This window comes from Lygodium microphyllum, chromosome 12 (genome assembly GCF_053477565.2).
Source record: "Lygodium microphyllum isolate KBCC chromosome 12, Lygodium_microphyllum_v1.1.10, whole genome shotgun sequence".
Lineage (NCBI taxonomy): Eukaryota > Viridiplantae > Streptophyta > Polypodiopsida > Schizaeales > Lygodiaceae > Lygodium > Lygodium microphyllum.
In genome coordinates, this window is record NC_141146.1 from 29,371,009 (window position 1) to 29,515,187 (window position 144,179).

The following is a 144,179-nucleotide window of genomic DNA, read 5'->3' on the forward strand; positions in this document are numbered from 1 at the left end:
TCCCACAATCTTGACAGTTTGACCGCGCCGGGAACGTGGACCGAACCCGCCGCGAGAGGTCTCTCCATTGAGTTCTACTTGGAGCAGGAGGACGCTTGGGTGCCAGGGGGGGGCTCTGGCCGTAAATCCCTCGCCTTCCCGGTCCTGCACAAGAGGCTAACGTGACTCGGGACTGGATCCCGAGGCTCGTATACTAGTTGACGGGCGGAAGCTTGGAATAGTGATCCCTGGAGATTACTTGTTAGCCTTCGGGCAGATTATGGATAAGCCTACGGGTGGAACTTCTTGTAATTCAAAGATAAAATGATGAGATGTTGAAAGAACTTGCTTGATATTGTTTTTATATGTCACGTGATAAGATTACGTGAAGGAACCAGTGCTTAAAGAGGATTAATTAAAGAAGCTGATTGTTATATGTCAAATTAATGTGTTAGATAATTACATAACTAAAACAAACCAAGGAAAGTGCGGAGGATGGGCTATGGGTCTGTCCTACGGTTGGGTGGTCCCGGTTAGCCGGGAACTTTTCTCAAAAATCTTGAGGAACAGCGGAATCATCATCATCATCAAAAAGAATAACAAGAACGATGACCTAGAATTACGTCTTACTCGATTTACGCTGTTTTAGGGGAACGGAATGGGACTATGCCTTATGGCAGAGAGGTTGAGCTTTGCATCCCTCTCGTTTCCCATTCTCCTTGAACCAAGTGCAGCGTGAATCCGCTTCGGACCTGGCGTTTCTGCGTAAAGTAGTTCGCTGGGGTCTGACGCTAGTTGCTGTTAGCTAGTAACCCATTAGGAAAACCCTAATTCCGGTCGATCCTAAGTGGGAACGGCCAGTATACTTCCGCTACGTGGCAGACGTGGAAAGAATTAGATCGCAAAACCCGTAACATTCCATGGGAGTGTCGGGTGGAGCTTTCTAGACATCCTTTTCGATGGACTGCTAAGACGTGTCCTGAATGATACTAGGGAACACGTTACAGTTGGTATCAGAGCCGACCAAAAACGGAATTGTTTTTATAAGATCTCACTAAAATGAAGTAAAGAAATTGTTGCTGTCCAAACATTTCCTCATCTTCAATACTGTCTTGCAGAACTATGAAGCGTGGAACAAGTTTTTGGTGTTCCGGGTCATGTTTATGACTGCAATGCATTCTCCGCATTATAGACAAAGAGTTGGGATGATGAACATCCTGGAGCAGATTTATAATCCATCACCTTTATATATACAACGAAGATAGACAGGGTCTTCAGGAATCTACTACATAGCTGCCCACCGGTTCGCTTATCTATAGACCAACCTAAAGAGGATCAAGTGGTTGGAAGACTTGAAAGTCGTGAAGCTGTTCATTTTTGTGGAAGCTCACGTAAATTAGACTTTACATATTCAAGGTCGGAGGGTTGAAATCAACTCATATGTATATGAGGAAGTAACCCGTGTAATCCCAACCGACAAGATTAAGGTGTTGGGCAGCCATGAGAAGTATGGATTCCAACGAAAAGGATATCCTGAACTTCCAATGAATTATCGATTCCTAAAGATCCATGACCCAAAACCCTACTATTACACAGTTCCTGTAGACAAATGCAATACAACGTTGTTCTCCCCAAACTGAATGTAATGATTGAATTATCATCACACGTGACGTTGTATAAGGATATGCCCATGTAAATATAAATAAGGACTTCTTTTATCAAAATCTGGCTGTGCATCAGAGTGGTTAAAAAGTAGCTTCATGATTTACGAGATAGCTGAACTAAAGATAAGCTAACGTCAATTATTATATAATAATGTTAAGAAAAACTTTTATCCAAGCACAACCCCAGGTTCAGGTTCCAAATTCGCCCCCTACATCAAGTACTGCCGTGATACAGGAGAAGAAGTTCCTCCTCAAGCAAATAAAGCCACCCGAGTTTGACGGGAGAGGCAGATTCGTCCCGTCTGATGCTGAAATTTGGATTGAATCTATGGAGGATTACTTTGAAGCAGCTGGTACTGCACCTACCAATCAGGCCATGCTCGCCAAGTTAAAACTCACCGGCGAAGCTAGACTATGGTGGAAACAATGGTGCAGGGATCAAGGGACTTCAGAGGGGTCCGTTACCTGGGAGAAGTTAAAGAAAGCCGTGCACGGGAGATATTTGCCACCTACATATCGTACACAGAAAATGAATGAGTTCTACGAGCTAAAACAGTTAGGACTCACCCTTGACGCATACTACTCTAAATTTGTCTCACTTTTAAAGTATGCGCCACAAATGGACATGACGCAGCAGGTGTCCAAATTTTGTGGGGGCTTAAATCCACCCGTAAATACCCGTCTTGAATCTATGCGTCCATCAGATCTTTAGGATGCACTCATTCGAGCAGCTCCTATAATTCAGGAGGTGCAAGCTAGACCAAGGGGTAACAAAACTTGGTCCTATAGTGACCCGAATAGAGGAGTATTCAGACCTCAAGTGAAGAGAGTTCAAGGTCACAATTAGGGACAAAGGAAGAAAGCAAGGATAAATAACGTCAACAACTTTGTTCCTACTCAAAGTAATGACCGAAACCTCCGATGTTTCCACTGCAACGAACTCGGTCATTTCAAAAGGCAATGTCCCAAACTCACCGAGGGACATCGTCAAGGTGCAGGCCGCGTCAAGGAGCCGCCACCCGTGGAAGAGGAAGAACTGCCTGCATTACCAATAGGCAAAGATGCGAAGCAGAAGAAGAGGAAGATCCGACTATGGAAGCAGAATTCGAAAGAGCGACAGTCCATGCCGCTTTACACAAGAAAGGGCCAAATCGCCAGTTCTCGGTGATTCAAACACTGTCAGACTATCAAGGTAAAGGTTTCAAAACCTTGATTGATTGTGGCAGTACACATTCCTTTATCTCACCAGCGTGTGCAAAAAGATTAGGAATAGCCAGAGTAGAAGCACCTACCCTGCTTGTGGAATTGGCAAACGGTCGTGAGGTAACTTGTACCAGGCAAACTGCTAAGGAAGAATTCTTTCTAGGAGGAAAGAAAACCTCAGTCAAATTCAGAGTCATGAATTTAGGTATCCATGACTGTCTACTCAGGATGGATTGGCTTAAGCCTAATGACGCCCACATCCACTGTGGAAAGGGTCAATTTTCCTTTCGAAACTCTGAAAGGGAGTTTGTTACAACTCAAGGTGAGGCAAGAGTGCCAAGAATCCAGTTAGCCAAAGTATCGCGGATCATAAAAGGAGTTAGAAAAGGATTACCCGTCTACCTGATCAAACTCAACAAGTTAGATCAAAAGCAAGAGTCTCATGAAGGACCTTCTTGGCTAAAGGAATACGCTGACGTATTCCCTGAGGAATTGACTGAACTTCCGCCTCCAAGAGAAGTTGATCATGAAATAAGGCTAGTGCCTGGAGCTGCGCCAATTGCAAAGAGACCTTATAGAATGTCCATACCGGAAGCTATTGAGTTGAAGGAACAACTCAAGCAACTGTTAGATCAGGGTTACATCCGGCCTAGCAACTCACCATGGGGAGCTCCAGTACTATTCCAGAAAAAGAAAGATGGGACACTTCGACTATGTATAGATTACCGGGGGTTGAATCAATCAACAGTTAAGAACAAGTATCCTATTCCTAGAATAGATGAGCTTCTTGATCGTCTTCAAGGTGCAAAGATCTTCTCCAAGATTGATCTCAGGTCAGGTTACTATCAAATAAGGATCAAGGAAGAGGATATTCCAAAAACGGCCTTCAATACAAGATATGGGCACTTTGAGTTCTTGGTTATGTCATTCGGGCTTACAAATGCACCTGCCACCTTCAATAGATTAATGCAGGATATTTTTAGACCATATCTTGATGATTTCATGCTTGTCTTCTTCGATGACACTTTAGTCTATTCTAAACAGGAAGAAGATCATGAACCTCAACTACGGATTGTCCTTGAGACAATGAGGTCTCATAAGCTGTATGCAAAAATGAAGAAGTGTGCATTCTTCAAGCGTCAGATTGAATATCTAGGATTCATAGTATCATTAGAGGGAATATCAGTAGACCCAGCCAAAGTCAGGGATGTGCTTGAATGGCCAATACCAGTATCCGTCAAAGAAATACGTAGCTTTCTTGGCTTGATAGGATGGTATAGGGTCTTTATCAAGAACTATGCTTTGATTGCAGCACCTCTTACAGACTTACTAAAGAAGCAGACTTCTATTACATGGTCAACTCCCGAACAAAATAGTTTCGACAAATTGAAGCAAAGTTTGGTATCAGCACCTATCCTAAAACTTCCAGACCTCAATAAGGAGTTTGAGGTAGTAACTGATGCCAGCATTCTTGCCTTGGGGTGTGTACTTATGCAGGAAGGTCATCCAGTTGCATACTCTTCAAGGAAATTGAAGAGTCATGAAAAGAATTATGCCACGCATGATCTAGAATTATTAGCTGTCATCCATGCTCTAAAGCTTTGGAGACACTACCTGTTGGGTAACAAGTTTACTCTAGTAACCGATCAGAAGAGTCTCAAATGGATTTTTACCCAGAACGAGCTCAACATGAGGCAACGTCGGTGGATTGAAGTATTGGAGGAGTATGATTTTGAAATCAAGTACCGACCAGGGAAAGAGAATATAGTTGCCAATGCACTCAGTCGCAAGGCATTCCTAAATTCCCTAATCTTGCAGAATCCATCAACGGCCAGATCTCTGGCTACAAAGGTATCTATGCCAAGCAACCCTATACTGGAACTAGCTAGAGAGGAAGCAAGCCATGATTTGGCCTACCAAACAATGATAAAAGAAATATCTACCAAGGAGCAGAATCTGAAGTTACAAGCCAAGTATCAGGAATTTTCCATTGATAATGGACTTGTCTACTACAGAACAAGGCTATGTATACCAACAAGCCAGTCACTTAAGCAGAAGATATTATGGGAAGCTCATAATTCCCCTTTCGCAGGACATCCTGGCTATGCAAAAACTCTTAATACAGTTAGGAAGAGCTACCACTGGGAGAGGCTCAAAGGTGATGTTCTCAAGTATGTCACTGAATGTTTGTCTTGCCAATATATCAAGGCCGAACATGTCATGATGCCAGGGAAACTGCAACCGCTTGACATTCCTCAAATGAAATGGGAATTCATCAGTATGGATTTTGTTGTGGGCTTACCCCAAGTCCAAGGAGGATACAATTCCATTATGGTTGTGGTTGACATGCTTACCAAGGTTGCTCACTTGATTCCAGTAAAGACAAACTATAAAGCCTCCGACATTGCAAGATTGTTTATCAAGGAGATATTCAAGCTACATGGGTTACCTAAAAGAATCATTAGTGATCGAGATTCTCTCTTCACATCCCACTTCTGGAGAGCTATCTTTGAAGCTATTGGGACTCAACTCTGTTTTAGCACCGCCTACCATCCCCAAACGGATGGACAAACAAAGCGAGTGAATCAAATCATTGAGGATATGCTTAGGGCATACTGCTGTCGAGAGCCGAAGAGGTGGATTCAATACTTGCCATTAGTTGAATTTGCCTACAATGCTTCTTACCAGCAGAGCATTCAAATGACCCCTTTCCAGGCATTATATGGTCATGATTGTCGAAGTCCCCTAAACTTTTCTGATCCAACCCTAAGAGTTGAAGCTTCAAGATAAATGTTGGAGGACATGGATGATCAAATAAGGTCAATAAGACAAGACATACAAGCACCCAAGGATATACAAAAGGCATATGCAGATTTGAAACGTCAAGAAAGAGTCTTCAAAGAAGGAGACATGGTCTTCATTCGAGTACGCCCTAAAAAGAGTTTTCTATCCCTAGGAGAATGCAAGAAGCTAAGTCCAAGGTATTGTGAGCCGTATAAAATCCTCAAATTCCTAGGACCCAATGCTTATAAATTGCAACTCCCTGAGAACCTAAAGGTTCATAATGTATTCCATATCAGTCTATTAAAAAAATATATACCCAATCCTAATCATGTACTTAATGACCAACAAATTGTAATGCCTAGCCAAGGAGTCCTTGAACTAAGGCCAGAAAGGATCTTAGATGTTAGGGAAAGACAGTTAAGATCTAGAACCTTGAAAGAACGCCTTGTCCAGTGGAAAGATTATCCCCAAGAGGATGCCACTTGGGTAGATGAAGGCACTCTCAACCATCAATATCCCCAGTTTATCTCGAGATGAGGACATCTCGATTCCTCCAAGGGGGAGAGAATGTAAAAGTCCGCATGGGAATTAATGGATCGGGCTTTTTGAAATTTTTTTAAAATTATTTATTTCCCCCCTTACGCCTCCAGCCGACTGACGAGCTGGAGGGGGAGGGGAATAGAAGGAGTTCTGAAGCTCCTTGGTGGAGCTTGTGGAGGGAGGGAGGGCATGCGTGTCGACACGCAGGAGGAGAAGATTCTCCCTCCTTCCACTATTTAAACGAGGGGAGGGGAGGGGCCTCAGGAGGGAGAATGCTGGGGGGGCGGGGGGGGCGTGAGAAGATCCGAACGCCGCCATAGCTTCGAGCTGAAGGAAGGAAACGATTCGCCACTGCCACGCCGACCGTCCGCCCTCCATCACACCACGATCGACTGCTACCGTCCAGTCCGCCGTTTGGCCGAATTAGCTATTTTTTTTCCCCCACGTGGCCTTCCAGAAGCACCTTGGAAGGTTCCAAGGTGGGCTCCCTAAGCCCCTTATTTCCCCCCCCCCCTCCCGGGATTCTAAATTCCCCCCTAAGCCCCTTATTTCCCCCCCCCCCCTCCCGGTGTTTTAAATCCCCCCCTAAGGCCCTTATTTCCCCCCCCCCCCTCCCGGGGTTTTAAACCCCCGTAAGGCCTTGTTTCCCTCCTCCCGGTATAATCCCCTCCTAAGCCTTGTTCTTTTCCCCTCCGGATTTTAATCCCCTAAAAGTCCTACCCCCGGGTTTAAATTTCCCCCTTAAGCCTTGCTCTTTCCCCTCCTCATAGCTCTTTAGATTTTTCAGGTCACAACCATAGGCCTACTTTGTCCTTAGGCTACCTTGCAGACTTCCATTCTCTTGCGTTAATCCCTTCACTCACTTTCAAATCTTTTTGTGCAAGTGCTCTCGTAGTTAAGCTTTGTATTCTTAGTCTTATCAAACAAGCCAGTGTCCACACACTCCCATGTCCTAAAAATCGAAGTCATCATCACGGCTTCGTATGGTATCCCGTAAGGAAGAATTAGCCGTGAGATAAAAGTGAGGGAGGGAAGTAGAGGGAGTGAAGGAGGAAGAGTGGGGAAAAGGAAAAAGAAAAGGAAGGAGAAGACGGTGGAATTCCAAGAAGAAAAAGGAAAAGGCTATCTCACGTTCGAACTACGATGCCGCTGAAGAAAGTCCAAGGTGTAGCCGCGGGAGGGTCATCTCCCGGTATCCATGTGGATATCTCACCTCAAAGCCAGGTTTTTCTTCTTGTTGTTAATTCGGGTTTTTAGTCAATCATGCCAAGAAAAATTGTTAAGGAAATATATTTATTTGTTCAAGTTATTTTTAACGAAGTAGTTAGCTTATAAATGACAACTGGCTTTCTTCAAATTGCATCAAGCATTATAGAATTAGGCAAAAAACTATCCATTTACTATAGTAATATAACCCTAAAATGAAGAAATTATATCTTGCGCCATTATTCTTATTCCTTTCGCAACGAATCATGGCAAAATGGCTAAATTCATGGAAGATTTCTTTCGATGCTCAAATTACTAGAGAATTATCTTTGCTAGTTGCACATCTTAGCAAGGCAACTGTTGTAATTAGCATGAGTTCATCTTTAAAGAAAACGGAAGTTAAACGTTAGAAATTAATAAGTATAAAAATTAGATATACGAACTCATTTGGGAAAGAAAATGTAATAGGAAGTTGCTGGATGACACTCTATTAACACTTTTCCCCTACAAATTAAGGACGTGGAACTAATAAAGTGTGTATTCACCAATTCATTAGCTAGGCCCTTGTCCCAAGGAGTATCGTCGCTCTTTGTATCATCATGGCATTATGCTATATGCCAAATTAAATTGTATTGATTGAGAAAGTTAATCAAAGATAGTAAAACTGTGACAAGACGAGTAAGATTACCTCCCAAAAGCTGACCAAACCAATCTTTCCAAAAGCTAACCGGACCAATCTAAACATAGAAACATTCATACCCTAAAACACTGGACTACTTACCTTACCGCAAGGACAATAAATTCATAAAGATAAGAAATTAGGGTTCGTCCCTAAGGTTCTTAAATGAAGGAACCCTAGGCTTGACATACGTCAGCTTAAGGAATCTAAACAGAGTATTCCGTCGCCGGACTTGCGCAACATGTATGAAATCATTTTGTGATCAATTCACAAAGAGAAAAGGGAAAAACCCTTTTCAAAGACGGCAGATCCTTACGCAAGTTATCTTGCAAAAAGACGTAGTTTTTGGATATCCTTCAAAATAAGGAAAGTTGTAGAATAGAAACTAGCATATCTAGGGTACCTTGGGGTTAACCAAGCTAGGTATACCCTACATCCGAATATAAGGGAACTTGCCAAGTTACAAGACATCTTGAGAACGACTGCTGATACACTCGAAAAGGAAAGAACACTTCTTTAGCAGTTGCCATACAACTGGGTTGGTTAATGGAAATGTTTTTGCTTGCTAAAGATTTTAGGCTCTGTTTGATTTATGAATTACAAATTAAATAAGTATCTATACTTCAGGTTAAAAGCCTGAAGGGAGAGGCAGCTTCAGTTACCCCCGACTGCCTGCCTGACCCTAACCAAGGGGGTTGTTTGATCGCGCCGGGAACATGGACCGAACCCGCCGCGAGAGGTCTCTCCGTTGAGTTCTACTTGGAGCAGGAGGACGCTTGGGTGCCAGGGGGGCTCTGGCCGTAAATCCCTCGCCTTCTGGGTCCTGCACAAGAGGCTAACGTGACTCGGGACTGGATCCCGAGGCCCGTATACTAGTTGACGGGCGGAAGCTTGGAATAGTGATCCCTGGAGATTACTTGTTAGCCTCCGGGCAGATTATGGATAAGCCTACGGGGGGAACTTCTTGTAATTCAAAGATAAAATGATGAGATGTTGAAAGAACTTGCTTGATATTGTTTTTATATGTCACGTGATAAGATTACGTGAAGGAACCAGTGCTTAAACAAGATTAATTAACGAAGCTGATTGTTATATGTCAAATTAATGTGTTAGATAATTACATAACTAAAACAAACCGAGGAAAGTGCGGAGGATGGGCTATGGGTCTGTCCTACGGTTGGGTGGTCCCGGTTAGCCGGGAACTTTTCTCAAAAATCTTGAGGAACATCGAAATCATCATCATCATAAAAAAGAATAACAAGAACGATGACCTAGAATTACGTCTTACTCGATTTACGCTGTTTTAGGGGAACGGAATGGGACTATGCCTTATGGCAGAGAGGTTGAGCTTTGCATCCCTCTCGTTTCCCATTCTCCTTGAACCAAGTGCAGCGTGAATCCACTTCGGACCTGGCGTTTCTGCGTAAAGTAGTTCGCTGGGGTCTGACGGTAGTTGCTGTTAGCTAGTGACCCATTAGGAAAACCCTAATTCCGGTCGATCCTAAGTGGGAACGGCCAGGATACTTCCGCTACGTGGCAGACGCGGGAAGAATTAGATCGCAAAACCCGTAACATTCCATGGGAGTGTCGGGTGGAGCTTTCTAGACATCCTTTCCGATGGACTGCTAAGACGTGTCCTGAATGATACTAGGGGACACGTTATAGTAAGTGCGTAAACCTGCACAAGAGCATTTAGAGAGATCTTTATCTTAGATGTGCCCAAAGCATTTCAAAGCTTTATCATAATGTCCATGTCCAGATATCGAGTAGCTATGACAATCAAAGAGACTACATGTGGTGCTATAAGCTTTTTTTGAACACTTCTTGCACTTTTACAAGTGTAGCATACTTAGCATGCATGCTCTCTAATGTAATGCGTAGCACAAAATCACCTTTTTTCTATTAGCCCCAACCTATGAACCTTAGCTTGTATCACACTTATCTCATATCCACATCAAACCTTATCAAGTCACACTTAGATAAAAGTATTGTGGCAACACTACATGGGAATATTCATTATCTCAAAAGAAATGCATCAAAAATTGTATTGGAATAATCCAAAAATAGCAATTTAGCTCATAAAATGCTTGCTTTGTCTCTTGTGAAGCTTTGAACTCACCCAGATTCTCTTGCCTATCATCATTTCCATTTGTATAATCAAAATCTACATAAACATTCTCTTGCCAAAGTCAATGAAATCAAATAAAATGCAACTCGCAATGCCCATTTTAGAAGAAATCATATATGCATTGAGTTGGCAGTGCCTGTAGGGATTGTCAAATCTTTAGCAATGTAGAGTAGCAATGTACCACTAAAACAATCCAATCGAATCCAACTCACTGCAACAACGTCTCTCTTCTCTCCATCATTCTCTCATGTACCCTGGTCTACACCCAAAATTAGAGCATCACCCCCTCTTGTATAAAACCCTACTCGAGAAGGAGTTGGACATAGCTAACCACCTTGAGGGTCCCAACCTCTTGATCGACATTGTTACTTATCATTGCGTGTTAGTAGCTTGAACATTTGATTTGGATCCTCTTGCTAAGTTAGGTGGGACCTCTTAAGTGATGCTCCATATCAATTTTACTTTGATTCTCTCAAAGCTAAGCATCAAAGAGATACTATCACATTTATTTAGGATCAAAATAGATGCACCTTTACTGATGATGACTATCACATTTATTTAGGATGAAAATAGATGCACCTTTACTGATGATGACTAGGATATGCCAATGTTTTCCACAAGCATCTCTCAATGCTAGCCCAAGAGTGTTGTTGATTGGTCCTAGTGTGTTGCTAAAATCTTGGATTTCCACTCTAGGACCAATCAACAACACTCTTGGGCTCAACTTCGGCTAGCACTAAGAGATGCTTGTGGAAAACATTAGCATATCCTAGTCATCAATAATGGTGGATCTATTTTCATCCTAAATAAATGTGATGTATCCTAGTCATCAATAAAGGTGCATCTATTTTCGTCCTAAAAAATGTGATAGTCTCAAGAGAGACTAAATGTGCACCTTTATTAAAGAGAGACTATCACATTTATTTAGGAAAAAAATAGATGCACCTTTATTGATGACTAGGATATGCTAATGTTTTCCACAAGCATCTCTTAGTGCTAGTAGCTGAAGTTAAGCCCAAGAGTGTTGTTGATTGGTCCTAGTGTGTTGCTAAAATCTTGGATGTGGAAATGGAGAGAGTCCTTGGCACCTTACTGAAATTATCTTGCTCTTGGAAAAACCATTCATTGAAGGGGAGGTATTATTTGTGCTCAAGTCTATGAAGAGGAGAAGCCCCTTAGCATTTATGGGTTTTAGGTAGAGCTCTGTTTTGCTTTGCAACTTTCAAGATGCATGCTTCAAAGATCTGACTAGCTCAAGTTATTGGACCATGAGTACCTCAAACCTTTTGGTTCTAAGAATTGTGTATATGTATGTACGAATACAAGAGTAGATGTAATGCTGAGTAACGTGTGTGGGCGGAGGGGTGTGTGAGTCATGTGTATGAGTATGTAAAGAAGGAGCAAGGATAAGTAGTATGTGACATGTGTCTATGTATGTACTATGTGTATGAGTACCTATGTAAATGTGGCGAATGTTTCTATATATATCCCATAACTTATAAATACTGTGGCAAATTTAATATATTTCTTTCAATATTTGTTTCACATGAATGGCGAAAGAGCCTTCAAAATCTCGATATAACTTAGAAATGTTGCGAATAGAAAAAATTAGAGTTATAACTCAACCTACTTGAGTTTCAAAAAAAAAATCTGAAAAAATAAAAGTATAGCCATTTGGCGACATATAGCCACTAAAATCATCTATGGTGGAGGGATATGAGGCACAACTAAGGTTGCACTAGAACATCTGGGACTCCATCTTGGAGGTGTGTATCACTTTTTGCAGCACACTACCTTATTAGTGGGATGATCCTATCTACATGTCCTACCCAAGAAGAATTAGAGTCCATTTCAATCCGGAGGTGCATGGTAGATACGACTTTCCATTAGTCTATAATGTAAAGGCCTCAATCCTTGAAGAGAGCCGAATTTTTGTCGAAAGAGATCTCTACCCCTCTGTAACAAATTTTCTTAATGAATTCTCCTCATGCCTTGACCCTCCTTTTATCACCACTTATAATTACCTCCGCCTACTGTGACTATTATTAAAACAAAAGCCTACTGTAGAGGCAGAGCGATTACCATCCTTGCTTTTTGACCTCAATGATGGGATTAATAGCTGTGTAATGGTGCAACTCATGATGAGAGCCACCCTCCTGTTAGCATTTTGCATGAACCTCCTAGAGGACATGTGTGATAGTAGATTCACCAAGTGTAAGCACCCATTTTTGTCATCTACTCCACTCAATGTCAAAACCAACCTAAAGGGCATTCCTCAGTAATATAGCATCATGACTAACGATAACCTTTTGAGTAGAAGGATCATAAAATTTGTAACCTTTGGAATGATCTGAATAACCAAGAAAAATAACCTTCAAACCTAGAGGATCCAACTTATGTTGAGTGTCCTTGGGCACATGAATATAAGCAATGCAGCCAAATGTGCGAAAGTGAGAGACTGAAGGTGTCTTCCCTGTCCATATTGTTATAGGAATTTTACTAGCAGGTACACTTGTTGGAAGATGATTTTGAATAAAAATGGCTATTAGAAGTGCTTTAGTCCAAAACTTTCGAGACAAACCAGAGTGTATAAGCATGCAACGTATAGCATTAAGAATAGTGCGATTTTTGCGCTCAACAACACCATTTTGCTGAGGAGAATAAGGAACTGTAAACTCATGATGAATACCTTGATCCTTATAGAAGTCATCAAATAGATTGGATACATATTCACCCCCATTGTCGCTGTGAAGAGTCTTTATAGAGAATCCAGTTGTAACAATTCCGATCTCTAAAACTGCACTCCTCACGAGAACCTCCTCTTACTAGAAATTCAAATGAAAATTGTTAAAGCTATGGTTAAAAAAATTTATTCCCCCTTTCCCCCAGCCAACTGTCATGCTAGAGGAGGGGGGGAATAGCAAGGGTGAGCAAGCTCCTTGCTGGAGCTTGCTGAAGGGAGAAGGCATGCATGATGCCATGTAGGGGAGGGAGGATCCCCTCCCCTCACCTACATAAACCATTTGAGGGCGGTCAGACTATGGACGCTGCTGCAGAAGAGGAGAGGGCTATGAAAGAGGAAGAGCTGAAGGCCACACTTGCTGCCGTGAAGGAGGACCGTGTGGCTTCTGTGATGATGCCAGGAGGCCTATTCCACGGTGGATTCCGTGAGGTTTTGCGGTGGATTTCCTAAAATTTTATTACCGGGGCTCATACACAAGGTGGATTCTTTGTGCAAAAAATTGATGGGGACGCCTAGTCTTTTCGAGCGCTTTGTTAATTTAATGTATAAGTGGGTGATTCCATAGCAGGTGATTCCGCAAAATACATATTTAAATTAATAAACGTTTATGAGTTTAGAGTGCGCACTCGTAAGAAATTAAGGTTAGGATTGATTTCTAACCAATTTATTTTTGTAGCTGAAGACTACTAGGTATTCACTTTTTTCGGTTTAATTGTATTATTTTTCTAACAATTGTGAATGCTTCAGTTGATGTATAGAGTAAGCAGCGGTGGCATTGGGAAGCATTGGAGGATAGCGTGTATTCAAATTATCATCAATTTTTGATGGGCACGTATCATAGGCATGGCGCCTATATTTTGTCACGCTTATTTATTAAAGCACTTGATATTTATTTATTATTTTTGTATGCACATGGGCGCACGATTTAAATAGTTGTATTGGACATTGTATTTGGGTACCGCTTGACTTCTTGGGCGCCCAATAGCTTTAATTCTTTAGTGGCACAAAAGCAAACACAAAAGCTAAAGCATGCTATTTTGTAAATTGGGCTATTTTTTGAGCTTGAAGATCAATAATATATAAAATAAATGCTTTGTGGAGCGCTCACACAAGGCATGGGGGGAGATTGCACCCAATTGGTCTCTTGTTCATGTCGTACAAGCTTTCTTCATTGGTTCTTGTGTAAAAAGTAGAGTTCTTTTGTTCTTGGGGACCTTCTGACGGTCACTACGCATGCATACGGTGTCCGATCTGTGCACCAGTGGTATTAGAGTGAAGCTAAGATCGAGAGCTTCCAATCGCTTACCATCTCGTGCGAAGGCGGAGCTCCTGGAACAATCGAGCTCTACAATCAGTCTCGTGGCAAACAGTCGATACCAGTGTACTCCTGGCAGTCAAGAACCCCCTACTGTACACTCAGAGCGCAAGGGACCGGCCTCTGCAGCAGCGGAGGACCACGTGGATAGTTCCTTCATCAAGTCATTGATACAGATAAGAAATTTTAGCCATAGCTTTTCAAGCTTGAGTAATAAGCTTAGTAAGCTTCAAAAGAAGCTTAATAAAAGCTTCACAATCCGTTTTTAAACGTCGACGGCGGCAGGACGAACTACCCGTCATCAAATCGGCCAAAAACATCGTGTGGTTCTCAAAAATCAAGCTTAATCACCAAAGATTAAGCTCTAAGTTCTCTAAGTTCCTCAAGTCACCAAGGTCATCAAAGTCATCTTCAACAACTACCATAGAGGCACTTCATACTCAGCAATACATGATTCACTTTACTACTCTCAAGAAGTCCCTGTTCACACTTGCAGTCTTGCTGAACCAGTTTTAGCAAAAACAGAAGTTCACACACAGACTATACACAGTCTATACACAACACTATTTTCTTGGAAGACGATTGCGATGTTGAATTTCGCAATCATAAAGGAGAGATACTACAAAAGCTTTTAAAAAAAATACAAGCCTTGTAAACTCGCCTTTGAGCTATGCTCATCCCGCTAACAAGGTTTCGAGTATGTGAGGTCTTTTGGAATTTTGCAGGATGACTGATCAAAACATGGACGATCTTATGGCTGAAGGTGATCTACCCGAACCAACAATGGAGCAAAAGTTGGATTTGATTATGATGCAGCTACAAGAGGAACGAAGAGCACGACAAGCTTTGCAAGCTCAATTGGCCAATCTACAACGATCTACCACAAACCAAGATGGATTGCAACCTGAAGATCTTATACGGCATACCATCGATGCAACACTTAAAGCCCAATCCATTCGCAAAGAAACAAAGATAAGTAAAAGCAACTGCAAATTTCGTACTTTCAATGGATCACACGATGGAAAGACTGTTCTTGCTTTTATCAGTCAATTTGATGATTATTTCCATGAAGAAATATATGCTAAGAAAAATAAAATTAAATGTGTCACTAACCATCTAGTTGACTGAGCATCCTTATGGTGGACTGTGGTCTGCAAAAGCATTGATTATTCTACTACTTGGGAGACTTTCCAAAATAAATTTTTGCAGAATTTCCTTCCTCCCCAATTCCACGAAAAAGCCATCAAGCAATGGGATCCTCTACAACAAAGGGATTGCAAACCTATTTCACAATACACTGAACGTTTTTGGAATGCCCTATTGCAACTACGTATGCTCGAAGATGTACCTGAAGCAACTCATAAACGCAAGTTTATGTCTGGCCTACTTGGACATTTTTATGCGGAAGTCAATATGTTCAAGCCAACAACCCTTGAAGATGCAAGTTCCTTGGCCCATGACACTGAAGACAAAATTCACGGACGAGACAAGTGACCACAACAATTCTCAACTAATGGTAATTTTGGTTCCAAAAAAATCAATTTAAATTTTTGAAGATTCAATCAAAGTCATTTTCTTCCATCTTCATTTCATAAATCTTGGACACGACCACCTGCCTTGCCATCAAACACAAATCCAAACCCTAAGCCATCTCTACCGTCAAATCCCAACATTCCTAAACTTCCTGCCATTACCAATAATGTATCCAAAGCAAAACCCATAGTTTGTTACAAATGTCGTCAACCTGGACATCTAGCAGCCAATTGTCAATCCAAAAATCCATCCGTCCATATCAATTATCTGGGAGCAATAGAAGATGAAGAACGTGAGGAAATGCCGGACTTTACGGAAGAAGAAGACGACATTGGTACTACTTCAGATACTTTGCCAGGTATGCCAACTGCCCATTCCTTATTAACAATGAAATGTTTTGTGCATGGTAAAGAAAAGACTATTCTACATGATGATGGGAGCATACATGACTTTATTTCTGCAAAATTAGTCAAAGAATTGAATTTACAAACTGTTTCTACACATTATCGCATCAAGGCTACATTCCTAGGTATGAGATATAATGGAAGACAAGAGGTGCATAATTTAGAAATTAAAATTGGTGATTATACTGAACAAAGAAATTTCTTAGTTGTACCTTTGCAGTCTAGTGACATTATCTTAGGAATGCCTTGGCGTCATCAATACAATCCTGATATAGATTATTCTACACATTCAATTAAAATTTATTTTCAAGGAAAACAAATCACATTGCATGGTATGCACGCTTCCAATAATTTTCCATTACTTACTCATACTCACGCTAAACGTGCATTACGTAAAAGTAGCAAATCCTATTTAATATGGGTGAATGAAATTCAAGCTAAAGAAAAACAGATGTATCCTAGGCATACACAATTTCTTGCCCAATTTCAAGATTTTTTTGCTGTTGATTTACCACCTGGATTACCACCTTCACATCCTGAATATCATAAGATAGACTTAATTCTTGGAACACAACCACCATGTAAAGGACCATATAGACATAACCAAATTGAACAGAAAGAAATTCAAAACCAAATAGAAAAATTGCTTAACAGAGGATTAATTAGACCTAGTAGTTCTCCATCTGGTGCACCTGTCTTATTAGTGAAAAAGAAAAATAATACTTATCGCATGTGCATTGATTATCGTGTCCTAAATAAAATTACTGTTAAGAATAGATATCCAATTCCTAGGGTAGATGATCTTATGGATAAGCTACAAGGATCTGCCATATTCAGTAAGATAGATCTTAAATCTGGATATCATCAAGTAAGATTGGACAAATCTGATATATTCAAAACTGCATTTAGAACACAATTTGGACACTATGAATTTATGGTTATGCCTTTCAGTTTAACTAATGCACCAACCACATTTAGTCATATGATGTATCGCACATTCTTGAAACATCAGCATTGTGTCATAGTTTTCTTTGATAACATATTAGTTTTCAGTAAAAATGAGAATGAGCATAATGAACATTTGTCTTTAGTTTTTAAGTTATTAAAAGACAATCAATTATATGATAATCTGGAAAAGAGTGAATTCTTCCAAACAGAAATTGAATATCTAGGATATATTATTTCATCAGAAGGTATTAAAGTCGACCCTAAAAAGATAGAAGCAATTTTAAATTGGTCGATACCCAAAAATGTGCATGAATTACGTTCTTTTCTAGGTCTTGCTAGCTTTGCATAAAATTTGTGAGGAATTTCTCATTACTTGCATTACCTTTGACAAAACTCTTAAAGAAGGGTATTGTGTATAATTGGTCTGACAATCAATAAAAATCCTTTGATTTGCTGAAACATGCTTTAACTCATGCTCCTGTATTACAATTACCTGACTTCAATAGACCATTCTTTTTAGTAGTTACTGCCACAAGTGGATCTCGAATAGGAGCAATCCTTATGCAAGATTCTCATCCCATAGCCTACTCTAGTTGCAAACTCAAACCATTTGAACTTAAATATTCTACCTATGACAAAGATTTGTTAGCCGTAGTACAAGTCTTACGTCAATGGAAACATTATTTAATGGGATCTGAATTCATGATCAAAACTGACCAACAAAGCATTAGACATCTCCTTAGTCAACCACAAATATCTGATCGACACATTAAATGGGCCGCTTTTATTCAAAGTTTTGATCCCATTATACAATATCAACCTGGAAAAGAGAATGTTGTTGCTAATGCTTTGAGTAGAAGACCGACAATTCAAAATATTTCTGTAATATCATTTGATTCCCTTATTCCTATGAGAGATACTTATCATCAAGATCCTACTTTTCAAGCTGATTGGAATAAACTAGTTACAAATAATTGGATTCTTATTGATTCACTGTCTTATACTAATGGATTTATGTTTTATGAAAAAAGATTATGTGTGACAGTTCCATTTCGATCATTTGTTTTGCATGAAATTCATTGTCCTCCATATCAAGGTCATAGAGGAATTATATCTACTTTGCATACATTGATTGAAGATTTTTATTGGCCACATATGGACACTGATGTATCTACTTTTGTATCTGAATGCTTAATTTGTCAACGAGTTAAAAGACACCATGGTAAACAATATGGTTTATTAATGCCATTATCCATTCCATCACAATCATGGAAACACATTTCAATGGATTTTATCACTGGTCTACCTAACACTAAAGCTAATCATGATATGATTTGGACTGTTGTAGACAGGTTTAGCAAACAAGCATATTTTATTCCATGCAAGAAAACTTTAACTGCATCTCAAGCTGCTCAATTGTTTTTGAAAACTGTTTTCACTAATCATGGTTTACCCAAATTTATTATTTCTGATCGTGATTCTAAATTCTGCAATAATTTTTGGATTACTTTGTTTGCTAACTTAGGAACAAAGATTGATTTTTCATCTGCATTTCATTCTGAAACAAATGGTCAAACAGAAGCTACTAACAGTACTATTTTAGATCTTTTACGTGCTTATACAATTTCAAAACCACACACATGGGTGTAACGTGTCCACTGGAACCCTCTAGGACACGTCTTAGCAGTCCATTGGAAAGGTTGTCTAGAAAACTCCACCCGACACTCCCATGGAATGTTACAGGTTTTGCAATCTAGGTCTTTCCGAGTCTGCCACGTAGCGGAAGTATCCTGGCCGTTCCCACTTAGGATCGACCTGAATTTGGGTTTCCCTGTTTGGTCATTAGCTATCAACAACTAGCGTCAAACCTGATCGAACTACTTTACGCAGAACGCCCGGTCTGAAGCGAATTCATGCTGCACTTGGTTCAAGGAGAATGGGAAACGAGAGGGATGCAAGGCTCGACCTCTCTGCCAAAAGGCATAGTCCCATTCCGTTCCCCTAAAATAGCTTGAATCGGGTAATTGGTATTTCCAAGTCATCGTTCTCCTTTCTTGTTTCGGTGAAGACGATCATCCTCTGTCCGTTGAAGACCTTGAGAAAAGTTCCCGGCTAACCGGGACCACCCATCCGTAGGACGGACCCATGGTCCCTCCTTCGCACTTTCCTCAGTTTGTTTTAGTTATGTAATTACCTACCACATTAGTTTGACACATACAAACAGCTTCTTTGATTAACTCTGTTATGCACTGGTTCCTTCACGTAATCTTATCACAGGACATAAAGAAAACAATGTCAAACAACTTCTTTGTTATCATTTTATCCTTTATCTTTGAAATACAAGGAGTTCCCGCCCGTAGGCGTTTTCATAATCCGCCCGAAGGCTATCCAGTAATCCTTCCTGTGATTACTATCCCAAGTTTCCGCACGTAGACTAGTATGCGGGCCTCGAGATCCAATCCCGAGTCACGTTAGTCTCTTGTGCAGGACCCGGAAGGCGAGGGATTTACAGCCAGAGCCCCCCCTGGCACCCAAGCGTCCTCCTGCTCCAAGCAAAACTCAACGGAGAGACCTCTCACGGCGGGTTCGGTCCATGTTCCCGGCACGGTTCACAACCCCCTTGGCTAGGGTTAGGCAGGCAGTCGGGGGTAACTGAAGCTGCCTCTACCTTCAGGCTTCAATTTTAGATATGTTTTCCTCCTTTAGTTCATTGAGCAAACAATGCAAACAGTGCTTTTCTAACTGTTACAAGCACAAACAAATTCCAATGGTCGTTTTGGCTGGCAAACCGTTAAGGAGTAACTCCTTTTTCCTCCGAATGCAACCCGCATTCGATCCGGAATCAATTGCAATTTGGCAAGATTCCTATCATTCTTAGGGTCAGGGTCATACCCTATCCATACTTTAGGTTTAGTTGTGGTAGGTTCCAGCGACCATGTCGCTTTAGTTTATAGTCTGGTCCTTTGCTTCAAGGCAAATACTTAACTTTCCTTTTCCTTGGCAATTTATTCCCAAGAAAAGGAGTAACAGGATGATTAGTCATCCTTATGTAAGTTATTTTTTTCAATCACTTGCCAACCTCATTTTCGAGAGATGACAAAAACTCTCTTGTGGACAAATATCAAGACTATACAATGTTGCGGCTCTGTGCACAGGTATTGCATCTATTCCATGGAATCCTTCTATCCATTGCTTAGCGTTTCCCGATCACGGAGTTTACCTCCATCGAGTAACAGGATTTTTGGGTCTCCCAACCCATTCCTAATTAGGTTGGCCCTGGTTCTAGAATATGCAACTCTATCGGAGTTCCATCATTAAGACGAATGATCCTTAGGATGAACATCCAATTACTTCGACATTTTTGTGAAGATGTGTAGGATCTTTAGGTTCACGGTTTTTTGTCTAAAACTAGGTCGAATTATTATTGCACTAAACCCTAGTCAACACTTAGGATTCCTATCATATCGATTCAGTCATGACTATACGAATCCTTGTGGTTTATATTACTTAGTCAATTCAATTACGCTTGTCCCGTGACAAGGATGATCCTTCTCAAGGGTAATAATCTAAATCTAACGGAGAGCAATAGATACAATTCCACCACTACGCGTAAGCACATGATTAATTTCCTCTACGTGTCACATGGTTCATGATAACCTATCTTTCCTTGGTGCACAATAATCTGGCTACTAACTTTTCCTAGGACCTACTAGGTCTTACATCGAAAGTCGTACCTACAACCTTGTTGTCTACACTTTGGCATCCTATGCTTTTACTCCTAATTGCGGCTCTTAATGAATGACATTTTTCTCATGACGACTACGCAATTCACAACATTCTCCTAGCTACGAAGTAGTCGATGAAGCTCAAGCAAAACTAGTGTTAATTTATTCCATCTTATAACTACTTTGCAAGTCATACGTTCACTTTTAGCACCCTGTTAATTCTTTCCGAATGATACCTTATGGCGCTAACCTTTTCCTATGAAATCATTACGAGAGGTATGTTACCTAATGAGCAGTATACGCCTAATCTACCATATCTAGGATGGCAAATAATGCACATATAAATTCCGTTTCCTTGCTTAGGATTAGATTCCTTACCTTGATAAGGTACCAACTACATGCATCTAACCCTCTAATCGTTCAATCTTTCATAATGTTCAAAAGATGCATTTCTTTCAATTTCCATATGCATATTAAACGTAAAAGTGCAATTTCCTTTCTAAGCGCGCCCAATCATTTCCTTATGCGGAATTAACACGGAAGAACCTGGACTTGTGGAGTCGGGGTGATGTCCACTTGCACATTCGGAGTCGAGCCTCCCGCGGTCGCATCTTGGGATCTTTTTGGAGCCATCGTAGTCGTAAATTCGACTTCCGATCTGCCCTTGTGGTCTAAGGGTGATGGTCCTCGGAATTCGGCCTTCCGACTCTACCTTTATCCTTGTAAGCGGAAGAGTTCCTCTTCGGGATGGTGTTTGCGATGAAAGCTTAGGAGTCCTCAAGAACTCGAATCGGCACGGAATTCGGACGGCTTGCGGCTTAATCTTCTTGCGGGAATTACTCGATGGATCTTGCGGTGGTCTTTAAGGCTCCACCGTCTCCTCTTAGAAGTCCCGGGAAGGGATGTTAATGGACCTTCTTCGAAATTGTGATGGAAAGGTATTTCGGGACGGTGGTGGGAAAGGCCTTTGGAAATGGGTGGAAAAGTGCCTTTTGGGCCAGGTGGTGGGAAAAGGGGTTATGAAGGCCTCCTTTTTACAAATGGTGGAAGAGGGCCGTGTGAAAGGGGGTTAATGAGGCCCCCTTTTGGAAGCTTCTAAAGAAGCTTCCAAAGAAGCTTCTGAGCTTCTTCAGCTCACGTTGCTAAGGGGGGAAATCATGGACGACGTGGCGGACAGGATGGCGGCAACGACGGCGGTCTGGCGGCCTGCACTGGCGGACTGGGGCGGAGCTGGGCGGCAGCAATCGGCTGGCGGTCTTCTCTCCCAGTCTCCTCTCCTCCCACAGCTCTTCCAGCACAGCCCCTCTCTTCACTCCTCCTACGCAGCTCCTTCCTTCATGTCGGCAGCGGCAACCTCCATCCACGGCCGGCCCCTTCACATGGCGGCCCACCCCTTCACGGCACACGACAGCCTTCTCACACTCTTCTTACCCCCTCCTTCTCCCCAAGAGGGGGTTTTTATAGGCCAAGGGGAGTGAGGGTTCCTCCCCACGTGTCAATTGCATGGCCTCTCTCCCATCCTTCCTTCCCATGCTAGCCCATCTCCTTTCCCCAAGCCACACATCGACTGGGGAGGGTAATAAAAAAATTTGCAATAATATCACCTTATCCTCTTGACCTCTTCCCAAGAGGCTATTTTCCCGCGGTTATGGGGTTTGAATTCCCCGGCCCTATTCTCATAAGGTAGAGTGTCACTATTTCCCGCGTGTGGCTATAAATCAACTGCTGGCACTAGTGATAATCCTTGTGCGAGATTCATATGACGTGCGGAGAGTTAATATTGACCGTACGCGGTATGCGGAAATATTACATTCTCTCCCCCTTAGAAGAATCGAGATGTCCTCATCTCGAGGTAAACTGGGGATGTCAAAGTTTGAGGGAGCTTTCATCCATCTAGGTAGCATCCTCCTTAGGATGATCTTTCCACTGGACGAGGCATTCTCTCAAGGTTCTAAATCTCAGTTGTCTCACCCTAGCATCCGGCCTTAGTTCACGGATTCCTTGACTAGGCATTACAATTTGTTGGTCATCAAGTACATGATTAGGGCTAGGTACATACTTCATTCTTCAATAGACTGTTATGGAATACATTATGAAACTTTAGGTTTTCAGGGAGTTGCAGTCTATAAACATTAGGTCTTAAGCACTTAAGGATCTTGTATGGTCCACAATACTTTGGACTTAGCTTCCTGCAATCTCTTAAGGATAGAGAACTCTTCTTTGGGCATACGTGAATGAAGACCATGTCTCCTTCCTCAAATATTCTATCTTGACACTTCAACTTCGTGTATGCCTTCTGTCTATCCTTCGCAGCTTTGATGTCCCGATAGAGTGAAATCATAAGCTTCGCACAATATCTTCTATTTAAATAACTGGCTTGCTTGTATACATACTCTCATCCTATAGTAGACAAGTCTACTACTGACAGAGAATTCACAATACTTGGCCTCTAGCTTTTGTTCCTGATCCTTGATAGAGACTTCCCTTAGCATCCTTTGATAAGCTAGACCATGGCATCCTTCCTCTCTAGCTAGCTCAAGTATTAGGTCGTTTGGCATGGACACCTCTGTAGCTAGAGATCTAGCTATTGATAGATTTTTCAAGATTAGTGAATTAAAGAATGCCTTGCGATTGAGTGCATCAACAACTACATTCTTCTTTCCAGGTCGGTACTTGATCTTAAAATCATATTCCTCCAATACTTCAATCTATCGACGTTGCCTCATGTTGTGCTCGTTCTGGGTGAAGATCCATTTGAGGCTCTTATGATCGGTTACTAGAGTAAACTTGTTATCCAATAGGTAGTGTCTCCAAAGCTTTAGAGCATGGATGATAGCTAATAACTCCAGATCATGAGTAGCATAATTCTTTTCGTGACTCTTCAATTTCTTTGAAGAGTATGTTACTGGATGATTTTCCTACATGAGCACATATCTTAAGGCAAGCATGCTAGTATCAGTTACTACCTCTACTCCTTACTGTGGTCTAGAAGTTTTAGAATAGGTGCTGATACCAAACTTTGCTTCAACCTATCGAAGCTAGTTTGTTCGGTAGTTGACCATGTAATGGACGTTTGCTTCCTCAATAATTTCAACCTTGAAATGAGGCAATAGTAGTCCTAGGCTTGTCACTTTTGAATATACAAAAAGGAAACTTGCTAATAAGGTCCTACAATTTCATAGTCACCTTATGCTCTTTTCATTCATTCCTTTGAATGTACCGATGATCAATTTCCATATCTTAAGCTATTTCTAATAATGTTCAAATAGCCAATTCATGTTCCAATTGCATTTAACTTGACTAGTTGCAATTGACATGCATAAGTGCTTCCTAATCCGTGAAGTTATCGTGATTAATTTAATACTTTGGTTGACCATGCAATGTTTGCTTCTTCAGTAAGTCTTTCAAAGGTGCTGCAATCAAAGCATAGTTTTTGATAAAGATCCTATACCATCCTGTCAAGCCAAGAAAACTACGTATCTCTTTGACAGATACTGGTATTGGCCATTCAAGCACATCTCTGACTTTGGCTGGATCCACTGAAATTCCTCCTAGATATTTAATCTGACGCTTGAAGAATGCACACTTCTTCATTTTTGCATACAACTTATGGAACCTCATTGTCTCCAACACAATTCGTAGTTGGGCCTCATGATCTTCTTCCTGTTTAGAATAGACTAAAATGTCATCGAAGAAGACAAGCACGAAATCATCAAGATATGGTTTAAAATATCCCGCATTAATCTATTGAAGGTGGCAGGTGCATTTGTAAGCCCGAATGACATAACCAAGAATTGAAAGTGCCCATATCTTGTATTGAAGGCCGTTTTTGGAATATTCTCATCCTTGATCCTGATTTGATAGTAGCCTGACCTGAGATCAATTTTGGAGAAGATCTTTGCACCTTGAAGGCGATCGAGAAGCTCATCTATTCTAGGAATAGGGTACTTGTTCTTGTCTGTTGATTAATTCAACCTACGGTAATCAATACATAGTCGAAGTGTCCCATCTTTCTTTTTCTGGAATAATACTAGAGCTCTCCATGGGGAACTGCTAGGTCTGATGTAGCCTTGGTCTAACAGTTTCTTGAGTTGCTCCTTCAACTCAATAGCCTCTGGAATGGACATTCTATAAGGTCTCTTTGCAATTGGCGCAGTCCCGGGTATTAGCCCTATTTCATGATCAACTTCTCTTTGAAGTGGGCGTTTTGTTACTCTTCAGAAACTACGTCCACGTATTCCTTCAGTCCAGTGACCAAATCACTTTACTTCTTTTATCAATATTCATGTCAAGACAATCGTTTAAAAAGTTTTATTCGATTCATATCAGCATAGCCCTTTCGTGGTACAATTATTCCTTGGAGCGATGGAACAAGTTAATACATTAATTCGAGGAGAATAAGATATTATTGCATTCAGCTACAGGAACTGAGTAGTAGTACGGATTAGGGTCATCGATTTTCAGGAATCGATAGTTCATTGGAAGATTAGGGTATCTCTTCCTTCGATATCCATTCTTCTCACGACGCCCCAAAACCTTGATTCGGTCAGCAGGGATTCTTTGAATCACTTCCCTGTACACATACTTATTCTGGTTAACCCTTCGACCTCCGACCTGTAGGGTCGCGTTTGCATGAGCCTCAATAAAGACGAACAGCTTTACGATCTTCAAATCTTCCATCCACTTGATTCTCTTCAAGTTAATTTGAAGGTGCGCACGTTGATAGGCAGTTATGTAATAGATCCCTGTAACACCCATCCATCTCCATTCCACGTACACAGGTGATGGATTGTAAATGCGGTCTAGGATGTTCATCATCTCAACCCTTTGTCGATAATTTGTGGAATGCATCGCGGTCATAAACATGACTCGGAACACTAAGAACCTGTTCCATGCTTCATAATTCTGCAAGACAGTATTCAAAGTAAGGAAATGTTTGGGACACAACATTTGCTTTACTTCTTCTTATTAAAATTTCCTAAAAACAAGTCCTTTGTTGGTTTGCTCTGATACCAACTGTAACGTGTCCACTGGAACCCTCTAGGACACGTCTTAGCAGTCCATCGGAAAGGTTGTCTAGAAAAATCCACCCGTAACATTCCATGGGAGTGTCGGGTGGAGTTTTCTAGACAACCTTTCCGATGGACTGCTAAGACGTGTCCTAGAGGGTTCCAGTGGACACGTTACAATGGGATACATATCTACATTTACTTCAGTTTGCATATAATAACACACCACATACAGCTACAAAGAAAGCACCATTTGAAGTTATTTATGGATATCGATTACCTACACCTGTTACATCATTATCAAACAAAATTCAAACTGCTGATGATATTGCTAACATGCATGCTACTATTTTTTATGAAGTTAAAGATATGATTGCCAAAGCCCAGTAATCATACACAAAACAAGCAAACAAGAAAAGACAGGCTATGACTTTTAAAGTTGATTATTATGTTTGGTTATGAATTGAAAATTGAAGATTAGAAAGTGTAGATAAACACGCTGTTGTCAAATTAGCACCTAGATTTTATGGACCATTCAAGATCATACACAAAATCAATGACAATGCATTTAAACTAGAATTACCACAACATTGGAAAATCCACAACACTTTCCATATCAGTTTATTACGACCCTTTAGAGGACAACTACTTATCCATCCTGTCTATGAAAACCCTCCTTTGCTAGATGATGAAACTGAAATCCTTGAGCCTGAAACTATTATAGATACTGACTTTATGACCACTAGAACTGGCCGTAGATATTCTAGATATTTGGTCAAGTTTAAAAATCATCCTGTTGAAGAGGCCCAATGGATGCACGCTAGAGACCCAAGTGCTTTCCCCACACTATTAGCTCCACATTGAGCTAATAGAAATTGAGGACAATTGCTATCCCACCCCGGGGGTATGATGCCAGGAGGCATATTCCACAGTGGATTCCGTAAAATTTTATTACCGGGGCTCATACACAATGTGGATTCTTTGTGTGAAAAGTTGATGGGGAAACCTATCCTTTTCGGGCATTTTGTTAATTTAATGTGTAAGTGGGTGATTCCATAGTGGGTGATTCCGCAAAATACATATTTAAATTAATAAACATTTATGAGTTTAGAGTGCGCACTCGTAATAAATTAAGGTTAGGATTGATTTCTAAACCAAATTATTTTTGTAGCTGAAGACTGCTAGGTATTCACTTTTGTCGGTTTAATTGTATTATTTTTCTAACAATTGTGAATGCTTCAGTTGATGTGTAGAGCAAGTAGCGGTGGCATTGGGAAGCATTGGAGGATAGCGTGTATTCAAATTATCATCAATTTTTGATGGGTGCCTATCATAGGCATGTAGCCTATATTTTGTCGCGCTTATTTATTAAAGCGCTTGATATTTAGTTATTATTTTTGTATGCACATGGGCGCACGATTTAAATACTTGTATTGGACATTGTATTTGGGTACCGCCTGACTTCTTGGGCACCCAATAGCTTTAATTCTTTAGTGGCACAGAAGCAAACACAAAAGCTAAAGCGTGCTATTTTGTAAATTGGGCTATTTTTTGAGCTTGAAGATGAATAATATATAAAATACATACTTTGTGGAGCGCTCACACAAGGCATGGGGGAGATTGCACCCAATTGGTCTCTTGTTCATGTCGTGCAAGCTTTCTTCATTGGTTTTTGTATAAAAAGTAGAGTTCTTTTGTTCTTGGGAACCTTCTGACGCTCACTATGTACGCATACGGCGTCCGATCTGTGCACCATGTGAGGAGGGAGAGGTCGTGAGGATTTAGCACGGCCACTGCCATTGAAGGGGAGGAGAGAGTCGCAGCTGCCGGAGCAACGCTGCCATCATAGGGGAGCACGCCATCTGCCGCCTTTTCCATCCTCCACGTGGGGCTCCACGGCAACTCCCAAAACCTTCAGAAGCTTCTTAGGAAGCTTCTAAAGCCTCCTAAGAAGCCCCCCTTCATGTGGCATCTTTAAAGCCTTCCTTTAGAAGATCTTTCACACCCCTTGCTTCCCCCCTTTTTTCCGTGGGGGTCTCAGCCGATCTTGTAAAAGGCCATTAAGCCTCCTTCCCGTGGCTTTATTAAACCTTACTCTCAAAAAGTTCCTATAACCACTTTTCCCCTCCCCGGGATTTAAAACCCTCCCCGTGGGTTCTCCCCACCCTCAGAGTTCAAAGGCCCCTTAATCCTTTCTTGTGGACCTCCTTTAAAGCCCCTTTTGCGTGTTGTCCCATCCAAGCTTTTATAAGCCCCATTAAGTTTTCTTTTTTTTCCCCCTTCGCGTTCTTACACAAGGGTTCATCTTAACCTCAGGGTCCCTTAGAACCCCCCCTTGCTATTGGCCTTCACAAACACCCTTTTCCCCCTTACGTTCCCCACAAGTTCCCCTTTAGCCAAATTTAAGGAGGAAAAACCTATAAAGCCTTCTAAAGCCGACTCTGAAAGACGGGGCAATTAGTCACAAAGGGAGTTTCGCGTTCAAAGAAGATCAGCCAAGATCATAAATCTACATCCAAGACGAAAAGGCCGCATTCGCGATGGCTCCTAAGAAGGCACAAGGCGCGACCGCAGGAGGATCGTCTCCCAACATCCATGTGGATATTTCACCACAAGTCTAGGTTTCCCTTCCTAAATTTGATTAACATCGTAATATTTCAATTATGCATGGATCATTTGAGGAATAAGGATGCATGTTTTTTTTAATTGAAAATACTTTGGCTAATACATCACAATTGAGGGATGCGGTCATTAGTATTTTTCAATAAAATGAACAAAATAAAGTGAGCATAAGATTTCTATGCATTGCAAAGTAATAAAATTAGATTAATTAATGTCCATTTTTACAAAACGGAATTATGATAGCACACTTCCATTAAGCATGGAAGGAATAAACCGCATATCACATTATTGAACATCTTTTTTGAAATGATTCTTAAAGAAGGTTACTAGCAACCGTAGGAAATTACTAGGGCTGCATGAAGAAGATTTAACTCTAGGCAAGTAGCCTAAAAACTCAAATCAACGAAAGGTTATGTAAGTTTAGCATACGAAAAATTCATTCGAAAATGAAAGTAGAAAAAGGCTGCTTGTTTAAAACATAAAATCCTAAAGCTTAGTAGCATGAATCTTGTTGCATATTATAGGATGATAAATTGCAATTATGCTATAACTTAATCTATTTGTAAATCAACTTATATGTAGGTAATGAATCATGTGGTTACGGAAATGATAGCGTATTTATCTTCAAGAATAGACAAGTTAAATTGGTTTAAACCTAAAGACCTAAAAGCGAGAGGTACTCATTTAGAAAGGGTTAATTCAATGTAACATATCCCAAAGAGCTAACTAGGGTTAGCATGTTGAGGACATTACCTAGTCGCTCGTATTACCAAAGCTGAAACTCCTATATCCTAAAGACTTGCCCACATTCAAGGAATGTAGGGACATTGGAACATACTTGTGAGAAGTGATCTAGGGTTTTTCCTAAGAATCTCTCGCCAAAAAGATGAAACTCAAAACCCTAGAACCGACAATGTCGACCTAATGCAATCAAGAACGGATTGTTATATCTAATCATGATACCGTGATTAGAATATACCGTTGATGTGTAGAATAGTCCCATAGTTTGATGCGACACTTGTGCAACAAGTTGCAGAGTCGCATGATCTTGCGATTTGATCACAAGGGAATGGCCAATTCCTCGGAATGAGATTGGAAGCTTAATTTTACGCAAGTTTATCTTGCAAGAGGATGAATAATTGTCTTGATATAGTACCTTTCTTGGATAAAGTGACCAAGATACGGGGATTAGATATTTGCTTGGAAGCAAAAGACCAATCAATAAATTGGAATAATATATGAACTTAAGGTATTGACTAAGTGGTGCGCAGATCGGTCGCAGTATGCTCACGTAGTGAATCCCGGAAGGTCCCCAAGAACAATGAACTCTACCTTTTTGCACAAAAAACAATGTAAAAGCATGAATGACAAGAAGCAAGAGACCAATTAGGTTCAATCTCCCCCCATGCCCTTGTGTGAGCGCTTCACAAAGCATGTATTTTATGTATATTTCCATCTTCATGCTCAATAATAGCCCAATTTACATAAATATGACAAGCTTTTAGCTTTTGAGTTTGCTTTCTACAAAAATAGGAAATAAAGCTAATGGACGGTGCCCATAGAGTCTGGCACGCCCAATCTCAATGTCCAAATAGAAATAACATATCCGTGCGCATAGGCGCATACAAAATAATAATCAATAATCAATGCCTCAATAGACATAACAAAATATAGGCATGGCGCCTATCAAAATATATAATCCATAGGTCGAATACTCGCTAGACTCCAATGCTTTCCTCCGCCACTGCTGCTATCTCTACACATCAACTGAAGCATTCACAATCGTTAGTAAAATAATACAATTAAACCGACAAAAATGAATACCTAGCAGTCTTCAGCTACATAAATAAATCAACTGGTTAGAAATAAATCCTAACCTTAATTTATTACGAGTGCGCACTCTAAAATCATAAACGTTTATTAATTTCATATATATTTTGCGGAATCACCCGCTATGGAATCACCCATGTACACACTAAATTAATGAAACGCCCGAAAAGGACAGGCGACCCCATCAACTTCTCGCACAAAGAATCCACTTTGTGTATGAGCCCCGGTCATCTAAGTTTACGGAATCCACCGTAAAACCTCACGGAATCCACCGTGGCACGGAATCCACCGTGGAATATGCCTCCTGGCATCATACCCCCGGGGTGGGATAGCAATTGACCTCAATTGCTATTAGCTCAATGTGGAGCTAACAGAGTGGGGAAAGCATTTAAGTCTCTAGCGTGCATCCATTGTGCTTCCTCTACAGGATGGTTCTTAAATTTAACTAGATATCTAGAATACCTTCGGCCAGTTCTAGTGGTCATATAGTCAGTGTCTATAATAGCTTCTGGTTCAAGTATTTCAGTCTCTTCCTCTAATAAAGGTGGGTTTTCATAAACAAGGTGGATAGGTAATTGGCCTCTAAATGGTCTCAATAAACTAATGTGAAATGTATTGTGAATTTTCCAATGAGATGGTAATTCTAACTTGAATGCATTATCATTAATCTTATGAATGATTCTAAATGGTCCATAGAATCTAGGAGCTAATTTGACAACTGGATGTCTATCTACACTTTGCAGTCTACGTTTTTCTATTCTCAGCCAAACATAATCATCAACTTTGAAATTCATGGCTTGTCTTTTCTTGTTGGCTTGTTTGGTATATGATTGTTGGGCTTTAGCAATCATATCCTTAACCTCATCAAAAATAATGTTATGCATACTAGCAATATCATCAGCACTCTGAATTCTATTAGACAAAGGTGCAACAGGTGTAGATAATCTATATCCATAAATGACTTCAAAAGGTGCTTTCTTTGTAGATGTGTGTGGTGTATTGTTATATGCAAACTGTAATAAATGCAAATGAGTGTCCCATGTCTGAGGTTTAGAGATAGTATATGCACGTAAAAGATCTAGAATGGTGCTGTTTGTGGCTTCTGTTTGTCCATTTGTTTCTGGATGAAATGCAGATGAGAAATCAATCTTTGTGCCTAGATTAGCAAACAGTGTAATCCAAAAATTGTTACAAAATCTAGAATCACGATCTGAAATAATCACTTTTGGCAATCCATGGTTAGTAAAAACAGTTTTCAAAAATAACTCTGCTGCTTGTGATGCTGTTAAAGTTTTCTTACATGGAATGAAATATGCTTGCTTACTAAATCTATCTACAACTGTCCAAATCATGTCATGGTTAGATTTAGTATTTGGTAAACCAGTAATGAAATCCATAGAAATTTGTTCCCAAGGTTTAGATGGAATAGACAAAGGCATTAGTAATCCATATTGTTTACCATGATGTCTCTTTACTCTTTAACAAATCAAACATTCAGAAACGAAATTAGATACATCTGCATCCATATGCGGCCAATAAAAATCTTCAGTTAACATACGTAATGTAGATATGATACCTCTATGACCTTGATATGGGGGACAATGAATTTCATTCAAAACAAAAGATCGGAATGGAATAGTAATACACAGTCTCTTTTCATAAAACATAAATCCATCATTATATGACAATGAATCAACAGGAATGAAATTATTTTGAACTAATTTATGCCAATCAGAATGAAAAGTAATATCCTGGTGATATGTATCTTTGATAGCAATCAAAGAATCAAAAGATATGACATAAATATTAAGAATTGCAGGTCTTCTACTCAATGCATCAGCAACTACATTTTCTTTTCCAGGTTAGTATTGGTTAATGCACGTTTCAGTAAGTCAAAGGATTTCTGTTGATTTTCGGTCCATTAATAAACAATTCCTTTCTTGAGAAGTTTGGTTAATGGTAAAGCAAGTAATGAAAAATTACGTACAAACTTCCTATAGAAACTAGCAAGACCAAGGAATGAGCGTAACTCATGCACGTTTTTAGGAACAGGCCAATGCAATATTGTATCAATTTTCTTAGGATCAACTTTAATTCCTTCAGATGATACAATATGACCTAAATACTCAATTTCTGTCTTAAAGAATTCACTCTTTTCAGGATTTGCAAACAATTGATTTTCTTTCAGTAATTGAAAAACTAATGACAAATGCTCATAATGTTCTTTCTCATTTTGACTAAACACCAAAATATCATCAAAGAAAACAATCACACAGTATTGATATTTCAGAAAGATACGGTTCATCATTCTACTGAAAGTGGCAGGTGCATTAGTCAATCTGAATGGCATGACTAAGAATTCGTAATGGCCAAACTGTGTTCTAAATGCAGTCTTAAATATGTCAGATTTATCTAGCCTCACCTGATGATATCCAGACTTAAGGTCAATTTTACTAAATATAGAAGATCCTTGCAGTTTGTCCATAAGGTCATCAACTCTAGGTATAGGATACCTATTCTTTACAGTGATCTTATTTAAAGCTCAGTAGTCAATACACATACGATAGGTATTATTCTTTTTCTTGACTAAGAGTACTGGTGCACCGAATGGAGAACTGCTAGGTCGAATTAAACCTCTATTTAGTAATTCTTCAACTTGACTCTGGATTTCTTTTTACTCTATTTGATTGTGCCTATATGGTGCTTTGCAAGGTGGTTGTGTGCCAGGGATTAAATCAATCTTATGGTCTTCTAGACGTGAAGGAGGTAAACCTGGTGGTAGGTCTTCTGCAAAACAGTCCTTAAAATATGCAAGAAATTCCTTATGCCTAGGGTGCATATGATTTTCCTTTGCTTGCAATTCATTCACCCAAATGAGATATGATTTAGTAATCTTGCGTAATGCACGTTTTGCTTGAGTATGCGAAAGCATTGGAAAAATATTAGATGCATGCATACCATATAATGTAATAGATTTTCCTTGAAAATTAATATGCATTGTGTGTGTGGAATAATCTATATTTGGGTTATGCTGGTGTCGCCAAGGCATTCCTAAAATAATATCACTTGACTGTAATGGAACAACTAAGAAATTTCTTCTTTCAATGTATGAACCAATTTGAATCTTTAAATCTTGTACTTCTTGTGTACCATTATACCTAGTGCCTAAAAATGCAGCTTTTATGCGATAATGCGTAGGTACAGTCTGTAATTTTAATTCCTTTACCAATTTTGCTGAAATAAAGTCATGAGTACTACCGTCATCATGCAAGATAGTCTTTTCCTTTCCATGCACCAAACATTTCATAGTCAATAATGAATGTGGAGTAGGCATACCTGGTAAAGTGTCGGAAGTAGTAGTAGTGTCGTCATCATCTTCAGTAAAATCAGGCATATCCTCATGCTCGTCTTCGTCCATGGCTCCAAGATAGTTAATATGTGCTGGTGGCTTCTTTGAATGACAATTTGCTGCGAGATGTCCAGGCTGGTGACATTTATAGCATATTATTGGCTTGGCTTTGGTTACATTATTTGAAATGGATAGAAGTCTGGGTACATTTGGATTTGCTTGTGGAATAGGCTTAGGATTTGGATTGACATTGGATGGTAATGCAGGTGGTTTAGCCCAATTCTTGCAGAAAGATGGTGAAGATTAACGACCTGGATTAAACCTTCTAAAATTGGAATTGAATTGTTTAGATCCATAATTACCATTGGCTTGGAATTGCTGTGGTCGTCTGTCTCTACCGCGTAGCTTATCTTCAGTGTTGTGAGCTAGTGAGATGGCGTCTTCAAGGGTAGCAGGCTTGAACATGTTCACTTCAGCGTAGTAATGTCCAAGAAGTCCAGACATATACTTTCGCTTATGTGTCGTCTCTGGTACATCTTCAAGCATGCGTAGCTGTAGAAGTGCATTCCAAAAACGCTCTGTATACTGAGGTATAGGCTCACGATCCCGTTGTTGAAGTAGATCCCATTGCTTGATAGCCTTCTCATGAAATTGCGGTGGAAGGAAATTCTGCATGAACTTCTTCTTGAAATCTTCCCAAGTAGCAGGACATTCTATACTCTTGCGTACTACAGTCCACCAAAGTGATGCTCTGTCTACCAAATGATTAGTAACACACTTGATTTTATCTTTTTCTGGATAAGTTTCCTCATGGAAATAGTCATCAAACTGGCTAATGAATGATAAAACAGTCTTTCCTTCTCGTATGCCATTGAAAGTGCAAAATTTGAAACTTTGTTTACTTATCTTTGATTCCTTGCGAATGGTTTGAGCTTCAAGAGTGGCGTCGATGGTACGTCGAATCAAATCTTCAGCTTGAGGTTCTTCTTTGTCGGTAGACGCTCTTTGTAATTTTGTCAATTGCGCTTGCAATGCTTGCCTAGCCCTTCGTTCCTCTTCCAATTGCATCATGATTAGATCCAGCTTTTGTTCCATGGTAGGCTCAGGTAGGTCGTCTTCAGCCATAGGATCATCCATATGTGGTTTCGTCATCCTGTAAAACTCAAAAGACCTTTCTCACTCAAAATCAGGTTAGCGGGATGAGCGTAGCTCAAATTCGGGGTTACAAGGCTATGTATTTTTGGGTATTTCTTTCTCAATTTTCAGAAAATCTGCAATATTTCCTTCTTCGTATGCTGAAAATACTTCAGCGGACCTGTGGATGGGTAGAATACCTTGCCACGAACAACTTTGCAGTTCAGAGTTTCTGCGCAGGAACAACCCTTCTAGGAGTTTTGAGCACTAGTCAGTTCTGACTCCAGTTGACTAGTCTGACTTGCAGAGTTGCAGTCTTAGCCGACTTGCAGAGTTGCAGACTTGCAGAACTTAGTGAACTTGCAGAACTTGATTACAGTCGACTTGTAGGACTTGACTTCGGAAGTGCAGGACCCAGAGTTTATGAACTTGATTGTCTTGTCTGACTTGCAGAAAACTTAGTGGTTTAAGCTTAATAATAGCTTAAGCTTAATAAGGGGAGGTTAATCGTGGAAAACGGCGCAATATATGAGGACGTGGGCAGCCGTTTGATGCCGTCGCGGAATTTTAAGGCCCCTTCTTATACCTCGTGATGAATTTTTGAAGTGATTAAGCTTCTTCTAAAGCTTAAGTCAAGCTTAAACTTGAGAGAGAGAAGAGATATGAAGTTTTCTCACAGTATATCCACGACTTTGGTGAAGGAGATGATTGCGTGGTCCTCCGCTTGTACAGCCTGGTCCTTCGCGATCTGACAGTAGAAACAGGGGTTCTTGATCGCCAGAAGTCTGCTTGTATCGACGGTTCGCGACGAGATTGACTGTAGAGCCCGATCGATCCAGGAGCTCCGCCTTTGCACGAGATGGGTAGCGATTGGAAGCTCTTGATCTCAGCTCTGCTCTGATACCACTAATGCGCAGATCGGTCGCAGTATGCTCACGTAGTGAATCCCGGAAGGTCCCCAAGAACAATGAACTCTACCTTTTTGCACAAAAAACAATGTAAAAGCATGAACGACAAGAAGCAAGAGACCAATTAGGTTCAATCTCCCCCCATGCCCTTGTGTGAGCGCTTCACAAAGCATGTATTTTATGTATATTTCCATCTTCATGCTCAATAATAGCCCAATTTACATAAATATGACAAGCTTTTAGCTTTTGAGTTTGCTTTCTACAAAAATAGGAAATAAAGCTAATGGACGGTGCCCATAGAGTCTGGCACGCCCAATCTCAATGTCCAAATAGAAATAACATATCCGTGCGCATAGGCACATACAAAATAATAATCAATAATCAATGCCTCAATAGACATAACAAAATATAGGCATGGCGCCTATCAAAATATATAATCCATAGGTCGAATACTCGCTAGACTCCAATGCTTTCCTCCGCCACTGCTGCTATCTCTACACATCAACTGAAGCATTCACAATCGTTAGTAAAATAATACAATTAAACAGACAAAAATGAATACCTAGCAGTCTTCAGCTACATAAATAAATCAACTGGTTAGAAATAAATCCTAACCTTAATTTATTACGAGTGCGCACTCTAAAATCATAAACGTTTATTAATTTCATATATATTTTGCGGAATCACCCGCTATGGAATCACCCATGTACACACTAAATTAATGAAACGCCCGAAAAGGACAGGCGACCCCATCAACTTCTCGCACAAAGAATCCACTTTGTGTATGAGCCCCGGTCATCTAAGTTTACGGAATCCACCGTAAAACCTCACGGAATCCACCGTGGCACGGAATCCACCGTGGAATATGCCTCCTGGCATCATACCCCCGGGGTGGGATAGCAATTGACCTCAATTGCTATTAGCTCAATGTGGAGCTAACAGAGTGGGGAAAGCATTTAAGTCTCTAGCGTGCATCCATTGTGCTTCCTCTACAGGATGGTTCTTAAATTTAACTAGATATCTAGAATACCTTCGGCCAGTTCTAGTGGTCATATAGTCAGTGTCTATAATAGCTTCTGGTTCAAGTATTTCAGTCTCTTCCTCTAATAAAGGTGGGTTTTCATAAACAAGGTGGATAGGTAATTGGCCTCTAAATGGTCTCAATAAACTAATGTGAAATGCATTGTGAATTTTCCAATGAGATGGTAATTCTAACTTGAATGCATTATCATTAATCTTATGAATGATTCTAAATGGTCCATAGAATCTAGGAGCTAATTTGACAACTGGATGTCTATCTACACTTTGCAGTCTACGTTTTTCTATTCTCAGCCAAACATAATCATCAACTTTGAAATTCATGGCTTGTCTTTTCTTGTTGGCTTGTTTGGTATATGATTGTTGGGCTTTAGCAATCATATCCTTAACCTCATCAAAAATAATGTTATGCATACTAGCAATATCATCAGCACTCTGAATTCTATTAGACAAAGATGCAACAGGTGTAGATAATCTATATCCATAAATGACTTCAAAAGGTGCTTTCTTTGTAGATGTGTGTGGTGTATTGTTATATGCAAACTGTAATAAATGCAAATGAGTGTCCCATGTCTGAGGTTTAGAGATAGTATATGCACGTAAAAGATCTAGAATGGTGCTGTTTGTGGCTTCTGTTTGTCCATTTGTTTCTGGATGAAATGCAGATGAGAAATCAATCTTTGTGCCTAGATTAGCAAACAGTGTAATCCAAAAATTGTTACAAAATCTAGAATCACGATCTGAAATAATCACTTTTGGCAATCCATGGTTAGTAAAAACAGTTTTCAAAAATAACTCTGCTGCTTGTGATGCTGTTAAAGTTTTCTTACATGGAATGAAATATGCTTGCTTACTAAATCTATCTACAACTGTCCAAATCATGTCATGGTTAGATTTAGTATTTGGTAAACCAGTAATGAAATCCATAGAAATTTGTTCCCAAGGTTTAGATGGAATAGACAAAGGCATTAGTAATCCATACTGTTTACCATGATGTCTCTTTACTCTTTAACAAATCAAACATTCAGAAACGAAATTAGATACATCTGCATCCATATGCGGCCAATAAAAATCTTCAGTTAACATACGTAATGTAGATATGATACCTCTATGACCTTGATATGGGGGACAATGAATTTCATTCAAAACAAAAGATCGGAATGGAATAGTAATACACAGTCTCTTTTCATAAAACATAAATCCATCATTATATGACAATGAATCAACAGGAATGAAATTATTTTGAACTAATTTATGCCAATCAGAATGAAAAGTAATATCCTGGTGATATGTATCTTTGATAGCAATCAAAGAATCAAAAGATATGACAGAAATATTAAGAATTGCAGGTCTTCTATTCAATGCATCAGCAACTACATTTTCTTTTCCAGGTTAGTATTGGTTAATGCACGTTTCAGTAAGTCAAAGGATTTCTGTTGATTTTCGGTCCATTAATAAACAATTCCTTTCTTGAGAAGTTTGGTTAATGGTAAAGCAAGTAATGAAAAATTACGTACAAACTTCCTATAGAAACTAGCAAGACCAAGGAATGAGCGTAACTCATGCACGTTTTTAGGAACAGGCCAATGCAATATTGTATCAATTTTCTTAGGATCAACTTTAATTCCTTCAGATGATACAATATGACCTAAATACTCAATTTCTGTCTTAAAGAATTCACTCTTTTCAGGATTTGCAAACAATTGATTTTCTTTCAGTAATTGAAAAACTAATGACAAATGCTCATAATGTTCTTTCTCATTTTGACTAAACACCAAAATATCATCAAAGAAAACAATCACACAGTATTGATATTTCAGAAAGATACGGTTCATCATTCTACTGAAAGTGGCAGGTGCATTAGTCAATCTGAATGGCATGACTAAGAATTCGTAATGGCCAAACTGTGTTCTAAATGCAGTCTTAAATATGTCAGATTTATCTAGCCTCACCTGATGATATCCAGACTTAAGGTCAATTTTACTAAATATAGAAGATCCTTGCAGTTTGTCCATAAGGTCATCAACTCTAGGTATAGGATACCTATTCTTTACAGTGATCTTATTTAAAGCTCAGTAGTCAATACACATACGATAGGTATTATTCTTTTTCTTGACTAAGAGTACTGGTGCACCGAATGGAGAACTGCTAGGTCGAATTAAACCTCTATTTAGTAATTCTTCAACTTGACTCTGGATTTCTTTTTACTCTATTTGATTGTGCCTATATGGTGCTTTGCAAGGTGGTTGTGTGCCAGGGATTAAATCAATCTTATGGTCTTCTAGACGTGAAGGAGGTAAACCTGGTGGTAGGTCTTCTGCAAAACAGTCCTTAAAATATGCAAGAAATTCCTTATGCCTAGGGTGCATATGATTTTCCTTTGCTTGCAATTCATTCACCCAAATGAGATATGATTTAGTACTCTTGCGTAATGCACGTTTTGCTTGAGTATGCGAAAGCATTGGAAAAATATTAGATGCATGCATACCATATAATGTAATAGATTTTCCTTGAAAATTAATATGCATTGTGTGTGTGGAATAATCTATATTTGGGTTATGCTGGTGTCGCCAAGGCATTCCTAAAATAATATCACTTGACTGTAATGGAACAACTAAGAAATTTCTTCTTTCAATGTATGAACCAATTTGAATCTTTAAATCTTGTACTTCTTGTGTACCATTATACCTAGTGCCTAAAAATGCAGCTTTTATGCGATAATGCGTAGGTACAGTCTGTAATTTTAATTCCTTTACCAATTTTGCTGAAATAAAGTCATGAGTACTACCGTCATCATGCAAGATAGTCTTTTCCTTTCCATGCACCAAACATTTCATAGTCAATAATGAATGTGGAGTAGGCATACCTGGTAAAGTGTCGGAAGTAGTAGTAGTGTCGTCATCATCTTCAGTAAAATCAGGCATATCCTCATGCTCGTCTTCGTCCATGGCTCCAAGATAGTTAATATGTGCTGGTGGCTTCTTTGAATGACAATTTGCTGCGAGATGTCCAGGCTGGTGACATTTATAGCATACTATTGGCTTGGCTTTGGTTACATTATTTGAAATGGATAGAAGTCTGGGTACATTTGGATTTGCTTGTGGAATAGGCTTAGGATTTGGATTGACATTGGATGGTAATGCAGGTGGTTTAGCCCAATTCTTGCAGAAAGATGGTGAAGATTAACGACCTGGATTAAACCTTCTAAAATTGGAATTGAATTGTTTAGATCCATAATTACCATTGGCTTGGAATTGCTGTGGTCGTCTGTCTCTACCGCGTAGCTTATCTTCAGTGTTGTGAGCTAGTGAGATGGCGTCTTCAAGGGTAGCAAGCTTGAACATGTTCACTTCAGCGTAGTAATGTCCAAGAAGTCCAGACATATACTTCCGCTTATGTGTCGTCTCTGGTACATCTTCAAGCATGCGTAGCTGTAGAAGTGCATTCCAAAAACGCTCTGTATACTGAGGTATAGGCTCACGATCCCGTTGTTGAAGTAGATCCCATTGCTTGATAGCCTTCTCATGAAATTGCGGTGGAAGGAAATTCTGCATGAACTTCTTCTTGAAATCTTCCCAAGTAGCAGGACATTCTATACTCTTGCGTACTACAGTCCACCAAAGTGATGCTCTGTCTACCAAATGATTAGTAACACACTTGATTTTATCTTTTTCTGGATAAGTTTCCTCATGGAAATAGTCATCAAACTGGCTAATGAATGATAAAACAGTCTTTCCTTCTCGTATGCCATTGAAAGTGCAAAATTTGAAACTTTGTTTACTTATCTTTGATTCCTTGCGAATGGTTTGAGCTTCAAGAGTGGCGTCGATGGTACGTCGAATCAAATCTTCAGCTTGAGGTTCTTCTTTGTCGGTAGACGCTCTTTGTAATTTTGTCAATTGCGCTTGCAATGCTTGCCTAGCCCTTCGTTCCTCTTCCAATTGCATCATGATTAGATCCAGCTTTTGTTCCATGGTAGGCTCAGGTAGGTCGTCTTCAGCCATAGGATCATCCATATGTGGTTTCGTCATCCTGTAAAACTCAAAAGACCTTTCTCACTCAAAATCAGGTTAGCGGGATGAGCGTAGCTCAAATTCGGGGTTACAAGGCTATGTATTTTTGGGTATTTCTTTCTCAATTTTCAGAAAATCTGCAATATTTCCTTCTTCGTATGCTGAAAATACTTCAGCGGACCTGTGGATGGGTAGAATACCTTGCCACGAACAACTTTGCAGTTCAGAGTTTCTGCGCAGGAACAACCCTTCTAGGAGTTTTGAGCACTAGTCAGTTCTGACTCCAGTTGACTAGTCTGACTTGCAGAGTTGCAGACTTAGCCGACTTGCAGAGTTGCAGACTTGCAGAACTTAGTGAACTTGCAGAACTTGATTACAGTCGACTTGTAGGACTTGACTTCGGAAGTGCAGGACCCAGAGTTTATGAACTTGATTGTCTTGTCTGACTTGCAGAAAACTTAGTGGTTTAAGCTTAATAATAGCTTAAGCTTAATAAGGGGAGGTTAATCGTGGAAAACGGCGCAATATATGAGGACGTGGGCAGCCGTTTGATGCCGTCGCGGAATTTTAAGGCCCCTTCTTATACCTCGTGATGAATTTTTGAAGTGATTAAGCTTCTTCTAAAGCTTAAGTCAAGCTTAAACTTGAGAGAGAGAAGAGATATGAAGTTTTCTCACAGTATATCCACGACTTTGGTGAAGGAGATGATTGCGTGGTCCTCCGCTTGTACAGCCTGGTCCTTCGCGATCTGACAGTAGAAACAGGGGTTCTTGATCGCCAGAAGTCTGCTTGTATCGACGGTTCGCGACGAGATTGACTGTAGAGCCCGATCGTTCCAGGAGCTCCGCCTTTGCACGAGATGGGTAGCGATTGGAAGCTCTTGATCTCAGCTCCGCTCTGATACCACTAATGCGCAGATCGGTCGCAGTATGCTCACGTAGTGAATCCCGGAAGGTCCCCAAGAACAATGAACTCTACCTTTTTGCACAAAAAACAATGTAAAAGCATGAACGACAAGAAGCAAGAGACCAATTAGGTTCAATCTCCCCCCATGCCCTTGTGTGAGCGCTTCACAAAGCATGTATTTTATGTATATTTCCATCTTCATGCTCAATAATAGCCCAATTTACATAAATATGACAAGCTTTTAGCTTTTGAGTTTGCTTTCTACAAAAATAGGAAATAAAGCTAATGGACGGTGCCCATAGAGTCTGGCACGCCCAATCTCAATGTCCAAATAGAAATAACATATCCGTGCGCATAGGCACATACAAAATAATAATCAATAATCAATGCCTCAATAGACATAACAAAATATAGGCATGGCGCCTATCAAAATATATAATCCATAGGTCGAATACTCGCTAGACTCCAATGCTTTCCTCCGCCACTGCTGCTATCTCTACACATCAACTGAAGCATTCACAATCGTTAGTAAAATAATACAATTAAACCGACAAAAATGAATACCTAGCAGTCTTCAGCTACATAAATAAATCAACTGGTTAGAAATAAATCCTAACCTTAATTTATTACGAGTGCGCACTCTAAACTCATAAACGTTTATTAATTTCATATATATTTTGCGGAATCACCCGCTATGGAATCACCCATGTACACACTAAATTAATGAAACGCCCGAAAAGGACAGGCGACCCCATCAACTTCTCGCACAAAGAATCCACTTTGTGTATGAGCCCCGGTCATCTAAGTTTACGGAATCCACCGTAAAACCTCACGGAATCCACCGTGGCACGGAATCCACCGTGGAATATGCCTCCTGGCATCATACCCCCGGGGTGGGATAGCAATTGACCTCAATTGCTATTAGCTCAATGTGGAGCTAACAGAGTGGGGAAAGCATTTAAGTCTCTAGCGTGCATCCATTGTGCTTCCTCTACAGGATGGTTCTTAAATTTAACTAGATATCTAGAATACCTTCGGCCAGTTCTAGTGGTCATATAGTCAGTGTCTATAATAGCTTCTGGTTCAAGTATTTCAGTCTCTTCCTCTAATAAAGGTGGGTTTTCATAAACAAGGTGGATAGGTAATTGGCCTCTAAATGGTCTCAATAAACTAATGTGAAATGTATTGTGAATTTTCCAATGAGATGGTAATTCTAACTTGAATGCATTATCATTAATCTTATGAATGATTCTAAATGGTCCATAGAATCTAGGAGCTAATTTGACAACTGGATGTCTATCTACACTTTGCAGTCTACGTTTTTCTATTCTCAGCCAAACATAATCATCAACTTTGAAATTCATGGCTTGTCTTTTCTTGTTGGCTTGTTTGGTATATGATTGTTGGGCTTTAGCAATCATATCCTTAACCTCATCAAAAATAATGTTATGCATACTAGCAATATCATCAGCACTCTGAATTCTATTAGACAAAGATGCAACAGGTGTAGATAATCTATATCCATAAATGACTTCAAAAGGTGCTTTCTTTGTAGATGTGTGTGGTGTATTGTTATATGCAAACTGTAATAAATGCAAATGAGTGTCCCATGTCTGAGGTTTAGAGATAGTATATGCACGTAAAAGATCTAGAATGGTGCTGTTTGTGGCTTCTGTTTGTCCATTTGTTTTTGGATGAAATGCAGATGAGAAATCAATCTTTGTGCCTAGATTAGCAAACAGTGTAATCCAAAAATTGTTACAAAATCTAGAATCACGATCTGAAATAATCACTTTTGGCAATCCATGGTTAGTAAAAACAGTTTTCAAAAATAACTCTGCTGCTTGTGATGCTGTTAAAGTTTTCTTACATGGAATGAAATATGCTTGCTTACTAAATCTATCTACAACTGTCCAAATCATGTCATGGTTAGATTTAGTATTTGGTAAACCAGTAATGAAATCCATAGAAATTTGTTCCCAAGGTTTAGATGGAATAGACAAAGGCATTAGTAATCCATATTGTTTACCATGATGTCTCTTTACTCTTTAACAAATCAAACATTCAGAAACGAAATTAGATACATCTGCATCCATATGCGGCCAATAAAAATCTTCAGTTAACATACGTAATGTAGATATGATACCTCTATGACCTTGATATGGGGGACAATGAATTTCATTCAAAACAAAAGATCGGAATGGAATAGTAATACACAGTCTCTTTTCATAAAACATAAATCCATCATTATATGACAATGAATCAACAGGAATGAAATTATTTTGAACTAATTTATGCCAATCAGAATGAAAAGTAATATCCTGGTGATATGTATCTTTGATAGCAATCAAAGAATCAAAAGATATGACAGAAATATTAAGAATTGCAGGTCTTCTATTCAATGCATCAGCAACTACATTTTCTTTTCCAGGTTAGTATTGGTTAATGCACGTTTCAGTAAGTCAAAGGATTTCTGTTGATTTTCGGTCCATTAATAAACAATTCCTTTCTTGAGAAGTTTGGTTAATGGTAAAGCAAGTAATGAAAAATTACGTACAAACTTCCTATAGAAACTAGCAAGACCAAGGAATGAGCGTAACTCATGCACGTTTTTAGGAACAGGCCAATGCAATATTGTATCAATTTTCTTAGGATCAACTTTAATTCCTTCAGATGATACAATATGACCTAAATACTCAATTTCTGTCTTAAAGAATTCACTCTTTTCAGGATTTGCAAACAATTGATTTTCTTTCAGTAATTGAAAAACTAATGACAAATGCTCATAATGTTCTTTCTCATTTTGACTAAACACCAAAATATCATCAAAGAAAACAATCACACAGTATTGATATTTCAGAAAGATACGGTTCATCATTCTACTGAAAGTGGCAGGTGCATTAGTCAATCTGAATGGCATGACTAAGAATTCGTAATGGCCAAACTGTGTTCTAAATGCAGTCTTAAATATGTCAGATTTATCTAGCCTCACCTGATGATATCCAGACTTAAGGTCAATTTTACTAAATATAGAAGATCCTTGCAGTTTGTCCATAAGGTCATCAACTCTAGGTATAGGATACCTATTCTTTACAGTGATCTTATTTAAAGCTCAGTAGTCAATACACATACGATAGGTATTATTCTTTTTCTTGACTAAGAGTACTGGTGCACCGAATGGAGAACTGCTAGGTCGAATTAAACCTCTATTTAGTAATTCTTCAACTTGACTCTGGATTTCTTTTTACTCTATTTGATTGTGCCTATATGGTGCTTTGCAAGGTGGTTGTGTGCCAGGGATTAAATCAATCTTATGGTCTTCTAGACGTGAAGGAGGTAAACCTGGTGGTAGGTCTTCTGCAAAACAGTCCTTAAAATATGCAAGAAATTCCTTATGCCTAGGGTGCATATGATTTTCCTTTGCTTGCAATTCATTCACCCAAATGAGATATGATTTAGTACTCTTGCGTAATGCACGTTTTGCTTGAGTATGCGAAAGCATTGGAAAAATATTAGATGCATGCATACCATATAATGTAATAGATTTTCCTTGAAAATTAATATGCATTGTGTGTGTGGAATAATCTATATTTGGGTTATGCTGGTGTCGCCAAGGCATTCCTAAAATAATATCACTTGACTGTAATGGAACAACTAAGAAATTTTTTCTTTCAATGTATGAACCAATTTGAATCTTTAAATCTTGTACTTCTTGTGTACCATTATACCTAGTGCCTAAAAATGCAGCTTTTATGCGATAATGCGTAGGTACAGTCTGTAATTTTAATTCCTTTACCAATTTTGCTGAAATAAAGTCATGAGTACTACCGTCATCATGCAAGATAGTCTTTTCCTTTCCATGCACCAAACATTTCATAGTCAATAATGAATGTGGAGTAGGCATACCTGGTAAAGTGTCGGAAGTAGTAGTAGTGTCGTCATCATCTTCAGTAAAATCAAGCATATCCTCATGCTCGTCTTCGTCCATGGCTCCAAGATAGTTAATATGTGCTGGTGGCTTCTTTGAATGACAATTTGCTGCGAGATGTCCAGGCTGGTGACATTTATAGCATACTATTGGCTTGGCTTTGGTTACATTATTTGAAATGGATAGAAGTCTGGGTACATTTGGATTTGCTTGTGGAATAGGCTTAGGATTTGGATTGACATTGGATGGTAATGCAGGTGGTTTAGCCCAATTCTTGCAGAAAGATGGTGAAGATTAACGACCTGGATTAAACCTTCTAAAATTGGAATTGAATTGTTTAGATCCATAATTACCATTGGCTTGGAATTGCTGTGGTCGTCTGTCTCTACCGCGTAGCTTATCTTCAGTGTTGTGAGCTAGTGAGATGGCGTCTTCAAGGGTAGCAGGCTTGAACATGTTCACTTCAGCGTAGTAATGTCCAAGAAGTCCAGACATATACTTCCGCTTATGTGTCGTCTCTGGTACATCTTCAAGCATGCGTAGCTGTAGAAGTGCATTCCAAAAACGCTCTGTATACTGAGGTATAGGCTCACGATCCCGTTGTTGAAGTAGATCCCATTGCTTGATAGCCTTCTCATGAAATTGCGGTGGAAGGAAATTCTGCATGAACTTCTTCTTGAAATCTTCCCAAGTAGCAGGACATTCTATACTCTTGCGTACTACAGTCCACCAAAGTGATGCTCTGTCTACCAAATGATTAGTAACACACTTGATTTTATCTTTTTCTGGATAAGTTTCCTCATGGAAATAGTCATCAAACTGGCTAATGAATGATAAAACAGTCTTTCCTTCTCGTATGCCATTGAAAGTGCAAAATTTGAAACTTTGTTTACTTATCTTTGATTCCTTGCGAATGGTTTGAGCTTCAAGAGTGGCGTCGATGGTACGTCGAATCAAATCTTCAGCTTGAGGTTCTTCTTTGTCGGTAGACGCTCTTTGTAATTTTGTCAATTGCGCTTGCAATGCTTGCCTAGCCCTTCGTTCCTCTTCCAATTGCATCATGATTAGATCCAGCTTTTGTTCCATGGTAGGCTCAGGTAGGTCGTCTTCAGCCATAGGATCATCCATATGTGGTTTCGTCATCCTGTAAAACTCAAAAGACCTTTCTCACTCAAAATCAGGTTAGCGGGATGAGCGTAGCTCAAATTCGGGGTTACAAGGCTATGTATTTTTGGGTATTTCTTTCTCAATTTTCAGAAAATCTGCAATATTTCCTTCTTCGTATGCTGAAAATACTTCAGCGGACCTGTGGATGGGTAGAATACCTTGCCACGAACAACTTTGCAGTTCAGAGTTTCTGCGCAGGAACAACCCTTCTAGGAGTTTTGAGCACTAGTCAGTTCTGACTCCAATTGACTAGTCTGACTTGCAGAGTTGCAGACTTAGCCGACTTGCAGAGTTGCAGACTTGCAGAACTTAGTGAACTTGCAGAACTTGATTACAGTCGACTTGTAGGACTTGACTTCGGAAGTGCAGGACCCAGAGTTTATGAACTTGATTGTCTTGTCTGACTTGCAGAAAACTTAGTGGTTTAAGCTTAATAATAGCTTAAGCTTAATAAGGGGAGGTTAATCGTGGAAAACGGCGCAATATATGAGGACGTGGGCAGCCGTTTGATGCCGTCGCGGAATTTTAAGGCCCCTTCTTATACCTCGTGATGAATTTTTGAAGTGATTAAGCTTCTTCTAAAGCTTAAGTCAAGCTTAAACTTGAGAGAGAGAAGAGATATGAAGTTTTCTCACAGTATATCCACGACTTTGGTGAAGGAGATGATTGCGTGGTCCTCCGCTTGTACAGCCTGGTCCTTCGCGATCTGACAGTAGAAACAGGGGTTCTTGATCGCCAGAAGTCTGCTTGTATCGACGGTTCGCGACGAGATTGACTGTAGAGCCCGATCGTTCCAGGAGCTCCGCCTTTGCACGAGATGGGTAGCGATTGGAAGCTCTTGATCTCAGCTCCGCTCTGATACCACTAATGCGCAGATCGGTCGCAGTATGCTCACGTAGTGAATCCCGGAAGGTCCCCAAGAACAATGAACTCTACCTTTTTGCACAAAAAACAATGTAAAAGCATGAACGACAAGAAGCAAGAGACCAATTAGGTTCAATCTCCCCCCATGCCCTTGTGTGAGCGCTTCACAAAGCATGTATTTTATGTATATTTCCATCTTCATGCTCAATAATAGCCCAATTTACATAAATATGACAAGCTTTTAGCTTTTGAGTTTGCTTTCTACAAAAATAGGAAATAAAGCTAATGGACGGTGCCCATAGAGTCTGGCACGCCCAATCTCAATGTCCAAATAGAAATAACATATCCGTGCGCATAGGCACATACAAAATAATAATCAATAATCAATGCCTCAATAGACATAACAAAATATAGGCATGGCGCCTATCAAAATATATAATCCATAGGTCGAATACTCGCTAGACTCCAATGCTTTCCTCCGCCACTGCTGCTATCTCTACACATCAACTGAAGCATTCACAATCGTTAGTAAAATAATACAATTAAACAGACAAAAATGAATACCTAGCAGTCTTCAGCTACATAAATAAATCAACTGGTTAGAAATAAATCCTAACCTTAATTTATTACGAGTGCGCACTCTAAAATCATAAACGTTTATTAATTTCATATATATTTTGCGGAATCACCCGCTATGGAATCACCCATGTACACACTAAATTAATGAAACGCCCGAAAAGGACAGGCGACCCCATCAACTTCTCGCACAAAGAATCCACTTTGTGTATGAGCCCCGGTCATCTAAGTTTACGGAATCCACCGTAAAACCTCACGGAATCCACCGTGGCACGGAATCCACCGTGGAATATGCCTCCTGGCATCATACCCCCGGGGTGGGATAGCAATTGACCTCAATTGCTATTAGCTCAATGTGGAGCTAACAGAGTGGGGAAAGCATTTAAGTCTCTAGCGTGCATCCATTGTGCTTCCTCTACAGGATGGTTCTTAAATTTAACTAGATATCTAGAATACCTTCGGCCAGTTCTAGTGGTCATATAGTCAGTGTCTATAATAGCTTCTGGTTCAAGTATTTCAGTCTCTTCCTCTAATAAAGGTGGGTTTTCATAAACAAGGTGGATAGGTAATTGGCCTCTAAATGGTCTCAATAAACTAATGTGAAATGCATTGTGAATTTTCCAATGAGATGGTAATTCTAACTTGAATGCATTATCATTAATCTTATGAATGATTCTAAATGGTCCATAGAATCTAGGAGCTAATTTGACAACTGGATGTCTATCTACACTTTGCAGTCTACGTTTTTCTATTCTCAGCCAAACATAATCATCAACTTTGAAATTCATGGCTTGTCTTTTCTTGTTGGCTTGTTTGGTATATGATTGTTGGGCTTTAGCAATCATATCCTTAACCTCATCAAAAATAATGTTATGCATACTAGCAATATCATCAGCACTCTGAATTCTATTAGACAAAGATGCAACAGGTGTAGATAATCTATATCCATAAATGACTTCAAAAGGTGCTTTCTTTGTAGATGTGTGTGGTGTATTGTTATATGCAAACTGTAATAAATGCAAATGAGTGTCCCATGTCTGAGGTTTAGAGATAGTATATGCACGTAAAAGATCTAGAATGGTGCTGTTTGTGGCTTCTGTTTGTCCATTTGTTTCTGGATGAAATGCAGATGAGAAATCAATCTTTGTGCCTAGATTAGCAAACAGTGTAATCCAAAAATTGTTACAAAATCTAGAATCACGATCTGAAATAATCACTTTTGGCAATCCATGGTTAGTAAAAACAGTTTTCAAAAATAACTCTGCTGCTTGTGATGCTGTTAAAGTTTTCTTACATGGAATGAAATATGCTTGCTTACTAAATCTATCTACAACTGTCCAAATCATGTCATGGTTAGATTTAGTATTTGGTAAACCAGTAATGAAATCCATAGAAATTTGTTCCCAAGGTTTAGATGGAATAGACAAAGGCATTAGTAATCCATACTGTTTACCATGATGTCTCTTTACTCTTTAACAAATCAAACATTCAGAAACGAAATTAGATACATCTGCATCCATATGCGGCCAATAAAAATCTTCAGTTAACATACGTAATGTAGATATGATACCTCTATGACCTTGATATGGGGGACAATGAATTTCATTCAAAACAAAAGATCGGAATGGAATAGTAATACACAGTCTCTTTTCATAAAACATAAATCCATCATTATATGACAATGAATCAACAGGAATGAAATTATTTTGAACTAATTTATGCCAATCAGAATGAAAAGTAATATCCTGGTGATATGTATCTTTGATAGCAATCAAAGAATCAAAAGATATGACAGAAATATTAAGAATTGCAGGTCTTCTATTCAATGCATCAGCAACTACATTTTCTTTTCCAGGTTAGTATTGGTTAATGCACGTTTCAGTAAGTCAAAGGATTTCTGTTGATTTTCGGTCCATTAATAAACAATTCCTTTCTTGAGAAGTTTGGTTAATGGTAAAGCAAGTAATGAAAAATTACGTACAAACTTCCTATAGAAACTAGCAAGACCAAGGAATGAGCGTAACTCATGCACGTTTTTAGGAACAGGCCAATGCAATATTGTATCAATTTTCTTAGGATCAACTTTAATTCCTTCAGATGATACAATATGACCTAAATACTCAATTTCTGTCTTAAAGAATTCACTCTTTTCAGGATTTGCAAACAATTGATTTTCTTTCAGTAATTGAAAAACTAATGACAAATGCTCATAATGTTCTTTCTCATTTTGACTAAACACCAAAATATCATCAAAGAAAACAATCACACAGTATTGATATTTCAGAAAGATACGGTTCATCATTCTACTGAAAGTGGCAGGTGCATTAGTCAATCTGAATGGCATGACTAAGAATTCGTAATGGCCAAACTGTGTTCTAAATGCAGTCTTAAATATGTCAGATTTATCTAGCCTCACCTGATGATATCTAGACTTAAGGTCAATTTTACTAAATATAGAAGATCCTTGCAGTTTGTCCATAAGGTCATCAACTCTAGGTATAGGATACCTATTCTTTACAGTGATCTTATTTAAAGCTCAGTAGTCAATACACATACGATAGGTATTATTCTTTTTCTTGACTAAGAGTACTGGTGCACCGAATGGAGAACTGCTAGGTCGAATTAAACCTCTATTTAGTAATTCTTCAACTTGACTCTGGATTTCTTTTTACTCTATTTGATTGTGCCTATATGGTGCTTTGCAAGGTGGTTGTGTGCCAGGGATTAAATCAATCTTATGGTCTTCTAGACGTGAAGGAGGTAAACCTGGTGGTAGGTCTTCTGCAAAACAGTCCTTAAAATATGCAAGAAATTCCTTATGCCTAGGGTGCATATGATTTTCCTTTGCTTGCAATTCATTCACCCAAATGAGATATGATTTAGTACTCTTGCGTAATGCACATTTTGCTTGAGTATGCGAAAGCATTGGAAAAATATTAGATGCATGCATACCATATAATGTAATAGATTTTCCTTGAAAATTAATATGCATTGTGTGTGTGGAATAATCTATATTTGGGTTATGCTGGTGTCGCCAAGGCATTCCTAAAATAATATCACTTGACTGTAATGGAACAACTAAGAAATTTCTTCTTTCAATGTATGAACCAATTTGAATCTTTAAATCTTGTACTTCTTGTGTACCATTATACCTAGTGCCTAAAAATGCAGCTTTTATGCGATAATGCGTAGGTACAGTCTGTAATTTTAATTCCTTTACCAATTTTGCTGAAATAAAGTCATGAGTACTACCGTCATCATGCAAGATAGTCTTTTCCTTTCCATGCACCAAACATTTCATAGTCAATAATGAATGTGGAGTAGGCATACCTGGTAAAGTGTCGGAAGTAGTAGTAGTGTCGTCATCATCTTCAGTAAAATCAGGCATATCCTCATGCTCGTCTTCGTCCATGGCTCCAAGATAGTTAATATGTGCTGGTGGCTTCTTTGAATGACAATTTGCTGCGAGATGTCCAGGCTGGTGACATTTATAGCATACTATTGGCTTGGCTTTGGTTACATTATTTGAAATGGATAGAAGTCTGGGTACATTTGGATTTGCTTGTGGAATAGGCTTAGGATTTGGATTGACATTGGATGGTAATGCAGGTGGTTTAGCCCAATTCTTGCAGAAAGATGGTGAAGATTAACGACCTGGATTAAACCTTCTAAAATTGGAATTGAATTGTTTAGATCCATAATTACCATTGGCTTGGAATTGCTGTGGTCGTCTGTCTCTACCGCGTAGCTTATCTTCAGTGTTGTGAGCTAGTGAGATGGCGTCTTCAAGGGTAGCAGGCTTGAACATGTTCACTTCAGCGTAGTAATGTCCAAGAAGTCCAGACATATACTTCCGCTTATGTGTCGTCTCTGGTACATCTTCAAGCATGCGTAGCTGTAGAAGTGCATTCCAAAAACGCTCTGTATACTGAGGTATAGGCTCACGATCCCGTTGTTGAAGTAGATCCCATTGCTTGATAGCCTTCTCATGAAATTGCGGTGGAAGGAAATTCTGCATGAACTTCTTCTTGAAATCTTCCCAAGTAGCAGGACATTCTATACTCTTGCGTACTACAGTCCACCAAAGTGATGCTCTGTCTACCAAATGATTAGTAACACACTTGATTTTATCTTTTTCTGGATAAGTTTCCTCATGGAAATAGTCATCAAACTGGCTAATGAATGATAAAACAGTCTTTCCTTCTCGTATGCCATTGAAAGTGCAAAATTTGAAACTTTGTTTACTTATCTTTGATTCCTTGCGAATGGTTTGAGCTTCAAGAGTGGCGTCGATGGTACGTCGAATCAAATCTTCAGCTTGAGGTTCTTCTTTGTCGGTAGACGCTCTTTGTAATTTTGTCAATTGCGCTTGCAATGCTTGCCTAGCCCTTCGTTCCTCTTCCAATTGCATCATGATTAGATCCAGCTTTTGTTCCATGGTAGGCTCAGGTAGGTCGTCTTCAGCCATAGGATCATCCATATGTGGTTTCGTCATCCTGTAAAACTCAAAAGACCTTTCTCACTCAAAATCAGGTTAGCGGGATGAGCGTAGCTCAAATTCGGGGTTACAAGGCTATGTATTTTTGGGTATTTCTTTCTCAATTTTCAGAAAATCTGCAATATTTCCTTCTTCGTATGCTGAAAATACTTCAGCGGACCTGTGGATGGGTAGAATACCTTGCCACGAACAACTTTGCAGTTCAGAGTTTCTGCGCAGGAACAACCCTTCTAGGAGTTTTGAGCACTAGTCAGTTCTGACTCCAGTTGACTAGTCTGACTTGCAGAGTTGCAGACTTAGCCGACTTGCAGAGTTGCAGACTTGCAGAACTTAGTGAACTTGCAGAACTTGATTACAGTCGACTTGTAGGACTTGACTTCGGAAGTGCAGGACCCAGAGTTTATGAACTTGATTGTCTTGTCTGACTTGCAGAAAACTTAGTGGTTTAAGCTTAATAATAGCTTAAGCTTAATAAGGGGAGGTTAATCGTGGAAAACGGCGCAATATATGAGGACGTGGGCAGCCGTTTGATGCCGTCGCGGAATTTTAAGGCCCCTTCTTATACCTCGTGATGAATTTTTGAAGTGATTAAGCTTCTTCTAAAGCTTAAGTCAAGCTTAAACTTGAGAGAGAGAAGAGATATGAAGTTTTCTCACAGTATATCCACGACTTTGGTGAAGGAGATGATTGCGTGGTCCTCCGCTTGTACAGCCTGGTCCTTCGCGATCTGACAGTAGAAACAGGGGTTCTTGATCGCCAGAAGTCTGCTTGTATCGACGGTTCGCGACGAGATTGACTGTAGAGCCCGATCGTTCCAGGAGCTCCGCCTTTGCACGAGATGGGTAGCGATTGGAAGCTCTTGATCTCAGCTCCGCTCTGATACCACTAATGCGCAGATCGGTCGCAGTATGCTCACGTAGTGAATCCCGGAAGGTCCCCAAGAACAATGAACTCTACCTTTTTGCACAAAAAACAATGTAAAAGCATGAACGACAAGAAGCAAGAGACCAATTAGGTTCAATCTCCCCCCATGCCCTTGTGTGAGCGCTTCACAAAGCATGTATTTTATGTATATTTCCATCTTCATGCTCAATAATAGCCCAATTTACATAAATATGACAAGCTTTTAGCTTTTGAGTTTGCTTTCTACAAAAATAGGAAATAAAGCTAATGGACGGTGCCCATAGAGTCTGGCACGCCCAATCTCAATGTCCAAATAGAAATAACATATCCGTACGCATAGGCACATACAAAATAATAATCAATAATCAATGCCTCAATAGACATAACAAAATATAGGCATGGCGCCTATCAAAATATATAATCCATAGGTCGAATACTCGCTAGACTCCAATGCTTTCCTCCGCCACTGCTGCTATCTCTACACATCAACTGAAGCATTCACAATCGTTAGTAAAATAATACAATTAAACCGACAAAAATGAATACCTAGCAGTCTTCAGCTACATAAATAAATCAACTGGTTAGAAATAAATCCTAACCTTAATTTATTACGAGTGCGCACTCTAAACTCATAAACGTTTATTAATTTCATATATATTTTGCGGAATCACCCGCTATGGAATCACCCATGTACACACTAAATTAATGAAACGCCCGAAAAGGACAGGCGACCCCATCAACTTCTCGCACAAAGAATCCACTTTGTGTATGAGCCCCGGTCATCTAAGTTTACAGAATCCACCGTAAAACCTCACGGAATCCACCGTGGCACGGAATCCACCGTGGAATATGCCTCCTGGCATCATACCCCCGGGGTGGGATAGCAATTGACCTCAATTGCTATTAGCTCAATGTGGAGCTAACAGAGTGGGGAAAGCATTTAAGTCTCTAGCGTGCATCCATTGTGCTTCCTCTACAGGATGGTTCTTAAATTTAACTAGATATCTAGAATACCTTCGGCCAGTTCTAGTGGTCATATAGTCAGTGTCTATAATAGCTTCTGGTTCAAGTATTTCAGTCTCTTCCTCTAATAAAGGTGGGTTTTCATAAACAAGGTGGATAGGTAATTGGCCTCTAAATGGTCTCAATAAACTAATGTGAAATGCATTGTGAATTTTCCAATGAGATGGTAATTCTAACTTGAATGCATTATCATTAATCTTATGAATGATTCTAAATGGTCCATAGAATCTAGGAGCTAATTTGACAACTGGATGTCTATCTACACTTTGCAGTCTACGTTTTTCTATTCTCAGCCAAACATAATCATCAACTTTGAAATTCATGGCTTGTCTTTTCTTGTTGGCTTGTTTGGTATATGATTGTTGGGCTTTAGCAATCATATCCTTAACCTCATCAAAAATAATGTTATGCATACTAGCAATATCATCAGCACTCTGAATTCTATTAGACAAAGATGCAACAGGTGTAGATAATCTATATCCATAAATGACTTCAAAAGGTGCTTTCTTTGTAGATGTGTGTGGTGTATTGTTATATGCAAACTGTAATAAATGCAAATGAGTGTCCCATGTCTGAGGTTTAGAGATAGTATATGCACGTAAAAGATCTAGAATGGTGCTGTTTGTGGCTTCTGTTTGTCCATTTGTTTCTGGATGAAATGCAGATGAGAAATCAATCTTTGTGCCTAGATTAGCAAACAGTGTAATCCAAAAATTGTTACAAAATCTAGAATCACGATCTGAAATAATCACTTTTGGCAATCCATGGTTAGTAAAAACAGTTTTCAAAAATAACTCTGCTGCTTGTGATGCTGTTAAAGTTTTCTTACATGGAATGAAATATGCTTGCTTACTAAATCTATCTACAACTGTCCAAATCATGTCATGGTTAGATTTAGTATTTGGTAAACCAGTAATGAAATCCATAGAAATTTGTTCCCAAGGTTTAGATGGAATAGACAAAGGCATTAGTAATCCATACTGTTTACCATGATGTCTCTTTACTCTTTAACAAATCAAACATTCAGAAACGAAATTAGATACATCTGCATCCATATGCGGCCAATAAAAATCTTCAGTTAACATACGTAATGTAGATATGATACCTCTATGACCTTGATATGGGGGACAATGAATTTCATTCAAAACAAAAGATCGAAATGGAATAGTAATACACAGTCTCTTTTCATAAAACATAAATCCATCATTATATGACAATGAATCAACAGGAATGAAATTATTTTGAACTAATTTATGCCAATCAGAATGAAAAGTAATATCCTGGTGATATGTATCTTTGATAGCAATCAAAGAATCAAAAGATATGACATAAATATTAAGAATTGCAGGTCTTCTACTCAATGCATCAGCAACTACATTTTCTTTTCCAGGTTAGTATTGGTTAATGCACGTTTCAGTAAGTCAAAGGATTTCTGTTGATTTTCGGTCCATTAATAAACAATTCCTTTCTTGAGAAGTTTGGTTAATGGTAAAGCAAGTAATGAAAAATTACGTACAAACTTCCTATAGAAACTAGCAAGACCAAGGAATGAGCGTAACTCATGCACGTTTTTAGGAACAGGCCAATGCAATATTGTATCAATTTTCTTAGGATCAACTTTAATTCCTTCAGATGATACAATATGACCTAAATACTCAATTTCTGTCTTAAAGAATTCACTCTTTTCAGGATTTGCAAACAATTGATTTTCTTTCAGTAATTGAAAAACTAATGACAAATGCTCATAATGTTCTTTCTCATTTTGACTAAACACCAAAATATCATCAAAGAAAACAATCACACAGTATTGATATTTCAGAAAGATACGGTTCATCATTCTACTGAAAGTGGCAGGTGCATTAGTCAATCTGAATGGCATGACTAAGAATTCGTAATGGCCAAACTGTGTTCTAAATGCAATCTTAAATATGTCAGATTTATCTAGCCTCACCTGATGATATCCAGACTTAAGGTCAATTTTACTAAATATAGAAGATCCTTGCAGTTTGTCCATAAGGTCATCAACTCTAGGTATAGGATACCTATTCTTTACAGTGATCTTATTTAAAGCTCAGTAGTCAATACACATACGATAGGTATTATTCTTTTTCTTGACTAAGAGTACTGGTGCACCGAATGGAGAACTGCTAGGTCGAATTAAACCTCTATTTAGTAATTCTTCAACTTGACTCTGGATTTCTTTTTACTCTATTTGATTGTGCCTATATGGTGCTTTGCAAGGTGGTTGTGTGCCAGGGATTAAATCAATCTTATGGTCTTCTAGACGTGAAGGAGGTAAACCTGGTGGTAGGTCTTCTGCAAAACAGTCCTTAAAATATGCAAGAAATTCCTTATGCCTAGGGTGCATATGATTTTCCTTTGCTTGCAATTCATTCACCCAAATGAGATATGATTTAGTACTCTTGCGTAATGCACATTTTGCTTGAGTATGCGAAAGCATTGGAAAAATATTAGATGCATGCATACCATATAATGTAATAGATTTTCCTTGAAAATTAATATGCATTGTGTGTGTGGAATAATCTATATTTGGGTTATGCTGGTGTCGCCAAGGCATTCCTAAAATAATATCACTTGACTGTAATGGAACAACTAAGAAATTTCTTCTTTCAATGTATGAACCAATTTGAATCTTTAAATCTTGTACTTCTTGTGTACCATTATACCTAGTGCCTAAAAATGCAGCTTTTATGCGATAATGCGTAGGTACAGTCTGTAATTTTAATTCCTTTACCAATTTTGCTGAAATAAAGTCATGAGTACTACCGTCATCATGCAAGATAGTCTTTTCCTTTCCATGCACCAAACATTTCATAGTCAATAATGAATGTGGAGTAGGCATACCTGGTAAAGTGTCGGAAGTAGTAGTAGTGTCGTCATCATCTTCAGTAAAATCAGGCATATCCTCATGCTCGTCTTCGTCCATGGCTCCAAGATAGTTAATATGTGCTGGTGGCTTCTTTGAATGACAATTTGCTGCGAGATGTCCAGGCTGGTGACATTTATAGCATACTATTGGCTTGGCTTTGATTACATTATTTGAAATGGATAGAAGTCTGGGTACATTTGGATTTGCTTGTGGAATAGGCTTAGGATTTGGATTGACATTGGATGGTAATGCAGGTGGTTTAGCCCAATTCTTGCAGAAAGATGGTGAAGATTAACGACCTGGATTAAACCTTCTAAAATTGGAATTGAATTGTTTAGATCCATAATTACCATTGGCTTGGAATTGCTGTGGTCGTCTGTCTCTACCGCGTAGCTTATCTTCAGTGTTGTGAGCTAGTGAGATGGCGTCTTCAAGGGTAGCAGGCTTGAACATGTTCACTTCAGCGTAGTAATGTCCAAGAAGTCCAGACATATACTTCCGCTTATGTGTCGTCTCTGGTACATCTTCAAGCATGCGTAGCTGTAGAAGTGCATTCCAAAAACGCTCTGTATACTGAGGTATAGGCTCACGATCCCGTTGTTGAAGTAGATCCCATTGCTTGATAGCCTTCTCATGAAATTGCGGTGGAAGGAAATTCTGCATGAACTTCTTCTTGAAATCTTCCCAAGTAGCAGGACATTCTATACTCTTGCGTACTACAGTCCACCAAAGTGATGCTCTGTCTACCAAATGATTAGTAACACACTTGATTTTATCTTTTTCTGGATAAGTTTCCTCATGGAAATAGTCATCAAACTGGCTAATGAATGATAAAACAGTCTTTCCTTCTCGTATGCCATTGAAAGTGCAAAATTTGAAACTTTGTTTACTTATCTTTGATTCCTTGCGAATGGTTTGAGCTTCAAGAGTGGCATCGATGGTACGTCGAATCAAATCTTCAGCTTGAGGTTCTTCTTTGTCGGTAGACGCTCTTTGTAATTTTGTCAATTGCGCTTGCAATGCTTGCCTAGCCCTTCGTTCCTCTTCCAATTGCATCATGATTAGATCCAGCTTTTGTTCCATGGTAGGCTCAGGTAGGTCGTCTTCAGCCATAGGATCATCCATATGTGGTTTCGTCATCCTGTAAAACTCAAAAGACCTTTCTCACTCAAAATCAGGTTAGCGGGATGAGCGTAGCTCAAATTCGGGGTTACAAGGCTATGTATTTTTGGGTATTTCTTTCTCAATTTTCAGAAAATCTGCAATATTTCCTTCTTCGTATGCTGAAAATACTTCAGCGGACCTGTGGATGGGTAGAATACCTTGCCACGAACAACTTTGCAGTTCAAAGTTTCTGCGCAGGAACAACCCTTCTAGGAGTTTTGAGCACTAGTCAGTTCTGACTCCAGTTGACTAGTCTGACTTGCAGAGTTGCAGACTTAGCCGACTTGCAGAGTTGCAGACTTGCAGAACTTAGTGAACTTGCAGAACTTGATTACAGTCGACTTGTAGGACTTGACTTCGGAAGTGCAGGACCCAGAGTTTATGAACTTGATTGTCTTGTCTGACTTGCAGAAAACTTAGTGGTTTAAGCTTAATAATAGCTTAAGCTTAATAAGGGGAGGTTAATCGTGGAAAACGGCGCAATATATGAGGACGTGGGCAGCCGTTTGATGCCGTCGCGGAATTTTAAGGCCCCTTCTTATACCTCGTGATGAATTTTTGAAGTGATTAAGCTTCTTCTAAAGCTTAAGTCAAGCTTAAACTTGAGAGAGAGAAGAGATATGAAGTTTTCTCACAGTATATCCACGACTTTGGTGAAGGAGATGATTGCGTGGTCCTCCGCTTGTACAGCCTGGTCCTTCGCGATCTGACAGTAGAAACAGGGGTTCTTGATCGCCAGAAGTCTGCTTGTATCGACGGTTCGCGACGAGATTGACTGTAGAGCCCGATCGTTCCAAGAGCTCCGCCTTTGCACGAGATGGGTAGCGATTGGAAGCTCTTGATCTCAGCTCCGCTCTGATACCACTAATGCGCAGATCAGTCGCAGTATGCTCACGTAGTGAATCCCGGAAGGTCCCCAAGAACAATGAACTCTACCTTTTTGCACAAAAAACAATGTAAAAGCATGAACGACAAGAAGCAAGAGACCAATTAGGTTCAATCTCCCCCCATGCCCTTGTGTGAGCGCTTCACAAAGCATGTATTTTATGTATATTTCCATCTTCATGCTCAATAATAGCCCAATTTACATAAATATGACAAGCTTTTAGCTTTTGAGTTTGCTTTCTACAAAAATAGGAAATAAAGCTAATGGACGGTGCCCATAGAGTCTGGCACGCCCAATCTCAATGTCCAAATAGAAATAACATATCCGTGCGCATAGGCGCATACAAAAGAATAATCAATAATCAATGCCTCAATAGACATAACAAAATATAGGCATGGCGCCTATCAAAATATATAATCCATAGGTCGAATACTCGCTAGACTCCAATGCTTTCCTCTGCCACTGCTGCTATCTCTACACATCAACTGAAGCATTCACAATCATTAGTAAAATAATACAATTAAACCGACAAAAAATGAATACCTAGCAGTCTTCAGCTACATAAATAAATCAACTGATTAGAAATAAATCCTAACCTTAATTTATTATGAGTGCGCACTCTAAACTCATAAATGTTTATTAATTTAATATGTATTTTGCGGGATCACCCGCTATGGAATCACCCATGTACACACTAAATTAATGAAACGCCCGAAAAGGACAAGCGTCCCCATCAACTTCTCGCACAAAGAATCCACTTTGTGTATGAGCCCCGGTCATCTAAGTTTACGGAATCCACCGTAAAACCTTACGGAATCCACCGTGGCACGGAATCCATCGTAGAATATGCCTCCTGGCATCACTAAGTCGGGTTAATAGGGTAAGGCCCTAACCCAGGATATAGGGTTAACAAATAAACCCTTGGGGATCCTGCCAAGTCACAATTGATCCCTGATCGAGTGTTGGATGCATTCGGAAAGAAGGATTCGCTCCTTAGCAGTTGGCCAAAAATAACGACCAATAGTAATGATTGTGCTTGTAACAGTTTTAAGAGCACTGTTTTGCTTTGTTTGCTCAAAGAATTAAAGGATAAATGGATATCTAATGCTTCAGGTTGAAGGCCTTAAGGGAGAGGTAGCTTTAGTTACCCCTGACTGCTTGCGTGACCCTAACCAAGGGGGTTATTAACCGCGCCGGGAAGGTGGACCGAACCCGCCACCAGAGGTCTCTCTGTTGAGCACCACTTGGAGCAGGAGGACGCTTGGGTGCCAAGGGGGGCTCTGGCTGTAAATTCCTCGCCTTTCAGGCCCTGCACAAGAGGCCAACGTGACTCGAGATTGGATCTCGAGGCCAGCATACTAGTCTACGGGCGGAATCTTGGATTAGTAATCCCTGTGGATTGCTAGATAGCCTTCGGGTGGATTATGTATAAGCCTACGGGCTGGACTTTATGTATTTCAAAGATAAATATGATAACCTCTTGAAAATAAACTTTTTTGACATTGCTTTTCTATGTCAAGTGCTATGATTACCTAAAGGAACCAGTGCCTAACGGGATTAATTAAGGAAGCTCATTGATACATATCCAACCAAATGTGTTAGGTAATTAAATAAGTAAAACAACCTGAGGAAAGTGCAGACGATGTGGCCATAGGTCCATCCTACGGATGGGTGGTCCTGGTTGGCCGGGAACTTTTCTCAATCATGATGGACAACGAGAAGATCGTTTCAAAGGATAAGAACAGAAAAAAGGCACTGACCTAGAGTCTAAGTTATAAATGATCCCAATTTACTCTGTTTTAGGACTATGCCTTATGGCAGAGAGGTTGAGCTTTGCATCCCTCTCGATTCCCATTCTTCTTGAACCAAGTGCAGCGTGAATCTGCTTCGGACCTGGCGTTTCTTTGTAAAGTAGTTCGCTTGGGTTCGACGCTAGTTGCCGTTAGGAAATGACCAATAGGAAAAACCCTAATTCAGGTCAATCCTAAGTGGGAACAGCCGTAATACTTCCGCTACATGGCAGACGCGGAAAGTCCTAGATCATAAACCCCGTAACATTCCATGGGAGTGCCGGGTGGAGCTTTCTAGACATCCTTTCCGATGGACTGCTAAGACAAGTCCTGAAGATAACAGGTGGATACGTTACAGTTGGTATCAGAGCCAACCAACAAAGGATTTGTTTTTATGAAATCTTAATAAGATGAAGTAAAGAAAATGTTTTTGTTCTGAACATTTCCTTACTTTCAATGCTGTCTTGCAGAACTATGAAGCATGGAACAGGTTCTTAGTGTTTCGAGTCATGTTTATGACGGCGATGCATTCCCCAGATTATCAACAAAGGGTTGGGATGATGAACATCCTAGAGCGTATTTATAATTCATCACCTTTGTACGTAGAACGAAGATGGACTGGTGCCTCAAGAATCTACTATATAGCTGCCCACCGGTTTGCATACTTTCAAACCAACCTGAAGAGGATCAAGTGGTTGGAAGACCTAAAATTCGTGAAGCTGTTCATTTTTGTGGAGGCTCACGTGAACTCAACTTTACATATTTGAGGTCGGAGGGTTGAGCTGAACTCATATGTATATGAGGAAGTGACTCGTGTAATCCCCACCACATGGATCAAGGTGTTGGGGTACCATGAGAAGAATGGGTTCAAAAGGGAAGGATACCCTAATCTTCCACTGACTTATCGATTCCTGAAGATCCATGACCCAAAACCATACTATTATCTAGTTCTCGTAGATAAATGTAATACAACATTATTCTCCCCAAACTAAATGTAAACAGTTGCCCTATCATCCCAAGAAATGTTGTATTCCGAAAGGGCTATGCCCATAAAAAATACAATAAGATTTCTTTTTATCAAATGTCTGTTTGTCATGAGAATTGATAAGAAGTTAAGTGGTTAGATTGCTTGGTTGATAATTGAAATGGAGATGAAATATAAATCGTAACGATTAACGAGTAATAACGTTACGAAACCTTTATCCAGGCACAACCCTAGGTACAGAATCCCAGTTCGTTTCCTACATCAAGTACTGCTGTAATCCAGGAGAAGAAGTTTTTTCTCAAGTAGATTAAGCCGCCCGAATTTGACGGGAGAGGCAGGTCCATCCAAGCAGATGCTAAAATCTGGATTGAATCCATGGAGGATTACTTTGAAGCAGCCAGTACTGCACCCGCCAACCAGGCTATGCTTGCTAAGCTGAAGCTCACTGGCAAAGCCAGGCTTTAGTGGAAGCAATGGTGCAGAGATCAAGGGATCACATAAGGATCTGTTAACTAGGAGAAGTTGAAGAAAGCCGTGCAGGGAAGATACTTACCACCTACATATCGCACGTAGAAAATGAATGAGTTCTACGAGCTAAAATAGCTGGGGCTCACTCTTGATGCATACTACTCTAAATTTGTTTCACTTCTTAAGTATGCGCCATAGATGGACATGACACAGCAGGTGTCAAAATTTTGTGCTGGTTTAAATCCACCAATGAATACCCGTCTCAAATCGATACGCCCATCAAATCTTCAGGATGCATTCATTCAAGCTGTCCCTATAATTCAGGAGGTGCAAACTAGACCAAGAGGTAACAAAACTTGGTCTTATAATGACCCGAACTGAGGAGAATTTAGGCCTCAAATGAAGAGAGTTCAAGGTCAGAATCAGGGACAAAGAAAGAAAGCAAGGACTAATAATGTCAACAACTTTGTCCCTACTCAAAGCATGTCCAAAACCTGCTTTTTTCCCACTGCAACGAGCCCAGTCATTTCAAGAGGTAATGTCCCAAGCTTGGAGGAGGACATCACCAAGTACCTTTCCAAGGAACTGGCCGTGGTCAGGGAGCCGCTACCCAAGGCAGAGGAAAAACCGTCTGCATTGCCAATAGACAAATGTGCGAAGAAGAAGAAGATCTGACCATGGAAGCATAGTTTGAAAGGGCGACAGTGCATGCCGCTCTTCACAAGAAAGGGCCGAATCGCCAGTTCTCGATGATTCAGACACCGTCAGACTATCAAGGTAAAGGTCTCAAGACCTTGATTGATTGTGGCAGTACACATTCCTTTATCTCACCAGCTTGTGCAAAAAGATTAGGAATATCCATATTAGAAGCACCTATCTTGCTTGTGGAATTGGCAAATGGTCGTGAGGTCACTTGTACCAGGCAAACTGCTAAGGTGGAATTCTTTCTGGGAAGAAAGACGACTTCGGTCGAATTCAGAGTCATGAATTTAGGTATCCATGAGTGCCTACTCAGAATGGATTGGCTTAAGCCTAATGACGCCCACATTCATTGTGGAAAGGGCCAAATTTCCTTTCGAAACTTTGAAGGGGAATTGGTCAAAACTCAAGGAGAAGCAGGGAAGCCAAAAATTCAATTGGCCAAGGCATATACACTTCGATTAAGCATGGAAGGAATAAATTGCATATCGCATTATTGAACATCTTTTTCGAAATTATTCTTAAAGAAAGTTGCTAGCAACCGTAGGAAATTACTAGGGCTACATGAAGAAGATTTAACTCTAGGCAAGTGGCCTAAAAACTCAAATCAATGAAAGGTTATGTAAGTTCAGCATACGACAAATTCATTCGAAAATGAAAGTAGAAAAAGGTTGCTTATTTAAAACATAAAATACTAAAGCTTAGTAGCATGAATCTTGTTGCATATTATAGGATGATAAATTGGAATTATGCTATAACTTAATCTATGCTTTGATCTTAACCTGAAAAGTTAGGTTTTGTAAATCAACTTATACGTAGGTAATGAATCATGTGGTTATGGAAATGATAGCGTATTTATCTTCAAGAATAGACAAGTTAAATTTGTTTAAACCTAAAGACCTAAAACCAAGAGGTACTCATTTGGAAAGGGTTAATTCAATGCAACATACCCTAAAGAGCTAACTAAGGTTAGCATGTTGAGGACATTACCTAGCTGCTCGTATTACCAAAGTTGAAACTCCTATACCCTAAAGACTTTCCCACATTCAAGGAATGTAGGGACATTGGAACATACTTGTGAGAAGTGATCTAGGGGTTTTCCTAAGAATCTCTCGCTAAAAAGATGAAACTCGGAACCCTAGGATCGACAATGTTGCCCTAATGCAATCAGGAACGGATTGTTATATCTAATCATGATACTGTGATTAAAAGACACTGTTGATGGGTAGAATAGTCCCATAGTTTGATGCGACACTTGTGCAACAAGTTGCAGAGTCGCATGATCTTGTGATTTGATCATAAGGGAATGGCCAATTCTCGGAATGAGATTGGTAGATTCTTACGCAAGTTTATCTTGCAAGAGGATGAATAATTGTCCTGATATAGTACCTTTCTTGGGTAAAGTGACCACGATACGGGGATTAGATATTTGCTTGGAAGCAAAAGACCAATCAATAATAATATATAAACTTAAGGTATTGACTAAGTCAAGTTAATAGGGTACGGCCCTAACCCAGGATATAGGGTTAACAAATAAACCCTTGGGATCCTACCAAGTCGTAATTGATCCCGGATCGAGTGCTGGATGCATTCGAAAAGAAGGATTTGCTCCTTAGCAATTGGCCAAAAATAATGACCAATGGTAATGATTGTGCTTGTAAAAGTTTTAAGAGCACTATTTTGCTTTGTTTGCTCAAAGAATTAAAGGATAAATGGATATCTAATGCTTCAGGTTGAAGGCCTGAAGGGAGAGGCAACTTCAATTACCCTCGACTACCTACCTGACCCTAACCAAGGGAGTTGTTAACCGCGCCGGAAAGGTGGAACGAACCCGCCGCGAGAGGTCTCTCCGTTGAGTGCTACTTGGAGCAGGAGGACACTTGGGTGCCAGAGGGGGCTCTGATCGTAAATCCCTTGCCTTCTGGGCCTTGCACAAGAGGCCAACGTGACTCGGGATTGGATCTCGAGGCCCGCATACTAGTCTACAAGCGGAATCTTGGATTAGTAATCCCTGTGGATTGCTAGATAGCCTTCGGGTGGATTATGGATAAGCCTATGGGCTGAACTTTATGTATTTCAAAGATAAATATAATAACCCATTGAAAAGAAACTTGTTTGACATTGCTTTTCTATGTCAAGTGCTATGATTACGTAAAGGAACCAGTGCCTAACGGGATTAATTAAGGAAGCTGATTGAGACATGTCCAACCAAATGTGTTAGATAATTAAATAACTAAAACAACCTGAGGAAAGTGCAGACGATGTGGCCATAGGTTCATCCTACGGATGGGTGATCCCAGTTGGCTAGGAGCTTTTCTCAATCATGATGGATAGCGAGAAGATCATTTCAAAGGATACGAATAGAAAAAGGGTGCTGACCTAGAGTATAAGTTATAAATGATCCCGATTTACGTTGTTTTAGGGAAACAGAATGGGACTATGCCTTATGGCAGAGAGGTTGAGCTTTGCATCCCTCTCGTTTCCTATTCTCCTTGAACCAAGTGCAGCGTGAATCAGCTTCGGACCTGGCGTTTTTGCGTAAAGTAGTTCACTCATGTTCGATGCTAGTTGCTATTAGAAAATGACCAATAGGAAAAACCCTAATTCAGGTCAGTCCTAAGTGGGAACGGAATACTTCCTCTACGTGGCAGACACGGAAATTCCTAGATCGCAAAGCCCGTAACATTCCATGGGAGTGTCGGGCGGAGCTGCCTAGACATTCTTTCGAATGGACTGCTAAGACGTGTCCTGAAGATAACAGGTGGACACGTTACACTAGTTTGAAGCTGCACACTTATCTTGTATTGTTTAAATATAGATAAATCCTCAAACTTATGTCGAAGAAGATAGACATGTGTGTACCGTGAGAAATCATCAATGAAAGTTATAGAATATCGATATTGAGACTTTGAGTCAGGAAAAGGACCGCAAATATCGATATGAACCAAATCCAAGAGAGCACAGGAATATGATGAAGTAGAAGTGTGGAAAGGCGAACGATGGTATTTTCCAAGTGCACAGTACTCACATATTCCCATATATGGATGAGATTCAAGATCCATAGCTTGCACAAGACCATAACGATGAAGATCAAGAATTTTGGCAAAATCACAGTGTGCAAATCGTTGATGCCATAATTTGCAATCTACATCTCCACGGGCAGTAACAACATTTGCAACTGTATCGTTCAATGATAGCTCAAATAGATTACCATGTCGAGGAGACACTGCTATAGTATGTCCCTCTTTCTCTATACGACATTGATTATGATCAAAACCAACAAACAAACTAAGATCAACTAGACGAGCAACAGAAAGAAGATTTCTTTGCAAATCTAGAACATGAAGAACTCCTCTTAATATTCTAGTGGATGAAACAGTCCCTAGATATAAATCACCCACTCCTTTGACTTGACAAGTCGTATCATCCGCAAGGTAAACAAACTTCTTAACAGGAAGAGAATGATAATTGTGAAACCACTGCTATTGGTATATCATGTTTCCAGTGGCACCTTAATCGACGATGAATAGAGAACCATCATGAACATGAAATACCTTTTCTGGAGAGATATCATGATGGACGAAATTGAGCTCCTGATGAGTATGATCATCATCAGTTGTAGTTTGTTGAACAATATAAGCTCGAGAAGGTTCTTCATCATATCTGCGTTTATAACAACGACAAGATGGATGATCTGTATGTGCACAATAATCATAAGGAGGAAAGCTTTTGGACGAGCTAGGTTGCTTTGTAGTAACACCATGCTCCTCATCATATTGACGTGCCCAGCAATCAGAAGCCACATGGCCTTTCTTATCACAATAAGAACAATGTTTGTTAGGATAAGCAAGATGAGAAGATTTACCACCTTGATTAGGGTGTCCACCCTGCTGAAAACGTGAAGCGAGACAGCTGTGAGCAACAAAAGCAGCATCAAAATCCCTTTGTTCGCGAGTGACCAAAACAACATCAGATTTTTCCAAATGATGCTCATGACATTGAGAATATTCAATAGGAGATATACATGCTTTGTCAAAGTGGATATAATCCTTTTTAGACAAAATAGTGATGATATTGTCATATAAAGGATCTTTGATGGTATAAAGAAGTTGAGTAACAAACTCATTTTTAGCAATAGGAGCGCCGGAGCACCAAGCTGATTGATAATGTCTTTAAAAGCGTCAATATGAGAGTGCATAGAAGTACCAACCTTATATTGAAGATTCTTCAAATGAGTTTGGAGATATAAAAATTCGATGATCGATTTCTTCCTAAACATTGAGATAAGATACTCCCAAACAACATGAGAGGTTTCCAGATGAAAGACATCCAACATAACTGAGTCAGGAAGTGCAAACAATATATAAGGACAAGTTACTTTGTCATGACGAATCCAATCAGCATGGTCAATTTTCCATTGTTCAAGCTATCAATTTGTCTCAAAGGGATCAATGGCAAGAAGCTATGCAAGTTGAGTATGATTCTTTGATCTCCAAAGGTACATGGATTCTTACTGAACTCCCCCCAAATCGTGTTCCTATCAAATGTAAATGGGTTTATAAAACTAAGACCAAAGCTGATGGCTCGTTTGATAAGTTCAAAGCACAACTTGTTGCAAAAGGTAACTCGCAGATTGCAAAAGTAGATTATCAAGAAACATTTTCTCCCATTGTGCGCTCCACAACTGCTCGTATGCTTTTGGCTTTTGCAACACTATTTGATCTAGAAATTCACCAGATGGATATTAAAACAGCTTTTCTCAATGGAGATCTTGAAGAAGAAATCTATATGGAGAAACTTGAAGGTTTTATGATTACAGGAAAGGAGCATCTTGTATGCCAGCTTCATCGTGCATTATATGGATTGAAGCAAGCCTCTCATGCTTGGTATATTAAGATTGATCAGTTCCTCACATCTAAAGGTTTTGTTGCATGTTTTGCTGACCCAAATGGGAGGACAAATGTTTTATTATTCTTTCTCTATATGTTGATGATACTATTCTTGTGTCAAATAATATTGCTTTCTTGGATGCTATGAAGAAGCTTTTATCGACTGCATTTGAAATGGTGGATCTTGGTGAGATACATTCTTGTTTGGGTATTCAAGTTCAATGACACCGACAACAAGGCATTCTTCTTCTTCGCTAGACAAAGTTTATTAATGATATTGTTGAGAAGTTTGGGTTGACAAATGTGCACTCTGCCAACACTCCCATTCTTTCGAGCTCTACCAAGGATACATCTACAACACGCAATGAAGAATCAGCCATTCATCAACCTTTTGCTAAACTTGTTGGCTTTCTTCAATTTATTAGTTTAAACACAAGACCAGATATTTTATTTGCAGCTAACTTTTTGGTACAGTATCTTTCTTCCCCTTCCACTATTCATTGGAGTGCTGCAAAACGTATTCTTAAGTATCTCAAGGATACTAAGGAGTTTGGTCTTATTTATGGTCATCGAGAGGATTCTTCTTTATCTTCTTCAACTTCTCTTGACCTTATTGGATATACAGATGCTGATTGGGCAAAGTTACATTTATCCATGCAATCTACAAGTGGGAATTGTTTCTTTGTAAATGGATGTTTGGTTTTGCATGTTACGTCTATTTCGGGCTTTCTTTTTAGTCACTCAATATTTTTTGTCATTCTTACATGCATCTCCCTATTTTGATTGTCACACGTCTCAACTATGCTTGTCTTGTTCATGGTTTGCAGATTCTGTGATCTCATCTTATTTGTTTTCTCTCGAAATACAGGCATGGCCAATTGCGTAATTGTTAACGGATATCCGTCTGGCCAACGTTCGGTTCCGTTCTTCCAAGGACAAGGCTTTCCTAGGTGGAAAGCAAAGATCATGCTAATTCTTGAAGGTGACGAATTATTTGATATTGTTTTGAGCGACCTGTCTTGCCCAGTTCAACCTATTGATGTGATGAATGACAATTCTCTGATTACTGATGGCCCATTATTTGAACAATGGAAAATTGATCATACTTATTGGATTCGTCGTGACAAAGCGGCTCGTCGTTATATATTGTCTACACTTCCTGACTCACTTATTGTAATATTCCTGCAGAAAATTATTACGTACACGTTTGAAGTCTCAGGCAAAAGACAATGCCGGTATTGTGGTTGCGAACGATTCAGTCATTAATTGTACACTCTCCATGGGCCAATCAAGACTTAGGACTATGGGTTAATAAAAACCCGCACTCTTCATAAGAACCTTGTCTTGGTAGGAGGCTAAAAGGATAATATTTGGAATAATGGCAATTTTTTTTTGTAATTATCCCCTCGTAGTGGATCGTGCTGAGGAGAGGGAGGGGAGGCGCGATGGATAAGCACCGAGCTGGATGCCATGGGGGGGGGGGTGAATGCCATGCAAATGGCCACGTGGGGGGAGGGAGGTACCTCTCCCTTCCCTATAAAAACCCCCTGTGGGGAGGGAGTAAGGAGAAAGGAGTAAGGAACTGTGACGCTACTGTAGAGAAGGAGAGTGAGGGATAGGACGCTGCAGTCCCCGCCAGGTCAGAGAGGAACAAAGATTGTTGTGAGGCTGCTGAAAACAATCGTGATGGAGGAGGATTCTCACCGAAGATCCATCTCGGCCACCATTTTGCCCTGGTTCGCCAACAAAGCCACCATAAAGAAAATCGTCTCTTCTTTTTTCCCCACATGGATAACTAAGTCCACAGATTCTAAGGGGAGGGATCTAAGCCCCCCTTCCTGTGGGATTTCTTAAGCCCTCCTCTAGAGGGTTTTTATAACCCCTTTTCCTCGGGATTTAAACCCCTCCCTGTGGGTTTTCCCCCCCACAAAAATCTCTCCTTAAAAGTCATTTAACCCCCTTTTCTATTGCCTTTACAAAGAGGGTTTTTATAACCCCACCCCCGGGATTTAACCCCTTCATAGGCGGTCTTTTACACCCCCCTTTCCCCCTTTTTCAAATCCACTAAGTCCATTTAGAACCCCCCTTTTCATGTGGGTTTCCACCCAAGCCCCTCTAAAAGCCCATTTACCCCGAGAATTAAGCCCTTTTCCCCTTTTTTTCATCCCACAAAAATCCTATAAGCTAATCTTGCCTTGAACTAAACCTTCCCCTAGGAATCCTCACTTCCGGGTTTCAAAACCTTTTTCCCATCGACCCTAAAAAGCGGGTTTTTCAAACCTAGTGTTTAAGCCCTTGCATTCCACAAAGTCATTTTTTGACAATTGTAAAGTCCTAATCGTGAAACATTCCCTACTTTGGGGAGGCAGCTTTAAGGCCTTCTAAAGCTCGATTCTGAAGGATGGTGGAATCGATCAAGGAAGCCAAATCACAAAGGGAGTTTCGCGTGCGAAGGAGACGGCCAAGATCATAAATCTGCATCCAAGGGGAAAAGGCCGAATTCGCGATGGCTCCTAAAAAGGCACAAGGTGCAACCGCAGGAGGATCATCTCCTAACATCCATGTGGACATTTCACCACAAGTCCAGTTTTTCTTTCTAATTTTGATTAACGTCGTAATATTTCAATTATGCATGGATCATTTTAGGAATGAGGATGCATGTTTTTCGATTGAAATACTTTGGCTAATAGCTCACAATTGAGGGATTCGGTCATAAGTACTTTTCAATGAAACGAACAAAATAAATTGAGCATAAGATTTCTATGCATTCCTAGCAAGTGGTTTTTATGCATTGCAAAGTAACGAAATTAGATTAACTAATGCCCATCTTTAAAAGTCAGAATTATGATAGTACACTTCAATTATGCATGGAAGGAATAAACCGCATGTCACATTATTGAACATCTTTTCTTCGAAATGATTCTTTAAAGAAGGTTTCTAACAACCAAGGAAATTGCTAGGCATGGAATTGACTCTAGGGCTGCATGAAAAAGATTAAACCCTAGGCAGTTGGCATAAATCTCCTTTCAACTGTGTAATTGTTAGAAAAGGTTGCATGGTTCAAAGATAAAACCCTAAAGCTTAGTAGCATGAATCTTGATTTCATGTTATAGAAGGATCAATAGAAATTATGCCAAAACTTAACTTACGCTTTGATCTTAACCAGAAAAGTTAGGGATTGTAAATCTACTCATACGTAGGCAATGAATCATGTAGTTATGAAAATGGTATCGTAAATATATTCAAGAATAGACAAGTAAATTGGTTTAACCTAAACACCTAGACCGCGAGGGACTCGTTTAGGAAGGGTTAAATCGATGCAACATATCCCAAGTGCTAACTGGGATTTAGCACGTTGAGGACGTGACCTAATTGCTCTAATTGTCAAGTTGAAACTCTTATAAACCTAAAGACCTACCCACATTCACAGAATGTAGGGACAATAGGACATACTTGCGAGAAACAATCTAGGGTTTTTACCCTAAGGATCGCTTGCTAAAGAGATAAAACTCCGATTGAGTTGGAACCCTAGGACCGACAATGTCGGCCTAGTGCAATCAGGAACGGATTCTTATGAAGACACCCTAACCCTATTTCCTATCTAATCATGATTTCGTGATTAGAAGACCCCATTCGATGGGTAAAATAGTCCCATGGTTTTTTATGCGACGCTTGTGCAAAAAGTTGCAAAGTCGCATGATCTTGTGATTTGATCACAAGGGAATGGCCAATTCCTCGGAATGAGATTGGTAGATTCTTACGCAAGTTTATATTGAAAGAGGATGAACAATCGTCCTGATATAGTACTTTTCTTGGGTAAAGTAACCAAGATACGGGGATTAGATATTTGCTTGGAAGCAAAGGACCAATCAATAATCTGGAGCAAGATATTTTGTGTTAATAGAACTTAAGATATTGGTTAAGTTGGGTTAATAAGGTATGGCCCTAACCCAAGGATAAGGGTTAACAAACAAACCATTTTGGATCTTGCCAAGTCGCAATTGATCCCGGATTGAGTGCTGGATGCATTCGGAAAGAAGGATTCACTCCCTAGCAGTTGGCAAAAAATAACGTCCAATGGAATTGATTGTGCTTGTAACAGTTTTAAGAGCACTGTTTGCTTTGTTTGCTCAAGGAATTAAAGAATGAAAAGATATCTAATGCTTCAGATTGAAGACGTGAAGGGAGAGGCAGCTTCAGTTGCCCCCGACTACCTGCCTGTTTTGCTAACCAACGGGGTTGTTAACCGTGCCGGGAAGGTGGACTGAACCCATCGCGAGAACTCTCTTTGTTGAGCGCTACTTGGAGCAGGAGGACGCTTGGGTGCCAGGGGGGCTCTGTCCGTAAATGCCTTGCCTTTGGGGCCTTGCACAAGAGGCCAATTTGACTAGGGTTCGGATCTCGTGGCCCACATACTAATCTACGGGCGGAATCTTGGATTAGTAATCCCTGTGGATTCCTGGATAGCCTTCAGGCGAATTATGGATAAGCCTACGGGCTGGATGTTATAAATGTATTCCAAAGATAAATATGATAACCTATTGAAAAGGAACTTGTTTGACATTGCTTTTCTATGTCAAGTGCTATGATTACGTAAAGGAACTAGTGCCTAACAGACTAATTAAGGAACCTATTTGATGCATGTCTAACTAAATGTGGTAGGTAATTAGATAACTAAAACAACTTGAGGAAAGTGTGGTGGATGTGGCCATGGGTCCGTTCTACGGATGGGTGGTCCCGGTTGGTTGAAAACTTTTCTCAATCTTGATGGACAGCAAGAAGATAGCTCAAAGGACACGAACAACAAGGGTGTTGACCTAGAGTCTAGGTTATAGTAATTCCGATTTACACTATTTTAGGGGTACCGAATGGGACTATGCCTTATGGTAGAGAGGTTGAGCTTTGCGTCCTTCTTGTTTCCCATTCTCCTTGAACCAAGTGCAGCGTAAATCCACTTCGGCCCTGGCATTTTTGTGTAAAGTAGTTCGCTTGGGGTTCGATGCTAGTTTCCATTAAGGAAATGACCATTAGGGAAATCCCTGATTCAGGTCGGTCCTAAGTGGAAACGGCCAGAATGCTTCCACCTCGAGGCAGACGTGGAAAGTCCTATATCGCAAACCCTGTGACATTCCATGGGAGTGCCGGACAGAGCTTTCTAAACACCCTTTCCGATGGACTGCTAAGACGTGTCCTCAAGAGAACATGCGAACACGTTACAGTTGGTATCAAAGCAAACCAACAAAGGATTTGTTTTTTAGAAATCTTAATAAGATGAAGAAAAGCAAAAGTTACTGTTCCGAACATTTTCTTACTCTCGATGATGTCTTATAGAATTATGAAGCATGGAACAGGTTCTTAGTGTTTCAAGTCATGTTTATGGCTGCGATGCATTCCTCGGATTATCGACAAAGGGTTGAAATGATGAACATCCTAGACCGCATTTACAATCCATCGCCTATGTACGTGGAATGAAGATGGATGGGTGTTTGAGGGATCTATTACATAGCTGCCCATCGACATGCGTACCTTCAAATTAACTTGAAGAGAATGAAGTGGATGGAGGATTTAAAGATTGTGATGCTATCCTCTTTTTTGAGGCTCATGCAAACGTGACCCTACATGTCGAAGGTCAAAGGATTAATCAGAATAAGTACGTGTACGGGAAAGTGATACGAGTAATCCCTGCCGACCGAATCAAGGTGTTGGGACGTCATGAGAAGAACGGATATCAAAGGAAAAGATACCCTAATCTTCCAATGACCTATCAATTCCTAAAAATCGATGACCCCAATCCGTACTACTACTGAGTTCCTATAGTTGAATGCAACAACATCTTGTTCTCCTTGAATTAATGTATCAGCTTGTTCCATCGCCCCAAGAAATAATAGTACCTCGAAAGGGCTATGCCCATATGAATGGAATAAGACTTCTTTTTATCAATGATTGTCTTGACTGTGAATATTGATAAAGAAGTAAAGTGATTTGGTCACTTGGCTAAAGGCTGAAGTAAATATGTAATGTAATGTGAAATTCTTCCTGGGAGGAAAGACGACTTCGGACAAATTCAGAGTCATGAACCAAGGTATCCATGAGTGTCTACTCGGAATGGATTGGCTTAAACCTAATGACACCCACATTCATTGTGGAAAGGGCCAAATTCCCTTTCAAAACTCTGAAGGGGAATTGGTCACAACTGAAGGAGAGGCTGGGAAGCCAAAAATTCAATTGGCTGGAGTATCTCGGATTATAAAGGGAGTCAGAAAAGGACTACATGTATACTTGATTAAGCTCAACAAGTTAGATCAGAAGCAGGAGTCTAGTGAAGGACCTTCTTGGATTAAGGAATACGCGGACGTATTTTTTGAAGAGTTAACAGAACTCCCGCCTCAAAGAGAAGTGGATTATGAGATCAAGCTAGTCCTAGGAGCTGCACCAATTGCAAAGAGACCCTATAGAATGTCCATCCCGGAAGTAATTGAGCTAAAGGAACAACTCAAGCAACTACTAGATCACAGCTATATCCATCCTAGTAGTTCACCATGGGAAGCTCCAGTACTATTCCAGAAAAAGAAAGATGGAACACTTCGACTGTGTATTGATTACAGAGGGTTGAATCAATCAACTATCAAGAACAAGTACCCTATTCCTAGAATAGATGAGCTTCTTGATCGTCTTTAGGGTGCAAATATCTTTTCCAAGATTGATCTCAAGTCTGGTTACTATCAGATAAGGATCAAGGAAGAAGATACCCCAAAGACAGCCTTTAACACAAGATATGGATACTTTGAGTTTCTAGTTATGTCATTCGGGCTTACGAATGCGCCTGCCACCTTCAACAGGTTAATGCAGGATATCTTTAAGCCATATCTTGATGACTTCGTGCTCGTCTTCTTCGACGACACTTTAGTCTATTCTAAACAGGAAGAAGATCATGAACCCCAACTTCCGATTGTCCTTGAGACAATGAGGGCACATAAGCTGTATGCTAAGATGAAAAAATGTGCATTCTTCAAGCGTCAGATTGAATATTTGGGATTCATCGTATCAGTGGAAGGAATCTCAGTGGACCCAGCTAAAGTTAGAGATGTGCTAGAATGGCCAATACCAATAACTGTCAAAGAAATACGCAGTTTTCTTGGATTGATAGGATGGTATAGGGTCTTCATAAAAAACTATGCTTTGATGGCAGCACCTCTGACGGACTTACTGAAGAAGCAAACATTCATTGCATGGTCAACTCCCGAACAAACTAGCTTTGATAAATTGAAGCAAAGCTTGGTATCAGCACCTATCCTAAAACTTCCAGACCTCAGTTAGGAATTCAGGTAGTAACTGATGCTAGCACGCTTGCCTTAGGATGTGTGCTCATGCAGGAAGGTCATCCTACAGCATACTGTTCAAGGAAAATGAAGAGCCATGAGAAGAATTATGCTACCCATGATCTAGAACTGTTAGAGATCATCCACGCTCTAAATCTTTAGAGACACTACCTATTGGGTAACAACTTTACTCTTGTGACTGATCATAAAAGTCTCAAGTGGATCTTTACCCAGAATGAGCTCAACATGAGGCAACGTCGATGGATTGAAGTGCTGGAAGAGTATGACTTTGAAATCAAATACTGACCTGGAAAGGAGAATGTAGTTGCTGATGCACTCAGTCGCAAGGCATTCCTTAACTCATTAATCTTGCAAACTCCATCAAAAGCTAGATCTCTAGCCACAAAGGTATCCATGCCAAACAATCCAATACTTGAGCTGGCTAGAGAGGAAGCATGCCATGATCTAGCCTATCAAAAGATGCTACGGGAGATTCCTATCAAGGACCAGGATCAAAAGCTACAAGCTAAGTATCATGAATTCTCTATCAATAGTGGACTTGTCTACTATAGAATGAGAGTATGTATACTAGCAAGCCAATCACTTAAGCAGAAGATATTGTGGGAAGCTCATGATTTCCCTTTCTCAGGACATCCTGGCTATGCCAAGTCTCTCAATGCAGTTAGGAAGAGCTACTATTAGGAGAGGCTTAAAGGTGATGTTCTCAAATATGTCACTGAGTGTTTGTCTTGTCAACGTACCAAAGCCGAACATGTCAAGATGCCAGGGAAGTTACAACCACTTGACATTCCCCAAATGAAATGGGAATTCATCAGTATGGACTTTGTTGTTGGCCTACCCCAAGTTCAGGGACGATACAATTCCATCATGATTATGGCTGACATACTTACTAAGGTTGCACACCTTATTCCTATAAAGACAAATTATAAAGCCTCAGACATTGCAAGGTTGTTTATCAAGGAGATATTCAAGGTACATGGGTTACCCAGAAGAATCATTAGTGATCGTGACTCTCTCTTCACATCACACTTCTGGAGAGCTATCTTTGAAGCCATTAGGACTCAACTCTGTTTTAGCATAGCTTACCATCCCCAAACTGATGCTCAAACAAAGTGAGTAAATCAAGTGATTGAGGATATGCTAAGGGCATACTCTTGTCATGAGCCAAAAAGATGGATTCAATACTTACCTTTGGTGGAATTTGCCTACAATGCTTCTTACCAACAAAGCATTCAAATGACCCCTTTTCAAGCATTGTATGGTCATGACTGTTGAAGTCCCCTAAACTTCTCACATCCAACCTTGAGGGTTGAAGCTTCAAGGCAGATGTTGGAAGAGATGGATGACCAAGTAAAGTCAATAAGACAGGACATCTAAGCCGCCAAGGATAGATAGAAGGTATACACGGATTTGAAGCGTCAAGATAGAATCTTCGAGGAAGGAGACATGGTCTTCATTCGTGTACACCCAAAGAAGAATTCTCTATCCTTAGGAGATTGCAAAAATCTAAGTCCAAGGTATTGTGGACCATACAAGATCCTTAAGTGCCTAGGACCTTATGCTTATAGACTACAACTCCCTAAGAACGTAAAGGTTCATGATGTATTCCATATCAACCTATTGAAGAAGTATGTACCTAATCCTAACCATGTACTTGATAACCAACAAGTTGTAATGCCTAGTCAAGGAGTCCTTGAACTAAGACCTAATAGGATCTTAGATGTTAGGGAGAGATAATTGAGATCCAGAACCTTGAGAGAATGCCTCGTCCAGTGGAAAGATTATCCCCAGGAGGATGCTACTTGGGTAGATGAAAACACTCTCAACCATCAATATCCCTAGTTTATCTCGAGATGAGGACATCTCGATTTCTCCAAGGGGGAGAGAATGTAATATTGATGCGGAAAATTATTACGTACATGTGTGAAGTCTCGGGAAAAATACAATGCCAGTATTGTGGTTGCGAACGATTTGGTCATTAATTGTACACTCTCCACGGGCCAATCGAGACTTAGGACTATGGGTTAAGAAAAACCCACGCTCTTCATAAGAACCTCCTCTTGGTAGGAGGCTAAAAGGATAATATTTGGAATAATGGAAAAATTTCTTTGTAATTATGCCCTCGCAGTGGATCATGCTGGAGGAGAGGGAGGGGAGGCGCGATGACTGAGCACCACACCGGATGCCATGGGGGGGGTGAATGCCATGCAAATGGCCACCTGGGGGGAGGGAGGTACCTCTCCCTTCCCTATAAAAACCCCCTGTGGGGGGGGGAGTAAGGAGGAAGGAGTAAGGAGCCATTGATGTTGTTGTAGAGAAGGAGACTGAGGGAGGAGACGCTATAGTCGCCAGGTTGGAGAGGAACAGAGATTGTCCTCAGGCTAGCGCAAATAGTCGTGAGGGAGGAGGATAGTCGCCCTGGTTTGCCAACAAAGCCACCATAAAGAAAATCGTCTCTTCTTTTTCCCCCACATGGATAACTAAGTCCATAGAAGCTTCCAAGAAGCTTCTTGGAAGCTTCTAAGGGGAGGGATCTAAGCCCCCCTTCCTGTGGGATTTCTTAAGCCCTCCTCTAGAGGGTTTTTATAACCCCTTCTACCCGGGATTTAAACCCCTTCCTGTGGGTTTCCCCCCACAAAAATATCTCCTTAAAAGTCATTTAACCCCCTTTCCTATTGCCTTTACAAAGAGGGTTTTTATAACCCCACCCCTGGGATTTAACCCCTTCACAGGCAGTCTTTTACACCCCCTTTTCCCCCTTTTTAAAATCCACTAAGTCCATTTAGAACCCCCCTTTTCACGTGGGTTTCCATCCAAGCCCCTCTTAAAGCCTATTTACCCCGAGAATGAAGCCCTTTTCCCCTTTTTTTTCATCCCACAAAAATCCTATAAGCTAACCTTGCCTTGGCTTTAAAGTAAACCTTCATGTGGAAATCCTCACTTCCGAGTATCAAAAACTTTTTCCCATCGACCCTACAAAGCGGGTTTTTCAAACCCAGAGTTTAAGCCCTTGCATTACACAAAGTCAATTTTTGATGATTGTAAAGTCCTAATCATGAAATCATTCTCTACTTCGAGGAGGCAGCTTTAAGGCCTACTAAAGCTCGATTCTGAAAGACGGTGGAATCGATCAAGGAAGCCAAATCACAAAGGGAGTTTCACATGCGAAGGAGACGGCCAAGATTATAAATCTGTGTCCAAGGCGAAAAGGCCGAATTCGCGATGGCTCCTAAAAAGGAAAAAGGTGCAACCGTAGGAGGATCATCTCCTAACATCCATGTGGACATTTCACCAGAAGTCCAGGTTTTCTTCGTAATTTTGTTTAACGTCGTAATATTTCAATTACGCATGGATCATTTAAGGAATGAGGATGCATATTTTTTCAATTGAAATACTTTGGCTAATAGCTCACAATTGACAGATTCGGTCATTAGTATTTTTGAATGAAACGAACAAAATAAAGTGAGCATAAGATTTATATGCATTCCTAGCAAGTAGTTTTTATGCATTGCAAAGTAACAAAATTATATTAAATAATGCCCATCTTTACAGGTCGAAATTATGATAGCACACTTCAATTATGCATGGAAGGAATAAACCGCATGTCGCATTATTCAACATCTTTTCTTCGAAATGATTCTTTAAAGAAGATTGCCAACAACCACAGGAAATTGCTAGGCATGGAATTGACTCTAGGGATGCATGAAGAAGATTAAACCCTAGGCAATTGGCATAAATCTCATTTCATCTGTGTAATTGTTAGAAAAGGTTGCATGGTTCAAACGTAAAACCCTAAAGCTTAGTAGCATGAATCTTGATTGCATGTTACATAAGGATCAATAGAAATTATCCCAAAACTTAACTTACGCTTTGATCTTAACCAGAAAAGTTAGGGATTGTAAATCTACTCATACGTAGACAATGAATCATGTGGTTACAAAAATGGTAACGTAAATATCTTCAAGAATAGACAAGTAAATTGGTTTAACCTAAACACCTAGACCACGAGGGATTCGTTTAGGAAGGGTTAAATCAATGCAACATATCCCAAGTGCTAACTGGGATTTTGCACGTTGAGGACGTGACCTAATCGCTCTTATTGTCAAGTTGAAACTCTTATAAACCTAAAGACTTGCCCACATTCACAGAATGTAGGGACAATAGGACATACTTGTGAGAAACGATCTAGGGTTTTTACCCTAAGGATTTCTCGCTAAAGAGATAAAACTCGGATTGAGTTGGAACCCTAGGACCGACAATGTCGGCCTAGTGCAATCAGGAAAGGATTGTTATGAAGACACCCTAACCCTTTTTCCTATCTAATCATGATTTTGTGATTAGAAGACCCCATTTGATCGGTAAAATAGTCCTATGGTTTTTGATGCAACGCTTGTGCAACAAGTTGCAGAGTCGCATGATCTTGTGATTTGATCACAAGGGAATGGCCAATCTCTCGGAATGAGATAGGCAGATTCTTACGCAAGTTTATATTACAAGAGGATGAATAATCGTCCTGATATAGGATCTTTCTTGGGTAAAGTAACCAAGATACGGGGATTAGATATTTGCTTGGAAGCAAAGGACCAATCAATAATTTGGAGCAACATATTTTGTGTTAACAGAACTTAAGGTATTGGTTAAGTTGGGTTAATAGGGTACGACCCTAACCCAAGGATAAGGGTTGACAAAAAAACCCTTGGGGATCTTGCCAAGTTGCAATTGATCCCCGATCGAGTGTTGGATGCATTCGAAAAGAAGGATTCACTCCTTAATAGTTGGGCAAAAATAACGTCCAATGGAATTGATTGTGCTTGTAACAATTTTAAGAGCACTGTTTGCTTTGTTTGCTCAAGGAATTAAAGGATGAAAAGATATCTAATGCTTCAGGTTGAAGACCTGAAGAGAGAGGCAGCTTCAGTTACCCCCGACTGCCTGCCTGACCCTAACCAAGGGGGTTGTTAACCACATCGAGAAGGTGGACCAAACCCGCCGCGAGAGGTCTCTCTGTTGAGTGCTACTTCGAGGAGGAGGATGCCTGGGTGCCAGGGGGGCTCTCACCGTAAATCCCTCGCCTTCCGGGCCCTACACAAGATGCCAACGTGACTTCGGATTGGATCTCGAGGCCCGCATACTAGTCTACAAGCGGAATCTTGGATTATTAATCCCTGTGGATTGTTGGATAGCCTTTGGACGGATTATGGATAAGCCTACGGGCTGGATGTTATAAATGTATTCCAAAGATAAATATGATAAGCCGTTAAAAAGAAACTTGTTTGACATTGCTTTTCTATGTCAAGTGCTATGATTACGTAAAGGAACCAGTGCCTAATGGACTAATTAAGAAATCTATTTGATGCATGTCCAACTAAATGTGGTAGGTAATTAGATAACTAAAACAACTTGCAGAAAGTGCGGTGGATGTGGCCATGGGTCCGTGCTACAGATGGGTGGTCCTAGTTGGCCGGAAACTTTTCTCAATCTTGATGGACAGCAAGAAGATCGTTCAAAGGACACAAACAGCAAGGGCGCTGACCTAGAGTCTAGGTTATAGTAATTCTGATTTACACTGTTTTAGGGGAACGGAATGGGACTATGCCTTATGGCAGAGAGTTTGAGGTTTGCATCCCTCTTGTTTCCCATTCTCCTTGAACCAAGTTCAGCGTAAATCCGCTTCGACCCTGGTGTTTCTACGTAAAGCAATTCGCTTGGGATTCGATGCTAGTTTCCGTTTAGGAAATGACCATTAGGAAAATCCCTGATTTAGGTCGGTCCTAAGTGGGAACGGCCAGAATGCTTCCGCTATGAGGCAGACGCAGAAAGTCCTAGATCGCAAACCCCGTGACATTCCATGGGAGTGCCGGGCGAAGCTTTCTAGACACCCTTTCCAATGGACTGCTAAGACATGCCCTAAAGAGAACAGGCGGACATGTTATATTTGGTATCAGACTCAACCAACGAAGGATTTATTTTTAAGAAATCTTAATAAGATAAAGAAAAGCAAATGTTACTGTTCCGAACATTTCCTTACTCTCGATGCTATCTTGTAGAATTATGAAGCATGGAACAGGTTCTTAGTGTTTCGAGTCATGTTTATGACTGCGATGCATTCCCCGGATTATCGACAAAGGGTCAAAATGATGAACATCCTAGACCGCATTTACAATCCATCGCCTCGGTACATGGAACGAAGATGGATGGGTGTTTCACAGATCTATTACATAGCTGTCCATCGACCTGCGTACCTTCAAATCAACTTGAAGAGAATCAAGTGGATGGAGGATTAAGAGATCGTGAAGCTGTTCGTCTTTATTGAGGCTCACGCAAACGCGACCCTACATGTCGAAGGTCGAAGGGTTAATCAGAATAAGTACGTGTATGGGAAAGTGATACGAGTAATCCCTGCCGACCGAATCAAGGTGTTGGGACGTCATGAGAAGAAGGATATCAAAGGAAAAGATACCCTAATCTTCCAATGACCTATCAATTCCTGAGAATCGATGACCCCAATCCGTACTACTACTCAGTTCCTATAGTTGAATGCAACAACATCTTGTTCTCCTTGAATTAATGTATCAGCTTGTTCCATCGCCCCAAGAAATAATAGTACCTCCAAAGGGCTATGCCCATATGAATGGAATAAGACTTCTTTTTATCAATGATTGTCTTGACTGTGAATATTGATAAAGAAGTAAAGTGATTTGGGCACTTGGATAAAGGCTGAAGTAAATATGTAATGTAAGGTGAAATTCTTCTTGGGAGGAAAGACGACTTCAGTCAAATTCAGAGTCATGAACCAAGGTATCCATGAGTGTCTACTCGGAATGGATTGGCTTAAACCTAATGACGCCCACATTCATTGTGGAAAGGGCCAAATTCCCTTTCAAAACTCTGAAGGGGAATTGGTCACAACTCAAGGAGAGGATGGGAATCCAAAAATTCAATTGGCCAGAGCATCTCGGATTATAAAGGGAGTCAGAAAAGGACTCCCTCTATACTTGATTAAGCTCAACAAGTTAGATCAAAAGTAAGATTCTAGTGAAGGACCTTCTAGGCTAAAGGAATACGCGGACGTATTTTTTGAAGAGTTAACAGAACTCCCGCCTCAAAGAGAAGTGGATTATGAGATCAAGCTAGTCCCAGGAGCTGCGCCAATTGCAAAGAGACCCTATAGAATGTCCATCCCGGAAGCAGTTGAGCTAAAGGAACAACTCGAGCAACTGCTAGATCACGGCTACATCCATCCTAGCAGTTCACAATGGGAAGCTCCAGTACTATTCCAGAAAAAGAAAGATGGAACGCTTCGACTGTGTATTGATTACAAAGGGTTGAATCAATCAACTATCAAGAACAAGTACCCTATTCCTAGAATAGATGAGCTTCTTGATCGTCTTTAGGGTGCAAATATCTTTTCCAAGATTGATCTCAGGTCTGGTTACTATCAGATAAGGATCAAGGAAGAAGATACCCCAAAGAAAGCCTTTAACACAAGATATGGATACTTTGAGTTTCTAGTTATGTCATTCGGGCTTACGAATGCGCCTGCCACCTTCAACAGGTTAACATGATATCTTTAGGCCATATCTTGATGACTTCGTGCTCGTCTTCTTCGACGACACTTTAGTCTATTCTAAACAGGAAGAAGATCATGAACCCCAACTTCCGATTGTCCTTGAGACAATGAGGGCACATAAGCTGTATGCTAAGATGAAGAAATGTACATTCTTCAAGCGTCAGATTGAATATTTGGGATTCATCGTATTAGTGGAAGGAATCTCAGTGGACCCAGCTAAAGTTAGAGATGTGCTAGAATGGCCAATACCAATAACTGTCAAAGAAATACGCAGTTTTCTTGGATTGATAGGATGGTATAGGGTCTTCATCAAAAACTATGCTTTGATGGCAGCACCTCTGATGGACTTATTGAAGAAGCAAACATCCATTGCTTGGTCAATTCCCGAACAAACTAGATTCGATAAATTGAAGCAAAGCTTAGTATCAGCACCTATCCTAAAACTTCCACACCTCAGTTAGGAATTCGAGGTAGTAACTGATGCTAGCACGCTTGCCTTAGGATGTGTGCTCATACAGGAAGGTCATCCTAGAGCATATTGTTCAAGGAAAATGAATAGCCATGAGAAGAATTATACTACCCATGATCTAGAACTGTTAGAGATCATCCACGCTCTAAATCTTTAGAGACACTAGCTATTGGGTAACAACTTTACTCTAGTGACTAATCAGAAAAGTCTCAAGTGGATTTTTACCCAGAACGAGCTCAACATGAGGCAACGTCGATGAATTGAAGTGCTGGAAGAGTATTACTTTGAAATCAAATACTGACCTAGAAAGGAGAATGTAGTTGCCGATGCACTCAGTCGCAAGGCATTCCTTAACCCATTAATCTTGCAAAATCCATCAACAGCTAGATCTCTAGCCACAAAGATATCCATGCCAAACAATCCAATACTTGAGCTGGCTAGAGCGGAAGCATGCCATGATCCAGCCTATCAAAAGATGCTAAGGGAGATCCCTATCAAGGATCAAGCTCAAAATCTACAGGCTAAGTATCATGAATTGTCTATCAATAGTGGACTTGTCTACTATAGAATGAGAGTATGTATACCGACAAGCCAATCACCTAAGCATAAGCTATTGTGGGAAGCTCATGACTCCCCTTTCTCAGGACATCCTAGCAATGCCAAGACTCTCAATGCAGTTAGGAAGAGCTACTATTGGGAGAGACTTAAAGGTGACATTCTCAAATATGTCACTGAGTGTTTGTCTTGTCAACGTATCAAAGCGGAACATGTCAAGATGCCAGGGAAGTTGCAACTGTTAGAAATCAAGCTCACCGTCAGTGTGTCTTCATCTATGACCGACATCTATGACAGCTAGTGTGTACAACTGTCTACATGTGACTACATTAAATAAGTCGGGTTAGTAGTCAGTCAGTGACCTGACTAGAGTTAGTCAGTCTAGTCTACATTTACACTAGGTCACTTTATCTTGTAGTGTGTGTGTGCTTTTCAGTAAAGTGTGTGGAAATGAAGGAATGAGCTTGAGAGCCTGAAGGCTCATGGATATGGAGTCTTTTCCTTTCTCTCTCTCTACTCTTTGAACATGGTATCAGAGCTTCATCCATGAGGTTGTGGGAGAATGGGCATGACAACTTGTAGTGCAAAGGAGATGGAAGTAAGGAATGAGGAAGAAGCTGGACACTTGCAAATGAAGCCATAGTCAAAGGAAGGAATCAGTGTGGACTGCCTTCTGAAAATCGTGGACTGCCTCCTGAAAATCAACAACCTGTGTCTGAAAATCGTGGACTGCCTCCTGAAAATCAGCAACGTGTGTCTGAAAATATGCGCCTACTGATCTGAGTGGACAGCAACCTGTCAATCTTCAGTGGGGCACCTGGACAAGGTTCATAGAGCATGTATGCTCACTATTGAAGGTATTTGAAGTGTGCAAGAAGTAAATGCTTGTGTGGGAGCTCTGTTATGAGCTGGAGTGACAGACACAGACCTGTAATCATTTCTGAACTGTTGTAAACATGAATGGACAGCATGCATTCAGACATTACTGACACACAGGAGCCTTGTACTACACTCAGAAGGCATCTTTGGAGCACAAGAATGTGTCAAAGCATGTATACATTGGATCAAATGTCTTGGAGATGAGATCTTTTGCTCAGAATACTCAGATCTGAAAATCAATGACAGGCTGAAAACTGTCATACACAATTGCTCAGAATACTGAGATCTGAAAATCAATGACAGGCTGAAAACTTTCATACACAGTCAATGACAAGTACTGTGCATTACTGAAGCAATACAGGTCATCTTGGGGGTTCCATCATCTATATGAACTGGCCTATACATGCTGAATGCATGGAGAATTGAAGCAAGCAATGAGCATCATTGAAAACTGAATTTTGAAGTTGAAGTAAATGCAGTTACACTATCCTGGTTAATTACAAATAGCTCATGAGGTTTATGCCATTGGTCAATGAAGATAGGTTATCTATGCCTACTCAGATGCTCATGTATTGAACTTGCCACTACAAAGTAAATGTATGACATGGTCAAAAGACATTTTGGAGCTGCTTGGAGCTTGGTATGTTGAATTCTGGTTGACTGCAACCTGAAATTGAATTTGTTGACACACTCAGTTTTGGACTTGAAATTGCTGCTGGTTACTCACAGTTTACAGTTTTTAGACTGCATGTATGTACCCTGGCAGTGAGGTTACATAAGCTTAAGCTGAAGCAAACACAGCTTATGTATTGACAGTTATATCTACAGTTGAGACCACTTGTTTGAGGGTTGTTTTGGGGTGTCAGTGGGCTGAAATACCCTAGTTTTTTTCTGCAATTTAGTGCAGAAAACTGTCATAAATTGTTACGGACTGAACTTAGTCAGTCATATTTATTGGACTGCAGGGAGTCAGGCACTTGATAGACAGTCTATTGCATCATGGCTAATGCACATGGGACTGACAATATCACTCAGATAGTTGGAGAGAAGTTGGATAATAAGAACTTTACATTATGGAAATTCAGAATGAAAAACTTTCTGGTTGGCAGAGGTTATTGGGATTTATGTACAAGAGATGAAGTTGCTCCTGAGTTGCCTGCACACAATCCAACAAATGAACAGAAAAGAGCCTACAGGCTATGGAATGAAAGAGCATGCAAGGTGCTGCATTGGTTTTCCTTATGTATATCTGATGCTATGGTAATTCAAATCACTGGATGTGAGACTCCGAAGGATACTTGGGACATACTGATGAAAAATTATGGAACCATGACACATGCAAGAAAGATCCAATTGAAACAGCAGTTCAACAACATGTCTAGGAATGGCAAGAGCATCCAGACGTATACCACGGAGATTAAGACCATAACTGATCGACTTGCTACTATTGGCTCAAGTGTATCAGAAGATGATATGATTGATGTTGCTTTGAATGGCTTACACAAAGAGAACAAAGGTTTTGACACTTCCATTTCTGTCAAAGAAGAGCCCCCTAGCTGGGAAGAGCTAGTTGCTTTGTTGCTGCATGAGGAAGTCAAACTTGGTTTGAATACAAGTTCTAGTGCATCTCAGAGTAGAGACACTGTGTTGTACTCTAGCCAGTGTGGCAGAGGATCTAGAGGTCGTGGTTCATTTCGAGGTCGTGGTGACACTCATAATACTTATGGACAGCAGCAACAGCAGAGTAATTCGCATGGTGCAAATACACAAGGCCAGCATGGATCTGGTGGGTTTAGAGGCAGGGGGAGATCACCCCGAGGTAGAGGTGGTGGTTCTGGTTCATGGCAGTCTACTGATCAGTCTAATAAGGACAAGGGCTATCATTATTGTGGTAAGTATGGGCACATAGCGAAGGAATGTTACAAAAAGTAGAATGACATGAAGACAAAAGGGAAACAACATGGGCATTATGCATCCTCTAGTGGTGGTCAAGATGATCAGGTTGATAGACTCTTTGCCATGCAGCATGTGTCCAAGACTGTGTCAAGGCAGAACAGAGATGACAGATGATGCATTGACTCTAGAGCGTCAAACCACATGACCCCGCATGGAGAGTGGTTTGATGAGATGGTTGTAGGTACACATGGTCATGTATGTACTGGGGATGACACCCAACATGACATAAAGCATAAAGGGATTGTTCCTCTTATGATGCCTGATGGAAAGAAGAAAGGCCTGCATGATGTCTTATATGTACCGACCATAACAAAGAATTTGTTGTCTGTGGGTCAAATGGCAGAACAGAATCTGCAAGTGAGGTTTAACAAGGATGGATGTTTCATTGAGGAGTATGGAAATGACTGCAAGCTAATTGCCAAGGGCAGAAGGGATGGCAGGATGTTTACTTTGGAAGCGACCATTCCTGAACTTAAAGCAGCTATGTTTGCTCATGATGAGAGTGCCATCAGAGATGTAGAGATCTGGCACAAGAGAATCGGACATGTCAATGTACAAAAGATGAACTCTATGCAGCAAAAAGAAGTAGTACTTGGATTACCTAAATTCAAGTATAATGATTTTGGTCATGTATGCCCTGCATGTTAGTTTGGGAAGCAAGCACGGTTTCCTTTCATGAGACATGTAAAAAACAGCACTAGGCCTTTATAGTTGGTACACTCTAATGTCTGGGGTCCTTCACATAATGCTTCCTTTGGCAATGCACGATATTATGTCTCATTTATTGATGATTTCAGCAGGTACACTTGGCTTTATATCTTGAAACATAAGGATGATGTGTTTGATGTATTCAAAGACTTCAAGAAACATGCTGAAAATGAATTGGGCTGTTACATATCATGTTTGAGATCAGATGGAGGAGGTGAATATGTCTCAAACTACTTTGACAGGTATCTTGCTAAACATGGGATCAGAAGACATCTCACATGCAGTTATACACCGCAGCAAAATGATGTTGCAGAGAGGAAAAACAGGGTTTTGATGGAGTCAGCTAGAGCTATGCTGAATGAAAAATGTCTGCCAAATGGTTATTGGGCTAAAGCAGTGGTGACTGCTGTATATGTGCTGAATCGAACCCCTACAGCAGGGATTCATGATGTCACTCCGTATGAACGGCTGTATGGTCATAAACCTGATATTTCACACTTGAAAGTATTTGGCAGCATTGCATATGTGCATATACCGGATGAGAAGAGGAAGAAATTGGATCCTAAGGCAGTGAAAAGTGTGTTTATTGGATATGCACAGGAACGAAAAGCTTATAAGTATTATGTACCTTCTACGCATGAGACACTCATAAGCAGAGATGTGGTATTTGATGAGTTAGCATCTTGGTATGGGAATCCTGTTGCAGTGCCTACTGATGGCTCACCCAGTATGAGTCATGCTGAAAATACTCCTGCAAAGAGTACTTCCATGACTGGTCAGACAGGTGATGTATCATCTATAGTGAGTCCTTGGACAGGACGATTACGGAGTCGCACTACTGCATCCACTGACACGGATATGTCAGTGAGGGGGAGAATAAATAAGGGAAAAGAAAAGGTTTTTGAAGATGTAACAGGTCCACTCACAGGTTATGATTCATCTAGCAGTGACAGCTTAGATAGTGAATTGGGAATTCCGTCTGTTATGATGCCAGGTGCTAGACAGAGCCGTTATGTGCCGCCTCATGAGAGGCAAGCTCACACTGAGCCACAGCTCAGGAGATCAGAGAGGGTCAGACGACCTGTTGACATGTATACTTACACTGGATATTCAGCCCGTCATTATGCTTATATGATGAAAGTAACAGGTTTTAGAGAACCAAGTAAGTTTGATGAGGCAGTTTCAGATGAGAATTGGCGTGCTCCTATGGATGAGGAATATTCAGCTTTGGCTGAAAATTGTACATGGGATTTGGTACAGTTGCCTGAGGGCAAAACACCTATTGGATGCAAGTGGGTGTATAAGGTAAAATGTAAATCAGATGGATCATTGGAAAGATATAAGGCCAGGCTGGTTGCAAAAGGGTATGCGCAGCAGTATGGTCTTGATTATGAGGAGACTTTCAGCCCTGTAGCAAAGATGGCTACAGTTAGAACTGTGATTGCTTTGGCAGCAGCTAGAGGCTAGAAACTATGGCAGATGGATGTAAAGAATGCATTTCTCAATGGAGAATTATAGGAAGAGGTTTACATGGAACAGCTTGAAGGCTATGTACATCCAGAATTTCCAGCACATGTATGTCGGCTGAAAAATGCATTATATGGGTTGAAACAGGCACCCAGAGCATGGAATGCTCGCATCAACAGTTATTTACAGCAACATGGTTTCCGATTGGGAGATGCTGATCATAGTCTGTTTGCGAAGAAGACAAATAGTGGCTATGTTTTTCTAGTTGTCTATGTTGATGACTTAATCATTATAGGAGATGATGAAAATGGGATTGCAGAAATAAAGACATGTTTACAGGCTGAGTTTAAGGTCAAGGATCTTGGAGAGCTGAAATATTTTTTGGGGATTGAGATTGTCTCTACACCTCGAGGCATATGGCTGCTACAGAAGCAACATGCTCATGACATGTTACAGAAATATGGTATGGCTGATTGCAAGCCTATGGATATGCCTTTGGAGCAGAATGTCAAGCTGCAGATTGATGTTGGGACAGAGATTGAGAATGTTACTATGTACAGATAGATGGTAGGCAGCTTGATCTATCTCACGATCACTAGACTTGACTTGAGTTATGCTGTGGGGCTGATCAGTCAATTCATGCAGAAGCCTCGCAAACCACACTTGGATGCAGTCAGAAGAATTCTGAGATATGTAAAGGAAACCACAGATCATGGGTTGTTTTATGCATATGGGAAAACCCTTGACTTGATGGGGTACACTGATGCTGACTGGGCTGGTTGCACATATGACAGGAGGTCAACTAGTGGCTATGCATTTGGATTGGGTAGTAGCATGATCAGTTGGCAGAGTAAGAAATAGCCTACAGTTGCATTTTCCAGTACAGAAGCAGAGTATCGTGGTGCGGCCTTAGCGGCCTGTGAAGCTAAGTGGTTACAGAAGTTACTTAATGACTTGGGAGTACACTTGGACAGCAAAGTCAGCTGTACTGTGACAATTTGAGCAGTGTTATGTTAGCAAGTAATCTTGTTTATCATGCAAGATCAAAACACATTGAGGTTCACTACCATTTCATTAGGGAAATAGTTTTAGCAGATAAGATTGACTTGGAGCATGTGAAGACTGAAGACCAGGTAGCAGACATCTTTACCAAATCACTTGGTAAAGATAAGTTCATTCACTTTAGACAACTACTTGGAGTGATGCAGATGATTTGAGTTTTGTTTTTGAGCTTGAGGGGGAGTGTTAGAAATCAAGCTCACCGTCAGTGTGTCTTCATCTATGACCGACATCTATGACAGCTAGTGTGTACAGTTGTCTACATGTGACTACATTAAATAAGTCGGGTTAGTAGTTAGTCAGTGACCTGACTAGAGTTAGTCAGTCTAGTCTACATTTACACTAGGTCACTTTATCTTGTAGTGTGTGTGTGCTTTTCAGTAAAGTGTGTGGAAATGAAGGAATGAGCTTGAGAGCCTGAAGGCTCATGGATATGGAGTCTTTCCCTTTCTCTCTCTCTACTCTTTGAACAGCAACCACTTGACATTTCCCAAATGAAATCGGAATTCATCAGTATGGACTTTGTTGTTGGCCTACCCCAAGTTCAGGGAGGATACAATTCCATCATGATTATGGTTGACATGCTTACTAAGGTTGCACACCTTATTCCAGTAAAGACAAACTATAAAGCCTCAGAAATCACAAGGTTGTTTATCCCCAAGTTCAGGGAAATCACACTTCTGGAGAGATATCTTTGAAGCCATTGGGACTCAACTCTGTTTTAGCACAGCTTACCATCCCCAAACTGATGGTCAAATGGTGCGAGTAATCAAGTCATTGAGGATATGCTAAGGGCACACTACTGTCATGAGCCAAAAAGGTGGATTCAATACTTACCTTTGGTAGAATTTGCTTACAATGCTTCTTACCAACAAAGCATTAAGATGACCCCTTTTCAAGCATTGTATGGTCATGAATGTTGAAGTCCCCTAAACTTCTCACATCCAACCTTGAGGGTTGAAGCTTCAAGGCCGATGTTGGAAGAGATGGATGACCAAGTAAAGTCAATAAGACAGGACATCCAAGCCGCCAAGGATAGACAGAAGGCATACGCGGATTTGAAGCGTCAAGATAAAATCTTTGAGGAAGGAGACATGGTCTTCATTCGCGTACGCCCAAAGAAGAATTCTCTATCCTTAGGAGATTGCAAAAAGCTAAGTCCAAGGTATTGTGGACCATACAAGATCCTTAAGTGCCTAGGACCTAATGCTTATAGACTGCAACTTCCTGAGAACCTAAAGGTTCATGATGTATTCCATATCAGCCTATTGAAGAAGTATATACCTAATCCTAACCATGTACTTGATGACCAACAAGTTGTAACGCCTAGTCAAGGAGTCCTTGAACTAAGGCATGATGCGATCTTAGATGTTAGGGAGAGACAATTGAGATCCAGAACCTTGAGAGAATGCCTCGTCCAGTGGAAAGATTATCCCGAGGAGGATGCCACTTGGGTAGATGAACACACTCTCAACCATCAATATCCCTAGTTTATCTCGAGATGAGGACATCTCGATTCCTCCAAGGGGGAGAGAATGTAATATTCATGCAGAAAATTATTACGTATATGTGTGAGGTCTCGGGCAAAAGACAATGCCGGTATTGTGGTTGTGAATGATTGGGTCATTAATTGTACACTCTCCATGGGCCAATCGAGACTTAGGACTATGGGTTAATAAAAACCCGTGCTGTTCATAAGAACCTTCTCTTGGTAGGAGGCTAAAACGATAATATTTGGAATAATGGCAAATTTTTTGGTAATTATCCCCTCGCAATGGATCGTACTGGAGGAGAGGGAGGGGAGGCGCGATGACTAAGCACCGTGCTGGATGCCATGGGGGGGGTGAATGCCATGCAAATGGCCGTGTGGGGGGAGGGAGGTACCTCTCCCTTCCATATAAAAACCCCTTGTGGGGGGGGAGTAAGGAGGAAGGAGTAAGGAGCCGTGACACTGCTGTAGAGAAGGAGAGTGAGGGACAGGATGCTGGAGTCGACCAGGTTAGAGAGGAACAGAGATTATCGCGAGGCTGCCGAAAATAGTCATGAGGGAGGAGGATCGTCGCCGAAGATCCGTCTCGGCCACCATTTCACCCTGGTTTGCCAACAAAGCCACCATAAAGAAAATCGTCTCTTCTTTTTCCCCCACATGGATAACTAAGTCCACAGAAGCTTCCAAGAAGCTTCTTGGAAGCTTCTAAGGGGAGGCATCTAAGCCCCCCTTCCTGTGGGCTTTCTTAAGCCCTCCTCTAGAGGGTTTTTATAACCCCTTTTCCCCGGGATTTAAACCCCGTCCCGTGGGTTTCCCTCCCACAAAAATCTCTCCTTGAAAGTCATTTAAGCCCCTTTGTTATTGCCTTTACGAAGAGGGTTTTTATAACCCCACCCCCAGGATTTAACCCCTTCAAAGGCGGTCTTTTACACCCCCTTCTCTGCCTTTTTCAAATCCACTAAGTCCATTTAGAACCCCCCTTTTCACGTGGGTTTCCATCCAAGCCCCTCTAAAAGCCCATTTACCCCGAGAATTAAGCCCTTTTCCCCTTTTTTTTTCATCCCACAAAAATCCTATAAGCTAACCTTGCCTTGGGTTTAAAGTAAACCTTCCCGTGGAAATCCTCACTTCCGGGTTTCAAAACCTTTTTCCAATTGACCCTACAAAGCGGGTTTTTCAAACCCAGAGTTTAAGCCCTTGCATTCCACAAAGTCATTTTTTGACGATTGTAAAGTCCTAATCATGAAATCATTCCCTAATTCGAGGAGGCAGCTTTAAGGTCTTCTAAAGCTCGATTCTGAAAGACGGTGGAATCGATCAAGGAAGCCAAATAACAAAGGGAGTCTCGCGTGCGAAGGAGACGGCCAAGATCATAAATCTGCGTCCAAGGTGAAAGCGCCGAATTCGCGATGGCTCCTAAAAAGGCACAAGGTGCAACCGCAGGAGGATCATCTCCTAACATCCATGTGGACATTTCACCACAAGTCCAGGTTTTCTTCCTAATTTTGATTAACGTCGTAATATTTCAATTACGCATGGATCATTTAAGGAATGAGGATGCATGTTTTTTCGATTGAAATACTTTAGCTAATAGCTCACAATTGAGGGATTCGGTCATTAGTATTTTTCAATGAAACGAACAAAATAAAGTGAGCATAAGATTTCTATGCATTCCTAGCAAGTGGTTTTTATGCATTGCAAAGTAACAAAATCAGATTAACTAATGTCCATCTTTACAAGTCGGAATTATGATAGTACACTTTGATTATGCATGGACGGAATAAACCGCATGTCACATTATTGAACATCTTTTCTTCGAAATGATTCTTTAACGAAGGTTGCTAACAACCATAGGAAATTGCTAGGCATGGAATTGACTCTAGGGCTACATGAAGAAGATTAAACCCTAGGCAATTGGCATAAATCTCATTTCAACTGTGTAATTGTTAGAAAAGGTTGCATGGTTCAAACATAAAACCCTAAAGCTTAGTAGCATGAATCTTGATTGCATGTTACAGAAGGATCAATAGAAATAATGCCAAAACTTAACTTACGATTTGATCTTAACCACAAAAGTTAGGGATTGTAAATCTACTCATACGTAGGCAGTCGATCATGTGGTTACGAAAATGGTATCGTAAATATCTTCAAGAATAGACAAGTAAATTGGTTTAATCTAAACACCTAGACCGTGAGGGACTCGTTTAGGAAGGGTTAAATTGATGCAACATATCCCAAGTGCTAACTGGGATTTAGCACGTTGAGGACGTGACCTAATCGCCCTTATTGTCAAGTTGAAACTTTTATAAACCTAAAGACCTGCCCACATTCATGGAATGTAGGGACAATAGGACATACTTGTGAGAAACGATCTAGGGTTTTTACCCTAAGGATCTCTCGCTAAAGAGATAAAACTCGGATTGAGTTGGAACCCTAGGACTAACAATGTTGGCCTAGTGCAATCGGGAATGGATTGTTATGAAGATACCCTAACCTTGTTTCCTATCGAATCATGATCTTGTGATTAGAAGACCCCATTTGATGGGTAAAATTGTCCCATGGTTTTCGATGCGATGCTTGTGCAACAAGTTGCAGAGTCGCATGATCTTGTGATTTGAACACAAGGGAATGGCCAATTCCTCGGAATGAGATTGGCAGATTCTTACGCAAGTTTATATTGCAAGAGGATAAATAATTGTCTTGATATAGTATCTTTCTTGGGTAAAGTAACCAAGTTACGGGGATTAGATATTTGCTTGGAAGCAAAGGACCAATCAATAATCTGGAGCAACATATTTTGTGTTAACAGAACTTAAGGTATTGGTTAAGTTGGGTTAATAGGGTACGGCCCTAACCCAAGGATAAGGGTTAACAAGAAAACCCTTGGGGATCTTTCCAAGTCACAATTGAACCCGGATCGAGTGCTGGATGCATTTGGAAAGAAGGATTCACTCCTTAGCAGGTGGGCAAAAATAACGTCCAATGGAATTGATTGTGTTGGTAACAGTTTTAAGAGCATTGTTTGCTTTGTTTGCTCAAGGAATTAAAGGATGAAAAGATATCTAATGCTTCTGGTTGAAGACCTGAAGGGAGAGACAACTTCAATTACCCCCGACTACCTACCTGACCCTAACCAAAGGGGTTGTTAACTGCTCCGGGAAGGTGGGCCGAACCCGTCGTGAGAGGTCTCTCTATTGAGCGCTACTTGGAGCAAGAGGACGCTTGGGTGCCAGGGGGGGCTCTGGCCATAAATCCCTCGCCTTCTAGGCCTTGCACAAGAGGCCAACATGAATCGGGATTGGATCTTGAGGCCCGCATACTAGTCTACGAGCGGAATCTTGGATTAGTAATCCCTGTGCATTGCTGGATAGCCTTCAGGGGGATTATGGATAAGCCTACGGGCTGGATATTATAAATGTATTCCAAAGATAAATATGATACGCTCTTGAAAAGGAACTTGTTTAACATTGCTTTTCTATATCAAGTGCTATGATTACGTAAAGGAATCAGTGCCTAACGGACTAATTAAGGAAGCTCTTTGATGCATGTCCAACTAAATGTGGTAGGTAATTAGATAACTATAACAACTTGAGGAAAGTGCGGTGGATGTGGCCTTGGGTCCGTTGTCGAAGGGTTTTCGAAAGCAAAGTTGCGACCACAGAGGTTCTTGAAAAATTTCAAGATAGAAGATAAATTAAGTGAGATCAGGCTATGCAACAGTATACTCCAAACTCTTCATATTGAATGCAAAGATTGTTGATTTAATATGCATCTGTTCAATAAACTTGTTGTTCTCAGCCTGAAGAGCTATTGAATCCAAGCACCACTGGTTCCAGTAATCAAAGGCCAGTTTCTGAGCAGCAATTATTTGACTCTGCACAAGTATGACATACACTATGGTACTACTTTATTGCTGGATTCCATGACTCTGCTGAAGATGTGGGCTTCATTACCATGGACAACCAGTGATATAAAGGCTCCTTTAATTCCAAGTGTTTTTCTTGCCTTGTAGAACTCTTCAGATGTAAGAACTGCTCTCCGCTGTCTAGATACCATTCGAAAACAAGGATCGTACTTAATAAATGAAACCTGCATGAGACATAGCTGTGCTAAATCATTTGAAAGGCCTGGAATCAAAACTCCAGATTGAGTTGTTTCTTCTGTGCACAAAGACTCTGATGAAGAAAACCAATTCCACTGACAATTGGAAGGATCATACGGGTACGGTTGATCCCAATTTGTAGCTCTTGTAGACGAGTTCCACTCTAGATTAAGAGGGGTAATTGGAAACTCCTCACATGGAATAGAATCAGTTGAGGGAAATCTAGACCAGGCATCCTGGGGAAGATAGCCAGAAATGGACTCTGAAAGAGAAGGGCTACAAGGAGATATTGAGCCATCTCCAAATGAAGCACGAGATCTTGTCATATAAGACTTCTCTAAATCAAAGGATTGCCCCACTGAGTTTGATGGAAACCTTTCCAGAACTGGGGTACATGGAGAGACATCAGATGAGATGGCAAAATTTTCTCACAAATTTCAGAAAAGGATGTTACTGTGCTTATAACTTCACTGAAACCAGAACTTAAAGGTGTAATAATCGTAATTTCTCCTTGTTCTGAGCCAAAGCTTGAATAGTTTCTATCTAGCTTGGCAAAGTTAAACCCTTCATTTTCATCGTCTGACGCATCTGAATTGAGGTCTGCCAGACCTGTAGGAACCTCCGGATTGATGCGGCGTAGGCCTCCTCTCTTGCTCTGGATGCCCAACCCCGAAGGCGATAAGCTCCAGTCCCTTCAATTCAAGTATCCAATTACATCTCTTCAGTTCCTTTCTACAGAGCGTGCTGTTTTTCCTCTTTATTACCTTCCACCTTGTCCTCCTCACCTTCTTCGTCACCGTCACCTTCTTCGTCTTGTCGTCATCTTCATCAACTTTATGTTTGCCGCAGGGACAATTCTTTGGCTTTGCTTCTCTCTACGCTTCCTTCGTCACATTCCTTCTTCGGCTTCGTCTTTAGAGCTCATCCTCCTCAGTCCACCGTCTTCGCTGATGATCCCCATGATCGTCTCTCTTGGCTTCTCCTTCCACTACATCATCGTCTGCCCCTCGAGCCTTCTTCTTTGCCGCCATTTGCCTCCAAAACTCCCCTTTCAAAAATAGTCATCTTTTGCTTTTTCTTTCTCACGCCCCCTTTGTCCTCTTCCCCAATGCTATATATTCCGCTCAGAAAAGCAGCCTCCTTTTGTTTAAACCAGAAAAGCGGCCTTCTCCCATTCGAGCATTTCATTGAAGAGGGCTTGAGCATCAACCATACATGAATAGTCACCATACGTGCATATAAATGCCATTCCAAACTTAGGAAGCAGATCATAACCTCTAGATAGGCAGAAAACAAAGCATTCCTTAACACAATAGTGTGCTCAGACAACCCATCAAACACATTCTCTGCTTCTACAATGCTCCCACATTTGCTATACTTAGACACGAGGGTACTATAAACATAAATGTCTAATGTGAATCCTTTCTGAAGGGCATCAACATGTAACGCTTGTCCAATTTCCAGAGACTTTATTTGAGTTATTCAGCCCTTCTCTTCTTAGATTGCACATGCTTGGAGTGCAATGACAATTGTCTACTCCACTGGGTTAACACCTTCAACCTGCATGTGCCCATAAAGTTGTAAAGCCTTCTCTCCTTAGCCCTGCTCAACATAGGCTAAAAGCATCCCTTCATGCCCACCATTATTGAAGGAGGACCTATCAGGTGCAACCCCATCCGAAAGAAAAGATAGTAAAAGACCCCTCTTTACTATATTACCACGCAGAATAAAGATGCAAACATAACAACTAAGTATGTACAAAATATCAACTCCCACACACAACTTTTGGGTGGATTTCACACCTCGAATGTGCAGCAATATGACATCCACCCCCTCTAATCCTGCGCATCCTCCGAATGGGCCAACTACCCATGATAGTTATCGTCAAGATCCACAAACAGATCAATCTCTTCATTGTGCATTTTTGGTATATCAACAAGATTATCTGTCATATCATCTGTCTCTTCCATTGGAGTTTCTTCTCGTTGCTCTTCTCTTGTAAATTCTTCCAATGCATAATCTTCATCATCTCTTTTCTTGAAAATCTTGATTCTTTTTCTTGCAATAGGCACTCTAAGCACTGTCCCATCCAATTTGGTCAGCTCATATGTTGCATTGTCAAAGACATGTCTGACTATGTACGGCCCAAACTATCTTTTCACCATCTTTTGAAGTGCAGTATGCTGATTTTCAAGGCTACTATCAAAGACTAATACCCAATCTCCCTCTTCTATTGCTCTAGGCCGCAAGCGATGCCTACTGTCAAACCTGTCCTTATTTTTTAGTCAAGCAACCTTCAACCTATCAATAACTAGCTAAATATCCTCTGGTTTTCTCTCCAACTGTCGAATCCGAAGAGCTAAGAGCTCCTCTCTCGTCAAATCCTCCTACCAAGGTAAAACTGAACAAGTCAAAGCACAAGTCTCAGTCGGCATAACCGGTTTCTGACCATACATCAACTCTGCGGGCATATATCCTATGGTAACACTGTGAGTCGTACGATCAGCCCACAAAGCAAATGGTAGAAGTCTCGGCCATTCTCCAATCCGTCCTCTACATGCTTTGGCTAATGCTTTCACTATCGGCGGATGTCCTCTTTCACTCTTCCCATTTCCCTCTAGATTGTATGCTGTGGTTAGAGCCAACTTGATTCCTAGTTGAGAGAAAAACTCCCTAGCTTCATCTGCATCCAATTCACTGCGATCCGCAGTAATCTTACCCACACAGCCATACCTGCAGAAAATTTCTTCTAATAAGAACTTACACACTACACTAGTGGTCTTCGTTCTCAAAGATCTTCCCTCAACATGATTGGTAAGATCCTCTCTAGCCAAAACAATACATCTCATTTGCCATAGACCCATAGGCATAGTAGCCAAGTCAACTACCCACTTATAATGAATGCATAGCGGATAGGTCGGATGAAGCTCATCTCGATGACACACTACCGAATACATCTGGCAATCTCTGCAAGTTTCTACAAAGTGAGTAACATCTCTATACATGCCTTTTCACCAATATTTCTCCTTGATTTTCTCATAAGTAGCCCATACTCCTCTATGACCAGCCCAAGGACCCAAGGACTCTCATGAAACTCCCTCATCACCTGTAATTGTGTCTCTCTATCGCAGACAACCCGCAAAGGTAATCCGCCTCTTTTCTTCGGATGCTTCCAAAGAAATCCGTCCTTGAGAAAATAACCATAGGCTTTTCTTTTGATCTTCTTGAACTCTTCAGTTGTCCATTCATCTCTTTTGCTTAATGTACTAAGGTACTTGCCAATCTGCAACCAATCTCCAACATAGAGTTCTTCTATAAAAGCCACAATATCATAGACATGACAAACATGATCAACCATAGTGGCTGAAATTTCTGCATCCTCCTCTTCTGCAAGTAGTATTTCCTCATCATCATATCTGGCTCTAGACAGCATAACTGGATTATCCTTCCCAGCTATGTGTTTAAATTTTGGATTTAATGACTTGATGTATGCAATCCATCTCAGCATAGCTATATCCGGAGTAGAGCAACTCGTAATCATACCTATCAATGGCAAGCAATCTGTCTCCACCACAATTGAAGCTCCAATAAAGTACTCCTTGTCACATTTTAGAGCCATAACAATCCCCAGTAACTCCCTCTTGATTTATGGATATCTCCTCTGTCTCTCGTTTAGGACTTTCGCCCCAAACCGAATAGCATACTTGTTTCCATCTGCATCATCTTGACCCACAGCCCAACCTATGCCAATTGGACTAGTGTCAACTATCAATACAATAGGCCTTCCGCAATTATAATCCGCTTTCCTGAGAGTAGAAGCAATCTGCAATAACTTCTTCAATTTCCGCATGGCTCTAGTGTGGCTCTCATCCCAATTGAATTTCTGCCCCTTTCGAAGCAGCTGATATAAACAATCTGCTATGTGTGCAAAATGAGATATCTAAATCATATAAAACACACAAGCTCCAATGAATCTCCGTACCTCTGAAGTGGCAGAACAATACTCTGTAATCTTGCTTATAGCATCCACCTTATCAAGTGAGGGTTTCCTTCCATAATATCCACACATATGTCCAACAATGACAACCTCATTCACTCCAAAAACAGATTTTTGCCCTAATAGTGTCAAGTTCACTTCTTCTAACCTGGCCAAAATCTTCTCACAGGCTGAAATATGATCAGCCACAAAGTATCTGCATCCCTGCTCATTTAGACTCTCATTCTTCTCTTCTTCTGCACACCCCTTAATGGGCACATCATCCAAGAAAGGCATGGTAAGCTGAGGTATGTAATCACGAAGGACCTTATGCATGGCATTCATCATATGCGCAACAGAATTAGTGGCACCTTGAGGCAAGGTAAACATCCTGATAAGCCCAATAGGAGTTCTCATGGTGGTTATGTCCCTCCTTTCCAAAGCCAACTGAAACTGATCATATCCCAAATACAAATTACCTAAAGAATAGATGGCACGTCCAGCAAATGCTTCTGCAAACTCATCCACAACTGGACCTATACCAACATTCCTGATAGTAACTCTGTTTACTCGCTGCATGTCCTATATAAATCGGAGAGTACCATTCTTCTTTGGAACCGTAAACCACCTATTTGAGTATGGTGCAGATGAAGGCTCAAGAATTCCCATCCTGATTTTCTCATTCAACAAATCAATCAGCTTTGGCAGGTGTGCCTTAGGCACTGGAATAGGTCGGAGGTTCCATGGAATATGAGGAATAGTAAAGATCACCATAGGAGTAACAATATCTGGATTCACACATCCAATCTCATGTGGGGAAAAAGCAAACCCCCTTCCATGTCACTCAAGCATCTCCTGAAAGCATTGCTTCTCTGTGGGTAGCAAGAAAGCACCATTTCCAATTTTCAATTCAGCAAGAGTCTCTGCTGAAAATTTATAGCCTATATGCTTCGGATTCCTCAAAATTGGCTGTTTGGCAGCCCTCTCTATTTGCTGATCACTGTCAGGTGGAAGCGGTACAGCTACCGGCTTCACCTTCTTATCCACAGTTTTGTATTTCGTGTCAACCCTGGCTTCATTATGATCCTCTGCATTACTCAAATCTTGCTGTAAATCAGCAATTTTGCACTCCAATGCTTGAATATCCTCAGCCCTCTACTCTATGAGCTGCATAGGAACATGCCTAAACTCTGGATGCTGAAATATTTCAGCAGTAAACTCTGTTGGCTGAAAGTTTTCAGCCCTCTGTGTCTCTATAAACTGATCATATTCAGCCAGAAACTCTGTTTGCTGAATTTCTTCAGCACTCAACACTTTTTGCTGAGCCACCTCAGCCTCTGACTCAATCTGTAACACAAAATCTGCAATTTCATGAAACATGTCCAGGGATTGCACTAATACATTACTGTGACAACTCTGCATATCAGTTTTCAGCATATTTTCCATCTCTATCATCGTATCTACACAAATCATACTGTCATACATCCCATCTATATGCTCATCATCCTCTAAAATTCCTGCATTTTTCAAAATTTTCTCCTTCCTGCATATGTACTACTTGGCAACTCTAGGCAACTTAGAAGTCTTCTGATAGCTCATCAAACTGTTTGCTGAAATCCCAACAAAACCGGAGGAGAAAACACTGCTGCCAGGAGGCGAGAACTCCAATCTCCTCTGCTCTGTACCACCGTCGTCTCGCGAAACGGTGGTACCTAATGAAAACCCGAATCCCTCATAGTGGGCAAAGGTGCATCTCTAAGAGTATCCATGTTTCTAACATGGTTCACACACACAGTCATAAACTGTACTGCTCTCATGCCATCTTTACTGCGAATTCGTGCATAAGCAGATCCATCATCCATTACCTTTGTTTCCATACGCATCTCTGTGATGAATGCCTGTCTAAGAATTATGGGATAAGAGCATGAATCCTGTACAAAGAAATGGAAATCCTTCTCTACATCTCCAATAGAAACCCTGACACTGGGACAGGCAGCATACAAATCACTTGCAGTGTTGTTGGTGGCTCTCATACGCCACCCATGCTCTACATCCATAGGCCATCTGCTACTCTCATAAAATCCACAAACTATGAGATTAATCTCTAAACCATGATCCACCAAAGCAACATAAGGCACCTGTTTCTCTCCAATTTTTACCATCGTCTCTGTAGTTGCCCTAGCCCAATGACTCCACGAAAAGTGACTACGCGGTATCAAGACAGGCTCATCAGTTTCAGCATAATGCATAGGCTGAACCCTCTTCTCTATCTGTGGAAAAACAGAAGCATTCTCAACCATAACCTCATCCTCATCCTCATCCAACTCCCCTATCAAAACTCCATGTGTATCAGTAGTAGGCAATGCAAGTCTTTTCCTCTTCAGGACCTCTTGAAACTCTCTTTTCGAGATGCCCAAAACCTCAAAAATAGTAAAAGTCACCTCATTGCCAAGTATCTTGTCATTAAAGATTTTCTTCATGTCCGTAGATGTCTCAATATCAGACATCAATCTAAACCCTGGCTGCTTTCTCTCTCTAGGCTCTTGCCTCTTTTCTCTCTTTTGAGTATCTTCCATCTGTCGTTCTGGCCCTGGTCTCAAAGACGGTCTTGCAGTAGGTGGAGTAACAAACTCACCCCCTCTAGTCTTTTTACCTGCACTTGGATTTTCTTCATCGTTCTTATGCTTCTCCTCAACCAGTACATCTGCTCCCTGAGACTTAGCCAAGTAGGCATAAATAGAGTACCTGTCAACAGGCGAATCCCAACCTGTCTTCAATCTGATGCTAGAGCCTGCACTAGTCAAAACAGTTTGCTGAATTTTCCCCTTGTTTGCTGTCTCCATAGCATAAGTCCATAATGCTGACTGATTCTCTGATCCCTTCTCAATCTGGACTCCATATATAGAAGCATCTCCTTTAGCTGTCACATAAGAAGTACGCGCAGCCATGTCATCCACTAACTTCTTCATTCTGCCTTTCCCAAAGTTGGTAGCAAGCGGAGCTCCTGTTTCAGCCAACCAAATCTTACCATCTTGTCCCCAAAATACCAAATTCTTCCTCCTTGCATCCTGAAAAGATTCACAATCCCTGCAATGCTGATGGTCCGTACTATCACACCAAATACATCTTCGATCTCTCCTAGGTGCACTAGGAGCACTCCTAGGTGTAGTAGGAGCACTAGAAGAAATAGTAGGCGCAGTCGAAGCAAACTGCTCTTTCAATTTTCCCACCAATTTTGCTTTAACTGACTCCAGTGTCAAATCCGTTATGCCTTTGATTATGTCATCAAGAGAGGTAGGCACCGACGGAGTGGATGGATTTGGAGCAGAAGGAGCCGGCATCGGTCTTGGAGCAGGAGGAATAGGAGGAGTAGAAACAGTAGGCACTGGCATAGGCCAAAAAACTGGCTGAGGAGGAGAAGAAATAACAGGGATAGAAGTAGGCATAGGAGAAGAAGACGGCGTCGGTGTCATAGAACCATTTTGTAGGCGGGTCTTCCATATCCTCCTCTTGGTCAAAGTTGAGACTGCATCCTGGGCATCTTGCCAATGCGTTTTAAGACCCATAGGCTTCGTGCGATCTTCAAGAAGTTCTCCTAATTCTTCGTGAAGAGCAAGATCTACAGGTTGCAAAAAAATCTCAACTTTCTCAACATCCAATGCTCTTTGTTCAATGGCATCAAGCTGACTATACCTCTCTTCAAATTCTCGAATCAACTCTGAAGCAGCTAGACCTTTGTTTGGCATGTAGACCCACTCTCGGAATGATCGCCGTGTAGCCATCCCAAAGTCCTCAAGGAAATACTCTTCTTTCAGGGCTTTCTTAAAATCTTGCCAATGCCAATTTTGAATAAAAAGATCAGTCACTTTTGCCCTCAAGGCGGGTGTGACAAGACGAAGGAAATACTTACTCATAAGTCCAGCTGGAACTCCAAAAAACCCCATCTTGATCTCATATGTCTTCAAATATGCTGAAACATTATGGCCATCAAATAGCTTCTTCTCATTCTCAACTGCTTCAATTGCCTTAGTCGCGCTAATTGCATTCTCCTGCTCCGAATATAGTTGCCTTTGCTGAGACAACTACTGTTGATGCAATTGCTGCTGCTGCTGCATATACAATTGTGTCCTGCTGATTTTGAAGCTGCATATACATGGACATATTCTGCAAAATCTGCTTTAGATCATCTGTTGAAGTACTTGACACAGTAGTCAATGATGGAGCTGAAGTAGAGGACGCAGCTGGAATTGTAGAAGAGGCTGAAATGGATGCTGAAGTATCTCCCATCCTGAAATTTCTGAGACGCTTTCACGTCGAGTTCACCAAAGATGTCGAAGGGTTTTCGAAAGCAAAGTCGCGACCACAGAGGTTCTTGAAAAATTCCAAGATAGAAGATTAATTAAGTGAGATCAGACTATGCAACAGTAAACTCCAAACTCTTCATATTGAATGCAAAGATTGTTGATTTAATATGCATTTGTTCAATAAACTTGCTGTTCTCAGCCTGAAGAGCTATTGAATCCAAGCACCACTGGTTCCAGTAATCAAAGGCCAGTTTCTGAGCAGCAGTTATTTGACTCTGCACAAGTATGACATACACTATGGTACTACTTTATTGCTGGATTCCATGACTCTGCTGAAGATGTGGGCTTTATTACCATGGACAACCAGTGATATAAAGGCTTCTTTAATCCCAAGTGTTTTTCTTGCCTTGTAGAACTCTTCAGATGTAAGAACTGCTCTCCACTGTCTAGATACCATTCGGAAACAAGGATCGTACTTAATAAATGAAACTCGCATGAGACATAGCTGTGCTAAATCATTTGGAAGACCTGGAATCAAAACTCTAGATTGAGTTGTTTCTTCTGTGCATAAAGACTCTGATGAAGAAAACCAATTCCACTGACAATTGGAAGGATCATACGGGTATGGTTGATCCCAATTTGTAGCTCTTGTAGACGAGTTCCACTCTAGATTAAGAGGGGTAATTGGAAACTCCTCACATGGAATAGAATCAGTTGAGGGAAATCTAGACCAGGTATCCTGGGGAAGATAGCCAGAAATGGACTCTGAAAGAGAAGGGCTACAGGGAGATATTGAGCCATCTCCAAATGAAGCACGAGATCCTGTCATATAAGACTTCTCTAAATCAAAGGATTGCCCCACTGAGTTTGATGGAAACCTTTCCAGAACTGGGGTACATGGAGAGACATCAGATGAGATGGCAAAATTTTCTCACAAATTTCAGAAAAGGATGTTACTGTGCTTATAACTTCACTGAAACCAGAACTTAAAGGTGTAATAATCGTAATTTCTCCTTGTTCTGCGCCAAAGCTTGAATAGCTTCTATCTAGCTTGGCAAAGTTAAACCCTTCATTTTCATCGTCTGACGCATCTGAATTGAGGTCTGCCAGACCTATAGAAACCTCCAGATTGATGCGGCGTAGGCCTCCTCTCTTGCTCTGGATGCTCAACCCCGAAGGCGATAAGCTCCAGTCCCTTCAATTCAAGTCTCCAATTACATCTCTTCTGTTCCTTTCTACAGAGCGTGCCGTTTTTCCTCTTTATTACCTTCCGCCTTGTCCTCCTCACCTTCTTCATCATCGTCACCTTCTTCGTCTTGTCGTCATCTTCATCAACTTTATGTTTGCCGCAGGGACAATTCTTCGGCTTTGCTTCTCTCTACGCTTCCTTCGTCACATTCCTTCTTCGGCTTCGTCTTCAGAGCTCATACTCCTCAGTCCACCGTCTTCGCTGATGATCCCCGTGATCGTCTCTCTTGGCTTCTCCTTCCACTACATCATCGTCTGCCCCTCGAGCCTTCTTCTCCGTCGCCTTTTGCCTCCAAAACTCCCCTTTCAAAAATAGTCCTCTTTTGCTTTTTCTTTCTCACGCCCCCTTTGTCCTCTTCCCTAGTGCTATATATTCCGCTCAGAAAAGCAGCCTCCTTTTGTTTAAACGAGAAAAGCGGCCTTCTCCCATTTGAGCATTCCATTAAGGAGGGCTTGAGCATCAACCATACATGAATAGTCACCATACGTGCACATAAATGCCATTCCAAACTCAGAAAGCAGATCATAACCTCTAGATAGGCAGAAAACAAAGCATTCCATAACACAACAGTGTGCTCAGACAACCCATCAAACACATTCTCTGCTTCTACAATGCTCCCACATTTGCTATACATAGACACGAGGGTACTATAAACATAAATGTATGATGTGAATCCTTTCTGAAGGGCATCAACATGTAATGCTTGTCCAATTTCCAGAGACTTTATTTGAGTTATTCAGCCCTTCTCTTCTTAGATTGCACATGCTTGGAGTGCAATGACAATTGTCTACTCCACTCGGTTAACACCTTCAACTTGCATGTGCCCATAAAGTTGTAAAGCCTTCTCTTCTTAGCCCTGCTCAACATAGGCTGAAAGCATCCCTTCATGCCCACCATTATTGAAGGAGGACCTATCAGGTGCAACCCCAGCTGAGAGAAAAGATAGTAAAAGACCCCTCTTTACTATATTACCACACAGAATAAAGATGCAAACATAACAAGTAAGTATGTACAAAATATCAACTCCCACACACAACTTTTGGGTGGATTTCACACCTCGAATGCGCAGCAATACAACACCGTCCTAGAGATGGGTGGTCCCAGTTGGCTGGAAACTTTTCTCAATCTTGATGGATAGCAAGAAGATCATTCAAAGGACATGAACAGCAAGGGCGCTAACCTAGAGTCTAGGTTATAGTAATTCCGATTTACACTGTTTCAGGGGAACGGAATGGGACTATGCCTTATGGCAGAGAGTTTGAGCTTTGCATCCCTCTTGTTTCCCATTCTCCTTGAACCAAGTTCAGCGTAAATCCGGTTCCACCCTGGTGTTTCTACGTAAAGTAATTCACTTGGGGTTCGACGCTAGTTTCCGTTTAGGAAATGACCATTAGGGAAATCCTTGATTCAGGTCGGTCCTAAGTGGTAATGGCCAGAATGCTTCTGCTATGAGGCAGACGTAGAGAGTCCTAGATCGCAAACCCCGTGACATTCCATGGGAGTGCCGGGCGGGGAGCTTTCTAGACACCCTTTCTAATGGACTGCTGAGACATGTCCTAAAGAGAACAGGCGAACATATTATAGTCGGTATCAGAGCGAACCAACAAAGGATTTATTTTTAAGAAATCTTAATAAGATAAAGAAAAACAAATGTTACTGTTCCGAACATTTCCTTACTCTTGATGCTGTCTTGCAGAATTATGAAGCATGGAACAGGTTCTTAGTGTTTCAAGTCATGTTTATGATTGCGATGCATTCCCCGGATTATCGACAAAGGGTCAAAATGATGAACATCCTAGACCGCATTTACAATCCATTGCCTCGGTACATGGAACGAAGATGGATGGGTGTTTCACGGATCTATTACATAGCTGCCCATCGACCTGCGTACCTTCAAATCAACTTGAAGAGAATCAAGTGGATGGAGGATTTAGAGATCATGAAGCTGTTCGTCTTTATTGAGGCTCATGCAAACGCGACCCTACATGTCAAAGGTCGAAGGGTTAATCAGAATAAGTACATGGTACGGGGAAGTGATTCGAGTATTCCTTGCCGACCGAATCAAGGTGTTGGGACGTCATGAAAAGAATGGATATCAAAGGAAAAGATACCCTAATCATCCAATGATCTATCGACTCTTGAAAATCGTTGACCCCAATCCATACTACTACTCAGTTCTTGTAGCTGAATGCAACAACATCTTGTTCTCCTCGAATTACTGTATCAGCTTATTCCATCACCCCAAGAAATAATAGTACCTTGAAAGGGCTATGCCCATATGAATGGGATAAGACTTCTTTTTATCAATGATTGTCATGACTGTGAATATTGATAAAGAAATAAATTGATTTGGTCACTTGGCTAAAGGCTGAAGTAATTACGTAATGTAATGTGAAATTCTTCTTGGGAGAAAAGACGACTTTGGTCAAATTCAGAGTCATGAACCAAGGTATCCATGAGTGTCTACTCGGAATGGATTGGCTTAAACCTAATGATGCCCACATTCATTGTGGAAAGGGCCAAATTCCCTTTCGAAACTATGAAGGGAATTGGTCACAATTGAAGGAGAGACTGGGAAGCCTAAAATTCAATTGGCCAGAGCATCTTGGATTATAAAGGGAGTCAGAAAAGGACTACATGTATACTTGATTAAGCTCAACAAGTTAGATCAGAAGCAAGAGTCTAGTGAAGGACCTTCTTGGCTAAAGGAATACGCATACATATTTTCTGAAGAGTTAACAGAACTCCCGCCTCAAAGAGAAGTGGATCATGAGATCAAGCTAGTACCAGGAGCTGCGCCAATTGCAAAGAGACCCTATAGAATGTCCATCCTGCAAGTGATTGAGCTAAAGGAACAACTCAAGCAACTGCTAGATCACGGCTACATCTGTCCTAGTAGTTCACCATGGGGAGCTCGAGTACTATTCTAGAAAAAGAAAGATGGAACACTTCGACTATGTATTGATTACAGAGGGTTTAATCAATCAACTATCAAGAACAAGTACCCTATTCCTAGAATAGATGAGCTTCTTGATTGTCTTCAGGGTGCAAAGATCTTTTCCAAGATTGATCTCAGGTCTGGTTACTATCAGATAAGGATCAAGAAAGAAGATACCCCAAAGACGGCCTTTAACACAAGATATGGACACTTTGAGTTTCTAGTTATGTCATTCGCGCTTACGAATGCACCTGCCACCTTCAACAGATTAATGCAGGATATCTTTAGGCCATATCTTGATGACTTCGTGCTCGTCTTCTTCGACGACACTTTAGTCTATTCTAAATAGGAAGAAGATCATGAACCCCAACTTCGGATTGTCCTTGAGATAATAAGGGCACATAAGCTGTATGCTAAGATGAAGAAATGTGCATTCTTCAAGCGTCAGATTGAATAACTGGGATTCATCATATCAGCAGAAGGAATCTCACTGGACCTAACTAAAGTTAGAGATGTTCTAGAATGGGCAATACCAACAATTGTCAAAGAAATACGCAGTTTTCTTGGATTTACAGGATGGTATAGGGTCTTCATCAAAAACTATGCTTTGATGGCAGCACCTATGACGGACTTACTGAAGAAGCAAACATCCATTGCATGGTCAACTCTTGAACAAACTAGTTTCGATAAATTGAAGCAAAGCTTGGTATCAGCACCTATCCTAAAACTTCCAGACCTTAGTAAGGAATTCGAGATAGTAACTAATGCTAGCACGCTTGTCTTAGGATGTGTGCTCATGGAGGAAGGTCATCCTGTAGCATACTCTTCAAGGAAGTTGAAGAGCCATGAGAAGAACTATGCTACCCATGATCTAGAACTATTAGCTGTCATCCATGCTCTAAAGCTTTAGAGACACTATCTGTTGGGTAACAAGTTTACTCTAGTGACTGATCATAAAAGTCTCAAGTGGATCTTTACCCAAAATGAGCTCAACATGAGGCAACGTCGGTGGATTGAAGTGTTGGAAGAGTAGGACTTTGAAATCAAATACCGACCTAGAAAGGAGAATGTAGTTGCCGATGGACTCAGTCGCAAGGCATTCCTTAACTCATTAATCTTGCAAAATCCATCAACAGCTAGATCTCTAGCCACAAAGGTATCCATGCCAAACAATCCAATACTTGAACTAGCTAGAGAGGAAGCATGCCATGATCCAGCCTATCAAAAGATGCTAAGGGAGATCCCTATCAAGGACCAAGATCAAAAACTACAAGCTAAGTATAATGAATTCTCTATCAATAGTGGACTTGTCTACTATAGAACGAGAGTATGTATACCGGCAAGCCAATCACTTAAGCAGAAGATATTGTGGGAAGCTCATGATATCCCTTTCTCAGAACATCCTGGCTATGCCAAGACTCTCAATACTGTTAGGAAGAGCTATTATTGGGAGAGGCTTAAAGGTGATGTTCTCAAATATGTCACTGAGTGTTTGTCTTGTCAACGTATCAAAGCAAAACATATCAAGATGCTAGGGAAGGTGCAACCACTTGATATTCCCCAAATGAAATGGGAATTCATTAGTATGGACTTTGTTGTTGGCCTACCCCAAGTTCAGGGAGGATACAATTCCATCATGACTATGGTTGATATGCTTACTAAGGTTGCATACCTTATTCCAATAAAGACAAACTATAAAGCCTCACACATTGCAAGGTTTTTTATCAAGGAGATAATCAAGCTACATGGGTTACCCAGAAGAATCATTAGTGATCGTGACTCTCTCTTCACATCCCACTTCTGGAGAGCTATCTTTGAAGCCATTGGGACTCAACTCTGTTTTAGCACAGCTTACCATCCCCAAACTGATGGTCAAATGGAGCGAGTAAATCAAGTCATTGAGGATATGCTAAGGGCACATTGCTGTCATGAGCCAAAAAGGTGGATTCAATACTTACCTTTGGTGGAATTTGCCTACAATGCTTCTTACCAGCAAAGCATTCAAATGACCCCTTTTCAAGCATTGTATGGTCATGACTGTTGAAGTCCCCTAAACTTCTCACATCCAACCTTGAGGGTTGAAGCTTCAAGGCAGATGTTGGAAGAGATGGATGACCAAGTAAAGTCAATAAGACAGGACATCCAAGCCGCCAAGGATAGACAGAATGTATACACGGATTTGAAGCGTCAAGATAGAATCTTCGAGGAAGGAGACATGGTCTTCATTCACGTACACCCAAAGAAGAATTCTCTATCCTTAGGATATTGCAAAAAGCTAAGTCCAAGGTATTGTGGACCATACAAGATCTTTAAGTGCCTAGGACCTAATGCTTATAGACTACAACTCCCTGAGAACCTAAAGGTTCATGATGTATTCCATATCAGCCTATTGAAGAAGTATGTACCTAATCCTAACCATGTACTTGATGACCAACAAGTTGTAATGCCTAGTCAAGGAGTCCTTGAACTAAGGCGTGATAGGATCTTAGATGTTAGGGAGAGACAACTGAGATCCAAAACCTTGAGAGAATGCCTCGTCCAGTGGAAAGATTATCCAGAGGAGGATGCCACTTGGGTAGATGAAAACACTCTCAAACATCAATATCCCTAGTTTATCTCGAGATGAGGACATTTCGATTCCTCCAAGGGGGAGAGAATGTAATATTCATGTGGAAAATTATTATGTACACATGTGAAGTCTCGGGCAAAAGACAATGCCGGTATTGTGGTTGCAAACGATTCGGTCATTAATTGTACACTCTCTACGGGCCAATCGAGACTTAGGACTATGGGTTACTAAAAACCCGGACTCTTCATAAGAACCTCCTCTTGGTAGGAGGCTAAAAGGATAATATTTGGAATAATGGCAATTTTTTTTTGTAATTATCCCCTCGCAGTGGATTGTGCTGGAGGAGAGGAAGGGGAGGCGTGATGACAAAGCACCGCACTGGATGCCATTGGGGGGGTGAATGCCATGCAAATGGCCGCATGGGGGGAGGGAGGTACCTCTCCCTTCCCTATAAAAACCCCATGTGGGGGGGAATAAAGAGGAAGGAGTAAGGAGGAAGGAGTAAAGAGGAATAGAGATTGTCGTGAGGCTGGTGAAAATAGTCATGAGGGAGGAGGATCGTCGCCGAAGATCGGTCTTGGCCACGATTTTGTCTTGGTTCACCAACAAAGCCACCATAAAGAAAATCGTCTCTTCTTTTTCCCCCACATGGATAACTAAGTCCACAGAAGCTTCCAAGAAGCTTCTTGGAAGCTTCTACGAGGAGGGAACTAAGCCCCCCTTCCTGTGGGATTTCTTAAGCCCTCCTCTAGAGGGTTTTTATAACCCCTTTTCCCCGGGATTTAAACCCCTTGCCATGGGTTTTCCCCTCCACAAAAACCTCTCCTTAAAAGTCATTTAACCCCCTTTCCTATTGCCTTTACAAAGAGGGTTTTTATAAACCCACCCCCGTGATTTAACCCCTTCACAGGTAGTCTTTTACACCCCCTTTTCCCCCTTTTTCAAATCCACCAAGTCCATTTAGAACCCCCCTTTTCATGTGGGTTTCCATCCAAGCCCCTCTAAAAGCCCATTTACCTCGAGAATTAAGCCCTTTTCCCTTTTTTTTCATCCCACAAAAAACCTATAAGCTAACCTTGCCTTGGGTTTAAAGTAAACCTTCTCATGGAAATCCTCACTTCCAGGGTTCAAAACCTTTTTCCCATCGACCCTACAAAGCGGGTTTTTCAAACCCGGAGTTTAAGCCCTTGCATTCCACAAAGTCATTTTTTAATCGTAAAGTCCTAATCGTGAAATCATTTCCTACTTCGAGGAGGCAGCTTTAAGGCCTTCTAAAGCTCGATTCTAAAAGACGGTAGAATCAATCAAGGAAGCCAAATCATAAAGGGAGTTTCGTGTGTGAAGGAGATGGCCAAGATCATAAATCTGCGTCCAAGGCTAAAAGGACGAATTCGCGATTGCTCCTATAAAAAGGCACAAGGTGCAACCGCAGGAGGATCATCTCCTAACATCCATGTAGACATTGCACGACAAGTCTAGGTTTTCTTCCTAATTTTAATTAACATTGTAATATTTCAATTACGCATGGATCATTTAAGGAATGAGGATGCATCTTTTTTTGATTGAAATACTTTGGCTAATAGCTCACAATTCAGGGATTCGGTCATTAGTATTTTTCAATGAAACGAACAAAATAAAGTGAGCATAAGATTTCTATGCATTCCTAGCAAGTGCTTTTTATGCATTGCAAAGTAACGAAATTAGATTAACTAATGCCCATCTTTACAAGTTGGAATTATGATAGTACACTTCGATTATGGATGGAAGGAATAAACTGCATGTCGCATTATTGAACATCTTTTCTTCGAAATGGTTCTTTAAAGAAGGTTGCTAACAACCATAGGAAATTGCTAGGCATGGAATTGACTCTAGGGCTGCATGAAGAAGATTAAACCCTAGGCAATTGGCATAAATCTCATTTCATCTGCGTAATTGTTAGAAAAGTTTGCATGGTTCAAACATAAAACCCTAAAGCTTAGTAGCATGAATCTTGATTGCATGTTACAGAAGGATCAATAGAAATTATGCCAAAACTTAACTTACGCTTTGATCTTAACCAGAAAAGTTAGGGATTGTAAATCTACTCATATGTAGGCAATGAATCATGTGGTTACGAAAATGACATCGTAAATATCTTCAAGAATAGACAAGTAAATTGGTTTAACCTCAACACCTAGACCGCGAGCTACTCGTTTAGGAAGGGTTAAATCGATGCAACATATCCCAAGTGCTAACTGGGATTTAGCACGTTGAGGACATGACCTAATTGCTCTTATTGTCAAGTTGAAACTCTTAAAAACCTAAAGACCTACCCACATTCATGGAATGTAGGGACAATAGGACATACTTGCGAGAAACGATCTAGGGTTTTTACCCTAAGGATCGCTCGCTAAAGAGATAAAGCTCGGATTGAGTTGGAACACTAGGACCGACAATGTCGGCCTAGTACAATTAGGAATGGATTGTTATAAAGACACCCAAACTTTGTTTCCTATCTAATCATGATTTCGTGATTACGAGACCCCATTCGATGGGTAAAATAGTCCCATGGTTTTTTATGTGAGGCTTGTGCAACAAGTTGCAGAGTTGCATGATCTTGTGATTTGATCACAAGGGAATGGCCAATTCCTCGGAATGAGATTGGCAGATTCTTACGCAAGTTTAAATTGCAAGAGGATGAATAATCGTCCTGATATAGTATCTTTCTTGGGTAAAGTACTCAAGATACGGGGATTAGATATTTGCTTGGAAGCAAAGGACCAATCAATAATCTGGAGCAACATATTTTGTGTTAAGAGAACTTAAGGTGTAAGGTATTGGCTAAGTTGGGTTAATAGGGTACGGCCCTAACCCAAGGATAAGGGTTAACAAACAAACCCTTGGGGATCTTGCCAAGTCGCAATTGATCCCGGATCAAGTGCTGGATGCATTCGGAAAGAAGGATTCACTCCTTAGTAGTTGGCCAAAAATAACGTCCAATGGAATTGATTGTGCTTGTAATAGTTTTAAGACCATAGTTTGCTTTGTTTGCTCAAGGAATTAAAGGATGAAAAGATATCTAATGCTTCAGGTTGAAGACCTGAAGGGAGTGGTAGCTTTAGTTACCCCTAACTGTCCGCCTGACCCTAACCAAGGAGGTTGTTAACTGCGCCAGGAAGGTGGACCAAACCTGTGGCGAGAGTTCTCTCCATTGAGCGCTACTTGGAGCAGGAGGACGCTTGGGTACCAGGGGGGCTCTGATCGTAAATCCCTTGCCTTTCGGGCCCTACACAAGAGGCCAATGTGACTCGGGATTGGATCTCGAGGCCCACATACTAGTCTAGGGGCAGAATCTTGGATTAGTAATCATTGTGGATTGCTGTTGGATAGCCTTCGGGCGGATTATGGATAAGCCTACGGGCTCGATGTTATAAATGTATTCCAAAGATAAATATGATAAGCTATTGAAAAGGAACTTGTTTGACATTGCTTTTCTATGTTAAGTTGTATGATTACGTGAAGGAACCAGTGCCTAACGAACTAATTAAGGAATTTGTTTGATGCATGTCCAACTAAATGTGGTAGGTAATTAGATAACTAAAACAACTTGAGAAAAGTGCGGTGGATGTGGCCATGGGTCCATCCTACAGATGGGTGGTCCCAGTTGGCTGGGAACTTTTCTCAATCTTGATGGACAACAAGAAGATCGTTCAAAGGACACGAATAACAAGGGCACTGACCTAGAGTCTAGGTTATAGTAATTTCGATTTACGTTGTTTTAGGGGAACGGAATGGGACTATGCCTTATGGCAGAGAGGTTGAGCTTTGCATCCCTCTCGTTTCCCATTCTCCTTGAACCAAGTGCAGCATAAATCTGCTTTAGCCCTGGCGTTTCTGTGTAAAGTAGTTTGCTTGAGCTTCGACGCTAGTTTCCGTTTAGGAAATGACCATTAGGGAAATACCTAATTCAGGTCGGTCCTAAGTGGGAACGGCTAGAATGCTTTCGCTACGAGGCAGACGCGGAAAGTGCTAGATCGCAAACCCCGTGACATTCCATGGGAGTGTCGGGTGGAGCTTTCTAGACACCCTTTTCGATGGACTGCTGAGATGTATCCTAAAGAGAACAGGCAGACACGTTACACTTTTGTTGGATGTCTTTCATCTGGAGATTTCTCATGCTATTTGGGAGTATCTCTCTATTTCGGCCTTTCTTTTTAGTCACTTAATACTTTTCGTCGTTCTTACGTGCATCTCCCTATTTTGATTGTCACGTGTCTCAACTACGCTCATCTTGTTCATGGTTTGCAGATTTTGTGATCTCATCTTATTTGTTTTCTCTCAAAATACAGGCATGGCCAATTGTGTAATTGTTAATAGATATCCGTCTGGCCAATGTTCGGTTCCCTTCTTCCAAGGACAAGGCTTTCCTGGGTGGAAAGAAAAGATGATGCTAATTCTTGAAGGTGACAAATTATTTGATATTGTTTTGGGTGACCTGTCTTGCCCAGTTCAACGTATTGATGTGATGAATGACAATTCTCTGATTACTGATGGCCCATTATTTGAACAATGGAAAATTGACCATACTGATTAGATTTGTCGTGACAAAGCAGCTCGTCGTTATATATTGTCTGCACTTCCTGACTCACTTATGTTGGATGTCTTTCATCTGGAAACCTCTCATGCTATTTCGGAGTATCTTATCTCAACGTTTGAGAAGAAATCGGTCACCAAAAATTTATATCTCCAAACTCGTTTGAAGAATATTCAATATAATGTTGGTACTTCTATGCACTCTCATATCGAGGCTTTTAAAGACATTATCAATCAGCTTGGTGCAGTTGTTGAAAGATGATTTTGAATAAAAACGGCTGTTAGAAGTGTTTCAGTCCAAAACTTTCGAGACAAACCAAAGTGTATAGTCCAACTAATGTTTGTCTATTCTAGCTTATGATATATGAGCTGATGTTTCGTTGTTTCCAGTATGTTCATCTATTCTAGCTAATGTTTCATTGTTTCCAACTATTATTCGTCTATTCCAGCTGATGTTTCGTTATTCCCAGTTGTGTTTTGTTCTTTCCTGCTGATGTTTCATTGTTTCCATTGTCTATTTCCAGCTGACTCATCTGTTCAAGCTTATGCTTATTATAATTGATATTTTATATATTCTAGCTAAGGAACTGATGTTGCAGCTAATGTTTTTATCCTGATAATGCTCATCTCATCCCCAGTTGTGTTTTGTTCTTTCATGTTGATGTTTCATTGTTTCCAACTGTTGTTTGTCTATTTCTAGCTGACTCGTCTGTTCAAGCTTATGTTTATTCTACTTGATATTTTATCTATTCTAGCTAAGGAGCTGATGTTGCAGCTAATGTTTTTGTCTTGATAATGCTCATCTCGTCCATTCTTCTTTCCATTTGCTGGTAGTATGCCAGCTGCTATTTCATATATTCTAGCTGATGAGCTGATGAAATTTTCATTGTATATTCTAGCTGCTGAGTTGATTTACGACATTGTGATTGTGTTCTGATGTTGATATAACATTTTCTATTAAGTTTTTGATGTCACAGATTATGTTGCATAGCCGATTATATCCACACTCAAGATAAAGCAATTTCATGGCTCTTTATCTCCTTCGATTCCTTTATCTATTGTAATTCAAGATTGATGTAGCTCCTTCATTTATCTATAGTAATTCAGGAGTGATGTAGCTCCTTCGATGCCTACAAACATACACTTGTATATTCAGGAGTGATTTAGCTCCTTTCAACTTTGTAATCATATCTTTTCAATATTAATATAGCAGTAGGGCTATATAGAGTTGTGGGTTTTTCCCTTGAGCCCCCAAGGGTTTTTTCATCCACAGTTAGGGACCTTTATTTGAGCGGTGGTATTAGCTATATATATTCTGTCTATATATCGTATCCCTGGTCCCCCTTCTATATATTCCAACTATGTGTGCTCACTTGATGCACTTATGGGGTTCCACTTTTGGTGTTTCGTGTCTCTCTTCTCCTCTCTCTTCCTCCATTCCTCGTCCCCCTTGCACACTGTTCAACAAATAGACATGTGTGTACCGTGAGAAATCATCAATGAAAGTTATAAAATATCGAGATCGAGACTTTGAGGCAGGAAAAGGACCGCAAATATCGGTATGAACCAAATCCAAGAGAGCATAGAAATGTGATGAAGTAGAAGTGTGAAAAGGCGAACAATGGTGTTTTCCAAGTGCACAGTACTCACATATTCCCATACGTGGATGAGATTTAAGATCCATACCTTGCACAAGACGATGACGATGAAGATCAAGAATTTTGGCAAAATCGGAGTGTGCGTTGATGCCATAATTTGCAATCTACATCTCCAAGGGCAGTAACAACATTTGCAACTGTATCGTTCAATGATAGCTCAAATAGATTACCATGTCGAGGAGAGCTCTTACCAAGGGTACATCTACAACACGCAATGAAGAATTAGCCATTCATCAACCTTTTGCTAATCTTGTTGGTTGTCTTCAATTTATTGGTTTAAACACAAGACCAGATATTTTATTTACAGCTAACTTTTTGGGACAGTATCTTTCTTTCCCTTCCACTATTCATTGGAGTGCTGCAAAACGTATTCTTAAGTATCTCAAGGGTACTAAGGAGTTTAGTCTTATTTATCGTCATCGAGAGGATTCTTCTTTATCTTCTTCAACTTCTCTTGACCTTATTGGATATACAGATGTTGATTGGGCAAGTTCACATTTATCCATGCGATCTATAGGTGGGAATTGTTTCTTTGTAAATGGATGTTTGGTTTCTTGATCTAGCAAGAAACAATGATGTGTTGCGGTTTCTACAACTGAGGCTGAATATGTTGCTGCATCATTAGCAGCTCGCGAGCTAGTTTGGCTTCGACAACTACTTGCAGATTTGGGACATCCTTCTCGTCTTCCGGGCTGTGCAAACGTGTCTCAACTGGAATGTCCAGGCAAGAGGTACGAACTATAGAATAGATCCTCTTCAAGTATAGTCGTACCTTATGCCTGGATATTCCACTTCAGACAAGTCTGCATAGCCCGGAAGATGAGGCAGGGAATCAGCCCCACATCTCAATGCACGTGACCGTGGCATCCACACAACTATAAATTCCCTCCTTAGTACCCTTGAGATACTTAAGAATACGTTTTGTAGCACTCCAATGAATAGTGGAAGGGAAATAAAGATAATGTCCCAAAAAGTTAGCTGCAAATAAAATATCTGGTCTTGTGTTTAAACCAATAAATTGAAGACAACCAATAAGATTAGCAAAAGGTTGATAGGTTGATGAATGGCTGATTCTTCATTGCATGTTGTAGATGTACCCTTGGTAGAGCTCGAAAGAATGGGAGTGTTGGCAGAGTGCGCATTTGTCAACCATAACTTCTCAAAAATATCATTAATAAACTTTATCTGGCGAAGAAGAAGAATGCCTTATTGTTGGTGTCGTTGAACTTGAATACCCAAACAAGAATGTGTCTCACCAAGATCCACCATTTCAAATGTAGTCGATAAAAGCTTCTTTATAGCATCCAAGAAAGCAATATTATTTGACACAAGAATAGTATCATCAACATACAGAGCAAGAATAATAAAACATTTGTCCTCCCTTTTGATGTAAAGATTTGGGTCAGCAAAACATGCAACAAAACCTTTAGATGTGAGGAACTGATCAATCTTAATATATCAAGCACGAGAGGCTTGCTTCAATCCATATAATGCATGATGAAGCTGGCATACAAGATGCTCCTTTCCTACAATCATAAAACCTTCAGGTTGCTCCATATAGATTTTTTCTTCAAGATCTCCATTGAGAGAAGCCGTTTTAACACCCATTTGGTGAATTTCTAGAACAAATAGTGTTGCAAAAGCCAAAAGCATACAAACAAGAAAACTAAACAACAACAACAACAACAACAACAACAACAACAACTACTACTACTACTACTACTACTACTACTACTACTACTACTACTACTACTACTACTACTACTACTACTACTACTACTACTACTACTACTACTACTACTACTACTACTACTACTACTACTACTACTACTACTACTACTACTACTACTACTACTACTACTACTACTACTACTACTACTACTACTACTACTACTACTACTACTACTACTGTGAGGAACTGATCAATCTTAATATATCAAGCACGAGAGGCTTGCTTCAATCCATATAATGCATGATGAAGCTGGCATACAAGATGATCCTTTCCTACAATCATAAAACCTTTAGGTTGCTCCATATAGATTTCTTCTTCAAGATCTCCATTGAGAGAAGCCGTTTTAACACCCATTTGGTGAATTTCTAGATCAAATAGTGTTGCAAAAGCCAAAAGCATACAAACAAGAAAACTAAACAACAATAAACAACAACAACAACAACAACAACTACTACTACTACTACTACTACTACTACTACTACTACTACTACTACTACTACTACTACTACTACTACTACTACTACTACTACTACTACTACTACTACTACTACTACTACTACTACTACTACTACTACTATTACTACCATGACTACGAGTACTACTACCACAACAAGAAACCACTACCACTACCACTACCACTACCACTACAATAAACAAGAAAAGAAGAAAAAAAAAAACAACAACAATTAGTACGACTACTACTACAATAACAACAAAAAAGAAAACAAGAAAAAACTACTACTACTACTACTACTACTACTACTACTACAATAAACAAGAAAACTAAACAACAATAAACAAGAAAAGAAAAAAAACTACTACTACTACTACAACAACAAACAAGAAAACTACTATTACTACTACTAGTACTACTACTACAATCACGACTACGATGACTACGACCACGACTACAACTACCATTAAAACAAAAAGGCTCCATAGACGCGTTGGTAGATGCAATATTTAAATTGTGTTTAAAAATGTCGGGTGCATTTATTACCGCATCTACTAGCACGTCTAAAATTTCGCGTCTACAAGCGCGCTTATAGTGAAAACTACACACGCATATAGACGCGAAAACAGACACAAATATAGACGCGTCTATTGATGCGCTCCATAAATATATAATCATATTTATAAAAAAGTATATATATTCAAATTTTTCACCTATAGATTCGTGTAACTGTGCATCTAAAAAGGCATGTACTCTGCAAATTTTTTACGATTATAGACGCACATTTTTCCTGTAATTTAGATGCGCGGATAGACGTACAAAACAGAGTATGAAAAAAAAACCAGAGAGCATGTGTCTTTGCAAGCCACATGCTCTCTGGTTTTTTTTCCCCCCATCAAATTATATGCTTAGGGAATTATAATGAAAGCAAAAGAATGTAGAGAGCCAAAGTTTATATATTGATAATAACACATGATGAGCGTACTGTGCGGAAACATTTATACATATTTCGAAGATTTTTCTACTGAAAACAAAAAATGTAGAACACCAAAATTTCATATATAAAGATGAGACATTTTTATATGACGAGTTCTAGTGCTTGTGACCTCAAGCATGGTCATGGTCGCAAGCACTAGCTAAAAGTAATACATATCAAAAATGAAAACTACAAGGCCAAGGGGAGGCATGCATGCACAGGGCTCCTCTACATCTCGTCAAAAGAGGCATCATCGTCGCTACCACCACCACTGCCACTGTCGCCACCGCTACTGCTAGCCTCCCCTTCACTATCCTCAACTGCATCAGGTTTGCCTACACAAAGGATTAAGGTATATAAATACCATAACAAACAATAAATTAGAGTTACCTATACTTTTCATGTAAAAAATAAAACATACCTCTTCTAGCTATGGAATCCTCATGGCACGATTGTATTGCTCCTCTGTGATCAGTCCCTCCTCGTAGAAATGCTGCCAAGTGGACGCCCAGTTATGATCTCGATAGTAGCCTATCTCTCTAGAAGTAGGCATCCTACCAACGATATGATACTACAAAATAATTTTAACATACAACATATTAGAATACACTATATAGTGAATTGAAACAAATTACAAAATTTAATTAAAAAAGAAATCAAATAATACTTACAAACTCAGCCTCCCATGACTCCCTACCACCCGATCCATAATGCGATGATCCCATGGTTGCCATCTGGATACATTATGCCTCTACATGCTGTCGACTTGTCCTTTTCTCTGCTGCTCTCTTCTTGGCCTCTTTCCACTCCCTGCGGTGGCAATTGGGTGGTTGGCCATATCCAGGGCGCCCCTACTCTTATCTCCGCAATGACTCCTTAGCACGTGTCATATGGTGAAACCTCTTGTTATGAAGCACGTCTCTCACCTTTGACCGTCCCCAATCATCTGAGAATCATGAATTCTCAGGATTAGGGTACCTTCTATGTACTGCCCTTAGCACCTCTTTCCACAAACCACTTTTTAGTGCTTGAAGGAAATCATACAATCTTTGTATGTGGCATGCACGACACTCCTCAAGCAGGCTATCACTTCCCTCCCTTGAGGGTTATGCAAGATACCACCAACATCTGTGGACATAGTACATTTGTGGAGGCTCACCTCTCTCATTTCTCGATGAGGGTGATCGAGAGCCACCTCCCAGGTAACCCCCACAAAGCCCTCGACCTCCTCGTCCTCCCGCACGACTCTCCATCCTCCCTCGACGGGCACTACCCTCTACCTCACTCGATGCACGTGCTTCTGTAGATGCACGTGCTTCGGCCGATCCATGTACTTCAGTTGATCCCTATGCATCAGCTGATCTGTGTGTATGCATAGTGCATGGAGTACCTGTTAGAGGTGTACCAAGGTTTGGTGTGCCAAGGTTTGATGTTTGCGTGGCAGTGCTAGGCAAAGATGTGATAGGTGTCCCAGACATGACACTAATAATCTCCTCTGCAATGAGAGGGCGACCAAGATAACTAGTCATGTCCCCCATGAATTGCTCCTTGTTCGGAAAACCTCCAAAAAAACTACTAACACCTCTAGAAAACTCCGCTAACGTGTTTTTCATGCATTCCAAATCAGGATCAGTGCTGGAAGATCCAGGATTGCACATCTACACAAGCAAAAATTCATTACTACAAAATCAGAAAGCTTTGAAAGATGCAGTTCTATTTCGAGTTTGTTAGCGCGTCTATACCTGCATCTACTCTGCATTCTGGACATGCCAACAGACATGAAAGCATAATACTAAACAAAAACAAAACTCAGACCTTAACTCTAATTAGTTATGCTAACAGCATGTCTATATACGCGTCTAAAAATGTGTCTAGACTATCAGCCAGACGTGTCTACAGACGCGCAAAGTCGGACCATATTTTTAAAATTTGTTATAAAAAATGGCACAAAGCCTCCATAGATTTTCTAAAGCATGTAGAGAGAGAGAGAGAGAGAAACAGACAAAGACAAAGCAAAGAAGATTGAGAGAGAGAAGAAGAACTCACCTTCTTTGCTTGTTCCGACGGGTGGCAGCTAGGTTGCAAGCTCCTTGTCCTCCTCCTCCCTTCCCTTGGTAGATTGCTTAATTCTTCTTCTCTTCGTTGTTGTTTGGCTCTTATTCTTTACTCTCTGGCTTTTCCTTCCTCCTCGTTTTACTCTTATTTCCTTTTCTCCTTGTCTTCATGAAGTGATAGATAGACATGATTAGTGATGTCGAGCTCGAACTGTAGAAAACGTGCAAAAAACGCAGGAAAGCACTAGTTTGAAAAGAAAGCCACAAATATTTTTATATTCGCGTGGTACGTCTATAAGTGCATGTAATTACACGTCTATATACGCAGATAAAAGATATTACATGCGCTGATAGACGCGATTAAAATTAAACTTATGAAAATGCTAGCTTATGGTTATTTTTGGATCAACATGACTTTCTTAGTCTTTCAATATCAAAATGTTTGTCTCCATGTTGTAAGTATCAAAATATTTAGGGAAGATGACATATATGCCAAATAAAATCATATATTTCCTTATGATTGAGGTATAATTATGTCGTCATCTTCTACTAGTATGGGACATGCGGAGTCAACAAACAATACATTCTCCAGTGAGGATGAGACATTGCGTCTTCACAATCGAGATGCTTGGCTATGACGGAAAATCAAATGTATGTGTGATCGTTATCAAGGATGTTTTTTTCGAGCACGTTGAATCACAATGTCACACCTCAACATGTACAGAGAGTGGGACCAAGAAAAAGATCCAGTAATTTTTACTACTTTATTTGCACAAATATTATTGGTCTATGTTGCATCTTTACCATTAAACAAAACCTCCTCTTTTTTATTGAGCAGGATGCGGTATCACATCCTCAAATGGTCCCTCCAAGGCGGCATCGAGAGGCTACGAACCATCGACGCGAGGAGGCAGAGTCCTCAAGAAGAGTAGAGACTGATGACAATGATAGCAGCCCTCTTCAAATGCCCCATCAAGTTTTGGAGAGATTTTGAACAACATGGTGCACGAGGCTGATGATGACGATAGCAGCCCTCTTCATATGCCCCATCAAGTTTTGGAGAAAGAGATTTTGGACAACATGGTGCACAATTTATTTTTCCATGAGGTTTGGGGGGAGGGCGCCACTAAAGAGACAGATGACCTGCTACACATAGAGTCGAAAACTCCATTGTACGAAGGTTGCATATACTCCGTTCTACGTGCATCTCTCGAGATACTGAACTTACAAATCATTTATGGATGGATTAATGCTAGCTTGAATGCATTGAAGTATTTATCATTTGATATTAATTCATAAATGCTTCTAGACAATATTTGCGGTTTGTTAACTCTGTTTGCACAATATATGCAGGTTATTGTCACAAATGCTTCCAAATGGAAGTAAATTACCAACTAGAAGGGAGCAAGCAAGGCATTTCTTGACATCTCTTGGAGGTCTTGATTACGTTAAAATCCATGTATGTGTCAATGATTGCATCTTGTTTCGTGGGGATCATGCATCTTCACGACAGTGTCCTATTTGTGGTGAACCAAGATACAACCAAGAGATGAAATCAATGGATGTGCCTCGTAAGGTTTTGCGACATTTTCCTATTATTCCACGTATTCAACTTATGTTTGAGTGTGAATCTATTGCAAGACACAAGTCATGGCATGCTAGTCACCATTCAAGTGATGGAAAGTGGAGAATTCCTTCAGACACACCAACTTGGCAACACGTAGACAATTTGTGGCCTACTTTCAAAGAAGAGCCCAGAAATTTGAGAATTGGTCTAGGATTAGATGGAATAAATCCATTTGGCATCAAAAGCACCTCATATAGTGTATGGCCAGTGGTATTGGTGAACTATAATATCCCTCCATCCATGGCAATAAAAAAGGGACATGTAATGTTGTCCCTTTTGATTCCTGGAAAACACAAAGTAAAAAATATTGACATTTACTTAGAGCCTTTGATCGAGGAGCTAGAAATGCTATGCAGAGGTATTGAAGTGCAAGATGTGATTGCATCATTGTCCTCTAGAGATTTCACTTTAAAGGGCATGTTGTTGTGGACCATGCATGACTTTCCAAGCTATGGAGAGTGTTTAGGTAGTTGCGTACTCTATTTTATTCATTCTTACCCTTAATCAAATATATGTCATCATTAACCCACTTGTTCCTACAGGTTTAACTACGTCAGGATATCATGCATGTCCAATTTACGGTCCTTCTCTTGTTTCTTCTAGACCGACACGCTTGAAGAAGGTTATCTATGACAATCATCATCGTTTTCTTCCTATTAACCACCCCAAATATGCACCCCCGTCCACTAATGGAAGAACTCCATAATCTTTGACCATTCAAGATTGGAAGGACACTTGGACACATGCCAATGATCATCCTCCACTCGGCATGAGTCGGTAACTAGTTTACTTCTTTTGTTTGTCTTTAAAGTACACTCCATTATGAGAACGAGAAATAATATATTGTTTGTGCCTTAGATTCTCTATATTTTTTCATCTCTCATATTGGATTGAACTCAAGATCAATCACTTGTTGGACCCCATACATATATTCAAGAATGTTGCCTCTACATTATGGGATCACTTAATCGGGACTCGTGATTCTGTCAATGTAAGGGAGGATTTACGTAGCATTAGACGTATGAGACAAGCTTGGCCACGCATCGGACCCAGAGGAAAGATCGAGTTACCACGTCCACCTTGGATGTTGTCAAAGACTGAAGAAAAGATGGTGAAGCAGCATATATGTAGCTTTCGAACTCCCATAGGATATATGAGATGCCTGAAGAGAGCCTTCATAAAGAAAAAGAAAAGATGTGTGGAGCAACTATCCAGTTTGAAGTCTCACAATTGGCATAAGATGACTCAGGTAAGGATTTTCACAGCCATAAATATATTAATTAGTGAAGTAACTATGTAGACTAATTAACAATGTATGAATATTTACATATAGTTCATCCTTCCTACTAGCATATCCCATTGTGTTTTGAAAGATGTGCGTGATATCATTTACAAGATGGGTGAGCTCGCGAGATATGTATACCTTATACTTATTTTTTAGTTTACATATTACGTACATCACGTAGTAAACCCACTTGAATTTATGGTCAAAACTAATCATCGTTCTCAATTGCATGTTGGTAGATTTGTGAGATTGATGGAAATCGATCCAAATACGTTGCAAGAGGCTCGAGTATTGTCCATTGAGGTGGTTTGTTTTGGTGGAGGAAATTTTTCCTCGCTCCATTTTGACTACTCAAGTACACTTACTTGTACATATAATTGATGAGATCGCAATTTATGGGGTAGTTCATGCAAGGTGGATGTTTTTCTAGAGCGCTTTATGAAAACCTTAAAAGATTTTGTAAGGAAAAATGCACGACCCGAGGGAATGTAATATTTCTGATTCCTAACCCGCGTTCTTCATAAGAATCTCCTCTTGATAGGAGGCCAAAAGGATAATATTGCAATTATGACAAATTTTTTTGTAAATATCCCCTCTTTCCCCCAGCCGACGGTCGTGCTGGAGGAGAGTGACGGGAGGCACGATGACTGAGCACCGCGCTGGATGCCATGGGGGGGTGAATGCCATGCAAATGGCTGCGTGGGGGGAGGGAGGTCCTCCTCCCTTCACCCTATAAAAACCCCCTGTGGGGGGGGGGGGGGGTGAGTAAGAAGGGGAAGGCTGTGATAATCGGACGCTGTCGTGTGAAGAGGGAGAGAACCGTAACGCTGAGCCGCCGCCAGAAAGAGTGGTGGAGAGAGTTGGAGGAGAGAACGTAACGCTACGAGAAGGAGAGAGGGTGGAGAATTGATGCCACCGCCTGAAGCTGAGGCCGTCTCCAACGCCGTCCCACACTGCTGCCGCCTACAAGTTGTTGAAATTTGTCGTCTCCTCTTCCTCCATGTGGGATCTCCACGACTCCCCCAGAAGCTTTAGAAGCTTCTTAGGAAGCTTCTAAAGCCCCCTTAGGAGGCCCCCCTTCTTATGGGCTTCCTTAAAGCCCTTCCAAGTGGGTTTTAAAACCCCCCTCCTCGGGATTTAAACCCCTTCCCGTGGGTTCTCCCCCCCCCCCCCCCCCCCGGCCCCAAACAAAAATCTCTCTTTAAAGTCATTTAACCCCCTTTTCTGTTGCCTTTACAAAGAGGGTTTTTATAACCCCACCCCCGGGATTTAATCCCTTCACAGGCAGTCTTTTACACCTCTTTCCCTCCTTTTTCAAATCCACCAACTCCATTTAGAACACCCCTTTCCCATGGAGTTCCATCCAAGCCCCTCTAAAAGCCCATTTACCCCGAGAATTAAGCCATTTTCCTCCTTTTTTCATCCCACAAAAATCCTATAAGCTAACCTTGCCTTGGGTTTAAAGTAAACCTTCCCGTGGAAATCCTCACTTCCAGGTTTCAAAACCCCTTTCCCATTGGCCCTACAAAGCGGGTTTTTCAACTCGGAGTTTAAGCCCCTTGCATTCCACAAAGTCATTTTTGACAATTGTAAAGTCCTAATCTTGAAATCATTCCCTACTTCGAGGAGGCAGCTTTAAGGCCTTTTAAATCTCGATTCTGAAAGACGGTGGAATCGATCAAGGAAGCCGAACCACAAAGGGAGTTTTGCATGCGAAGGAGATGGCCAAGATCATAACTCTGCGTCCAAGGCAGAAAGGTCGAATTTGCGATGGCTCCTAAGAAGGCACAAGGTGCAAACGCAGGAGGATCATCTCCTTATATCCATGTGGACATTTCACCACAAGTCTAGGTTTTCTTCCTAATTTTGTTTTAGGTCGTAATATTTCAATTGTGCATGATTCCTTCGCTTTCTTTAAAATATGGCTACTTCCGAGCCCAAAAATTAGAGTGCACTTTTTTGATTGAAATACCTTGGCTAAATTAAAGGAAATAACTTCGATCAAAGAATTAGTCATTTGTATTAAACGAATGAAAAAGAAGAACATAAGATCTCTATGCATTCCTAGCAAGTGGTTTTTATGCATTGCAAAGTAACGAACTTAGATTAACTAATGCCCATATTTATAAAGTCAAAATTATTGTTGTACACTTCGATTATGCATGGAAAGAATAAATCACATGTCGCATTATTAGGCATCTTTCCTTCGAAATGATTCATTAAAAGAAGGTCAATAATAATCCGTAGGAATTTGCAAGGCATGGAAATGGTTCTAGAGTTGCATGAAGTAGATTAAACTCTAGTCAATTCGCTTAAATCTCAATCAACTACGAAAATAGTTACGAAGGGTTGTGTAATGCTCATTCAGTGTACGAATATCTCATTTAGAAAAGAAGTTAGAAAAAGCTGTATGGTTCACATAAAACCCTAAAGTTTAGTAGCATGAATCTTGAATGAATGTTATAAAAGGATCAATTGGAATTATGCCATAACTTAACATATGCTTTTATCTTAATAAAAAAAGTTAGGGTTTGTAAATCTACTCATACGTAGGTAATGAATCATGTGGTTACAAAAATGGTAGCGTAATTATCTTCAAGAATAGACAAGCAAATTGGTTTAACCTAAACACTTAACTGCGAGGGACTCACTCAAGAAGGGTTAAATCAATGCAACATATCCCAAAGAGCTAACTATGGTTTAGCACGTTGAGGATGTGACCTAATCGCTCTTATTGCTAAAGCTGAAACTCTTATACCTAAAGACTTTCCCACATTCACGAAATGTAGGGACTTCCATGGGAGTGCCGGGCGGAGCTTTCTAGACACCCTTTTCGATGGACTGCTAAGACGTGTCATAAAGAGAACAGGCGGACACGTTACATTTGATATCAGAGAAAACCAAGGAATGATTTTTTTAAATCTTAAAATGAATAAGTAAAGCAAATGTTGTTGTTCCGAAAATTTCCTTACCTTCGATGCTGTCTTGTAGAATTATGAAGCATGGAACAAGTTCTTAGTGTTCCGAGTCATGTTTATGACTGCGATGCATTCCCCAGATTATCAACAAAGGGTTGAGATGATGAATATCCTAGAGCATATTTATAATCCATCGCCTTTGTACGTGGAATGAAGATGGACGGGTGCCTCAGGAATCCACGATATAGATTCCCATCAGTTTGCATATCTTCAAACCAACCTAAAGAGGATCAAGTGGTTGGAAGACCTGAAGATCATGAAGCTGTTCATTTTTGTGGAGGCTCACGTAAACCCCAATCTTCCGATGACTTACCCCAATCTTCCGATGACTTACCGATTCTTGAAAATTCATGACCCAAAACCATACTATTATCCAGTTCCCGTAGATAAATATAATACAATACTATTCTCCCTGAACTAAATGTAACAACCACTTTGCCATACCAAGAGATGTTATACTCGGAGAGGGTTAGATCCATATAAATGGAATGATACTTCTTTTTATCAATGTCTGTTTGTCTATGAAAATTGATAAAAAGTTAAGTGGCTAGATTGCTTGGTTGATAGCTGAAATGGAGATGAAATAAAAAAAATTTAACGATTAACGAGTGATAACATTAAGAAACCTTTATCCAGGCACAACCCCAAGTACAGATTCCCAGTTTGCCTCCTACATCAAGTACTATTGTAATCCAGGAGAAGAAGTTTCTTCTCAAGCAGATTAAGCCCCTTGAATTTGACGGGAAAGGCAGATGCGTCCAAGTAGATGCTGAAATTTTGATTGAATCCATGAGGATTACTTTGAAGCAGCCGGTACTGCACCCGCCAACCAAGCTATGCTCACCAAGCTGAAGCTCACCGGTCAAGCCAGGCTTTGGTGGAAGCAATGGTGCAAAGATCAAGGGATCACAGAAGGATCTGTTACCTGGGAGAAGCTGAAGAAAGTCATGCAAGGAAGACACTTACCACTTGCATATCGCATGCAGAAAATGAATGAGTTCTACGAGCTAAAATAGCTGGGACTCACTCTTGACGCATACTACTCTAAATTCGTCTCACTTCTTAAGTATGTGCCACAGATGGACATGACACAACAAGTGTCAAAATTTTGTGATGGTTTAAACCCACCAGTGAATACCCGTCTCGAATCTATGTGCCCATCAGATCTACAAGACGCACTCATTTGAGCTGCGCCTATAATTCAGGAGGTGCAGGCTAGACCAAGAGGTAACAAAACTTGGTCTTATAATGACCCGAACAGAGGAGCATATAGACCTCAAATGAAGAGAGTTCAAGGTCAAAATTAGGGACAAAGAATGAAAGCAAGGACTAATAATGCCAACATTTTTGTCCCTACCCAAAGCAATGGCCGGAACTTCCGTTGTTTCCACTACAATGAGCCAGGAAATTTCAAGAGGCAATGTCCCAAGCTTGGAGGAGGACATCGCCAAGCATCTTTTCAAGGAACGGGGCGTGGCCATGGAGCTACTACCCAAGGCAGAGGAAGAATCGCCTACGTTGTCAATAGGAAAATGTGTAAAGAAGAAGATCCGACCATGGAAGCAAAGTTTGAAAGGATGACAATCCATGCCGCTCTACACAAGAAAGGGCCAAATTGCCAGTTCTCGATGATTCAGACACTGTCGGACTATCAAGGTAAAGGTTTCAAGACCTTGATTGATTGTGGCACTACACATTCCTTTAGCTCACTAGTTTGTGCGAAAAGATTAGGAATAGCCATAGTAGAAGCACCTACCTTGCTTGTGGAATTAGCAAATGGTCGTGAGGTCACTTGTACCAGGCAAATTGCTAAGGTGGAATTCTTTCTGGGAGAAAAGACAACTTCGGTCAAATTCAGAGTCATGAACTTAGGTATCCATGAGTGTCTACTCGGAATGGATTGGCTTAAACCTAATGACGCCCACATTCATTGTGGAAAGGGCCAAATTTCCTTTCGGAACTCTAAAGGGGATTTAGTAACAATTTAATGTGAGGCTGGAGTGCAAAAAATTCAATTGGCCAAAGCATCTCGGATTATAAAGGGAGTCAGAAAAGGATTACCTGTCTATTTGATTAAGCTCAATAAGTTAGATTAGAAGCAGGAGTTTAGTGAAGGACCTTCTTGGCTAAAGGAATATGTGGACATATTTCCTGAAGAGTTGACAGAACTCTCGCCTCAAAGAGAAGTGGATCATGAGATCAAGCTAGTGCCAGGAGCTGCGCCAATTGCAAAGAGATCTTATAGAATGTCCATACCGGAAGCAATTGAACTAAAGGAATGAGAGCGGAATTTTCGTGCCGAGAAGTGCTTAAAAGTAGCTAAAAATTATGAATATCAAGGGAAAAATATTCAATGTCAAAGGCGGCGGCTCGATCTAGGATGATTTTAAGCGCCAAAGTGCTTTAAAGGCGCGCGAGCGACACTTGTTGATTTTTCATAATTTTTCAGACAGTCGTGTGGGTTGATACGAGTTACTGGCCAATGCGGGATGCCAAGCAGGATGCCTAGGATATTTCAGAGCTCAATTCGGAGTCCGGACGGGGAAATGGCCACAAATTAGTCAAGATTTGAAGAGGTGGACATGAGTTGGGCCAAGTGGTAAGTGACCCTTGGGGTCTTGGAAGCATTTTATGCCAAATAAAATCGTGGCATGAAAGATGAGTGAAAAAATGTGGAGAAAATGTGGAGGAAGATGACGCCCGAAAAATGCGCCATGAATGGATGAGAGGCATCATGGCTGCTGCAAACAACCCCCCCAATTGATCATGGGGCTTGAATCCCCTCTGTCTGCTAACTCTATCGCCGTGCTTCGCTCCTCCAATGGCAGTCTCTGTGAAGAATTCTGATTTCAGTCTTTCTCTCTCCTCCCTCTCTCTCCCCTAAAGGCAGATTCATGTGGTGAAGAAGAAGAAGAGGAATGAACGAGAGATGCTTGCTCAATGAAGACCGGATTGCTCCATAGTGTAAGAAGATTGAAGATTGCTAAATGTGGACTGTCATGAGTAGTAATGGTGGCTGGAAATCAGTCCCGAGATATGGCAAATAAAAACCCGCAACCCGCAAAGAATGGTAATCTCATTTTTACAAAGGAAAATGGTATTTTTATGCAATTTGCTTGATGCATTCTTGTTCCCATGAGATGATAATGCATTATAATGTTGTCTTCAATGTCTTTCAACTGTTTATGCTCAGAAAATCAGAAAATCAAAAGTGTTGTGGATGAAATTAGTAGTGAAAAACCCGTAAATATGCAAAATATGGGGAAATTGGGTGTTTTTGAGATATCAATGGAAAATATCATAAGACACACCAACTAAACTTGTCTTTTTGCTACAAATGAACCTAAGGGCCATAGCCCATAACCCATTTTGAATTTTCAGTTATTAAATATTGGAAAAAAATAAGAGAAAAATAGAGAAAATAAGGGAAAAATAGGGGAAAAATAGACTTTGAGTGCCGAAAATTAAGGAAAAATAAGATTCATGTTTGTGGATGTATGGGGGGTCTGAAGTATGAGGTTTAGCCTCAGTTCAGCCCTACCTTTATGTTATAGTGAGTTTTTATGGCTTTTTATGCAATAAAAACGTGGAAAATGAACCCTAAACCTATGCAATATGCACAACCTAAACGGGTGAGGGGATGGAGTGTATGAAAGGTGTTTAAATGTTGAATGAAATGATGAAAAGCTTGCTGGTTTTTATGCATACCATATAGATTGGACGATAATTAAAGATTAAGGACCTAGTAGCACGGGGGTTTCTCAGTGCTAGGTTCATGCAACGCCGCATACGAATAATAGTTGAAATCATTGAAAGAAATGTTTTGCACATGTGCACCAATGCTTATTTTCTTAATTGTTTGAGCACATGGACATTCACAATTTGCATGAAGCATGAAATGATAAAAAGTATCAGACAATACCTCCTGGATGCATAGCAATTGCTTTTTAGAGGAATATGACCAACGTTGAGTGAGTAAGGTTGTCCAAGCTGTAGCCTAGGCGTTGGGTCTAAGGGAAAGTAAAGTGAGGAAACATAGTATATCTCCTGGAAATATGCGAATCATAAAAGAGAGAAGTTTGTGTGCGTATCTTATATATATTTAGCAACACATCGAGGGGCCAATCCCCAAGGTGTAGGAGAGTCGCAATGAGGTAGCAGCATTCAGCCGTTGGAGGACCTCCTATGTTTGTGCTTCGTGCTATTTGGCAATGTGTTGGGACTCCCTTTGAGGAGTGTTAATTGGGTTAGAGTTGGACTACAAGACGTAGTACAAACGCAAGATGTTTAGGAAGATGATGTATGTGTCATCCACGCTCCTGGCCACGAGGCTGTGGGGTTGTTGAGTGCATGATAGAGGTTCGGCTAGTGCATGAGCCAGTGCCAGCCCGTTTTAGGTCTTATCAGTGGTGCGTCTACCGGGAGTTGCCTATAAGTGGCGGTTTTCGAATCTAGGGTTTCAAGGGATCCTAAATTACCCATAAAATGGGGTTTGTTCAAGGATGGAAAAAGTTGGCTTTCCCTATATAAAACTTACTAATGGACTTAGCTAGTTATGTAGAGCATGAGTCCTCTGCAGAAGATAATTTATGTGATGAAAAGAGTAGTGCATTAGTGGTTACCCCATCCTCTAGTACGATGGCATGGGCCAAGGTTCGCCTTGGTGTGGTCTCTACCTAAGAGAAATCAGGTTTAACCATCCATCAACGTAGAGGGCATGAAACAAGCATGTTGGAAACTATGGTAGTTGTGGCATCAACAAGTCATCATGCTAAAGCCATAATGCCATGAGAGAGTGCGTATATACGATGGAATATGCTTGTGGTTGAAACATCCATGTAATGGGCCACCATGACGACATAGTAGGCATCACAAGGATGTTAGAAGCCCTAGCTATCAAGGGAAAACCGTTGCTTAAAAGGCACGATTCCCAAGTTTTAAGAAGTAGTAATGATAAATCTTCTTTAGATAAGGACCAAAAGCTCTTATATAAAACCGTTATGGACTTTCCTTTTAAAGGGAAAGGTATGGAAGACCCTCTAAGAGGGGATCAAAATGACATGTTGAAACTTATAGGACTTCCTAGACCACTCAATGAGTTGGCAGAAAGGGATGTCAATGAGGATATTAACCCCCCTACACCGGAAAGGGCAGGGATGGAAGAGGTTAAAGATCCTAAGAGGCTGGACCCAGATCATGATGAATATGAAGATTTTAATGACCCGGTGTTGATCCCAAAATGGAGGACTAAATGTCCTCCTCTTTATAGGGATCTCCCAGTGTTTTATGGGTTGCCAAATGAGGATCTGATGATTCATTTAAGAGAATATGACCTAACTTGCATTGCAAGTGGGTTTGACGATATACATCGGATGCTTGTATTCCCAAGTACCCTAAAGGGAGAGGCAAGGAAATGGTACTGGAGCCTCCCAAGAGGATCGATCAGATCATTTGAGGAGTCTTGTGATAGATTTCTAGATGAGTATGGAAAACAGCTCCCTATGATTCAGGTCTTAGGGCAACTTATGCAGTTTAGACAGGAGTCTTATCTTTCTGTTAAAGAGTATGCTAGAGCCTTTGATAGTACTCTTAGGCTTTGGCCAAGAAGAGCCATTGCATTAGCAGATGATGTGCTATGTGAGCTCTTTCTGAATGGCTTAGAGATTAATACACAAATCCAAGTGGGACTACGGAATCCTAAGTCGTTAAGGGAAGCAAAAATGCATGCCATCGATTATGAGGGTCATATTTAGAGATGTTGGGAAAACTTTTGGAGTTTTCCCCGCTCAGTACACGTGCATCCTAGCTTCCAACCATTTCTGCAAGATGACAGCTCACTTGTTGATAACAAGGTAGCCTATGAGGGGAACCTTGGTGGCCAAAATCTCAAAGCAGAAAATGGCCATCCTATGAGTAGTAATGACATGCCTCTCAGTGAATAGGTTCCAAGCCATGTAAGTCCCATTAGGGCTTGCAACACTTCCATGAGAGATAGTTGTGATGGAAATATGGATCGCACCAATGGGCCTATGAGTGTTCATAAGAATTCTGTGTGTGGTTCTAATTTTGTTGCTACTAAGGCTCTTGAGAGACCTTTGGTATTGGAATCATGCTTCCGGGTGGATGTTGTTCCTTCCAGTAAAAGCATGGTTCTTATGGAAGAAATTTTGCAGTATGGACGTAAACAAGTAAAGACATCTTTTGTAAAGAGGATGCAAAATGCTAAAAGTCCACCTATGCTTCACAAAGGTAATAAGGATGTGAGGCCATTTAGCCATAGGGATAAGTTTGCATTGAGTTCGTTAGACCAGTGCAACAAATTGAGGGAGTGCAAGAATATTAAGGGAAATGTGAGATGGGTTTGGAGACCCAAAATCTCCAAAAGTGTGGCAGGAATGTCGGATGAAAGGCCAAGGATCCCATCTGGATATATTCTGTTAAACCCCCAAGAGGATAAGATTGGATATACATCTGACCATATATAGTGCCTTGGGATACACCCATGTGATGTGCCTAGGCTTGAAGCTCTACCTAGTTTGGGTCGCAGCATTGATTTATGTGAAAACCCAAATAGAGGAGGTTCGAATGAGTACAAAGCTATGATTCTTTCTCCCAAAGGAGCCACTCAGTCGCTTGAATGACCAGTTTATTCAGATTACAGTAAATGTGGGACATGCGAGCCCCCTGAGGCCGTTCATTTAGCTCATAGTGCCCAAGAAGGGATCGGTCTTATTGATGAGTTATTTGTGGAAAGGCTTGGACTTGTAGCTCTACAGGAAGAAAACCCTAAGATTTAAAAAAAAGAAAAAAACAATACCAGATCAAGCTTTTAGCTAACTTGCATGAGTAGCATGGGATTAGTCGACCTATGATATGCTATCTTTGGCACCCTAGGTATTCTGAGAGGGTGTGATGTATATGTCAAGGACATCAGTATTACGTGGACTAAAATGACCTATCTAGTTTTAAGCTAGGAAGGCTAGTTGCTTTGGATATTACATCCAGATTGCGTTAGGCCAAAAGGGCCAGTTGTCTGTTTAGTGCAGGTGCGGTTAATGGTTTCTTGTTTGAGTTTTGTGCTAGACAGGTTTGAAGAAGAGCTTGGAAGGAGCCTTTTGTTGCATGGAAGCTTCTTCTGGCCGTCTCCAGGTGATATCTTTCCTTTATGAGTACTGTGGTTGTTATGTTATATGTGTCTGTGTACTTTTTGGGGGATTTTCTTTTCTTGTTGAGGACCGGCGTCCAAGGCATGAAGTCTCGAGGTTTAGGTTAAGTATGTTTGAGGGAGGTCTGCGTAGTCGCTTCCTCCTGTAAAGACATTGCTAAGCATCAAAAGACCTGTTTTAGAAGGGAGTTCTAGTGACCCTGTTCTGCTAGCCTGCTAGGCAGCCATTCTAGGAGTTCCTGTTAGTTGTGAGGCAGTAAGAGAAGCCTGCCAGAAGGAAAAATGAGGATAAAGGAAAAGAAACCCTGAATATCCCAAAAGACAATAGATACATACAAAGGTGTGTAAAAAGGGGTTCTAACCCCTATAAAAATTGAATAAGAAAAGAAAGAAAAATTTATAAGCAGTTGATCATTGCCTAGCGAAGGCCTGGTAGGTTCCTAGGGACAAGTCAGACCCGGGGCCGATGCCTTATCTTCCTAGGGGTGGCATCTTGCTGGAAAAGAAGAAAATAAGGAAGGTTGGAGCGAAAATAAAAGTGAGCGTAAAAAAAAAGGGATTAAGTGTCGCCTTGCGAGGATTTGGTAGGATCTTGGGTACCAAGACAGGTCCTGAGACCAATGCCCTGTTCTCCTTGGGTCACTATGCTCAGTTCCCTCCTTTTTACATACCCGAGTATGAAAAATAAAAACCCTAAGAGACGAAGCAATGTGCTGAAAGAAAATACTTCTTGATCACGCTATAGGAGTCCTCGCCTAGTAGGAGCTCCTAGTTGTGTTGTCCTTAGTTAGGTAGGTAGTGCAGACCACCACTTAGGGCAACCTCTTTGATAGATCTTTTTAGTTTGGCCGTGTTGGAGCAGTTGGTTAGTGACTAGCTTTGGATTTTTATCAGATTATACTAGGCCTACTCCTTGTGGATGTCATGCCTTGGTTTTGTCAAGGGGTAGGGTGAGCATTGTGCTGAGTTTTATTATATATTTGTTTTGTATCAGCTTGATGCTTCTTTGGTTGTTTATGTGCAGATATGTTCATGGATTCGACGGGCTGAGTCGCCCTATCCCGTGGTCGCCAATGAGAGCAGAATTTTGGTGCCGAGAAGTGCTTAAAAGTAGCTAAAAATTATGAATATCAAGGGAAAAATATTCAATGTCAAAGGCGGCGGCTCGATCTAGGACGATTTTAAGCGCCAAAGTGCTTTAAAGGCGCGCGAGCGACACTTGTTGATTTTTCATAATTTTTCAAACAGTCGTGCAAGTTGATACGAGTTACTGGCCAATGCGGGATGCCAAGCAGGACGCCCAGGATATTTCAGAGCTCAATTCGGAGTCCGGGCGGGGAAATGGCCATAAATTGGTCAAGATTTGAAGAGGTGGACATGAGTTGGGCCAAGTGGTAAGTGACCCTTGGGGTCTTGGAAGCATTTTATGCCAAATAAAATCGTGGCATGAAAGATGAGTGAAAAAACGTGGAGAAAACGTGGAGAAAGATGACGCCCGAAAAATGCGTCATGAATGGATGAGAGGCATCATGGCTGCTGCAAACAACCCCCCCAATTGATCATGGGGCTTGAATCCCCTCTGTCTGCTAACTCTATCGCCGTGCTTCGCTCCTCCAATGGCAGTCTCTGTGAAGAATTCTGATTTCAGTCTTTCTCTCTCCTCCCTCTCTCTCCCCTAAAGGCAGATTCATGTGGTGAAGAAGAAGAAGAGGAATGAACGAGGGATGCTTGCTCAATGAAGACCGGATTGCTCCATAGTATAAGAAGATTGAAGATTGCTGAATGTGGACTGTCATAAGCAGTAATGGTGGCTAGAAATCAGTCCCGAGATATGGCAAATAAAAACCTGCAACCCGCAAAGAATGGTAATCTCATTTTTACAAAGGAAAATGGTATTTTTATGCAATTTGCTTGATGCATTCTTGTTCCCATGAGATGATAATGCATTATAATGTTGTCTTCAATGTCTTTCAACTGTTTATGCTCAGAAAATTAGAAAATCATAAGTGTTGTGGATGAAATTAGTAGTGAAAAACCCGTAAATATACAAAATATGGGAAAATTGGGTGTTTTTGAGATATCAATGGAAAATATCATAAGACACACCAACTAAACTTGTCTTTTTGCTACAAATGAACCTAAGGGCCACAGCCCATAACCCATTTTGAATTTTCAGTTATTAAATATTGGAAAAAAATAAGAGGAAAATAGAGAAAATAAGGGAAAAATAGGGGGAAAATGGATTTTGAGTGCCGAAAATTAAGGAAAAATAAGATTCATGTTTGTGGATGTATGGGGGGTCTGAAGTATGAGGTTTAGCCTCAGTTCAGCCCTACCTTTATGTTATAGTGAGTTTTTATGGCTTTTTATGCAATAAAAACGTGGAAAATGAACCCTAAACCTATGCAATATGCACAACCTAAACGGGTGAGGGGATGGAGTGTATGAAAGGTGTTTAAATGTTGAATGAAATGATGAAAAGCTTGCTGGTTTTTATGCATACCATATAGATTGGACGATAATTAAAGATTAAGGACCTAGTAGCACGGGGGTTTCTCGGTGCTAGGTTCATGCAATGCCGCATACGAATAATAGTTGAAATCATTGAAAGAAATGGTTTCCACATGTGCACCAATGCTTAGTTTCTTAATTGTTTGAGCACATGGACATTCACAATTTGCATGAAGCATGAAATGATAAAAAGTATCAGACAATACCTCCTGGATGCATAGCAATTGCTTTTTAGAGGAATATGACCAACGTTGAGTGAGTAAGGTTGTCCAAGCTGTAGCCTAGGCGTTGGGTCTAAGGGAAAGTAAAGTGAGGAAACATAGTATATCTCCTGGAAATATGCGAATCATAAAAGAGAGAAGTTTGTGTGCGTATCTTATATATGTTTAGCAACACATCGAGGGGCCAATCCCCAAGGTGTAGGAGAGTCGCAATGAGGTAGCAGCATTCAGCCGTTGGAGGACCTCCTATGTTTGTGCTTCGTGCTATTTGGCAATGTGTTGGGACTCCCTCTGAGGAGTGTTAATTGGGTTAGAGTTGGACTACAAGACATAGTACAAATGCAAGATGTTTAGGAAGATGATGTATGTGTCATCCATGCTCCTGACCGCAAGGCCGTGGGGTTGTTGAGCGCATGATAGAGGTCTGGCTAGTGCATGAGCTAGTGCCGGTCCGTTTTAGGTCCCATCAAGGAACAACTCAAGAAGTTGCTAGATCAAGGCTACACCCGTCCTAACAGTTCACCATGGGGAGCTCCAGTACTGTTCCAGAAAAAGAAAGATGGAACACTTCGACTATGTATTGATTACAGAGGTTTAAATCAATCAAATGTCAAGAACAACTACTCTATTCCTAGAATAGATGAGCTTCTTAATCATCTTTAGGGTGCGAAGATCTTCTCCAAGATTGATCTCAGGTCTGGTTACTATTAGATAAGGATCAAGGAGGAAGATATCCCAAAGACGGCATTCAACACAAGATATGGGCACTTTGAGTTTTTAGTTATGTTTTTCGGGCTTATGAATACGCGTGCCACCTTCAATAGGTTAATGCAAGATATCTTTAGGCCATATCTTGATGACTTCGTGCTCATCTTCTTCGACGACACTTTAAAATAAATAGGAGGAAGATCATGAACCCCAACTTTGGATTGTCCATGAGACAATGAGGTCACACAAGTTGTATGCTAAGATGAAGAAATGCACATTCTTCAAGCGTTAGATTGAATATCTAGGATTCATCATATTAGCGGAAGGAATCTCATGGACCTAGCCAAAGTCAGAGATGTGCTAGAATGGCCAAGACCAACAACTGTCAAAGAAATACGCAGTTTTCTTAGATTGACAGGATGGTATAGGATCTTCAGCACCTCTGACAGACTTACTAAAGGAGCAAACATCCATTGCATGGTCAACTCCCGAACAAACCAGCTTTGATAGATTGAAGCAAAGTTTGGTATCAGTACCTATCCTTAAACTTCCAGACCTCAGTAAGGAGTTCGAGGTAGTAACTGATGCTAGCACGCTTGCCTTAGGATGTGTGCTCATGCAGGAAGGTCATCTTGTAGCATACTCTTCAAGGAAACTCAAGAGCCATGAGAAGAATTATGCTACCCATTATCTAGAATTGTTAGCTGTCATCCATGCTCTAAAGCTTTGGAGACACTATCTGTTGGGTAACAAGTTTACTCCTAGTGACTGATCATAAAAGTCTCAAGTGGATTTTTACCCAGAATGAGCTCAACATGAGGCAACATCGATGGATTGAAGTACTGGAGGAGTATGACTTTGAAATCAAGTATCAACCGGGAAAGGAGAATGTAGTTGCCGATGCACTCAGTCGCAAGGCATTCCTTAATTCACTAATCTTGCAAAATCCATCAACAGCTAGATCTCTAGCTACAAAGGTGTCCATGCCAAACAACCCAATACTTGAGCTAGCTAGAGAGGAAGCATGCCATGATCCAGCCTATCAAAAGATGCTAAGGGAGATCTCTATCAAGGATCGGCACCAAAAGCTACAGGCTAAGTATAATGAATTCTCTATCAATAGTGGACTTGTCTACTATAGAACGAGAGTATGTATACCGGCAAGCTAGTCACTTAAGCAAAAGATATTGTGGGAAGCTTATGATTCCCCTTTCTCAGGACATCCTGGCTATGCCAAGACTCTCAATGCAGTTATGAAGAGCTACCGTTGGGAGAGGCTTCAAGGCGACGTTCTCAAATATGCCACTGAGTTTTTGTCTTGCCAATGTATCAAAGCAGAACATGTCAAGATGCAGGGAAGTTGCAACCACTTGACATTCCCCAAATGAAATGGGAATTCATCAGTATGGACTTTGTTGTTGGCCTACCCCAAGTTCACGGAGGATACAAATCCATCATGGTTGTGGTTGACATGCTTACAAAGGTTGCACATCTTATTCCAGTAAAGACAAACTATAAAGCCTAAGATATTGCAAGGATGTTTATCAAGGAGATATTCAAGCTACATGGGTTACCCAGAAGAATCATTAGTGATTGTGTTGTGACTCTCTCTTCACATCACACTTCTCGGGAGCTATCTTTGAAGCCATTGGGACTCAACTCTATTTTAGCATAGCTTACCATCCCCAAACTGATGGTCAAACGGAGCGATTCAATCAAGTTATCGAGGATATGCTTAGGGCACACTCCTCTCGTGAGCCAAAAAGGTGGATTCAATACTTGCCTTTGGTTGAATTGGCCTACAATGCTTCTTACCAACAAAGCATTCAGATGACCCCTTTCCAAGCATTGTATGGTCATGACTGTCAAAGTCCCCTAAAATTTTCGGATCCAACCTTAAGGGTTGAAGCTTCAAGGCAGATGTTGGAAGAGATGGATGAGCAAGTAAAGTCAATAAGACAGGACATTCAAGCCGTCAAGAATAGACAGAAGGCATACGCGGATTTGAAGCGTCAAGATAGAATCTTCGAGGAAGGAGACATGGTGTTCATTTGCATACGCCCAAAGAAGAGTTCCCTATCCTTAGGAGATTGCAAGAAGCTAAGTCCAAGGTATTGTGGACCATACAAGATCCTCAAGTGACTAGGACCTAATGCTTATAGACTGCAACTCCCTGAGAACCTAAATATTCATAACCCGCCTTCTTCATAAGAACCTCCTCTTGATAGCAGGCCAAAAGGATAATATTGCAATTATGACAATTTTTTTTGTAGTTATCCCCTCTTTCCCCCAGTCCACGCTCGTGCTAGAGGAGAGGGAGGGGAGGCGCGATGATTGAGCACCGCGTTGGATGCCATGGGGAGGTGAATGCCATGCAAATGGCCGCGTGGGGGGAGGGAGGTCCTCCTCCCTTCACCCTATAAAAACCCCCTGTGGGGGGGGGTGAGTAAGAAGGGGAAGACTGTGATAATCGGACGCTGCCGTGTGAAGAGGGAGAGAGCCATAACACTGAGCCCCCGCCAGAAAGAGTGGTGGAGAGAGCTAGAGGAAAGAATTTAATGCTGCAAGAAGGAGAGAGGGTGGAGAATCGACGCCACCGCTTGAAGCTGAGGCTGCCTCCAGTTCCGTCCCACAATGCTACCCCCTACAAGCCGTCGAAATTTGTCGTCTCCTCTTCCTCCACCTGGGATCTCCACGATGCTCCAGAAGCTTTAGAAGCTTCTTGGGAAGCTTCTAAATCCCCCTTAGGAGGTCCCCCTTCTTGTGGGCTTCCTTAAAGCCCTTTCAAGTGGGTTTTAAAACCCCCTCTCCCTGGGATTTAAACCCCTTCCCGTGCGTTTCCCCCCCCCCCCACAGGAATCTCTCTTTCAAGTCATTTAACCCCCTTTCCTATTGTCTTTACAAAGAGGGTTTTTATAACCCCACCCCCGAGATTTAACCCCCTCAGAGGCGGTCTTTTACACCCCCTTTCTCCCCTTTTTCAAATCCACGAAGTCCATTTAGAACCCCCCTTTCCGGTGGGTTTTCATCCAAGCCCCTCTAAAAGCCCATTTACCCCGAGAATTAAGCCCTTTTCCCCCTTTTTTCATCCCACAAACATCCTATAAGCTAACCTTGCCTTGGGTTTAAAGTATACCTTCCCGTGGAAATCCTCACTTCTGGGTTTCAAAACCCCTTTCCCATCCGCCCTACAAAGCGGGTTTTTCAAACCCGGAGTTTAAGCCCCTTGCATTCCACAAATTCATTTTTGACGATTGTAAAGTCCTAATCGTGAAATCATTCCCTACTTCGAGGAGACAGCTTTAAGGCCTTCTAAAGCTCGATTCTGAAAGACGGTGGAATCGATCATGAAAGCTGAACCACAAATGGAGTGTCGCATGCGAAGGAGACGGCCAAGATCATAAATCTGCATCCAAGGCGGAAAGGTCGAGTTCGCGATGGCTCCTAAGAAGGCATAAGGCGCAAATACAGGAGGATCGTCTCCTAACATCCATGTGGACATTTCACCACAAGTCCAGGTTTTCTTCCTAATTTTGTTTTACGTCGTAATATTTCAATTGTGTATGATTCATTTACAAAAATTAGGATGCACTTTTTTGATTGAAATAACTTGGCTAAATTAAAGGAAATCACTTCGATCAAAGAATCGGTCATTTGTATTAAACGAATGAAAAAGAAGAGTATATGCATTCCAAGCAGGTGGTTTTTATGCATTGCAAAGTAACGAACTTAGATTAACTAATGCCCATCTTTATAAAGTCGAAATTATTGTTATACAGTTTGATTATGCATGGAAAGAATAAATCACACGTCGCATTATTAAGCATCTTTCCTTCAAAATGATTCATTAAAAGAAGATCGCTAATAATCCGTAGAAATTTGCAAGGCATGGAAATGGTTCTAGAGCTACATGAAGTAGATTAAACTCTACTCAATTCGCTTAAATCTCAATCAACTACGAAAATAGTTACGAAGGGTTGTGCAATGCTCATTCAGCGTACGAATATCTCATTTAGAAAAGAAGTTAGAAAAAGCTGCATGGTTCACATAAAACCCTAAAGTTTAGTAGCATGAATCTTGAATGCATGTTATAAAAGGATCAATTGGAATTATGCCATAACTTAACATATGCTTTGATCTTAATCAGAAAAGTTAGGGTTTGTAAATCTACTCATACGTAGGTAATGAATAATGTGGTTACGAAAATGGTAGCGTAATTATCTTCAAGAATAGACAAGCAAATCGGTTTAACCTAAACACTTAACTGCGAGGGAGTCGCTCAAGAAGGGTTAAATCAATACAACATATCCCAAAGAGCTAACTAGGGTTTAGCACATTGAGGATGTGACCTAATCGCTCTTATTGCCAAAGTTGAAACTCTTATACCTAAAGACTTGCCCACATTCACGAAATGTAGGGACAATAGGACGTACTTGCGAGAGAGGATCTAGGGTTTTACCCTAAGGATCGCTCGCTAAAAGGATGAAACTCGATTTGAATTTGGAACCTTAGGACCAACAATGTCGGCCTAGTGCAATCAAGAACGGATTGTTTTGAAGACACCCTAACCCTGTTTCCTATCTAATCATGATATCGTGATTAGAAGACACGGTTGATGGGTAAAATAGTCCCATAGATTAGGTGCGACACTCATGCAACAAGTTGCAAAGTCACATGATCTTGTGAATTGATCACAAGGGAATGGCCAAATTTACTCGGAATGAGGTTGGCAGATTCTTGGCAAGTTTTCCTTGCAAGAGGATGAGTAGTCATCCCGACATAGCACCTTTCTTGGAAAAAGTGACCAAGATAAGGGAATTAGATAATTGCTTGGAAGCAAAAGACCAATAAGTAAATTGGAATAACATATTTACTACTAATAGAACTTAAGGTATTGGTTAAGTTGGGTTAGTAGGGTACGGCCCTAACCCAAGGATATAAGGGTTAACAAACAAACCCTTGGGAATCTTGCCAAGTTGCAATTGATCCCGGATCGAGTGTTGGATGCATTTGGAAAGACGGATTCACTCCTTAGCACTTGGCCAAATAATGACCACTAGAAATGATTGTGCTTGTAAAAGTTGTATAGAGCATTGTTTGCTTTGTTTGCTCAAAGAATTAAAGGACGAAAAGATATCTAATGCTTCAGGTTGAAGGCCCGAAAGAAGTGGCAGCCTCAGTTACACTCGACAGCCTGCTTGACCCTAACCAAGGGGGT